Below are 144179 nucleotides of genomic sequence, written 5' to 3'. Positions count from 1 at the left end.
CAGTAGCTGATGGTGGAAAAATACTGTAGTTGCCTATAGAAGAATGAGCCCAGTAAACCAGCAAATCTACGTATCCAGCAGAAATGCCTAAAAGCACTAGCCTTGTCCCGTAGCTATTGTCCAGTAGCTTCCCTGACATTGTCCAGTAGCAACTGTCCAGAGTGAGTAGAGCAGTCTGCCTAGTCCAGTAGCCACCAACTGACCTGCCTGGCTGCACCTAGCACCAGATTAGCCTATCCAACTGAGACACTAGGCCTTCAGAAGAGCAAGTCCTTGTGAGCACTGCTCTGGCAGAGATGACATGGTCTGTAAAGTACCAAATTATCTGAATAGTAAAGTCACACATCATGAACTTTGTGAGGATCTTCTGGAGAGAGGAAACATAACTACTGAAGTTCTGGAATGGTAAATTGCCTTGGTCACTACTACCACTACATTTTGGGTCCTTGCTCACTTTCCTTCTCCTAGATTCTGGAGGGTTTTGTGGGAAATGGTGACCCTGATGTTGAAGAAAATTATTTGTACTTACTGCTCTTGCTATGACATTTGAGTAAAGATTTTTGCTAAAGATCTAATAGAGTCTACTGGCTGATTATTAAAGGGCAGGGTATAGTAGGGGCTTACAAGTTAGTGGTGTTAGAAGATAGTCATATGCATAGTTACTTCTAGAAACCCATGGGTAAGAATATCCACCCTTCTAGAAAACCAACTGGCCAATATCAGTGTTAGCAGGGTGTGTAATCCCCAAAAGGGCATTACAAGTACTAAATATTAGATGCTAAACACAATGTTAGTTAGGTTCATGTGAATTAGAGCTGGAAGGAAACATAAAGATAATACAGCATCTAGCCCAACATTCTTATTTCATAGATGAGAATCATAGAATTCTTAGTTTCCTTTAAAGCAAAGCTTAGATACTCCTACCTCAGGCTTTTTTTGATGTCTCAAATTAGTCATTTTCTTTTTCATCTTGAAATTACTTATTTCTTTAAATGTGCTTTGGATAAATTTATTTGCATACATATAGTATTCCATTAGAACGTAAGCCCCTTGAGATCATGGACTATTTTTTTTTGTCTTTATATCTTCACTTAGCCTCATGTTTCACAAATGATAGATATAATCCAAACCCCAAAGTCCAAAGGAATGTGATTTTTTTCTTCATTGGTTGAGTTCAATTGCCCCATATCTATGAGAGGAGTGGGATAGAGTTGGTTAGAGGGGGGGAGAGCTCCATTCTCCTCAAGTCTCTACAATCTCTTCAGGAGTTTCTTTAGGCTCTTAGGACTCTGCAGTAACTGTGGATACTTCTGGTTTCCAACCTCAAGAGAAATGATGGAAGAAACCAATCACACTAAAGGCTGCTGAAGGAAAAGATTCTGGGAAGACATGAGAGGAGCTGGCAGATTGCTACACTAGAGATTTTGGGGAACTTCCCCTTGGGTGAAGTTGAGCTGTTACATCTCTCTTATTTGAGCTGTTACCTTACTCTCAAGGGGAGAGCTCTTTTACTCTCTACTGTTTGATATATATTATAATCTATAGAGTAACATAGAAGGAGAGGAAGAAAGGAAGGAAGGGAGGAATATAGCCTTTATGGAGGAATAGTCTTCATAGAGTAAAGAAGGAAGGAAGAGAAGAGAGGGAGGGAGGAAGAGAGGGCAGGAGGGAGCCTGAATTATAGGGGAAAGTACGGAGATGAGACCAAAGGATTTCAGAGTTGGAAAGAATCCTGAGTCATTAAGTACAAATTCCTCCCTTTATTAATTAGAACACTGAAAGCCAAAGAGATGAAATAATTTATTTATGGTCTTACAATAATACATGAAAGGACCAGGATATGAAGTCAGGTTTCATGGCTCCAGAATGAGCCCTCTTTCCACTATAGCGCACAGCCTCCCAGTGAGATCATGTCACATCTTCTGTCATCATCTTATGTTGCATCCTGAGACACATAGCTATGGTCTAGAAATGGGAAATTCTGTATAAAATCACATTTTCACATCTGCAATAGGGTGTTCTTTATGAAATAATCAGCATTTAAATCTGCATATCAATGGCCTATGAAATGAATCCAGAATAGTAATTGAAATGGTAAGACACAGGGGGATGAGATATGCTCTGCTTCTTGATATTTCCTGTACTTCTTTTCAAGTAATATATTTTCTTCATGCTGAAATGCATACTTGAGGGTTTCATCAGTAAGACAATAAGATAGAAGAAAGACAAAGAGCACCTAGAAATACTTTTTTTTTTCTGTTTTTGGATGGCTTAAACTGATAGCTCATTTCTGATTTCATTGATTTTTATTCTTTAAAGGAGACTTTTATTTTCAAATGTAGCATATGCATTGTTCAACAACACTAAATAACACAGTCCACCTCCCCCCTACCCTACACACATACACTAAACCATCAATTCTGTTTTAATCTTCCTGGAGTGCTGAAGTCAGACAATACGCTTAGCTGCAGATTTCATGAGCAGTGTTGGGAGGAAATTTACTAAGCAGCCTTAGTCTGTTTCCTTTAGGCTTTCAAGATCAGTCTTTCAATATCCAGCATGTACCCCTCACATACTGCAGGGACTGGTCTATGAGCATAGGTACCACCACATGTCACATAGTGTGCTCCATTGATTAACCATGAAAACGGTAATGAAACTGTCATTGATCCCTGAAATGGCTCTTCTGAAATCCTTTAGGATTTCCACAGGGTCACTACTCATGTTCTCTTGTGAGGATAAGCTTCAAGCCACCTGGCAGCTTGCTAACTGCTTTCCACAATAAACTACTCACCTTTCCACTGTAAGCCTAACTACTTGAGTCCAGCATAAAAATAAAAATAAAAATTCACAATTGCAATATGGTATCTGGCACCACAATGCAGAGTTTGAGGATTTGAAATTCAGAAACCATTATCTCCATGCACCAGAAGAGAGTAGAAATAGTTCAGATTCCAACTCTAAACTCCCCAAATTTCCCTTCAGAGATTTTGGCTACATTCATATAAAACTTTTTAATGTTTTCATGGACTTTCACAGTGTGATCTCATTTTATCCTCAGACTTACAATGAAGGGAACTGGCTTGAGGTAAAGATGTAATTAGAAATTCTTGTACCTGGGGCAAATTTATTTCTGGGGCTGGAGGAAAGCACCAAAGACAACCTTCCATCCATTTGGATAAAGTTGTGCCAGGAGAGGGCATGGCTGATTCCTCACAGAATCTAATTTATGTCCCTGTGCCACAATCTAGTGCACCCCTAAACTCCTGGGAGGAAGGAGCGTGGGTGGGGGGTGTGGAGAGAGTCAGCAGGCAGGAAAATGAGATATAGATAAGACAATGAAGGTAGGGGAAAATGGGGTTTTGAGGGGAAAAGGGTTGGGTGAGGAAGGACCTTAAAACAGAAGAACAGAAATTGTAGGACATATGATTTTATCAGTAGGAGTACTCTTTTCATGGTATAGAATTCAGCCCATCTGTAGCTTCTTCTTCCATGTGATTTTTCTCCATGCCCTTCAATAATGCTACCAAAAAGGTTCTACCCAGAACCCTGGAGGCCTTCTAGGGATCTTTAATATTTCCTAAATACCAGTGCTGCATTCAGCTCGTTGTACTGTTCTTCCTTGCTCTCACTGCATGCCTGACCCATATACTCTCCAGTCATACTTGTCTTTGTGCAACTAGATAGTACAGTAGATAGAGTATTAGGCCTGGAGTCAGGAAGACCTGAGTTCAAATGTGACCTCAGATACTTACTAGCTGTGTAACTGTTGGCAAGCCACTTAACCCTATTTACCTCAGTTTCCTCAATAGAGAAGGAAATGGCAAGCCACTCCAGTATCTTTACCAAGAAAACCCCAAAAGGGGTCATGAAGAATCAGACATGACTGAAAAGACTAAACAACATATATGTCCTCTATGATATACTTCATTGCCACTTTTCTTTCACAAGTCAGATCATTGGAAATCTGTTGTAGCCTACCTATACCCCCCTGCAGCTTTCCATTGACATTTGGGCCACTTATAAATAACTTCTATTCTTCTTATATCATAATTTCCTATACTTTATAACCACGTTTTACTACTGGGACAATATTGAGGTTAAAAATGTGGACTTTATAGGGAAGAATACAAAGGGAAAACTGAGCAACAGAAAAATTTTATTATATATAGATGTATATATATACATCTATATATATACATCTATATATATATATAGATGTATATATATATATATATATATATATACATCTATATATATATATATCAATAAAATCTATTAAGAAAAGATAGGCTTTGGGGAGAAATATTAAAAGCATCATACAATTTTCCATTTGAGAGCCAGATCAATTCCTTCCTCCTATTCAATCCTGGTCCCAGCTCATTACCTTACTACCTACAGACATGGTCCATGCTATATGTATGCACTGATGAACCTGATAGGATTATTCTAGCCAAGACTCTATGGCAACCTAGGCAACATGCATTTTTCATCAATTTTGTTTTACAATGTGCGCCACCAGCCCAGCATGAAACTTGTTGGGGTAAAGAAATAGAACCTAGATTTAGGACTCAAGGAAAGAATTGAGAAGGAGAAGTCATTAGGTGAGATCTTAGTTGTTCAGGCCAACACCTACAGGTCACAAGGGAATGATGGTAAGAATGCCATAAGATCAGCATCATGTCAGTGTAGGTCTAGACATTAACCTGCTAATGGACTGGTGGAAAGTGATTCTTATATCTTGTCTTGGGACATAATGTAGTTTAAACTTTCATGGTTAGTTTAGGGTTGTTCTGAACATAATTTCTAATAGGATCCAGCTTATAGCTTTAATGAAAGAGATGATTCTACAGTGATTCACCTTTGAAAAAATAAAAACAATGGTATATACTCTGTGAGTTGCCATAAGACAGAACACCCAGAAGACCCTTAGGCTGTAGCCCAGGCCATCTGCTCCTTCACTGAACTAATAGAAACTGAAAATTTTCCTCTCAGCGTGTTACTGACCCCATTGTATGCCAAGAAAAGGGGACGGTGGGGTGGAGTGAGAAAGGAAAGGAAGAAAAGAGATCTGCACTTAATGCACTTTTCCAGATTGTTTCTTGATGTTACAAAAAAATCAATTAAGCATTTCCCTTTCTCAGAGATACAATGTGTGTGTGTGTGTGTGTGTGTGTGAGAGAGAGAGAGAGAGAGAGAGAGAGAGAGAGAGAGAGAGGGAGGGAGGGAGGGAGAGAGGAGAGATGTTAGGTTATTGACTGTTCTTGAAGCTTATTAGGCTATTAGAACATTTAGAACAAAGGAAAAAGTTTTTTTTTCTTTAAGATAGTAGAGTTTCCATGGTGCATCTGATTGCCTGTAAATTTATGTGACATGGTTCTTACCACATAACTACGAGGAGAACAAACAAACAAACAAAATGAAACAAAATAAAACAAGGTTTGCTAATTCAGACCCCTAATGCAGCCAGTGATGTGAATGGTTAAGGTCGGAACACATGACATCTTTCCCTCTTGGTTTCTTTGTCTCTGAAATAAGATTAAAGATCCAGTGTGTAACATCACTGCTGTTCTAGCCCACACTAAGGAGATTACTCCATCTGTATGAGCTGTGGGGCAGGACTATTATATCACAAAACTCTAAGTGTGAAGACAATTACTTCCTGGTTTCTTTTCAAGGTTCCTGGTCTCAACTCATCCTCATGACATTATAGCATAGTCAAAATTTATATATGTCTATTCTAAGCCTTTACAGACTTAAAGATGAGAGAGAGCTGAGAAACCGTCTAGTCCACCCCACCCCATAGCATCTGACAGCTGGAAAGAATCTCTATTCCAACCTCCTCGTTTTATAGATGAGGAAAGTAAGGTCTGGGGAAGTTAAGTGACTTATTGAAAGCACATAAGTAATAAGTGTCAGAGACAAGATTTAAACCCAAATCATCAGACTACAGATGCAGTACTTTCCATTAGACCACAATTTTTTGTGTCATTTTAAGATATCTAAAATGTACTTGAATAAACAATTTAAATTGATAATTATTTTTTAAAATTAATTTGATGGTAACAGATATATTCATAAGCAATAACACATTTTATATGTTTGAAATGAATACAGTACATTTTAGTTTTTGTCAGTACCTGCCAAGGGATAAATGCCTCACCATTCAAATCAATATTTTTTCCTCAAGCTTAGAGTCAGAAATACATATATACTAGTCTGGGAATAGTATAAAACAGATCAAGCTTTTGCCCAGATCATAAACCAAACAAGATTTGTGCTGCTGGAGACTCTAAGAAGTTTGGGAAACTGAGTTTTTTTTTTCTGTTTTGTTTTTATGTTCACCAACTTCTATGCTTCTGGAAGAGGAAAGTTTGAAAAGATTGCCCTTGCAGTTTTTCTGGTCCAGCTGAAACATAAAAGCTTGAAGGCTCTTGGGAGAGCCTGTACCCTATTTAGATTTCTAGCTTGACTCAGATACCAACTATGTTTCAGGAAGCTTGAGATTAGCATCTGCACTCCTTAAATGCTGATCAAGACAATGAAGTTTTGAAAGTACATTTTGTGCTGAATTACAGTGACTTAACTAGACAGAAGTGCAAAGGAAAAAGACCTGGGTGTTTCGCTGAATCACCAACCTATTAAGGGTCAAGAGTATGGCATGGTTCTTAAAAGAGCTAAAATCATCTGACGCTATTTCCCAGCCATTTTCAAATCAGGCCATCTCAACTCTGTTCCTCTTTTTCCTCCTTCCACCAAAATTCAGATTTAAGTCCTAGGGATGTTGGGCTCTGATCCACAAGCTTTCACCCTGTTTTGCCCTTTTTGTATTTTCTTCATTATTACAAATAGCTAGGTGATGTGGTGGATAGAGTGCTATGCCTGAACACAGGAAGCCCAAGTTCAAAATCAGCTTCAGAAACTTATTAGCTGTGTGACCCTGGGAAAATCACTTAACCTCTGTTTATCTCTGTTTCTTCATCCATGGAATGGAGATGATAATAGTAGCACCAGGTTTGCTGAAGGTATAAATGAGATATTTGGCCAGCTATCATAGGAATGTAAGCTCCTTGAGGGGAGGAGCAGTCTTGCTTCCTTATTAAATTTTATCCACAGTTTTTAGCATAGTTCTTGGCACATAGAAAGTATCATTCTTTTATACGAGGGTGTGAGTTATCATCCTGCCATCCATCCATTACCCCTTTGAAATTTGTACTCAATTATGATGATCACATTTTAGAACTGGTGTTAGCAATCTGGAAGATACCAGCTAGGATCATAATCATGTGAAGTGAGGAACTGGAAATACTAAGCCCATTGAAAAGGAAACTGGGGGGGGGGAAGTAAAAGAACAAATATGACAGTTGTCCTCAAATATTAGATGGGTTCAAGAAAATTTGGTAAAACTTTCCTTCAATGCCTCCTATGTGCAACTCACTAGGAAAACAATGCCAAAAAAAAAAAAAGAAAGCCCCTGACCTCAAAGACCTTATACTCAATTCATAGACTCAGATAAGGAAATATAAAGTAATTTGAGAGAGATAATGCTTAGTATCTGTGGGGAGGAAGAGGAGATCATGTGAGGGGCTGCCTGAGAGAAACCTGGAAGAAAGACTAGGAATAAGAAAGTCAGAAATGAAGGGAGATTAAATTTCCATATAAGGGATCACCTCAGAAATGATTAGAATCAGGAGATAGAATGACAAATTTGAGTAATAGCCAACAGTTCAGCCTGGCTAAAACAAGGGTTCAAGAAAGGGAGTAATAGGGGCAGCTAAGTGGAGCAGTGGATAGAGCACAGGCCCTGAAATCAGGAGGACCTGAGTTCAAATCTGACCTCAGACAAAATACTTGACACTTACTAGCTGTAATCTTGGGCAGGTCATTTAACCCCAATTGCCTAAAAAATTTAAAAAAGAAAAGGAGTAATGTATAATGAAGCAATAAGGTAGACTGGAGTCAGATCACTGAAGGCCTTTACATTTCAGGCTAAGGAGTTTCTATCTTATCTGGGATATAATAAGAAACTACTAAAGCTTCTTGAGCACAAGAGTGACATTTAGACATTTCCTTTGCTGACAGCCATAGAGGGAATTGATTTTAGATGGGAGAAATCAAAAGCAAGGAGACCAGTTAGGAGGCTATACAGTAGTCAAGGCAAGAGATGATGGGGGCTTCAACTAGAGTAGTGGTTATGTCAGTGGATAGAAGAGGATTGATGTGACAGATGTGGATATAGAAACAAGACATAGCAACTGATCAAATATAGGGAAGGAAGAGGAGAGGAAAGAGTCAAGGGCAACTCCAAAGCACAAACATGGAAAATGCTACCATTGACCATAACCATAAAGAAGTGTGAAGTCACAACAAGCTGCCACACAAATGAGATACTTGACATTCAACTTGGCTGCAGAAGGCATAACTAGAACTAATGGGAACATGTTAAAGGGTGACAGATTTCTGCTCATTATAAGGGATACTGAGTCAATGTGAGAAGGAATCTTTAACAATTTGAGCTGTCCAAAAATGGAATTAGATGTTTCTTTTAGTAAGTTTCCCAAAACTGGTAATATAAAAATATATTAAGGAATTGGACTTCTTAGGGCTTTCATCAAGGCAATTCACAGAATGGTATATCACAGAATCATAAATTTAGAGATGATTGTTGCCCTTCATTCTCAAAGAGGACCAAAATGAAATCACTTATATTGGGGTCAAGGTACAATATGTCTGACTATGGCTGATCAGACCAATACAAGCTCTACCACAGGTTGGGTACAATTAGTCCATGTGAATATTTAAAGTAGAAATTTAAAGATGGAAAGGACCTTAGAAATCATCTAATCCAAACTTCTCATTTTATGAAGAATGTGAGGCCTAGAGGATAAAGTAACTTGCCAAAGGTCATATGAATTGTAAGAAGCAGACCCAGGATTCAAATTCAGGTCATCTGATATAAAAACTACCACTCAAGTACAGGTTAGATTTGATGATCTCTGAGGTCACTTCAAACTACCAGATTTTATTATTTAATACAGGTAAATCTTGACATGCTAACTGATTACAATGAAACCTGATGCTTGAATTAAGCCAAACAAATGGCCAAGTTTTCAAAATGCTTATGGAAAGGTATAGGCAGTCCTACTATCATGGCTCAATATGGCACGGAAGTGACACTAAGTTCTTAAAGTTGGCATATTCTCCTATGCTGAGAATGTTTTAAGCATGGCAAAATTCTGTATCTGCTTTTTGAGACCCAAACTTGTGAAATGTAGACAGCTCATCACTTAGCAAAGAATTATTTCACCATAGCAACCCACAAAATAAAGAAAAATACAAAATGGCCCTCAGTCCTGTATGGCCCTCTTCTATTTCTGTAGTAGGAGAATGGTTTTTAAAAATGAATAAAAGATCCAAAGAACCACATTTTTTAAATATTCTATAAACATTAACTTAGCTTTTGGTATCCTAAATATATGGTTTTTGTCCAGTGACCCATGAATGAACACACTACTGTGGAAAATGAATTATATCACTTTTGACATTCTTTCTATGATTAAAATCAGAAGACAAAAGCAAGGTGTAGCAAAGTGGCAAGATGGTTCATAGGTTCATCTTGAAGAAGAAAACAAAGGAGTGGACAGAGATGGTTTGGTTGTACAAACCATCTCTATTTTTTAATGTATGCATGCTTATTAAATCGACATCTTTAAAACTCAAGATTCATATTGAAGAAAATTAAAACAATTGACAAAGACGTTTGCATGTGGCTAAAGGCACCAGCAAGTGCAAATGTAAAGATCTTGGCATGTATTCCCCTAAGTTTGACATCTATGGTGAATATTTGGAAGTCATTTATATAGAAGCAAGTAATAGGAATCCTATAGTCATCACAAAGTTGCTCCCCAAAATACAATCATGTACAGACAGTATTACAGACATAATATATGATACAAACAGACTTTTTCTGTTGCCAAGAGAGATGATTAGCATAACGTGGGCAAGAAGTACAGTCATTAGTCCTGTAGATATAACATAGGTAGAGGGTTTGTGATTAGTCCAGTAATTATCTTCTTGTTCTCTCTGAGGCAAGGTGAGCCCTGTATCTCTAAAGTCTTCTGTCTAGAGTAAGCATCAAAAACATAATTTTATAGGTCAGATTGGGGTGTTTATGATAACTCTTTGCAATAAGAGCATCACGAAAATCGTCACAGTTTATGGATCAATATTCATTAATGAGGAGGAAGAAAAATGGTACAAAGAACTTGGTAAGACCTTCCAAATTCAAATGACATACAATGTCTCCCATTTTAGTAGATTAAAACTGCACAAAGACTTTTGGGATGCACTGTACATGCTGACTTTTTTTTTTACTTTAATATGAATAAAAGTATAGGAAAGGAAAGCAAAAAAAAATATGTAGGAAAACATGATTTAGGAGTCAGAAATAAAATAAGCAATAGCTTATGGATTGTATAAAAGCCTCCTGGCTATATATCAAAATAATTTCTTTGATTGAAGTATCAGGAGTCAAAAAACCCCAGATTACACCTTTTTAAAATGAAGTAGGTCATTCCTTAGTGGACACTAAATTCTAGTTACTGACATATGACTTATTCCTAACTATGGTGCCTGTGTCCAGTTAAATTACCAACTTCTTAAAACAAAAATTAGAATACAAAAACTTAAAGAGTAAAATTGATTGAAAAATAAGGCATGCAGTTAATGTCATAAGCATGTATTTAAATTACTTTTGGATGCCAGAATTCACGAGAAGTGGATGGAAGAACAGAAACACACACAAATTAAAAAAACATTTTTTAAAGAGTTTTAACCAGTATAAATCTATCACCATAACAAGTAGACCAAAATAGCCTAGAATTCACTAATGCTAGAAAATACTTGACTTAGGTGTCAAGAAAAAAATGACAGCCAAAATATTAATTTAAAACATAGCTTGTTTGTAATATCCCAATGAGAACGGTGGTGGAAGATCTTGAGCAGTTTTCCTCCTGAAATATTGAGATAAAGTAAAAGGAAAATAAGTTTAAAGGACTGAGAGACCCAATTAAATAGTCATCTGAAAGGCATTTAAAGATATATCTGGAAGGAGGGCAACAACGTGCTTTTTCTTTTAAAGGGAAAAGATCTGTACTTACGTTTATAAAATTATTTTCAATAAAAATGACACCACCTAAATTAATTTACTTATTCAGTGACATATCAATCAAACTACCAAAAGTACTTACAAAGCTAAAAAAAATAGTAACAAATTCATCTGGAGGAACAAAAGGTCAAGCATATCAAGAGAATTAAGGGAAAAAATGTGAATGGAGACTAATAGTAATAAACTTCAAACTCTACTACAAAGCAGTGATCATCAAAACAATCTAGTACTAGATCAAATAGAGTGAATAGATTAGGTATATAACATACAGAAGCAAGTAAGCACAGTAACATAGTGTTTGATAAACCCAAAGGTCTTAACTATTAGTGTAAAAATTCATTAAGTGACAAAAAACTGCTGGGAAAACAGAAAGTAGTTTGACAGAAATGAGACATAGACTGTATATCAAGATAGCACTCAAAATATGTTACTGATTTAGACATAAAAGATGACATAAGCAAATTAGATGGGCATGGAAGAAATTATTGGAATGATCTATGGGTAAGGGAAGAGCTCATGACCAAACAAGAGATGGAAAGGTTCATGGGAGATGAAATGGATAATTCTGATTAAATAAAATTTAAAAGATTTTGCACAAACAAAACCAATACAACTAAAATTAAAAGGAAAGCAGGAAAATTGAGGGAGGGATTATAGCAAGTTTCTCTGATAAAGTTCTGATTTCTCAGATATATAGGGAATGGAGCAACGTTTATAAAAACAAGAGCCATTTTCCAAATGATAAGTGGTCAAAGGATATGAAAAAGCAGTTTTAAAGGGAAGAAATCAAAGCTATCAATAATAATATGGAAAACTGCTCTAAATCACTAATAATTAGAAAAATGCAAAATAAAACAACCCTCATGTATCACTTCATACCCACTTGTTTGACTAAGATGACAAAAAAGGAAAAGAACAAATGCTGAAGGGGACACGGAAACTGCTCTCTAACCATGCTGGAGAACAATTTAGAACCTTGCTCAAGGAGCTATAAAACTATGCAGTCTCCTTGACCCTGCAGTCCTACTACTAGGTTTGTACCCCCCCCCAAATTAAAGGAGAATGATCCGTATATACAAAAATATATTTGCAGTAGCTCTCTTTTTAGAAACTGAAGGGATGTCTATCAGTTGGGGAATGACTGAACAAATTATTGTTCATGAATGTGATGGAATACTGTTATGTTCTAAGAAGTGATGAATGGGATGGTTTCAGACAAACCTGGGAAGATGTACATGAACTGATGCAAAGAGATGTGAGCAGAATCAGGAAGATAATCTACACAGTAACAATAATATTAAAGTTAACAAAGATAATCAACAGTAAGACTTAGTGACCCTGATCAATACAATGATCCACCACAACTTCAAAGGACTCACAATGAAAATGTTATGCAACTCCAGATAGAGAACTGATAGACTCAGAGTATACTAGAGCACATTTTTTTTCTTTATTTTTCTTTGTTTTTTTTAACCCAAACATGCCTAATACAGAAATATTTTACATGAGTTCAAATGTATAATGAGAATCATGCTTCTTGTCTTCTCAATGGGTGGGGGAGGGGATGGAAGGAAGGAGAGAATTTGGAACTGAAAAATAAAATCTATTTTTAAAAATAAAATAAATTTCAAAAACAACACTTTTATGGGCAATGGAATCACTGCACTGGAATTCCAATAATCCAGTCTCAGATGTGCTTCATTAGGAAATGGACATGACATTGAAGGGAAAAAAAAAGATGGGAAAAGTACATAGACTAAATCCAGCATATACAGAAGAACAATGTGTTGGAGATGAAACAGTCCTGAAGTAGTTGAAGTATTAATTTTCAAGGTATTGGAAAAAAAAAAGGAAGATTCTAATGGGTATGTGTGTGGCAGAGGAAAAGTAACTTTCAAACCCTATTATTATCTCCAAAAAAAACTAGCAACTGGCTTAGAATTCAAACAATTCGCTAATGTGGGAAAATATCAATAACAACCAAATTTTTTGACAAAATCATGAAAAAGTATGTTCTTACAAATAATATTCACATAGACCACATCTTTACATTCAAAATATTCATTGAAATATGTAGTAAATATAAGAACACACTATTTATTTTTTGATTAAGAAAACATTTGAGTTGGTAAAGCAAAATACCACTTCAAAGTCTCTCTGCCAACAAAATGATGCCCAGGCCTATGTCTTAAAGCATATATAATATCTTGAAAGATATAACTTTGTTAAAGTTACTATGTTCCTTAATGCACCATCTTGCCATCTAGCCAACCCAAAATATATTAGATTGAGCTACGTGAGAGCAGGAACTGAGTTTTGGTTTTTTTTGGTTGTTTGTTTTTTGTTTGTTTTTTGCATTTCTTTCTATGTCCAGAGCACTGACTGGGACATTGTAGATGATTAATTAATGCTTGTTGACTGACTGTATACTGGCATTAAATTTAAACCAGAATCATAGGCCTAGAAAGAATGTGGAGAAATGACGCAATTTTTGTTTTTGAGCCAGACAACAAACTGAATGATTTTTTATTAACTCTCCAATGTCTTTTATGAATCACCTTGATGAACATTAAGAATATATCTTGTAGCCACAGGGCACATCATCAGTTATTAATATTCTAACCTAGTGTGAAGCTCAATTTTTTAAAAAGACCTATCTTAATTTATATCAGGCACTTACCTTGTAGGGCCATTTTAAACAGCATGACTGCTGATTCATTGCAATTCAGATATATGCATTTAGTAAACTGAGGAGAAAGAAGGAGATTGGTTGAGTTAGCCTGTCAATAAAATTTATTGGGCTCTGTTGCAGAGTATTTTCCTTAGAACCATGGTGAGAGGAAAGATGGACAAAACCACTCAGGGAAACAATGTTTATTAGAACCTAGCTTTTCTGCCTGGCCAAGATTAACTAACTAGACAATGTGTTTGTATCTTAGTTGTTTTGTGAATAGGGGAAAGGGTAAGAGAAATTAATCAGCAAATTCAGAACAAAACAGGGCCATAGCATTTAATCTAAACCTTCTTTTTACAACTATAGTTAGGTGGTATCATATAACAAAGTGCTTTCTTCCAAGTGATGCAAGTAATACACCAAACCAGGAAATCTGTAGTGCTTGGCACGTGTTGCTTAATAAATATTTTAATTAACCCATTCTTCCTTTTAAAAATAAATTTTATTGATGTATTTTGTTCTTACATCTCACCAATTTTACATCTCATCAACATTTTTTGAAGTAAAATTATTTTTTTTGTTTTTAATGAATTTATTTATTTTAGTTTTCAACATTCACTTTTATAGGATTTTGAGTTCTAAATTTTTGCCTTCTCCCTCTACTCCTTCCTCCCCAAAACAGTATGCAATCTGTTATAGGTCATACATGTATGATCATATTAAACATATTTCCACTTCAGTCATGTTGTAAAAGAAGAATCAGAATAAAAGGGAAAAACAATGAGAAAGAAAAAACAAAAACAAAAAAAGAAAGAGAAAATACAATGCTTCATTCTGCATTCAGACTCCATGGTTCTTCTTTCTCTGGATGTGGATAGTATTTTCCACCATGAGTCTTTTAGAATTGTCTTAGATCATTGCATTGTTCAGAAGAGCTAAGTCTAACAAAGTCAGTCATTGCACAATGTTGCTGTTACTGTGTACAATATTCTTTTGGTTCTGCTCACTTCACTCAGCATCAGTCCATACAAGTCTTTCCAGGTTTTTCTGAAGTCAGCCTGTTCATCATTTCTTATAGCACAATAGTATTCCATTACATTCATATACCACAACTTGTTCAGCCATTCTCCAATTGATGAACATCGCCTCAATTTCCAATACTTTGCCACCACAAAAAGAACTGCTATAAATATTTTTTGTACATGTGGGTCCCTTTCCCTTGAAAAAAAAATATATATATGTGTGTATATGTGTGTGTGTGTGTATAATATATATATATATATATATATATATATATATGTAATATGTATATATATATATATATGTATTTGGCTAGGCAATGGGATTAAGTGACTTGCCCAGGGTCACACAGCTAGTAAATGTTATGTGTCTGAGGTCAGATTTGAACTCAGGTCCTTCTGAATCCAGGGCCGGTGTTCTATCCACTGTGGCACCTAGCTGCCCCCGAAAAAATATTTAAAAAAAATAAGACGTTGTATACAGCACTGCATGTGGACTCTTCCCACTACCCCTACTTCTGCAATCTTTTCATATCTCATCTTTGGGGCTAAGGTTGTTCTTTGTAATTTTGCAACATTTTTTGTATTCTTTTCTGCTTGTTCTCCATTCTGATTATTTTTTGTAGTCTTGTATATATCATTTTCTTGGCTCTGCTTACTTCACTTTGCATTAATTCATGTATTTTTCATATTCATCAGTTCTTACAGTTCAATAATATCCTGTTACATTGATGTACAACAATTTGTTTAGCCCCAATAATTAGGCATCTATTTGGTTTCTAATTCTTTACTACCACAAAAAAAAGTGCCACTATAAATGTTTTTGTGTTCATGGAGACTTTCTTTTTGTCAGTGACCTCCTTGGGGTATATGCCTAGGAGTGGTATCTCTGGATCAAGGAATATGAACATCTTAATTAATGTATTTGTGTAATTCCAAATTGCTTTCCAGAATGGTTGCAATAATCCATAGCTAATTTTCAGTTATTAATTTAAACTCACTTTATCTTCTCCTCCCCTCCATTTTCTTGTGCCTATCTTTGTCTTTTTTTTCTTTTTCTGTGATTTCTTTTCTAAGAAGGATTTATTTACCTGGATCCATTCAGTAATTCTGTTATTTTTCTGTCCCCTAGCCCTTAACTATCTTTCCCACAGTCAATCCACACTATAATGCTGTTTCCCAACCCTTGAGGTTTTCATGTAGTGACTTGATAACTGTTCATTTATGATGAACTTGGATTACCTGTCCAAACATGGATTAGACTAAATGGCCTTCCATATCCTTTCCAACCCAGGGATTTTGTAATTCAGGAATCTATTTTCTCTTCCATAGCATCTACTTTTCAGCAGCATCTATACAGTAGATGCTTACAAGATATTATTCAAATAGAATGGAACTAAAATGAACTGAATTTTGCCGTTTTGTGGGGAAGTATGTTTTTTTTGTCCTCTTTGTATCCTCAGGTCTAACACAGTAGCTTATATACTGCAAGCACTTAATAATGAACTGAATTCAAGAGTGAATAATCTTTGTCAGATTATAAAGTAAAAAGAATTAAAATGAGAGAGCAGGCATAGGCTTCCTCTGTCTTCCTCAAATACACTCCTTTAGGGGTTGAAGGTATAATGCCTTTCTTATCTTCTCTCTGGGTAAGGTCCATGTGGTGGATGGGTTGAGCAGGACCTTTCAGCATCACTATCCTTTGGAGCTTCTTGAACTTGTCTATCTGAACTTAGGAGCTGACTGAGATGCATATCCATCTTCATTGTCTGAATGCTTGCCATCAACTGAATTAATATATCTGAAAAGTAGCCAAGATGTATTTTGCACTTACTATATTTGCATTTACTGAATAAATATTCCCTAATTTCAAAGAGGTCTCTAGGTATATGGTTTAACAGGTAAAAGTTATCAAAATTGATTATAGCCAACAGTTCACCTCACAAAATTAAAATCAGTCATGTCAATATTTTTGCCTTTGAAAAGTCTTTTGTTGTTGAGTACAAAGGCATGAACATGATTAAAGAATACCTACAAAGCAATATAGCAAAATGACATAAATTCATACTGCAAAAAATCTGTAAATAAATTCCTTGGGGGTAGAGTCAAGAAACATGCAGGACTGTGCTGGCTTCATTGGCACGGTAGAAAGCTTGTTGAAGATGCTCCAATGCTTTCTTCCCAAAAATATAATTATTCCCTTTGGCTAGGTTTTTGTCTTAAGGAAAATACCAGATACTTGAGGATTCTTAAAAATAAATTCAAAAAAAATCTTTACTTAAACAAATTTATTTCTGATCATCTTTAAACTATACATTTGGGGAAAGGAAATAAATATAGGGGGCTTGTGGTGGGAATGAGCGTTTTCTTAATTTCATCCTATCCACTGGATAGGGTTCAAACACCTTATGACTTTGACTTAAACATCTTCATCAAAAAGTACAATTAAGAATAAGGCAGGTCTTTTGGGAACACAAACACGGAAATTTTTTAAAGAATAATATGTGCTCATAAGATAATTTTCCCCATAAAGTAATGGGTCAAAATAGCTCCTAAGTACAGAATCATAGGCAGTTAGGTGGCACAGTGGATAAAGTGACAAGCCTGGAGTCAGGAAGATTCATCTTCGCAAATTCAAATCTGGCCTCAGACACTTACTAGGTGAGTGATCCTAGGCAAGTCACTTAACTCTGTTCGCCTCAGTCCCTCCTCTATAAAATGAGCTAGATAAGAAAATGGCAAAGGATACCAGTATTTCTGCCAAGAAAATCCCAAACGGGGTCATGAAGAGTCTGACAAGACTGAAAATAACTGAACAATAAACAGAATCATACTTATACTTCCATCTATTACATATCACAACAATTCTTCAACAGTATTGTTGTGTATAGACTTTTACATACCATATACATTTTTAAAATAAATAATGCTGATGGCCAGATGCTATTTTAATACAGTGAAATAGATATGGAATTTAGTAACTTCCAAATCACTACAAATTTTTTAAACAAATAGCAAACATCAGTATCCTAAGAAGGTATTTTTTACAGTGCCAAAAAGCGTAAATTAAAAGAAATCTAAATGACTTGTTTTACCTTCATGAAAAAGTGACATATTTTAAAGAGTAAAAATTTTCTGGGGAAAAAAAGAGCAAGTAAATGGTAGACTAAGTATAAAAGCTTAAAGGACAAGTTGGTTATTTTCAGAGAAATTATAACAATTAAAATACAATTTGCCTTTTTCATCTAACTTTTAAGGCATTTAATACGTGCATATTAAGTCTTTTTCCTAATGACTTATCAGTTTTAAATACTTTGTGGTAATGATTTATATAATTTGAAGTGGTTATTTTCCATACTTCATTACTTTCCCTCAAATGATCATTGATTTGATAATTAGCTGATATTTTAAAGCCTGAAGACATGATGTCCTTGAAAATGTTTTAAATATATTTTTTTTCTGGGTAAAATATATACATATGTATATACAAATAATAAGTAATTTTAGAGAACACTTATTCTTATAGAGATAAAGACCATTTCATTTTATCTTAATTATAACTGTTCAACAAAATATCCTGTTGAAGAGATTAATATGTTGCTACAAAACTCCACTGGGATAATGGAAAAAAAAAAACCAAAAACAATGAACTAAGAGTCAGGAGACATGACTTCCTGTCTTGGCTTTGTCATTATTAACTAGCTGTTAAGTACTGGCTCTTAGGACTCTGGGCAAGTCAATTTTCCTGTCTGGCTTTAGTTTCTTCATCTGTGGAAAGATGGAGGTGGAAAAAATCCTTAAAGGCACCTTCAATTCCACACGTTATGTAATAGTTCATTTCTTTTGCAATAGACATTACAGTGTTTGAATATTACAGCACTGAATGAAACTATAACAGCAGACTTTAAAAAGATACAATTTTTTTTTCCATTTCTCTTGCTATACCTTTGTCTATAAAGCTGAATTGCATCTGACTTCAGTGGAGTTTCATTTATTTCAATGGTTTAATACAGCAGAATATTAAGAGAATCACTTCATTATAATACAGATAGCCTCATCAACCCTCTACAGCCATTCCTTCAACCAGCACGTGGTTGCTTGGACCTTTGGGGGTTGAGGAGAAGGGTCAATGCATTCCTTCAAGGGGAAAAGTTTGCAGATATGTGTTCTTCAACCTAAAAAAAACCCCCCAAAACTTGTAATCCTGCTTAAAATTGTAGCTCCCTCAATAAAGTAAGCAGTATGTAAATCTCTTGAGGCCAGAGACTTTCATTTTTTTTACCTTTGAATCCCTAAAGCCTAACAATACTTTGCATATAGGAGGTGAGTTTAAAACAATTATTGAGTTGACTACAATTTAATTGAGGAGAGTGGTAAAAGAACAGATTTGTGCCCAGAGGAACTAGGTACTTTCCTTGATTAAAATTCAGATTGCCATTCTTCCTATATATTTTAGAATATTTATAGACCTTTAGGTTTACTTTGGTTGGGCTTCTCCTGTGGATATATTTACGTCCATGGTTGTTCCTTGTTATGTATTACTTGAGTATGTGTTTACATGAATTCATTTTGATGATTGACATCAATGGGTTAATTTTGATAATTAACATCAAAAGGCCATGGGTTCATTCTTGGAAAATGGATCTAATTGGGCAAATTCTATTGTCATCCTCTAAGAAAAACAGTAGACTTCTACAGCTACACTGCACCTCATGTGTACTACAGAAAGTCTGTTTCTTCAACTTTCTCTATCACAATTGAAAATGAAGACCTTTGGTTCCAAGAAAATAGTCTACAGAAACTTTCTTCTTGCTCTTTTAAAAAGAATTAAGAATTTTGATTCAATGCTCATGTAGAAGTAACCATTTGCAATAACAACACATTCCAGATTTATTCACCCAGAGAACAGTTTTCATGCCAGAAGAGGTAGAAAAATAATGCCTAACCCTAACTTTTACTTCATTTTTCTTCCCAGGAACATTTCACTATTTTCCTTTTTATCTTAAAATGGCCAAAACAGAAGTAAAAATATCTAAGTATACACAGACTGATACCTATTATTAATTTAAGATTAATAATTATAAGTAGTTAACAATTATTTCCTTCATTAGCATATAAACTTCTTGGGAGAAAAAATTGTTTCATTCTTTTTATTTGTAGCCCCAGAGACTAGCACAGTGCCTGACTGATAAAGAGCTTTTAAAATGGAAGATGCTTTAATAAAACCTTCAACTCCTCCCTGGCAAAGCCTCTACCCGATGCCATAAATATCTCTTGTTTCAGGACTCCCAGTAGATATCTTGAGGCCTAAAATTTTCTGCATTGCCATAATTCCTATATATGTATAGCATATATTGCATAAATTCCTGCATGTGTATAGAATTTATATAGAGATAGCAAAATACATATACTGTGTATAGTTATACATATAATACATATGTACATATATGTACACATATATGTGAATATATATATATATATATATATATTATATCTGTGGATAGATAGATAGATACACACACAGAGGGAGAGAGAAAGTTTAAAGGAAAAGGAAAGAGAAGTATCAAAGCCCCTAATATCACTGAGCCCTAAACTCTTATCATACTATTTTATCGTGCCATCATTTTTCAGTTGTGTCAAACACTTTGTGACCCTATTTGGGTTTTTCTTGGCAAAGATGCTAGAGTAGTTTGCCATTTCCTTCTCCAGGTCATTTTACAGAGGAGGAACTGAGGCAAACAGCGTTAACTGACTTGCCCATGGTCACTGATCTAGTAAGTGTTTGAAGCTGGATTTGAACTCAGGTCTTCCCAACTCTAGGCCCAGCACTCTATCCACTACATCACCTACTTGACCCCTATCACACTATAAGTCTACTCTATTGCTAGTTTGCATGGGCATACCTACAAGCTAGAATAGAAATGAATCAAAATGATGCCTGTACTCATTCTTTTCTAGATAAAGAAATTGGAAACTCTTTATATTAATCTTCTCATCTTTTCCTCCCAGCCTCTAATACACATTTACCCTGGGGATATGTCTTCCTAGAACGAAGCGATAAATATTCTACTTACTTATGAATGACATAGTTTAAAATTAATTTATGGAATAATTCAAAAGCACAAAAATCTTATTATTTAACTTCTCCAAGCTCTGATAACAAGATGTTTCCTAGCTATGTGAGGGGCGGGTAAAAGTCTGTATCAAATTGGCAGCATTTTATATTAATGGAATGCAGGATAATTTAATGTATGATTGCAATGGGTTTTCTACCCAATTTAAATAAAACACATAAATCCACCATTTTTCAAAGAATAGTAAATAATTTCACAGTGGTGCAACACACGCAGGGTTATTGGAAACTGTATTGAATATTAGAGAGTCCAGGAATCATCAAATTACCTCATTTAAAATGATAAATGACCAGCTAGTCTCAATAATTATTTTGACTCCAATTATCCTGGATCAAAGGTGGCCTAAATTTGAATGCTTTCATTTCTCAGTGTGATATTTTCTGTTCTCATTCTGCAGTAGCTATAGTGTTAAGAAGTCACATTCCCACAATCTTTATAAAGTATAAAAGGATATGCATATATAGCTTCTCCCCTCCCCTGAACTCCTATGACAATTACTGTCTATGACGTGCATGGAGCATTGAAACTACCTACTAAGGTTAAGTGATGTTTTATTTTCTTACCTAGGATTGCAACTAGGTTTGCAAACTCCTTAAGCTCAGAGACCATTTTATCCTTTCTAATGTTTCTCTATCATGTATTTTTTTTTAATTTGAGTTTTACTGATACCTTTGTGCATTACTGTCATTTCTAGATATATGTTCACCCAACCACTACTTAACTAGTATTAAGTTTCCACTGTAATAAAGAAAAAAAAACACAAGAAAAACCAACTAACAAATTGAATAACAGCACATGAAATAATAAGCACCCATAGCCCCCCATCTAAGGAAAAGAAGGAGAGGGACATTCCCTCAGTTATTCCCTAGGATCTAGGTGGGTCATGACAAGTACAAAGTGTTCAGCTCCATCTTAAGATTAGTTCATTTTTGTCACTACACTCATTGTGTGTACTGTTTTCTTGACTCTGCTTGCTTTATTCCTCATTAATTCTTACATTTTCCTTTTTTTTTAACCTGAATTCTCTTCATTTTTTTTTCAGGTAGACTCATGGTCTATTACATCCATATACCACAATTAGTTTAGACATCCTTCGAGTGACAGGTATTCAATTTGTTTCTAATCTTTTGTGCCAATAAAAATACTGTTATGAATATTTTATTATGCATGTGACCTTTTTTCCTGTCTTTGACCTCCATACTACATATACAGTATGATCTCTGGGACAAAGTTTACGAATAGTATAGTGACTTTTCTCAAATTATTCCAACTAGTTTTCCAGTATGGAAACACAGTTCCATCAACAATGTATTAGTGTGACTATCTTCCAAAAGCTCCCCAAACATTAACTATTTTCATCTTTTAGCAGATTTTCTAGTTTTGTGTGTGTGCGACCAGCTATTTCAGTGAGAGTTAAAATTATTTTTTTCTTATATAAAGTGATTTGAAACAGTTTCATAAGCACATGTTGATGGTTAATCAATGGCCTTTTGAAATCTGTTCATATTTTTCAGTGACTTTGGAAACTTTGACTGGAGAATGGCTCTTACATATAAGTATTTGTTTTATATATATCTTGAATACTGGTCTTTAACCAAAGATATTTGATGCAAAGCTTTTTTCCCCCTTCAACTGATAGATGGAAATGCTTTTGTGTGTAGGTAGGTGGAAAGTAGCTGGTGATGAGGAAGAAACCAAATACAGGGTTAGAGGAAGGATAATAAAATAATCAAGGTTTGATATGAGATAGGAAAATGTGGGTTTGAGGGACAGACATGCTAGAGAGATTAGATTTGAGAAAGAGGAGTATGAACTCATTTGCTGACTCTGGAGGGAAGGAAGATAGAATGGGAGAAAAGACAAAGTCTGTGTGGTTTGGAGTAAAGAAGATGCGAGACAACAATGATAGTCTTCCCAACAAGATCCCATGATCATCTTTTGAAAGAGGATGGAAAGTGGAGTTGGAGACTTGAGAGAGAGGAAGTTTGGAATAAACTCAATGAAGTAAGGGATGTCAATAGAATTTAATAAGAAATGAGCTAAGAAATTGCTTGAAACATTAAGACCCTGTTAAAATAAGGTTGCATAAATTTGTAGTGAACATAGTTGACGGAATTCATTACTTCCTTCTTTAGTGCTGCAAAGGCTCAAGAAAAAAAGAGATCTAGGAGGTGTATGAGAGTGGGGAATTAGCACGTGGAGAACAATGGACATTCTGCTGATCTCCAGCCTCAGGTGAGAAGAAAAGCCAGAATATCTTCTGATCATGCCTTCCATTTTCCATTGTGCATGTCCCCTGAGAGAAAGACGCAAGGGGCAGGGGTGACCAACTTCCATCTGTGCCAGCCCAAGACAACTTCTACCTCCTACTGCCAGCCTGATCTCCCAACAGTGATGTGGAGAATCCACAGTGCAAAGAGGAGCAACCCTCCCTTTGACCTCAGGCTACTTCCTGCTGTTAAGGTCCCTTGAAGGAAGAAAAAGATGATTGTCAGTGGGGAGTGGAACTTCCTTTTCCTGCTGCTTCATTTCTTGCATTATCTCCAGCACCTTGCACTCAGTTATAAAACAGCTTCACACCCAGCTGTACTCTACACATCCCGATGATTCTGAACCCTTGTAAGTCATCATTCAAATCCCATTCCCCATCCTTCATCACTCAATTCCTTATTCCCATTCCCTTTACCCCTCTCACCCCAAAGTTACAACCAAATACCACCATCTCTTTCCACTGTGCCCACAGGAATGCTGTTCCATAGGCAACAAATTTCCATTCATCCTAAATTTTTTTTTCTCCTTTCAATCCTTCTGTCTTCCAGATACTATAGAAATTGGGCTCCCCAGTGAACACACAGTCCCTGGCTGTATTAACACTAATTCCCCTGGGCTCCCTGGTCAAGGTAGGGGAGTTGGACTATTCCTCTCACCTCTTTGCTACCTCCAAATTCTCTCCCCACCTCCATCACCTTGTAAAGTCCTCTTTTTGATGTTCATACTATTCATCTCTATCATCCAATCAAAATCCTGGTAGCTGTTCTCTAGTTGTTTTCCAGGTCATTCCCCTTCCTTCTTCAATTAGTTCAACACATGGCTCATATGTTTTTCTCTCTCACATTCCTGCCCTTATACTAGGGAACTTCAATACGTATTGATTTTCCCTCAAATACCCTAACCACTTGCCTTAATCTCATTTATAAATCACCAACAACAATATAAAAGAATGTCTCAAATTGTTTAAAATAAGGAAAAAAAAAGTCAAATTTAGCCAGCCCTAAGGTGTCATCTCACACCTACAAGTTGGCAAAGATTTTAGAACCTCAAACTGCTCACTTCCTTACTCCTCCACCCTACCTCAGCCACACACAGAGATGATCATGCTTTTGGCCTTGCCATCATCCACAAATGTACCTCTTCCATGTTCAAGAATTTTTGAATTCTTGAACCATAATCATTGGCTTCTACGTCTCCATCTGCTCTCCCTTAAAAAACCCTATTATTTGTACACATCATGGCTTCCAAGGCTTTGACCCCTCAATTATTTCCCAAACTAACTTCCCTGCACTAAGCGTTCTCTCCTCTTTCCCCATCATGACCTCTTGATTAACCAGTTAAACTCTACACTGTCCTATTCTCTCATGTCCCTAGCCTCCTTATCTTTTCACTGATTCGTGTATGTACTAGCCTCTGCCTTGGATCGCTCCCATCATCTGCTGCCTTTGCTCCTACATACATGGTAATGAGCAAAAGAGAAGAAAATCCCTCTACCTTTCTGTTTTAGCCTACTCCGAATTTATGCTATACAACATCAATCAGGCCCTCACTGCTCCTAGGAAAACCTACTATACTTTCCTCATCAATTTACTATCCTACTTCCTCAACGGATCTTCAAACCTCTCCTTAAACTTCCTATGGCTTCTCCTCCCAGCTTTAAGGCTTATTAAGCCTTAATCATTGAATGGCCATTGCCTCAGTCAACCTGAAACCTATTACAGACCTTAGCTTGAAAAGGCCAAGGTCCTCCATTGTATCCTGGGCCTTCTCCAGTTTTCCTGATCCATATTTGGCCACTGCAGCAGGATGGCTCCAGAGAAGAAAGTGAAGCTAGTGACTTTGCACAGCCCTCCCTCACTTAAATCCAATTCACTTGTATGTCACGGCATCACCTCCCTCATGTCATGGTCCTCTTCAAGAATGAAGGACAAGCAACAAGCAACCTTTCCCACCCTCTCAGCTGAAAAACCACCTCATATTTATAGAAAAGTTGAGGCTGTTTTCTGTAAGCTCCTTCTTCTTCCCTCTTCCTCATCTCTTATCACTGCCACTAAACATAACACTTAACCTTTGTCTCACATGATGAGATGGCCTTACTCTTTACAAAGGCTAATCCTTCCACCATGTTCAAGCAATCTCCTTCCATTCCATCTCCTCCAACAGATTGTTCCATCTTTCATGCCCACTCTCTCAGTTATTTTCAGTTTCTCTCTGTCTACAACCTGCTTCCATACAGCTTACAAACATGGTCATCTCTCTCCTATTTTCCAAAACCCCTCATTTTATCTTTCCATTCCCACTATTAACTTCTTTTTGTGGCTTAACTCCTTGAAAAGGTAATATATGATAGGTGCCTCTGCTTTCTCTTATTTCTTCTTAATTTCTTACAATTTGGCTTCTAACCTTATCATTCTATGGAAAATGCCCTGTCCGACAGTATCTATGATCTCTTAATCACCAAATCCAATGTTCTTTTCTCAATCTTCATTCTCCTTGACTCTCTGCATCCTCTCACACTGTTGATGAGCCTCTCTTATTTAATAATCTCTTCCCTCCCACTTACTCATACCTTCCAACTATAATTATTTTGTATGTATTTAGAACCCATTTTGCTTATGTTTAGATAGGCATATGCTACCTCCTCCATTAAAATGTAAACACCTTAGAGATCAGGATTGTTTAATTTTTGCCTCTGTGTACACAAGCACATAGTAGGCTCTGAAAAAATGCTTACTGACTTCCTTGCCACAAGGCATGAAGAGCTACAGAACAGACAGAAGCTCATAAAGTAAATCAGCACCAAGGCTTTAGAGACCCCAGAGGCTTGATAGGCTCCAAATATAGCATCTACAATAACTCATCCCAGATCAAGAATGGCATCTCCAAAGCACGGGTGATCTGATCAATAGCTTTGGCAAATGAAGCTGTTCCAGGCATTAGGACTAACTAGTAGTCACTGTCATGTTGTAGGGAAGTTGTAGATATGTATATAACAATCCCCTTGAAATTACACTTATAAAACTTAATCACTTCTTTTTGAGAACTACATCCTTTTTAAAAAATATGAACATGGGGGCACCTACGTGGCACAGTGGATAGAGTACCAGCCCTGGAGTCAGGAGGACCTGAGTTCAAATCCAGCCTCAGACCAAACACTTGACACTTACTAGCTGTGTGACCCTGGGCAAGTCACAACCCCAATTGCCTAAAAATTAAAAAAAAAATTAAAAATATGAACATGCTTGAGCACTATCAGTCATATCCTAGTATGAATTAATAAGAATTTAAATGTAATTTTTGTTTGCTTTGTATTTATTTTCTTTATATGTTTGTTTTTTAGCTAGCTAGCATTTATATAGTGCCTTAAGATTTGCAAAACACTTTGTACATGTTAACTAATTTTATCTTAACAATACTCTTGTGAGGTAGGTATTTTTATTATCCCCATTTCACTAAGGAGGAAATTGTGACAGGAGAAATTAAGTGACTGTCCAGAGACACACAGCCACTAAGTGTCTGAGGCAGGATTGAATTCAGATCTTCCTAGCTCTTAGTTTCATGCTCTATCTACACCACTTCAGAGGATGAGAAGATGTCCTTGCTGTTCTTAGAGACAGCATAGAGATTGTGCAATGAATGGGGAGATCCAAAGACAATTTTATAATTTTATTCAATTCCAGCTGAAGGAATGAAGAAATGGAAGAATGTGCAGGGCCTGTGTAGAAAATGACAGAATATGAAAGCATAAAAATGAAAGATATCTTTTTAAACATCCCATTTTTGTGCAGATTTCTATTATGTGAAAAGCTAGAGAATAATAGTGTGTTTCCAAGCTGTTTCTAAGCTGGAAGACCAAACAGTGTATTGCTTTCCAACTGTGAATCTCGTCCAAGACCCAACCTTGTATCTTACATATAACAGGCAACTTGATCCATTTTTCTAATGAAATTACATCTTAGAAAAATCCACATCTATCACGAAGGAATTTTTTTAAAAAGTCACTAATTAACTGGTGTCCCAGGTGACTCAACGAGCTACTTTACTACCTAAAACATGGTGCTTAAGTAACAAGCAAAGGCAGCATGAAGCAGGAGTCAGAGAACCGAGGATGTTAAGACAAGAGATTTAAAGGGTTCTTGCATTTGCTCTGACATTAATTAATATGACCGGGCAATTCACCCAGCTTTCAATGTCTTCATACAGCAATAACAGCGAGGGTTTACAAAATGGCAAAACCCTTTACTAGCATTGCTTCATTTAAGCCTTACAATGACCATGTGAGTTACTCCTGCAGTGATTATTATCCTCAAATGAGGAAACTGAGCTTCAGAGAATTTGTCAATCAGCAAATATTTATTAAGTTCTTAAAGTAGGTAATGTCACTGTCCTAAATGCTGAGGATACAAACAAAAAACAGAATTATCTCTGCCCTCAAGGAGTTTAAAGTATTTAAAAACAGAGAAACAATACAGAGTTCCTAAGGATTTAGTTGGAGGGTAAATGGCATGGCCCAGGGGTCTAGAGGGCACAGAGGCAGTGCAGATGGTAATGCCAGGAAGTGGCAAGAATGGAGTTGTAGAGCAAATTGTAATGCCAAGGCATTGGAAGGATTGTAGCTGGTGACTGCCTACTCAACAAAGCAGGGGAAAAGGTCATGGCCACCCCACAACCAGGGTAAGCGGCAAAATTAAGACATAAACTGCTGTCATCTGATTCAATCTAACTTCCTTTTTCCAACATACCATATTGCCTCTAGTTCTGGCTATATTGAAGGCACAGGGAGCAGGCTCTGACACACAAGATGAATTAGAGATCCTGACACCAGGAGCTAAATTGAATCCCATAGATATCACTGAGATTTGATGATACTCTGGATCATAACTCTGAAAAAGCATGCTTTATTCAAAAGAAACAGGATAAGTAAAGAGAGAGTATTTTGTAGTAATAGGGTATATATTAACATGAGGAAACACGGGAGCTACAGTCATGAATCAGGATGGAGAACATTTGGGTGAAGATTAACAAAGATAAAAACAAAAAAAAATTAGACCATTCTACAGACTACTTGGACAAAAAGAAATAGGAAAGGGTTCACAAAAAGGAACATAAACCTGGCATGATGTTGTAAATATGACATTTCATAGTCTTTTGATTTGTCTTAATGATAATTTCATCTTCAAAGGGTGGAAGAATTACCAAAGAGAAATTCCCTTCTGCACTGGATTCTCCAAAGAGAAAAAACTAGGTATGAGGGGAAGAGATTATGGGCACCTTAATAGGAAGTAACCAGTACACCTTAGAATGTTATCTAAAGCTGGGACTAGGGGTGCATGCCTATAATCTGTTGCTAGAGAAGCTAAGGCTGGTGGATCATTTGGCTTCAGGAGCTCTGGGCTGCAGTATGACTAAAGTTAGTTGAGTGTCCCCACTAAATCTCACACTGATAGGCTGAACCCCTGGAAGGCCAGTAAGCTGCCATAAGGAGCAGGGAACCAGCCCAGGTCAAAAAAGGAGATGTTCTATAGCAACCAGCAGTGAGATTGGGAACGTGAGTGGCTACTGCATTTCCAAGCTGGCAAGGTAGGGAAAGCCAGGCTTTCAGATATTCTAAGGGCTGCCATATGTGAGGGGGTGAGATTTGTTCCGTATGACCCTAAAGAGAAGAACTACAAGCACCACAGTGGAAGTTGCAACAAGTCACATTTGGGCAAGGCCAAACTTCCTAACAATTTTGCTGTCGTTGCTGCTGCTCAGTAGTTTTTCAGTCCTGCCTGACTCCTCTTGAGCCCATTTTGGGGTTTTCTTGGCAAAGATAATGGAGTGTTTTGCCATTTCCTTCTCCAGCTCATTTTACAGATGAGGAAACTGAGGTAAACACAGAGTTAAGTGACTTGCTCAGAGTCGCACAGCTAATCGGTGTTTGAGGCCAGATTTGAACTCAGGAAAATGAGTCTTCCTGACTCCAGACCCAGCACTCTGCCCACTGCTACACCTTCCTGCCCTTCCTAACAGTTAGAGCTAGGCAAATGAAAATGGGGCTGCCTTTGTACTTTACTGGATTATATTATATATTACTTGTCTGGGGGGTAGGGGGAAGGAGGCGAAGGGGGTTATGGAAGTACAGGTTAAAATAGATGGTCTCAGGTCTCCTCCAGTGCTGACATTCGGGGAGCCCGTGACTAGAGGATTGCTCCAGATGGAGGCAGCATTTTCTAGCAGACAGAGTATTAGGCCAGGAAAACCTGGATTCAAATACCACTATATACATTTACTATCTGTGAGACCCCGGGCATGTTGGTGAACCCTGTTTGCCTCAGTTTACTTCTCTGCAAATGGGGACGGTAAGAGTGCCTACCTCCTCAAGTTTTTGTGGGGATCAAATGAAATAATACAGACCCAGTGTTTTTTCATACCTTAAAGTGTTATTTAAATAAAGATTGGCTGTTATTGTTATTACTTTGAGTATCATTGTCATCTTAGTGGCCCCTGCCAGTTCTCCATTTCTATCATACTAGGGGGTTGTTCACTCAGCCCGAGGGTCTGACTCAGTCACCATTCAATAATAATCGCAGCAGTCTGTATTGTAAATGGTCTAGGCAGGCGCCTCACTGCAGATTGATGGGGACGGTTTCACTTCTAACAGAACACCTCTCAATGTCAAGTTCTCTGCACATCACCTTTTCATCTAAGTTGGAAGGACTATGAAGATCAAGGAAAACATTTGAATGAAATTTATTCTTTTTAATCCCAAATGGTATGTTCTTGACTGTGTTTTAAATGATCAGCTGCTTCATTTAAATGACTGGCTAGAAACTTGTCCTCTAATGAAAACCTTATTATGCTTTTTTATAACTTTGGACTTGAGTGAGTTTAGCACTGGGCTTCAGAAAGATATTAATTTAAAAAAAAAAGAAGATAGGATGTAATGAGCTGTGAAAATGCTCTAAGTCTAGAAAGAATAACACTGAAAGGCACTTAATGTAGGACCAATTATTTGACTGTCATTTGGATCTCTCATTTTCTAACAAGTTGAACAGAAGAAAAATTCAAACATAGAGATAGATCCACTGAAGTACCTGTACTGAACATAAAGGACAAAGGTTCACAATCAGCAGAATCTGATTCTTTCAGGGGATATTGAAGAGATTGTCAAGAAAAAAATCATTCATTTCAGAGAGACTTGTAGAGATTTCTATGAACTGATAACAGAGTAAAATGAACAGCACCAAAAGAACACAATGATAATAATACAAGTGAAAAAATTCCTGAAATGAAGCCAAATTCTGCGTTATCAATGGCCCCAGGAAACAGATAGTGAAACATACCTGCATACTCATGGCAGAGGTAGGGGGCTATAAAGTAGACATTATCAGACACTATCTCTACATCAGACTATATCAAGTGATTTTCCTTCACCATATTTCTTTTATTACCAAGGAAGTGTTCAAAGTAAAGTAAATAATAAGTTTTGTTCTCTTTTGCTTTTTTCAGAAATGATCGTGAGGGGCAGCTAGGTGGCGCAGTGGATAGAGCACCATCCCTGAAGTCAGGAGGACCTGAGTTCAAATCGGGCCTCAGACCAAGTACTTGACACTTACTAGCTGTGTGACCCTGGGCAAGTCACTTAACTCCAATTGCCTAAAAAAAACCAAAACACAAAAACAGAAATGATTGTGATTAAAAGAAAAAGGCAACAATAAAACATTTTTAGAAGAAAATCTTCTTGGATCTGCTTCTTTATCTATAAAATTTGGAAAATAATACTTATATCACCCTGTGAGGTGTAAGGTTGTTGGGTAAACAATGTTTTGGAAACTTTGGAAAATAAGTATAAATTTGAATACTTATTTTTAAGACTATATACACATAAATATATTACATTTAATTTACTTCAAATGAATAGTATCTGTTGTGACATATTTTGAACTCCTATATGACATATATACATATGTGTATGAATATGCACATGTATTTGTTCAGTCATTTTAGCCAGGTCTGATTCTTTGTGACCTCATTTGGGGTTTTGTTGGCAAAGATACTGGTTTCTCATTTTTTTCCAGCTCATTTTACAGATGAGGAAACTGAGGCAAACGGGTTAAGTGACTTGCCCAAGGTCACACAGCTAGTAAGTATCTGAGCATGGACTTGAACTCAGGCTTTGCTGACTCGAGACCAGGTGCTCTATCCACTGTGGTACCTAACTGTAGCACCTGGCCTGGGTCAGGAAGACCTGAGTTCACACACACACACACACACACACACACACACACACTTGTGTGTGTATGTATTATGTATTTATATGTGCATATATACATATATATTCTGCAAGCAAAACACCACACAAAAAATGGAAACAATTTTATCAAGGTTTTTATTAGAAACATTTTTTTCTATCAATAGTGGTAGAGCCACCACATTTAGACTCCATCATTGCATTCCAGGCATGTTGCATAATGAGGTAGAACTACCTCAGAACACAAAGACTGGCAGAACAGAAAGACTCCATTAAACATAGTGTCAGTCAGTTAGTCCATTGACAAGTATTTATTACGCACAGAGAAGTTCCACATTCGGGGGAACACAGTTTGAAGGGTGGTTAAGGATCAGTTCTTAAGACGCCTGAAAATAAAAAGAATATGTTAAATTCTTGGGGAAAAGCACAGAATTTAAGATTACTGAAAAATGTCACCAAGGGATTATCAATAACCACCAACTCATACTCTTGCTTTCCCATATCTGTAATGTTTTTTATATTATGAATAGTATTAGATTAAAATACTATTTATTGGATATTAGTAAGGAGTACTGGATATGGATGCATTCTAATAAATTCTATGGTTTAAAGGGAAAAAATATTATAAAAATGTAAACTACCTAAACTGAGTCATTCTCAAGTCTACTTCTAATTCTCTAGACTTCTCCATCATCTCAGCTACTTTATCACCCTGTGAAAGTTCTACAACCTGAAGCAACCCTGTGGTCTTCTTATTATGTACTCTTCTTCCACCCCTGTGGCCCATTTCTCCCATTGTTGAGTTCCTACCAGAAGATGAATTCTGAAGAAAGACCCAGGTCAATCATCTTTAATTCCCCTCCTGGCTCTGATTCTGACTCTCCAAACTTTACCACTAGGCTCCCATATCCCTCATCTGTAGAAACATATCCTGGTGTTTCAGGTTACTGAGAAACTCATAATCCAATATCTCATTTGGGGATCAGAGTAACTGAGTTTGAAACTTACCTCCTCTATTTATATTTTATATGAGTATGGAAAAGTTGTTTAATCTCTCTGGACCAATTTCTTTATGCATAAGGTGATGGACTTGGATTAGGAAACTTCTGAAGTTCTTTGTAGGTCCAAATCTATGATCCTGTCAGAATCATCACGCCTATTGAGACCTGCAAACCTAAACTCTTGTTGACGGGTTAAGGACATTTTACTTGCACAATTCTGCTTTTTGTCTCTCTGTTCTATAACTGTTCTTTAATAAACAAATGCCTTTTATGTCTTCAGCCTTCAATCCAGTCAAAATGATGTTGAACAAATTTCAAAACTAAGCCAAAAAACCTAAAGAAGAGAAAATCGAAAGTCTATGCCCACATGATGCTATTAATTGGTCATTGTAAAAAATAAGGCCCAAACAGCAATCAATTTATTCAACTAATCATCTTGACTGTTTTTTTTTGTTTGTTTGTTTTTCTGTTGAATGGATAGTTGTTGAACAAAAATGCCAAATGAACCAGTTTGCTTGCTCAAATCCAATGATCAATTGATTGATCTGGTTTTTATACTTGCCTGATTCCAAAAGAGACTTGCTAAATCAAGCACAATATAAACCAAGACAATTCAAAATAAATAGTGGGAAAATACTGGTTAAAAGGACATGAGAAAACTGTGATTATGGATTTCTCTAAATTTCTTCTTGAGTTTCTTTATTCCTAGAGTAAGAAAACCATCCATTTGGATTTTAAGGTTCTACATTCCTGAACAAAGGAAGAGCGCGCCTCAGCAAACGTGTACACACATACACACACACACACACACACACACCATTTTCTGGAAAGACAAATTTTTCTCTAGTACTGAACTGAAAGAAGCACAGATATAAAGGATATGTATTGGGTAAGAACATCATGGATAACAGTTTAACTGTCAATATACAAAAAAACCCAACCATTTTATTTAATGGAACACTTTAATAAATTGTGATCATGATATTAGGAGTTGGCAAAGTCCTAAATCCCAGAGAGAGTAGGTTAGGGACCTCAGTAGGGAAGACTCTTTTCTCATTGAGAGTTAGTGGGGCAAGAAAAGCTTCCCTAAGGGTTGACCAATAGATTGAGAGTGAAGTGATCCTAGATTCCTGATTTTAGAGGACAGGGAAAAATCAACCCCAAGGTTTCAAAAATCCATAAACTGGCTGGCTGGAAAAGCAGCTTCTGGAGCACCTGCAAGGTCTATCTTTGGTCTGCCAATTCCATGGCATGGATTTCAAATGGAACAGCAAGGTTTGGCAGAAAGATCACTGGTCTTGCAATCAGCATGCATAAGTTCATGCCCCAGATCTGACAGCTGAGTAGTGATCATGGGCAAAAGAATTAACCTCTGAGGGGTTTATTTGAAGTAGCTGAGTTTACTTTCAAACAAGTTTATGTCAATCAAAGAATACTGCTAAAAGTAAGAATCTCCTAAAGGAAAGAATAGGGCACTGTTTTCATTTGCTTTAAAACTACCATATATTTACAAAGCATTGATATACAAATTATTCTTATCTATTCATTAAAGCAAGACTGCCCCTTAGCATTAAACCCAGATTCCCTACACTTCTATTTATCATCATCTAATGTAGTTCAAAGTTGATCTTCAGGAGAAACTTTTGAATACAGGACTTTGGATATCACTGTTTTAAAATCATCACATTTGGGTTTTTTTACTTATGTCTTGAAGATTACTATTCCTTGATAAAATGCCCTCTATTCAAATTCAAAAAATATTTTAAATATTTTATTATTTATAAATAGATGCAAGTATATATAAATAGATGATACATACAACATATGCATGTACATATGTATGTTGTTTTTTATATGTTAACATTTTATAGTGTAAAGAGCATTATGCTAGATGTGAGGGACTTAAAGTTGCATATGGTATAGTCTTCTTGAATGGTTTTTTTATTGATTCCCTTGATATTCTTGATATTTTTCTCCTTTCAGATGAATTTTATGATTTTTTCCTAGCTCTATAAAATATTTTGGTAGTTTGGTTGGTGTGGTATTGAATAAGTAAATTAATTTCAGTCATTTTATTATATTGCTTCAGCCTATTCATGAGCAATTAATATTTCTCCAGTTGTTTAGAATCTGTCTTTATTTGAGTGAAGAGTGTTTTGTAACTGTTTTCGTAGAAGAATGGATGTATTTAGAGTCAAAGGGCTTAAGGTCAAATTCTAACTCTCCTGCTTCTGTCACCTTGTCAAGTCCCTTTACTTATTTGTACCTCAGTTTCCTGATCTGTATAATTGGATTGGCTGCTAAGATTCCAGTTCTAAATTCTATTAAATATTTAATCAAATTCTTAGATGGGTGAAATATGAAAAGCAATATTTATTCTAAGAAACACATGATGTAGTGAATAAGACTTGATGTAAAGAAGACTTGAGTTTATGTCCTGCCCCACATTAGTTATGTGACCAACGGCAAGTCATTTAATGCCTTAGTAGTGCTAAACAGCTCTAAATACTTGTTACAGACCAATTGCTGACCTTCATCAGTGGAGGAAATTTCTGCATGTGTGTGTGTGTGTGTGTGTGTGTGTGTGTGTATACACACCTACATACACCACCTACTTCACAGGGGTTCTGTGAAGAAAGCACTTTGTTATTCTTAAACCACTACATAAAATGACATTTCTGTTATAATTATCAAGTGTTAGAGAGAAAAAATTTGGGCAGGAGAGATAATAGCTAAAGATTTTGTAGTTAATAAAAAATATTTAATTAAATGAAAAACCCTGCATAAAATGTTACTTAGCCCTTCCCTCTTATGTATTTTCCTTTTATGGTGTCCTATTTCCTCTAATACCTTAGAGTTCAGTGCACAATAGAACAGAAAAGATGCTCTGTGGTCTCCCCTTAGGAAATCTTGGATTTGCACTTTGTTGGAAATCATGGCAGTTTGAAACGTGATGGAAACACCAGTGAGCAGAGATATCAGCTGCGGTCACAGAGTTAAAGCTGAAAGGGACCTCTGGGCCATCTAAGCTAATCTCCATGAGAAAACTGAGGTCCAGAAAAATCCAGGGACTTCCCCAAGGTCACAGAGGTAATTTCAGAGGTAGGATTTGAACCCAAGTTCTCTGACTCCAGGGTCATTATGCTTCCTACTCTATCATGCTGTGTTGGTGGGGGAGGAGGGGAGTGAAAGGTGAAGATATAATAAAGGTTATGGTTCCACTTGCTATCAACAAACAAGCCAAGTTAAAGAACAATTCCCCATCTTTTATACTCAAAATAAGTTTATTCTGAACATGGCATCACATTTCTTTAATCCCTACTATTGAGAACAGTGAGGTTGGTGGATCTCTTGAGATTGAGAGTTCTGAGCTACAGTGGACTAAGCTGGTCAGTTTTGCACAAGAGATTTGGCATTAAAATGGTGAGCGTTCAGGGGTAGCAGACATGCTGGGCTTCCTAAGCCCAGGGGCCCAGGTCAGAATTGGAGCTGGTCAAAGCTCCCAAGCTAATCAGAGGGGACTGGGCTGTGAGTAACTTCTGCATTTACAGCCTAGGTGAGACAAAGAGATAGAGAGGTGAGAGATGAGAGGGAGAGGGGGACAGAGAGAGAGAGGGAGAGAGAGAGAGAGAGAGAGAGAGAGAGAGAGAGAGAGAGAGAGAGAGAGAGAGAGAGACAGATTGGAAACAAGTGCTGATAAAATGAGACATCTATCTGATGATTAAAACTCCTCTTAATGCCCTCCAGAAGAAAAGTTAGACAATGTGAACTGAAGCCAGAATGAGAGGGCAAGTGGAATCCAGAGTTAAATGCTCAATACTTAGAGACCACCCTGACACATTCAACAGAAGCACTTCTGCTGACCTCAATTACTACAATGGTGCCAAGGGATAGAGCCATCTAACATGAAAGGCAAGTTCAGAACAATTTAGGAAATACTTTAAATATGCTATAGAACAAAACCTGGCACAGTCGTCTCTGAGATTTTTTTCCCCAATGTCAGCAAGGATCACTGTTCAGAAGACCAATTTTCATTTATCTTTCAGGGACAGGGAATAGAGAACAGTGTTGGGGAGATGTATCTGAAATCGAACCAAGGACAAAAGAAGTGAAAAAAAAACCAGAAATTCTCTTTGCATCAGCATGAGCTGAAAAATCTCACCCTTATATCCCCTGTCAAAAAGGAGAGTTGGAGGCATGTTTCTGTGAACTGCTGCCAGAAAAAAAAAAAAGGTTGTGAGATCCTCTCAAAAATTTTCCATAAAAAAATAAAAAAAGATAAAAGGCACTGTAAATGGTCATAGAAAGGCATGGAAGATTTATCAACTCCACTACCCTTGATATCAAAAAACCCAGAGAGTGAGGGTGGGGCCCACAGATTGGCTGGATGCCACAGCAGCTAGTCTAAGATCAAAGATGAACAGTTTGTTCACCAACACTCTTATCTCAAAATGAAGAGATATCTCCTTGGTGCTATGGTTAGTTCTTTTAGTGATTAATCTTCATCAAAATGGAGGCTATCCTGGCAAAAAAAAAAAAAGGAAAGAAAAAACACCCAGCAGGTCATCATTTACAGTGTCCAATATCAGGAAGTCACATAAATATTAATGTCTTAACCAGATTCTGAGCCTAGACTTGAGGGCAAGTGTCGCTCCTACCCTGATCATCATGCTCTTCCCTGGACAAGATATGCCAATCTGCAGTGGTTTCTCAGCCTGGCCAAACCAATGAGATACTATGACTGGTCACAGCAAATTATAGGAATTATAGGATCATTGATTTAGAGCTGAAAGAGACCTTAGAATCTTGATTCCAACCTCTTCCCCATTTTTCAAATGGAAAAACCAAGGCACAGATGTTAAGTCTTACCTAGGATAGTCAGAATTTGAACCTGAGTCTTCTTGCCTCTAAATCTACCCACTATACCAATGGGCAAATTGTCAGGAAATGTTAGCACCCAAAGGGTCATTGGAAGTCATTTAGTCCAATGCCCTAATGTCAGAGATGAAGTAACTGAGACTCCATGGCAGGGAAATGTCTTTTCCAAGGTTGTGCTGAAACTAGAACCAGCTGTTCAGATTCCCAGGACCACATTGTTTCCAAGGTACCATTATACCTTGAGGCAACTACCACGGCCCTGGTTTATGAATTAACCCTAAACACGGTGAGTTTAATTACTAATTCTCTAATCACGTGAAAACCTACCCTTTGAAATCCATTCCTTTGTCTTGAGAATTTTTTCCCCCTCTTATTACAATATAGATATCCCTGAGAGGAGTTAAGCCTCTCTTGTATATCTGAGATTATTTGAGAATAAGTTTTTATGAGGAAGGAGGAAAGACCATGGGAAAAGACTGAGTACCTAATGAGTAACACTGTCAACCCTCAGTTGTCCACTAATTTCTATGAAGGAAAGTGGGATTAGATTGCATGGAGAGATACTAACCTGGCGTGTTGTCAACAAGGCAATAAGCCAACTAGTGGGAACTAAACTCAATTGTCCCTATGCAGCTAAAAGACTGCAAATGCTTTCAGAACCCTCGAAAGGAGGAAGAAAGGAAAAGGGGAGCAGAAATAGGAGGCAGAGGTTAATATTTTTAACCTCAATTAAATTAATAACTTTGTATATATTTGCTTTACAGGGGAGGTTGCTGGAACAGCTTTACAAATAAAATATTTCAATAATCCAATGGATTTTTGATCCAAAACCATAACTACGGTTATATAGCTGGGATTTTGAACTAAGGTTCCAAAATTTAGAAGTTGAAAGTATTTTCAGTGCTTTAGATAAGTACATATAGATGAGTTTATTCCCCATTAGTTGGCTTTTTGCCCAATTGACTGTTTAATAGGTTAACTTCTCCCCACCCAAACTGATTCCATTTCTCTTTAAACAAAGTAAATGGTCACTTAAGGTTTTATTTCCTGTGACTTCCCCAGGGCATTTTTTCCCATTTTCCCTGAATGCAAAAATTGCCAGTTTTACCTCTGATGTGATTTCATCAATGTCAGTGCTTCCTTGAGATCATAACCTTCCTTGTACGATGCTCTTTCATGCTCTCTTGCAAATCCATCTTAAAAGGAACATCCAAAATGTTGGTGCCTTCCTCTTATTCTCTTAATACTATATGAATAATAATGCAGCACATGGGCTGACTATCTTATTTCTCTCCCTTCATCATATATTTCCTGATGTCCTCTTTGTCTTTATTTCATAACTAAAAGAAAAATTGTTGGAATAAAATGAATACTTTAAATTTACATATAATTGAGGAAATTTTATTTTGATTATATTTAAGGGTGATATAATAGAAAGAACCATGAGCAAAGACTCAAAAGACTTCAGTTCTAATCTTGGGTTTACCACTAACCTGCTATGTGATTCTGAGAAAGACATTGAATTTCTCACTTCATTTTCCCTGTCTGTGAAAGGAGTCAAGGTTCCTTTTAGTCCGAACATTCTATGAGTTGTACTTTCTGGTTCATTTAACCTTTTATCAGAGTGGCCAATAAATACTCTATTTTTCACACACACACACACACACACACACACACACACACACACACACACACTTACTTTTCTGTGTCACCATAACTCAACTTTTATGAATATAATATATATATATATAATATATATGTATGTGCATGTATCTATATCTACATTTATTCCCTCTTCAAATTATTCCATATCTCTAGTAAGTAGTTCAGACTGGCTCAGAGCATTTGAAAAAGTGCATATTATTCTATTCCTTGAAAATAACAAGGAAGAGCATTCCAAAGCATTGTTAAACCATGGTTAAGTTCTTTATATCAAGGGGGAAAATGAGATGATTGGCTATAGTGCTTCAGGTAGTTCACTCAAGCAATTTACCTCCAACATTATTCCCCCTACTCTATTTTCAGGTAGATGGGTACCTAGATAATAGATAAATACATAGGTATATGGGTACCTAGCTAGATACATATATGGCTATTAAAATGGATTTATTATGGGTGAATGTAATTCTCAAATTATCTTATTATATTTCAATTCATTTCCTTTTCCCCTGCGCTCTCTCTGAAGTAGGGATTAATGAAAAGAGGGGGAAAAAAAGGCTTAAAGTTAAGGAAGAGTTAAGAGGAGGGGAAAAAAAAGGAAAACAATAAGAAACTTGAACAATCTATAACCTGAATAATCAGGATGTGAATAGTAAAGAATTGATGGCATCAGGATGAAACCTGCACAATCAGCAGAGTTATAAGCTAAAAGAATTCTTACTGGTAAATGAATAGATTTGGCCCCATTAGAGATCTGTCTGCATCCAATAAGAAGGGGGCAAAAATCTTTCCTCTCTTTGAAAACCGCAGGAAAAAAAAAAAGCTTTTAAATTATAAGCAAAATGCAAAGAGCCAGCTCTAAACATGATCACAGTTTTCAACCATAGACAAAGATTCCATTGCATATATAATGTGGTGTAATTAATCCTTTCATGCTTCCCCTGTCTACACTGTACAATATAACTATGGGTTGTCTATCACCTAGTGATTTCTGCAGGTGAGCAATTATTATGATAATTAACAGTTAGAGAAATTACTAGAACAGCTCTATAGCTTTTTTTTACAAAAAGAAAACTTGCCATTTATTCTATGAACTTAGTGTATATATATATATGTATGTGTATATATATGTATATATATGTGTATATATATGTGTGTGTATATATATATGTGTATATATATATGTGTGTATATATATGTATGTGTATATATATATATGTGTATATATGTGTGTGTGTGTGTATATATATATATATATATATATATATATATATATATATGTTCATTCGTGTGCATTTGTAGGCACATTCATACACAGGTATTATCACCAGAAACCACATTTGAGTTTTCTTTCAAAACTGAGCTTCTGACATCCTTGCTAATATTAAAGAAAAGAACTACATCCATCTGAATCTCTGTCAAATAAACAAATATTTAAATGTAAGCGATATTGGAAAGATTGCTTTATGCAAAGAAGCATAGCATGGCACTCTGAATGAAAATACAATTGGGGAGCCATTAGTGTAACTGACTCCAGGCTAATGGAGCAGTGAGGCATTACTGGGGAGCAGGGCCCAGGAACCTCCCTGGGGCTTTTGAAGAAGTGGGCTTTTTAATTTGCCTCCTGATTGACGGTGCAAAATGCAGATGTGTAGTGGTTTCCCCCAAAGAATGGATCACTGTGTTAGCAAAGCTGTTTTGAGTCTCTGAGATTCTAGTTTCCCTTTAGCGTTGTTACTCAGATATATGATCTACCCTTCAAACTACCCACACTATTTCGTTTGCTGGGCAGTGACATCAACGAAGCAGCCAAATCTCAAACAGGTTAGGGATGTTCAAGTGCTTTCAAAATCTGGGGTAAATCAAAATTCTCTATTACCAGGACTGGAAACAACCTCTTGGGGTAATAGAAGCATAGAATCTCAGAGCTGAAAGGGGATATGAAAGGCCTTTTGGTCCACCTTGTACAGAGCAGGAATCCTCTCCACATTGTCCTGAACTACAGGTCAGCCAGCCTTATACAGGCTGATGACATCTAGAAAAAGAGAATTGACTGCAGAAGTAACATGGCACACTGACTAGAGTTCTAGACTTGGAGTTAGAATCCTGATTCAGATACTTACTATCTATATGGCCCAAAGGAAAGTTACATAACCCCTCTCAGCCTCAGTTTCCTCATCTATAAAATGAGAATAATAGTAGCACTTACTCCATAGATTTTGTGAGGATCAAATGAGATAAGACATGTAAAGTTCTTTGTGAACCTTAATTGTTTTACACATGCTACCTATTATTACTAATATGTGACTCTGGGCAAGTCACTGAACCTCTTTAAGTATCAATTTCCTCCAGTTAAAAGGAGGGTAATAAAAAAAATGTGCTTTGCAGGTTTGTTGTAGAGAGGCAAAATGAGGCTAGGCGAGGTGAGGTGAGGCGAGGCAAGGTGGAGAGTGAAGGAGATCCCTAGAATAGTCTGCTGGAGTCCTTATTCTAAAATTTGTGAAATTAATAACTAGTCTTTGAATCCATCTGATCACACAACTAGTTTCAAATCAACCTGATTGTGCAATTGTTTAGCTTACATCTCTTCATCTTATTTCCAAGGAGAAAATAATAGACTTTGTCCAATGTTTTAGTGAAATTTAGAAGTACCATGTCTATGGATAGCTAGGTGGCAGAGTGAGTAGAGCACTGGACCTGGAGTCAGAAAGACCTGAGTTCAAATCTGGACTCAGACACTTACTAGCTATGTGACCCTAGGCAAGTCACTTAACTCTGTTGACCTCAATTTCCTCATCTATAAAATGAGTCAGAGAAGGAAATGGCAAACCATGCTAGTGGCTTTGCCAAGGAAATTGCAAATGGGGTCATGAAAAAATAGTGCAACAGCAACAACAAAACGGCATTTCTATGATCCACTAGTCCGGTAAATGTATTTTTAAAAAGGTGTCAATTTAGTCTGGCTGATTTATTGTTGATGAAACTTTATTAGTGATCATGTCTTCCCTTTCTAAAGGTTCGCAAACCATGCCTTTAATGATACAGTCTAGACTGTCCCTCAAGCCCCCAGGAAAGGAAATTCATCTATTTATGTGATATAGACTCTACCCTATTCTGGTTTGTTGGGTTTCTGTTTATTTATTTTTGTAAAATGAAGACATTTGTGACAAAGAGTTGATGAATTCAGGGTATACAATGAAACATACTTTTAAAATATGGCCAATGAAGGAAAATAGTTGTTTTGATTATACATATTTGTTACAAGGACTTTGCTTTTCTTTTTTCCCCAGTAGGACAGATGGAGGGAGGAAAATTAAATTGATTTATGTTAATCAAAAAAGAAACTTTTAAAATGCTTTAAACGACAACAACAACAATCCCCAAGACCTAATCACAGGACTGATAACACAGTATTAAATTAACTGTTAAAAAAAGAAGGAGAAGAAGAAGAAAGAAGAAGAAAAAGAAGAAGAAGCCATGCCAGGTGGTCCTTTTATGAGATGCAAACAAGTCTCTTGAGTGAATTAGAAAGGGAGCAACAAAACAGGCTATTGATAGGGCTGGCTCTGGGGAGATCTTTAAGTCAGCCCAAGTAGAAGATGAAAAAGGTTCTGTACTCTTGACTATACTTCAACCAAACCTGGTAATTTAAGTTCATGGAAAGAAATGCAATGTTCTCTAACCATTTTATTTATTTGGAGATTCAAATATTTACTAGAATTTTTTTGTCTCTCATCTAGTCTATTGTCATTATCCTACCCATCCTTAAAAGTTGTCAAACTCTTTATACAATCTTCCCCTTAACCTAACATAGTGAAAAATGCCCATTTGTTAGCTTGGCCAAATTCATTAACCCATCATTTTGAGACTTAGCAATCCTACAATATACAAAAAGACCTTATCACTCATTTGCATTTATCTGAGAGCATTTTTCAAAAACTTTTAGTTGTTTGATCAACGCTTTGTATATCCCTCAGTGTCTTAAGACAGCTTCCACTCTTTTAACTAATCACTGTTATATCTATTAGTCTTCAAAATTATATTCGTGAGATCTTCCTATTTCTTTTGGGCTGATTTCCCCCACATAATTTTAGACCACAGCTTCATAACTGTCTTTTTTAAAAAAGAACATTAAAAAAAAAGAAAAAAATTTAAAAGGGCATTTTATTAATGCGTTTTGTACTTACCTCATAGACATTTCCCACCTAACCCCTCCAGAATGAATCGCCACTTCTAACAAACAAACAAACAAAAAAAACCAAGAGATTGGATTTGATAATGCATACAATGGTCTCTCCTAATCATCTCCGATCATCTTGAAGGAATGGAGAAGAAATTTTTTTTTATCTCATTGATGGAATCTTCCTTAATTTTTCCATTGACTAAAGTTCAACTTCTTTTTAGTGATCTTTTAATTTAAATTGTTGTAGTCTTTGTGTATATTATTCTCCTGGTTCTTTCTCTTTTCTTTTGGAAAAATTCATGCTAATTTTATACCCTACATATAACTGAGTCTTTGTTAACTCACCATCACAGTCACTTCCTATGATCCCATTAACTCTCTCTTAAAGATACAACAATATAAAAAAAAAAAGATACCACAATATCCAAAATATGAAAAGAATGAAATAAGCTAGGGTTTCCAAACCAGTTGTACATTCCTCTGATTTCCTCATATTTATCATGTCTTAAATTTAAAATATAATTACACACCAAAGGTGTTTGTTTATTTTTAGATATTGACTAATCAATGAGCACACTGAGCTACTGTAAAGAGCATTAGTATGAATACTGTGTGGTAAATAGTAGACCACTGTTTCTCTCTTTAACATGCATATATGTACAGTGAGATTGCTGAGGTGACAAGGTAGAGATAATTTAGGGCAGGCCTGCACAACCTGTGTCCCGCCAAAGGATTTCGCATGGCTGGATAAAAATGTAGAGGAAAACATCCTTTACATTATTTTGCAGGCTGCCCAGAATCCTTTGGCATGTCCACAGGGCTGTAAGAAGCCTGCAGGTCGTAAGTTGGGCCAGCCTGATTTAGGTAACTTTCTACATAATTCAAACATAACATGAGTTTCAATAGCCTGTCAATACTATATCTTTGTCTGCCCAGCATTTAGCACAATGTCTGGCATGTAGTAGATTGTAAGTTTTAACTGTCATTTCTATGAGAAGTCTGTGAGGAGATGGTTTAATTATCTTTCTAGAAACACTGTTAATGGTGATTGATGAACAAAGGATTAAAAAAAAAGGACTAATAGAACCTATTTTCTGAGAGAACTGAGATTAACTTTTTTTTTGCAAAGAAACTTGAAAAAGAATTCTAGAGAAGAAACTGCAATTGATAACCTGAAAGACCTTAACTCTGGAACTGATTGAGAAATCAGCTGTTTCAGTTATAGTTATGGTTACGGTTGAAGGTGACTTTGGTAGTGATCTCACATAGTTGCTACATTGCAAATAATTAGTGTTTGTTATGCTGTTAATTTATAGCATAGCCAATCACCTTGATGTTTCTTTAAACTTAGTAGAATTTGATAGTAAGAAAGAAAGAGAGCGATGATCAGCAGTTTATAGGAAAAGAAGTTACTCTAGTTAATAAGTATTCCATAAACTTGGGACTTAGAGCTAATTGATTAATTTGAGAGAGATGTTGCAATTTAGTGATTAATGCAGAAATATTAGAATGTACCCCATTGATCGACTTAGAACCCAAGATGAGAAAATAATGAAAATGTGCTCCTAGCAGAGAAGGAAAGGGATGATAACCCACCTGGGCTAAATGTTGACCCTCAGCTGACCCTATACCTGTACTCTACCAAATTAAAATCCAAAACTGTTGGTTAAATTCACACCACCACTATCGATGGACCTATATGCCAGTAGTTCCACTAGCACTAATACTCCCTATCTTTGGACATCTTTGAAAATTTCTATAATGTTCAAGTGGTTATCTATCATTTTAATGTACCCCAGATCAAATCTAATCTTGCTAAGTCTAGGATACATGTCAAATAATATTCATCAGTTGTTGCCTTTTTTATTATAATTGGGCTCTCTCTCTCTCTTTCTCTCTCTCTCTCTCTCTCTCTCGCTCTGAGCCATCCTGAAGTCAAGATCTCCAATTTAGTAGTTGTATAGCTTGCTTGGAGGTAGTTCTTTGTATGTTATCTCCCTCATAAGACTGTGAACTCCTTGAGAGAAGGGACTGTCTTCTACCTCTCTTTGTATCCCCACCACTTAGCATAATGCCTGGCACATAACACTTTACAAATGCTTCTTGACTTGAACTAGTCATTTGTCTACAATTCTAGTGCTTTTCCCACTATTCCACACTGCTATATTTACACTTACATGCACGTAAATGTATAACATATATAATGTATTTGTACTCATTTAACTATTCATTTTAGTAAAATGAAGATCACAAGTGACTGCTTGATTAAGGTGTAAAGGTTGTGCCGCTGGATAAAGTTGACCTCAGAATTACCACTCCTAGGACCAATTCTTATCACTACCCTCTTGCCTCAGTCATCTCACCAGCTCTGATTAGTGTCCCTGATTCCCTGGCTCTAGATACAGACAGATAACGATGATCAGGTTCCCTAATAGTAAGTTCTCACTGCCCTTGGAACTTCAGGAGAAAGTCAGGCCTAAGGCAAAGAGGACAAAGAGAAAAGCAGACCAGGCTATGTTGGGATTGACCAACTGACTTTATGGTAGAGTTTCTTGAAGGTATCAAGTGTCCCGAAAGCTTCCTGTCTATATCCACAGAAAGTTCCCACTCTGCTAAAGCTTGGAAGCAGCCAAGACTAGCAAGAGAAGATCATTGGGACTGATTATACAGTTTCAGCCATGTTGCTTCCAGATAGCATGTAGCTACGGTTAGCCCCCATGAAGTTGACTGTATATTATTATATAACTTTACTTGAATTGGAAATTATCTCTTTAAAAACAAAACTCGCATGTATCAGAAAAGACTTTATTTGGAAATATATTACTCAGACTCCAATTTATCATTTATTGTTCTTCAGTGATTGTGAATGTAGGCAGGAAATGGACCCATTTGATATATTTTGTGTGATCTGGGGCTTGACTCTAAGTTTCTAATGGATAGACAAGTGAAGTGAAGAACAGAAAAATCCCCAGGATCTAGAGAAAAAAGGACATGTAGCCAACCTCTTCATTTTACAGATATGATAATTGAGGTCAGAAATTTAATTGATTTGTCTAAGGTCACATAGGTAGAATCAGAAGCAGCATTTCAACCCAGGCCTTCTAACTCTAAAAACAATGCTCCTTCCATTGTACCATGCTGCCTTGATTTTGTGGTTGTCTTTTCCCCCATATACTTAATGGGAGAAAACTTTTTAATGCAAGTTTCTATTCTCCACAATTTTAATGTGCTGATGATAACACTTTAGAATGACTTTTAGCCTTCTTACAAAAAAAATTCACCAATCTTCCAAATATCTCCTAGCTTAAAAATTCAATAATTCCATGTGGATAATGAGTGGCTGAAGTCCACACAATGGCTCTCCCCCAAGCCAGCACTGCTCCACAAATGACAAATTCATCAGGGCCCTTTTCATGATCCATGTGCAGCAGAATGACTGACAAAGTTGGAATAAGAAGGTTTGAGGGTTAAGGCCTGGCATTTCCACTTAATGGTTCTGTGACCTTGTTTAATAAAACGCCTTCCTAAGCTTTCATTTCCTTACTTAGAAAATGAAAGTTTGAATTAGATCACCTCTAACATCTCTTCCAACTTGAAAAATCCTTTCATCCTTTAATGTTCGAGCTTCATTTCCTTTACCTTATGAAATGAGAATAATACTCATACTAATTGTGACATGGGATCATTCAATATAGTATTTATTAAGCATCTACTAAAAAGGCGATGTTCCAGCTCAAGAAATAGTCTCTGATGTAATGAATTATATAGTCTAATAGAAGTTATATTGCAAACATAAATCACTATAATTCAAAATAAATCAACATACATAGGGGATAGGCATCATAGCTAAATGGAGAAAGGGTGGCCTTGGAGTAAGGAATAACTATACTTGAGTCTTGTTTCTGACATGTGCTTGCTGTGTGATGATAGGCAGGGTAATTAACATCTCAATGCCCTGAGTCAACTCCTTTAGATTATAAGATGGAGACTAGTTTCTGATCTGCAGCAATAGAGTGATTTTTCATACTAGGAGAGCTCTACACCAATAAAATCACAATTACATACTATCACACTCCCCCCTCCAAAACAAAGTATGTAAAAGCAGTATAAGCAAAGCACATGAGAGATCATTTCTGACTGAGTAGGGTGATGAGGTGAGGCTTTAAGTAGTGACTTACTTAAGTAGTCTTCAAGGATGTGTAGGATTTCAACAGGTAGAAATAAACAAAGGGATAATTATGAGAGTCTAATGAGAAAGTGTATCCCAAAATTTTGTAACTATATGTACAGTATAAATGTAAGGCATCTGTACCATTTTGGTTTTAGTCACTGTAAGTAGTATGACACAGAATTTTAGAATTGGCAGAACCCTCAATGGCCAAACTCATGCCCAAACAAGGCTCTCCACTATATTTAACCCCTGCTTCTAATCCCCTTCCACTTCTGAATACCTCTGATTGTTAGGGGATTCGTGGCAGACAGCAGGCCTACATTTTCCCCTTTGTAGCTTCCACCCATTTCACCTGATTCTTCCACTGGGACCAGACTGAACCAGTCTAATCTCTCTTCTTCCCTGAAGCCCTTTAAAATTCTAAGATAGATAACAGGTATCCTCTAAGCCTTCCCTTATCCCAGATAAACTCCCTTGATTCCTTCAACTAATCCCCATATGATATGAAATCAAGGTTCTTCACCACCTGGTTGCTGCCCTGTGCATACTTTGGGTACCATAGGAACTGAAGCAATCATTGCCATTAAGTATAGGAAGGGAAAGGAGAGATAGTATCTATTGGCCACAGAGGAAGAAAATCAACCCCAGTGTCTAAATCAAGCATTGTTAACCTTTTCAAAAGAGAAGGAGACTGGTATCTGTGGAAGAGAAAGTGCAAGTTTTACACAAGTGGAGGAAGGTAGGGAGGGGGATTGAGGACTAAATTGTTAGGCAGGAGAGGCTAAGCTTAGTCATGAGACCATGAAAAAAATGCCTTCTGTTTGCCATTAGGGTCCAGCAACTCTTCCTGGAGGCAAGGAAGGTAGAGACAACCAGACTGTAAGACAAAGAATCAGTCTTTGAGTTTCCACCAGGGTTTATAGGTCCTGAATACAAAGCACAGATTGCAATGAGTGCTTATCTCCTGTTTGGATTATAAACCCAGCTGGCAGACTTCTTAATAACGTTCTGTATTTCAGTGGTTCCTAGTATCATCATAGCACTGAATAATTGTTTTTTCCTTGAAAACACTAGTTAAAACAAGCCAACATAGAAAAAAACAGCTCCTGGGATATCACTGCCACTTCAAAAAGCCCTCAACTGAGTGATGTTTCTGAATTGACAAAAGAAAAAAAATCTAATTAAAACTCTAATCTGACCTTCAAATGTCAGGAGTAAATAAAAGAATAACATCCACATATTTGACAGCTGTCACCAAGTAATGGGAGTGCCATAAAAGCTCATAATCAGAGAGTGATGGCATATGCAATGTGTATAAGACTCATCACCATAAATTTAGTTATATAAGTTCTCAACCTGATAATAATCTTACATCAGTGGCCTAAATTAGCTTCAGTTCGGTTGATGGAAAGAAGTAGAGTCAGGCATAATCACCTTTCCAATGACAACATCACCAATCCAATAAATAACAGAAATGTTTTACATGCAAAAAAAAAAAAAGGATTCCAAACCAGAACGGGAGAAGAGGACCCCATATCACACTGCTAAGCCAGTCCTTCTTTCAATTTGGTTGGTTGGCTGGACCCTAAGTAAGCCAAGGCAGGTTTACCCTGTCTGAGTGCAACCAAATGAATACATCCCTTCTGTTCAATGTCTGAACAGAAAAAAAAGAAATGGAGCCCATCCATTTGACCTGAAATAGGCTGGATTTGTGGGTAGCTCTTGAAATGAGCCTGGCACCTGGAGATGTAGAATCTCCAGCCTTCAAGCTGTTTTTGCTTGTGAGTGCCTGCTGATTTGCTAGAGGCACCACAGAGAACCTCAGCAGGATTCAGGGCCGCTAATTGATTTTGCAGCTTTGTTGAGTACAGGAAATCCTCCTGATTCAGTTTTTATTTTGTTTTGTTTTGTTTTTCCCCAGAGTTCAGTTCCAGAAACCAGTGTCTCAAGCAGCCAAAAAAGGGGAAAATACTGCAGATTCCCTTTCCTTCAGTGGGTCTATCTTACTCATACACATAACTGGGCCCTTGTAGAGGTCTTGTGAGGTAAGGAAGTATTTGGATTGGGATTACCAAGAGCAGCAGAGAAGTATAGCTGGAAGGATTCTAGATTTGGAGTCAGAAGACCAGCATCAAATTTCTTGTATATACTATCTATGTGACCTTGAGCAAGCCATTTAACTTCTTTAAGTTTCAGTTTCCCCATCTAGAAAATGAGTGATTTGACTCTATGGCTTCTATGACCATATCAGTTCTAAATCTATGGTACTACATAATCCCTATGTATAAGGATTAATTTCTGTACCTTAAACTATAGTTTGTATTTATAAGGCATTATTTAACATCATCATAATCATTGCCTTAATGGTTTATGTGAATTAATCTCCAATTTATTAATAAAAATAATTTATGCTATGGGTTTATTTGTTTTGTTAACAGGCATACTATTCAGTCTCTTGAGCAAACTCATAACTCAGTCACACCAGAAACATAAAAACCAACTTATTTGCAGCTATCTTGCAAAGGGTCATGCCCAAATGTAGAAGAAATAAGAAGGGTCATCATGAGCTGAATAAAATAATTTAGCTCACATTTATATAAAATATTTCATTTATTACAAAGTGCTTTCTTCCCAACAACCCTGTGAGGTAAAAGGTTATATCTATTTTACAGATGAGGACACTGAGTCATAGAATGTTTAAGCAATTTGCCCAAGGTCACACTGATGATCCCATATCTTCTGAAATGAAGGAGCTAATGCATATAAAGCTTTTTCAAACCTTAAAGCAAAAGTTCTTAATCTGGGTCTCTTAAACATTTTTTAAAAAATATTTTGATAAATATAGTTCAATATAATTGGCTTACTTGATAATCCTATGTATTTTATGCATTTAAAAATATTATTCTTATTCTTATTCTTATTATTTTATTTTTAGTGAGGCAATGGGAGTTAAGTGACTTGCCCAGGGTCACACAGCTAGTAAGTGTCACATAGCTGAAGTCAGATCTGAACTCAGGTCCTTCTGACTCCAAGGCTCTATCTACTGAGCCACCTAGCCACCCTCAAAAAGATTATTCTAAGGAGATCATAGGCATCATCTGACTATCAAAGGAGTCTGTGACACACACATACACACACACACACACACACACACACACAAGAAAAACAAAAACAAAGGCTAAGTATCTCTGCTGCTGTTATTTCCATCACAGATTGCGTATTAGGTCCACAGGGTTGTAAATTTATATCTGCAAGTGACATTAGAGTCCATCATGTTTAATCCCCATATTTTACAGAAACTGAGGCCCAGAGGGATTAAGTGACTTGTTCAAGGTGAAACAGTTTGAAAAATATCTATTAGATATGTCAACATGAAGTTAAAACAATGAGATTTTAAAAATCCAGATATACTGGACAGACATCTAGACTTAAGAGAACTTAGCTCTGAGAACTCTAAAGAACAGAGAAAGAGAGCAATTTCCACCTAGGCTAGCATTTGCTTAATGTGATTGTATGAGCCAAACATCCATTCAGGTTTCTGAATGACTATAAATGACCCTCCAGGTTTCTCTGCATTAAAGCCATATTGGTTATACTTACTAGGTTTGTTTTATATTTAAGCCATTAAAGAGATGTATATGCTTTTGGCCTCACTGTAACTCAATCTGAAAATCACATTAATATCAAATCTGAGAGTTGGAAGTGACCTCCAGGGCTATCTAATCTACCCACACAACCCTTCTAAAACACAGAATTTCTTATAACTAAGCGCAGGACCTGGCCCATAATAGACATTTAATATATGTTTAAGGAATGAATCAATGAATACATTTTGGTCCATAAGGTGGTTTAGTGCTCTTCAGTGCTCTTCTTTATCACTTCTAGGAGAAGATACAAAATCCTTCACAACTTGACCCCTTCCTATCTTTCCAGCTTCCTTACACTTTATTCTTCTCTTCATACTCAAAGATCAACGGTCACTGGCTTTCTTACTGTTTCTCGCCCAGGCCCTTCCATCTCCCAACACTGTGCCCAACAGCTGTTCCCCAAGCCTAGAATACCCTCCATTTGGTCTCTACTTCCTTGCTTCTCTGGATTCTTTCAAGCCTTAACTAAAATCCCACCTTCCACAGAAGCCTCCTTCCCAGTGCCTTCTACTTACTCTGTATATATCTTATATGTACACAGTTGTTTACATGTTTCCTCCATTAGAAAGCGAGTTCTTTGAGGCCGGGGATCATGTTTTTGCCTATCTTTGTACCCCAATGTTTAACACAGTGCTTGGCACATAGTACATACTTTAAAATGTATGTTGACTGACAATATTTGTTATAGTGCAGCAGTATCTATGACCTAAGTTATAGATACCATGAACCAAGTGGTTCTTAACCTGGGATCTATGAACTTTTAAAAAAATATATTTTGCTACATGTATTCCAATATAATTGGCTTCCTTTCTAGCCTTTTGTATTTCATATAATGCATTTTTTAAAAGCATTATTTTGAGAAGGGGTTAATAGGTTTCACCAGACTGCCAAAAATGTTCATGACACCAGAAAGATTAGGAACCCTTGCTATAACATGCAAATGTGAATTTTTACCATCAGTTCAAAAGCTGCTTTCATATTAAACCTCCATTACATATTAGTTTCCTTTAAAGATGCAGATGAGAAGTAAGGACTGGCTTCTTTCTTGCTTTTTTTTTTTTTTTAACCAGGAGAATCTACTGCAACAAGTATATTTTGATTAAAGCTGACATTACTTGGAGGAGATCACCAAGTTGTGACTTGAGAATAGAATTCATGTCAGGCCCATTGGTTCTCTAAATAACATCCTTTCAGGCAAATTTAGACTTGGTGCTTTAAAAAAAAATCTTCCAATAAATTAAAATGATCCAGAAGGAGAATAGGTTGTGTTAAAAGATAATGAGCTCCCCATCACTGGAGGTCTTCCAAGAAAGTCTGGACAACCACTTGTCAGTTATAACATAGAGGGAATTTTTGTTCAGGTTTTGATTCCTCTAATAGGTTCCCAAAGTGTGTGATACCACCCTCCCAGAGGGCACTGGAACGGCCCAGGGGGGCAGTAGTATTTTGAAATGATGCAAATTTCAAAAAAAAAAAAACATTAAAGGGTTAAAGAAAATAGATTGGGGGGGGGGATGCTGAGTAATTTTTTTAAAGGGGACAGTAGGCCAAATAAGTTTAGGAACCTTCTAGATAGCCTCTGAAGTTCCTTCTGACTCTAAAATTCTGCCAGTCTATGCATTACCCTGCGGAAAGAAAATATACAATACATCTTGGCTAAAAATATTCTGTGTTATATTTGTTTTCAAGGACTCAGAAGGCAAAAGGGCAATAACAAATGTTTGTTCAATCTTTAATCATTATAAAAAATGAAAACAAACAAAAGACAAGCCAGGAGTCTCCTACTGATTCTAGATGAGAGAAATTTACTGGATTTATTTAGAAATTTTATTTTAACCTTCAGTTTTGGAGGTTGGAGGTGAGATGAAAACTATTATAGTCCAAATGAGCTCATAGTAAACATTAATTTATGCCAGAAACAGAAAGAACAACAATGATTTTAAACAGTTCTCAGATGTTCGCCTAATTCTCTTCAAGATTTTTTTTCTGCATACAGGAAGGACAAAAATAACTGAATTGCTGAAAGCCAGTACAAGTAGCCAAGTACACTTGCAAGACTGACCCAGCAGATAAGAATATTCAGATGTTCCGCTTTGTAGAATGACTCAGGGAAATCAAGAAATACCATTTTTTGTGTTACATACTGTGAGGGAAAGGGACCTTACAGGAAGGAAATAGATTTGAAAGCAAAGCAAACATACAGAGAAGACAGTCATGAGTATATCTTCCCCTAAAATAATCCAAAACTGGTCATAGAGGCCCATACAATCCCCCAGCAAAATAGCCCCCTTCCTTACCTAAGTAATATCTGACATGGTGACTGGTGGTGAGGAGCTGTTCTTTTGCCTTGGAGAAGGCCACTTATTAAATCTTAGCCATGTCTAAACTCTTGGCTTTCTTTGTCCCATTAAAAGCCAGAGCCTTCTTATCACTTTCCACCAATCTCTGGCTACCTTGATTCTACCCCTTTAACCAAACTGTACCCAAATTGATTGTGTTATGGATCATACCTTTCCCACCAGAGAAATAATTTCCCAGACTCCTCACAGGTTAATACTACTAGCCATAGAGAAATAGACAGATTTCCCATCAATTACAAAAGCCTATTTTTTTTCACATGAAATCTATTTTTATTGGACCAATTTTTTTTAATATAAATTTATTTATTTTTAGCTTTCAACATTCACTCCCACAAGTTTTTGAATTCTAAATTTTCACCCCATCTCACCCCTCCTCCCACCCCAAGATGGCATGCATTCTGAATATCCCTTCCCCTAGTCTGTCCTCTCTTCTATCTCTCCCCCCCTTCTCTTATCCCCTTCCCCTTCTATTTTCCTGTAGGGCAGGATAGACTTCTGTACCCCATTTCCTGTATTTCTTATTTCCCAGTAGCATGTGAAAACTTTTTTTAAATATATGTTTTTAAAACTTTAGGTTTCAAATTTTCTCTCTTCCTCCCTCCCCACCCACCCTCATTGAAAAGGCAAGCAACTCAATATAGGTTGTACGTGTGCAGTTATGCAAAACACGTCCATAGTAGACATGTTGTGAAAAACTAACTCTATTTCCCTTAATCCTATCCTGCCCTCCCATTTATTTTATTCTTTCCAAAAGCCTATTTTTAACATATATTCATGTTCCATTCAGTCAACAAGCAGTTATTAAGTGCTTACTATATGAGGGGTAGAACACTATTTTAAGCACTAAGGATACAAAGATAAACAAAAAATCTGGGCCTTCCCTCAAGAAGCGCATATTTTATCTTAAATCAGATAATCAGCCAATTTCTACTTTAAAAAACCACACTCCTTAGAAAGCTACAGAAGATAACCATGCAGATGGCTTCCAGGCCCATGAACCTACAAAATGTGCATACAAAGAAAGGCAAAGTAGAATTGACATCTCTATATTTTTCCTGTAAAGGAAAATGAATGTCCGTAGTAACTCTCTTCAACTTTTTGCCTTCTTTACTCATGATTACTCAAAAATCATTGGCCAAGAAGTACACACAGAAAAAAATAATTAATAAAGAATATGTTTTGCCTAGGTTATGACATATTGCTAGAAGGTCAACCCATTGAGTTGGTCAATCAAAATATTAATCTTGGACAGACCCTAAAAATGGACTATGGATTAGACCCAGAACTGAACAAGAACAGGAGATTGACCCAGATCATATCTACAAAATTTAGTCTTTATAAAATCAGCATTCACTTGGTGTTGCCATATGGTTATGAATCATCCCATGATTTAGAAGAGGATTATTAAAAACATATTATGTCGGAATTTCCTCAATTACACATCATATCTCATCTCGTTTTTTATTATTTATTTAAATTTAATGTTGATTTTATATTTGTTCCAATAAGTCAATGTTCTGACTTTATCAAATGTATTTCCAAACCACGCCTCTTGTTCATAAATTGCCATCACATCAGGAAGCAATTGCCAGTCTTCTGTTAAAAAACAATTGACTAATTTTTCTTGTATTGTTATTGAGTGGTTGCCATGTCTAGTTCTCTCCTTAAAGAAAGTATATGCATGGCATGTAGGCATGAGGCTTTGGTGTGGTCTCTGAGTCTCTGGCATCTCCTATTACTTACTCCTGAATCAGAATTCCAACCTATTTTTCACTGTCATCTCCTATGCCTACCCAGCTTGATATGTTCCAGTACCAATTTCTAATCCCACTCTGCATCTTGCCCTACCTCTTCTCACTCTAAGACTTGAGTGTCCTAATAATCATCATCCCAATTTCCTTATGGAACCTCTATTCCCTTCCCTCAGAATAGCAGAGTTTCATTGAACACAGTTTGGGAAACATTGGATCAGAGGCTGGCTGTGCCTGATCTAAGGGAAGAGGGAAGAGAGGTGTCTTCCAAAAGCCAGTTCTTCAACTGTGGGGGATCACTTCCACATGCTACTGAATTTCTATCAGTGGACTCATGTTGCCATTTAATATAGAACTGAGCCAAAGTTCTGTATCAAGTGAAACTGAGCCTTAAACATGATAGGCAATTGATAAATACATAAGGAATGAAGAGAAATCTCTTTGGGATTAATATTATCAGAGCTGAAAAGGACCTTAGAGATCAGCTGGTTTGTAATCCAACACCCTCATTTGCCTTATGAAGAAGCTGAAGCCTGGACAAGACAAAAGATTTGCTCGAAGCCCTTTCAGTTCTCTTTCCATCACACTGTGATGACTTGTACAGAATGCAATGCTCTTTTTGCCAAGGCATGTATTGTCTGCCTGGACAGCGGACCTAAGGAGCCAAAGACCAAAGGAATTGTATTTCTTCTCTGCATGTGGAGAGGGAGCTACTTGGAGATCCAGCCTGGAGGGAATGATATTCCCTTCATGAAATCTGAGTTTTTGAGACCCTCTTGAGGAAGAAAGAAGAGGTCAGACATGGAAGAGGAAGGAGGTGGCTGGATTTTTCCCCTGACACATGGTGGCCAGTGATGGCAGAATTCTGTACTTCCTTTCTTCGAATCTAAGCCTCTATGGGAGACTTCTAGGGGTGAAAGCTAAAGGGACAAGTGTTGAAACCTAAGACTGTTTTTGTTTGCTTAGGTTTGTGTTTTTGTTCATTTGTTTGGCCTTATTCCCCTGTTTGCTCACTTGGGTAGCTGGAATGAGGAGGAAAAAATAAAACAGACAAGTAAAAATTGGAAGTTCTGACTGGCATCAGTTCCTAATCATGTCCTTTTTATTTTGTTAAAGGGTACATCTTCATGATCTCACCTGCTTTCTCATAAATACCTGTGATTGACATCATCTTTTGTGTTTCCTTCTGTCTCTTTATTAGGGGGATGATAGCATGGGACACCTGTGGGAGCCACACAGGCTGCAGGGCCCAATCCATTGTCAGAGAGTTTTCACTCCCTAGCTAGGGGCATAACTGCAAGCTATTCCTATGATTTACAACTCCATTTCCAAGGGCAGAATTTCTACAAACTTGGGGCCTTTTAAATCTGCCCCATCAGACAACAAGTGTAATGTAGTGAGCTTTACAGTGACAATTCTAACCCTGGTCCAGAGATCAAAAATTCACAGGTCAAGACCTAGATGGCACCTGAAAGCCCACTTAGTCTAATCTCCTCGTTTTGGAGAGGAGGGAACTGAAGTCCAAGAAAGTGCAAAGTACCTGAAAAGAGTCATCATCTCATATCCTGAGATATTTACAACCCTAAAGTGACAAAGCACCTCACTTTCTCTCTGTCTTCAAACTGAATCTGAGCTCTTACTTAAGTTATGCCCAGCCCTAAAATATGCATCAGTACAGAGTGCTTGTTTCCTATACAACCCTTTGCAATCAAGCCAGTCACTTAGTTGACATATTCCTGTTTCCACTCGACTGGGCTAAAAAAAGGAATCCTACAGGATCTAGCAAAAGTTAGCCAATCAAGCTTCTTATAGAGAGCTAACTTCTGAAGAAGGAACAGAGCATCCCTTTAAAAAGTAGCAAATGAAGTAGTTTATGAAAAATATAAAGTACTTACAGAAATCCAGAAAGGGTGACAAGCCTAATTTTAAGAGGATGAGCCTTATTTTCCATTACATATTGGTTAGGTTTTCAAGTGACTGTAAATAAACAGCCTTGCCTGGTGGAAGGAATCCTTCTAGTTTTAGTCCCATTTACTAGCAGTGTGATCTTAGTCAAGGTCCTTAATCTCTCCCATTCTCAGTACATGTATCTATAAATAGAGCTAATGATACCTGCCCTGAATATCTTACAGGAATGTTGGGGAAAAATGAGAAAATCCCTACAGAAATCTAAGCTGTTTATATGCTAGAGAAACTCTAAATTTCTATAATGGTCCTCCAGTAGGGGAAAGAAGACCTCTGGCCTTACTGGCTCTTCAGCAGACACACTGTCATGGCAGGTGGCACCCCAAGTGTTCATGTTCTGTTGGTTCAGTCATGCCTGACTCTTCATAACCTCATATGGGGTTTTCTTGGCAAAGATAAGGGAATAATTTGCCATTTCCTTCTCCAACTCATTTTACGGGTGAGGAAACTGAGGTAAACAGGGCTAAGTGACTTGCCCAGAGTCACTCAGCCAGTATTTGTCTGAGGCCAGATTTGAACTCGGGTCTTCCCAACTCCAGGCCCCGACAGTTCACTGCACTGCCTAGCTGCCCCTGAGCAAGCCAAATGTAGGGTATAGCTCTATAAGAAGAAACTTTCTTTATCGTCTCACCTTGGATTCCTCCAGGTAAAAAAAAAAAACAGGGAATGGGATTAGGGAAGTCCCTAGTTTATCAAAACAACTTTGAAGAAGCCATAACACAACTGATGAAGTTTTTTCTAGCAGTACTTTAATGAGATTCTTGAAGATGAATGAGTGTAATAGAGTCATAGAACCTGAGTTTAAAGCCTGTCTCTGATTCTTAACTGCTTATATCATTTGGGCAAGTCACAACCTCTCAGAACTCAGTTTTTTATGGATAAAATGAAAGAGATGAACGAGATGGCCTTCGTGGTCCCTTCCACTCTACCTCTATGCCAGGTGGCAGGGTGGAGTAAGGGTTGACTCAGCATAACCAGAGTTCAAATGCTGCCTCAAACACTTCCTAGCTGGATGGCCCTAGGCAAGTCACTTACCCTCTCTGTTTCCCTGAATGGAGATAACAACATCACCCAGCTAATAGGATTGTTATGAGAGCCAAATTTTAGTTATATATGCATACAGATATATAAATATACACATGTACAGATACAGATAGATAGATAGATAGATAGATAGATAGATAGATAGATAGATAGATACACATGATCCAATGAATTTCTGCCACTTTGGAAGAGGTCTACATTACAGGTTCTTTCCCCTCGCCTTAGGATAACACAGAAATCATTTTCTTTTTTTTTTTAAACTCTATTAGCCCAGGGTGAGCCAATAACAGGCAGACCTAGAATTTCTGGAAGTCATTTAGAGATTCAGGGACACGCATTAAACATTCAAAAAATATTAATCAAGCAAGGTATTGTGGAAGCATTGTAGCTCCAACCCAGGGAATTTCAAAAAATCAAGAAGGTTAGAGCTAACGTTCCCCCAAATGTCCTCTCTTCCAAATAAAAGGGTCCATGATATTTCTGGGATTCCTTTAACTACTAAATGAACTCCAGCTACATAGCAGCTGTTGGCTAGAACCAAAGATACTTGACCATAAGGGAAAAAAAAAAAACTAAAAAAGTCACGAATCCAAAAATCTGCCAAACTTATCTCCTGATTTAAATTTAAACACTAGAAATCTGCTAGGCCATTTAATCCAGAGTGAAATTTGGTAGAAAGCAGGTCTAATATGAATCCCATACAAAGAAATAAAATTTAGTTCCTAACATACCAAAAAGATCTCATTATAAGACCATTTGACAATATTATGTGAAAAAAAAAACTTGGAATTATTGGTCATCCCAAACTATTTGATTTCAATTTAATAAGCATTTAAAAATAGATGTATATTAATATCTTTCGCTTTTACATCACCTACATTTCCCTCACATTCTTTCCCCTACACCCATTTTTTTTTACAAAGAGAAAGAGAAAAAAATTGGCGAAATCAATGAGCACATTGAAAAAAATCTGATATAAGAGAAGGCAGAGTCAAGACAGCTGAGTAAAGGCAGGGACTTGCCTGAGTTCTCCCCTCAAACTCTACAAATACCTTTTAAAAATGACTCTAAACAAATTCTTGAGCAGACCAGGAGCAGACCTTGGGAGTGACTGAATCAGCAGTGGCAGCCACTGCTTCTGGAGCTCTCCACACACAGATGGTGAAGGGGTTGGAACAACTGGTCAGAAGAAGATTACAGCGGTCTTTTTGCTAGCACTGAGGCAGGACTCTGTTGCTTTGCCCATTCTCAGATCCAGGTCACAGTCCTGGATGGCAGTACCGGGACAAGATACGTGCTTATGGTGGACTACTATTGTACTATAAGAAATGATGAGCAGGATGCTCTCAGAAAAGCCTGGAAAGACTTGCATGGGCTGATGCAAAGTGACACGTACTGTGAACAAAGTAACAGCAATATTGTAAGATGATCAGCTGTCAATGACTTCAGCTATTCTCAGCAATGCAACGATCCAAGACAACTCTAAAAGACTTAGGATGAAAAATGCTATCCAGACCCAGAGAAAGAACTGATGGTGTCTAAATACGGATTGAAGCATACTTTTTTATAAACTTTCTTTGTTGTTCAGTCATTTTCAGTTGTGTCTGACTTTTCATGACTACATTTAGGGTTTCCTCGGCAAGGAAACTGGAGTGGTTTCCCATCTGCTTCTCCAGCTCCTTTTACAGATGAAGAAACTGAGGCAAACAAGGCTAAGTGACTTGCCCAGGGTCACGTAGCTAGTAAATGTCTGAGGACAGATTTGAACTCAGGAAGATGAGTATTCCTGAATCCAGGCCCAGGGCTCTATCATCTGTGCCACCTATCTACCTAAATCCATTTGTGCAAACCGTATCTTAAAAAGGACATTGAAAACTTAGAACATTGAAAACCTAGAACATGTATGGGAAGGATTACTACTTTTGTAAGTAGGTTACACAAATAAGAAAAAAAATATTATATGAAAAAATGTAAGATTATAAGAAAAAAAATTCGAAGGAACTAGGATGTTTATCCTCCACTGAGGTGGAGGAAACTTGATAGCTACATTCAAACATTTGGAGGGCTATCATCTGGAACAGGGGATATTATGGTTTACTCTATTCCAGATGATAGAACAGGCAGACATAAGAGGGAGGAGAAAATTTTTTGATACTTTTGAATAAGCACTGGTTCTGGTGACAGAAGACCTAAGTTCAAATTCTGCATGGCTTTGGGCTAATCACTTACCTTTTCTAGGTCTGTTTCTTCAACTATAAAATGAAGCCACTGAACCAGATGTTTGCCTGATCCTTTGTTCTGTGATGTATGAACTATATGCCTCAGTAAGTCATTAGCTTCCCAAGACTGTATCCATTTGAGGGGAAGCTAGGTGACCACTTATCTGGGACGCTGCAATAGGAATTCCACCATGGGAGGGGGACCCTGACTAGAACCCCCCTCAGGGTCCTTTCAACAACAAGAATCTATGAGTCACTTATATGGCAGCATCATTATGAGGCCCCAAGGTAGCTCACTCTTTCCCCTCAGCACAGCGGCCTGTATGTGGCCTGGTAGTGAGAGAGCTTTTAGCACCAGCCTCTCTGGCCTAAGGGAGCCCTGCTCTTCACTGTTGCTGCACCAAAGTGACAAATGTTACGTTCGATTACAGCAGGATTTCTTTTTTTCCTCAAGTTTTAATCATATGACAAATTAGATTGAATTTGCATTTACACTGCATTTTATGATGTAAGATTTCTAATATACTGCAGCTTGGCACTGCAGTGAATTGCATTATCCCTAATGGTTCATCAGTTCTGAGATTTAGTATTTGATCTTGTTTTATTATCTTCTGCAGCTATATTCTATACCTAATTTTTCCTTGAAATGAACATTATTGATTTACTTATTAAATATTGTCTGCCTACTGTGAATTTTTCACACAAGCGGTATGATGAATCCTTTTTAAAAATAATGATTATCTGCAGTACAATGCCTGAAATGCTGGTTTTATAGTGAGAGTTCCAATGGATTTGAACTAAATACAGGGTATAAAACCTGTCTTGGACTTTCTTCAAAAAAAAAAAACTATCCACTGATTCCATCTCTCAGAAAAATAGAGTAATCAATAAATGATTACATTCTTAAAATAAAGCACATTGCAGGTTTTGCTCTCTCCTCAGAACAGTTAAGAATTCAGCCTTATTCCAGGTTTGAGCTCAGGAAAAAAAAAATAACTTAGTAGCAGTTATTAGTAATGACTGGCTGTGCTAAATAAGAATCACATTTAAATTTAACAGCTGAGTTAGCCAACTTGGAATGAACGTAGTGACCTTTCATTCTGGAAATGTGTTTCTAGTTCATTTTCAGACTTAGGGTCTATTTTCCATATGCTGTTGTTTGCTCGATTTAATGTTCTTTCTTCCTGACTCATGTCATATCCTTTCCCCACTAGGCTGCGTGTCCTACTAAGTAGTAATAGTTAGCTTTTACAGCATTTCAAGGTTTGCAAAGCCTTGTATGGATCTGAGCATTCAAGAAGACTATGAAATATATGAAAGCAAGTTTGGCATTTGTTTTTCTCTCCTCTATTCATCACATCCCTCCCCTGCTGCAGGTGATTGGTGCCCTTGTGCTGCCCTGGGCCACTTGGAGCCTTCCACCATAGCCCTCTACCCCTATCTGCCCTTCTCAGCAATACCCCATGAGCCTGACCTTTCCTCTTCCCTACCATGAATGTATACTGGTCCTTCATCCTTCCGGGATCCTGCTTGTGGTTTTTCCATGTTTTCTATGCTAGAGCCAGCTAATTTCAGCTAACATTGATGGGCTTCTAACCTAAGCTGCCCATCAGGTCTGATACTTTAAGGGAACATACTAGTTATGGCTCACACTGTAAGGTTGTATCAGGTAAACTGTCACTTCCTCTAATGGATTTGAATTCTTATTCCTGAATTATTTCTTCAGTATTTCTTACCGTATCTAGCTTTTGACTCTACAGGCTTCTGGGCCTGGCTTTTTCCTCTTCCTTCTACCAATCAGAGCTGAGTCGTATGTTTTGGAAATTTATTTGTTCTTATCAAAGTTTCACAGCCTTCAGCTCTCCTGAGGATGGAGATGGCTCAGCACTTCCCGACATCTATTGTATCTCTGATACTGGCTCAGTAATGGGCAGTAGAAGCTCTGAATGGTCTGATTTTTAACCTGGACTATGTGGAAGTGATGCTTTAATCAAAATGATTATTCCTAGTGCTGATATTACAAAGCACTAGCCTGGGGGCCTGCGGCTTTGGGAGCAGTGAGTTATTCAGTGCTCCTTGAATTATGCCAGACAGGTGGTTACCACTTCCTTATGGATAGGGTCATCCAAGGAAGTGAGGCAGTATCATATCAGATCCCATTTTATGCTGGGACTGTTAGAACATTAGTTCTTTATTTTGAGGGGTGGTAGAATGCTTGGTCATTCTTCCCTATAAATCCCAAAGGACAACCTATTACACAAACATTTATTACACAAACATTTAGTGCAACCATGAAAATAAGCACTGCACCCACCTGCCCAGAACTTACATTTAAGGATGATGGAAAGAGAGACCAGGCTACAGCAGACCTCTTAATGAAATGTGGGCAGTGACACTGAAATGATTTATTACGCTCAGTCTCTCCTTCCTATTCAAGTTCAAATTTTTTTAATGGACTCATAATTGTGGAGGAAAGTCACAGTCTGTATGTGGTGAGTTAGTAATGCATTGGCAAGAGCATGGAATTTGAAACATACTTACCTGCATGTGACCTTGGGTAGTAGATCGCTTAACCGTTCTGGGCCTCAGTTTACTCTCTGGAAAATAAAGAAGTTGGAGTAGATGATCAGTAAGGTTCCTTCTACCTCTAAATCTTACAATCTTACCTGAGTGATATAGAAAAAATAAGATGGAAGGAATCTTGGCAAGTTAGGGTAGAAGAGAAACACATTCTGTCTGCTAAATAAAAATGGTGCCAACTCAGTGGCTTTTGAAAACTTTCCACCATGTTCATTTAATAGAGTAAATGTATCCAATTAGGCTAAAATAGTTAAGGTATTTCTCAAAAGCCACATACCTGATCTCCTTCCATTGGCCAGAAGCTTCCAAAGAACAACAACAACAAAAAAAAAATGTTTTCCTCCATCAAGCATCAGGCACATTTAAAACTAATTGCAGTTAAGATTAAAGACAGATTGCCAATTAAATAGTTGCTTCACTCATCCAATACTCATTCTCCAAGTAGCTCAATGCTTCCCATCTAATATGACAACTTCCTTTTTTAATTCCCGTCAGTCCTCCCTGCCACCCACAACTAACAAGAGGGAAGTATTTGCATCTGGTTTTATCTGCCTACTTGGAAGACCTCAGAAAAAGTTTTCTGGGAAAAAACAAAGCTCTACAAAGAAGGTGGTAGTAATATACTCATTACACAGTAATGGCTTTTTAGTCTATTAGGAATTCTGACACACTGTTGTTTCAATTCATGATTCATATGTATTGTTTTTTCATTTTAAAACAGTTGCTGGACCATACAAATATACACATTTTCTTTAAAAAAGAATTCTAATTGATTGGGTTTGGAGACTGCAAAATACTTGAGACATCCTCAGGAAATCACTAATTTAGAGATGTAGTTCTTTGAAGTGAGCCACTGAGCCACTGAGAATAGCCACTGCTAGCTATTAGAAAAGTACCTTACAATGTTTAGTTTCCCTTTAATTGCACTTGGTTCCTCAGAAATTAATAATAATAGTAATATGCTAGGTGGCACAGTGGATGGAATGCGAATTTAACATCAAGAAGACTTATCTTCTTGAGTTCAAATCTGGCCTTAGATACTGACTAGCTGTGTGATCCTGGACAAGTCACTTAACCCTCTTTGCCTCAGTTTCCTCATCTATAAAATGAGCTAGAGAAAGAAATGTCAAACTACTCCAGTTATCTTTGCAAAGAAAGCCCCAAAGAGGATCACAAAGAGTTGGACATAACTGAAACAATTAAACAACAACAACAAAAATGGTAATAAAATTTATGTAGTATTTTAAGGTCTACAAAGTACTTTACATCCGTATTATCTCATTTGTATTTCACAAGAAAACAGGCCCTTTATAATTTGGTACTGTTTTCCCCAAGGGCAGCTGGGTGGCACAGTGGATAAAGCACTGGACCTAAAGTCAGGAAGACTCATCTTCCTGAGTACAAATCTGGCTTCAGACACTTATTAGCTGTGCAACCCTGGACAAGTCACTTAACCCTGTTTGCCTCAGCTTCCTCAATCTCTAAAATGAGCTGGAGAAGGAAATGGCAAACCACTCCAGTATCTTTGCCAAGGAAACCCCAAATAGGGTCATGAAGTTGGACAAAAATTTTCCAAAGACTTCTATACTTTTACAAATATTCCAAGGCTGGAGCTCTATCCACTGTGCCACCTAGCTGCCCCATAATCTTTTAAATTTTAAAAATAGAAGTATGGATACATTTGGTTTTTACACCATAGGTTCTTCCCCCTCAAAAGTCTACAAAACAACCCCCTACAAAATTACATTCCCCAATAACAGTTAACAGCCTAATAATCAAGCATGATAGCTTGATGATGACTGATGGCAGCACATAGCGCTTTCCATTTTTATCGTTTCATAATTTGCCAATTGCCTAGAATCCATAGCTCCTTTCAAAGCTCACCTGAAGTACTGCCTCCTACATGATGTCCTTCCTGACTCCTTCAGTTGCTACAGCCTCCCCCTGCCACTACTTCACATGAATTCTGTATATATGTAGGAGATAATACATATTTTTGTGTGTGTGTGTATGTATGTTTGGCTTGTACATCTATATATACATATGTGTATGTATATAGCTTTTCAAACCTTAAAGCACTTTATGAATCTTAATGATTATTAGCTATTCTCCAATAAGAGAACTAATAGGGTCCAAGCAGGCTTTCACAAGTGAATGTTGGTTACAAAGAAAAAAAAATTGACTCAATGGAACTAAATGTCATCTAACAAATTTTTAAATTCATTTTAAACTTAAATACTAGAACTTAAATGTAAAATAAGAAAAAAAAGAAATATATTTCAAACAAATACAAAATAAGAAAAGAAATAAAAGCATTGCCATATGCAGAACAGAATGTAAGAGGGCATTCAAAATATTACAGCAATAAATTTCCATTTCAAGAAAGCCTATATAATAAATGTTACATGTTGTATTCAGAACCATCCACATTTTCTTTGCTTCTTTGTAAGTTTTCTTTTGTTCTCTGCCATGCACTTTTTACTTTGCTTCTTACTTCCCCCTTCCCCCTACAATTAAGCACGGAGAAAAAGACACATATACATATATACATATGAATACATATATATATATATATATATATATATATATATATATGTACATATATATATATATATAAAACTTTTTTATAATGAGGTGTTTCCCATTACATAGCATGTCTCCATGCATCAAGACATAAAAAGGAAATAACTCTGTTCAGTGACTCTCTGATACTAAAGATCACATGTGGCCTAAGACAGAGAGATGTAAGGATGAGGAAGACCCTGCACAGAGCACAGATCAAAAAGAGGATTCCTTATGGATAGCAAGGTCCTACAGATAGATTCATGGGGGTGGAGGGGTGGCATTGCTGAGGAACCAGAAAGACAGGTTTAATCATTCAAAAAGGATTGGTGTAACACAAAGACCTCCTCCTCCTTAAAGAGTCCTGCTTCAAGGCATGCTGACTCCATCGTGTTCTGTTTCAGCCATTTTACTGTAAATGGCCCCTAGTGAACCCCAAGACCAGCTACTGTAGCTACTATTCTTCAGGGTTTCCTTTTCTCCTCTTAGCAACAAAAAAAGACTAGGCTGCTGAAGGTGGAGGAGTCCAGAGTCCTGGGAAAGGTCTCTTCTCTGTCTCTCCTGATGGGCAGATTTCTTTGATTCAATGAAACTACCTGTACCAAGATAGCGACTCTCTTGTCTATTTCCTATAATGAATATACATTTTTCTTCAACAAGTATACTATTCCTTTTTGTATAACCACCTGTATTTTATTGAAATAGTCATCTTTCTTTTCTTTGTTGCACACAATGATACAGTGAATAATAATCTGGCTTATGAATGCTTTCCTAAAAATGTGTATATAAGGAACCTCTTGGGCCAGGCTCATTGTACATGTCTTCCGCCTTAGTATTCTATGTGGCCAACTGGAATATATGGGCTTCTTGCTTCACATTCATTGACTCCTCACTGTTATTACCTGACCCCAACCTCAAGAAATGAGATCAGGTGAGTACTGACTCTGTTGGGTCCTCAGAAAAATTCTACTATGTTACATGTCAATTAAACTATAGCTTCTAAACTCTTATCTAACTAGGCCTAAGTGTAACTTTTATTATTATTATTATTGTTATTATTATTATTATTATTATTATTATCATCATCATCATCATTATTATTGCTATTATTGAGAAGCTTAGCTTATTTTTCAATAAGAAATAAAGTGGAGAAGAAAATTAATGTAATTTATACTTTATCTGTATACCCATTATTTTTTGGAGGAGGGAGGGGAAAATATCTTTTTCTTTTGGTGAGGCAATAGGGTTTAAGTGACTTGCCCAGGGTCACACAGTTAGTGAGTATCATGTGTCTGAGACCAGATTTGAACACAGGTCCTCCTGACTCCAGGGCTGGTGCTCTATCCACCGTGCCACCCAGATGCCCCTAATTTTTTTTTTTACTTATTTATTTGTTTGTTTATTTGGCTAGGCAATGGGGTTAAGTGACTTGTCCAGGGTCACACAGCTAGTAAGTGTTAAGTATCTAGGGCCAGATTTGAACTCAGGTCCTTCTGACTCCAGGGCTGGTGCTCTATGCACTGTGCAACCTAGCTGCCTGGAGAGGAAAATTTTTAAAGGTTATAATCCCACATTTTTCAAGTCACCACAATCACAGAGGAATTTCTGACATCTTGGGAACATCTACATGAATATATTTTAATTTTCATTGAGCATTCAATCCATACTTTGCAAAAAGATGTTTCATCAAATAAAAATTAAATCCAAGAGCTAAATGTATTTGGCACCTTCTACTTAAAGTATTACTAGGGATTTTGCTGTATGTCTTTAGCAAACACAGATGTTAAAAGCAGCATGGCCCATGGTAGGAAACCCTGCAATCTTGCCTCTTTCTTATGCATGCCATGCTAACTGTGCAAACAGCGAGCCCTTCAGGAAACTGAAATTTCTAGCTAATTTTTAAAAAATTTTAAGACATGCTTTTTGAAGGATTTGCATTATTGCTTGGGTTGCTTCTTGCCTCTATCATTTTGATCGTATTGCTCCACCATGTTCAGGATGACTTTCCTACCCATCTCATCCTTTGGAAATACTACTCATCTATCAAATTCCAGCTCAAATGCCATCTCCTTTAGTCAATCAACAAATTCCATCTCCTGTAGTCAATCAACAAACATTTCTGAAGTGCCTACCATGTACTAGGCACTATGCTAAGTATCTGGAATACAAAAAAAAAAAAGACGAAGAATAATCCCTGATCCCCATGAACATTCATTTTAATCAATGAGATGACATGTACATAAATAGGATATATTTATAGTATACATAGTAGATATATACACAGTAGATTATATATAGCAGAGGCAAGATATATATATAGATATATGTATATATATACATATAGGTATATATATAGATACATATATATACACACACACATATATACACACATATATACATAGTAGAGGCAAGATAATTCTAGAGAACAAGGCTGTAGCAGCTGAACCTGGAAAGACCTCTTGCAAAGGGCAGGACTTAAAATGAATCTTGAAAGAAGACAGAGAAACTAAGAGGATGAAGTGATAGGGCAGAGCATCTTAGCCATATTGGAGAGCCATTGTAAATGCGAAGAAATGGGAGGTATAAGAACCTCAAACAGGCCAGTGTAGCTGGATTATCAACTGCATGAAAGGGATTAACATGTAAGATGATTGGAAAGAGCCAGGTTATGCAGGGCTAAGAGACCACTTAGAAGACTACTGTAAAAGTCCACACAGGAGATGAGTGGACCTGTACTTGTGGGATGGCTATGTGAGTAAGAAGAAAGAGATGACAAACAAATGTATATGGGAACTAGGGATACTGGGAATCAGAGAGAATTAGGGGAGAAAGATAATGTGTTCTGTTTTGGAGGGTGCTAAGTTTGAGGTGCCTATGAGACATCTAGCTCAAGACATCCAAAAGGTAGTAGGTGATACATAACAGGAGCTCAGGAGAAAAACTAGGGCCTGGATGATAATTGGACCCATGGATACTGACTAGCTCACCACGGGATATAATTTAAACTTACATAAAGGAAGGGCAGGCAGCTAGGTGGCACAGTGGAGAGGGTGCCAGGCCTGGAGTCAGAAAGACTCATTGTCCATTTCCTATCATGCAAGACAATGATGGAAATCATGAATATGAACATGGACAAGATTTCGAGAAATAGTGGAAGATGGAAGGGCCTGGTGTGCTGTGGTCCATGGGGTCACGAAGAATTGGACATGACTGAACAATGAAACAACAATAAAAAGCACAGGATGTACACTCTGAGGAACATCCATGGATAAGTGGACATGGCATAGATGAAGAGTGAACAAAGGAGACATAAAAGGGGAAGATGGGCAAATAAAAGGAGAACCAAGAAAGAGGAGTGTCACAAAATGCAGAGAGGAAAGACTATTCACAAGGAAAAAGTGATTAATAATGTCAAATAATATAGAGAGGATGAGAAGCCATTCTTTAGGAGCTTTTTTTTTTCATTCCTTTGGATATCCCATAGCACTTGGTAGCTCTCTTGAGCTTTAATGTTGTTTTAATGCACATAACCATTATTTTATAATATTGCATATATATACATATACATACATACACACACATACACACACACACACACACACACATATATACATACATACATAATATATATATATATATATATATATATATATATATATATATATATATATGTATATATTCCATGTGACCGCTGATATTCAAAAGCTCCATGAAGGCAAGGATATCTTTTTTTAATTATCTTTACATCTTGCCCAATGCCTAGCGTAATGTTTTGCATACAGCAAAAAAATAACTAGGTAACTGCTGAATAAATGAATGTCATCTTTGGAATCATGCACCTTATGCTGAATTTTCTACTCATTCTGAATGGGTAATGATTTTTGTCAGTGATTTCTCAAATACTGATCTAAATCCATCCCATTCCTTTTCATTCTGAACAACTCTTACACATGTTTTATCATCAAATCTAAAGAAAATGAGGCATAATATTGGTTTGTTTTGAGAAGGGAGGATACCCTATATCTCTGACCCCCAGTCTGTTCATCTGCAAAATGTTGGGGTTTGACTAAGACACCCAATCTACTAATCAAACAATGTAGTCACCAGTGTTTGGGTCTCACCATCCAACTAGATTTCTGCCTTCCAAAGAGACATTGTCTTATCAAAATGTTGCATCTTGTCAACAAAAAGTAAAATTCAGAAGATAGGGAGGTGCTTGGGAAGCAAATGCCAAGCTGAAAAATGCAATGGAGAACCCTGGTTAGTCAGACAGCAACATGAGAATGCTTGGTCTGGGGATGCTTCTGAATCAGTGTGGAACCTAGGGTAGAACAGGGAAGAAAATGCTAAGCAGCTTGGTAGGAAAGAATGCTGCCATTTTGTGCTTCCTTCATAACCTGTCTAGGGCCAGCACCAGCCCTGCCTGGAAGTGTATGCTGCACTTCATATATATTCAAAAAGTGTCAAGAAATAATGAATGAAAGACATCTCCAGAATTATGCATTTTTACTCTAATTCTTACTCAATTTGAATGATCCGTGATTTGTCCACAACACAAATCTAAACCACCCTGATATATAGATATATATATAGATATAGATATAGATATATATAGATAGATATAGATATATGTAGATATACACACACACATACTAAATATATATGTAGATGTATATTGTGTGTATGTGTATACATATACATGTGTGTATATGCACATATATGTATGTATATGCATGTATAAACACACATATATACATACATACACACGTGTGCACACACACACACACACAAAACACAAAACATCTGACCCTTTTCATTCTATAAAGCTCAATAACATAGTGCTCAGAGAGCTGAACCAGAAGTCAGGAAAACCTGAATTCAAATCTTGCCTTAGACACTAGCTGAGTAAATCACTGAACCCCTCACAGCCTCAGTTTCCTTATCTAGAAAATGAAGATAATAGCACCTACTACATAGAGTTAGCGTGAGAATTAAATTGATGACGTATTCAAATGTATTTATAAATTTTAAAATGCTATATATGTATATATGTTATTATTATTATTATTATTCTGGGATCTAAAGGTATCAATTAAAGACCATCTCTCCCCCTTTACAAAACCTAACATTAAGATAGTAATAATAGCTGACATTTATATAGCGCTTTAAGATGACACTTTCATGAACAAGACCCATTTAGAGAGTAGTAACAGTAGCAAATCTCTTTAAAGACTTTGATAACTAGGGAACATTTATTCCGGCTTCACTTGAAAGGGTTAGGAATTGCATTCCTCTTCCATTGTGGTCCCTAATTTCACACTGCCTGGTTTTTTGTTGAGTGCCTTCATTCTCCTGCACACTAATTGCTTAAGCTCTTAATGATTGATATCCTATGTAGGAACTGGGTGAATTAATTGGATAATGTTCAGGAAGGACCTGGATATAAGGTGTTGTAAAATGTGATTACTGTTTAGTATTTACAACCCTTCTTGATTTATGCTCCCGAGTCTCCTTTATACTTTACTGTATACTGTCTTGTTCTCTAATTCTTTCATGTGTGTATACTAACCCAACATTATAAACAGGCAGAGAATAATATTAGCTAGCATTCATAGAAGGCTTTAAGGCTTGCAAAGCATACTATAAATATTATCTCATTTGATCCTCTCAACAATCCTATGAGATAGGCACTATTCTTATCATCTCCATTTTACAAGTGAGGAAACAGAGGTAGGCAGCTGCTAAGTGACTTGCTAGGAAGTATCTGAGAATGGATTTGCACTCAGGTCTCCCCCACTCCCGGTCCAGTGCTCTACTCAATGCATCACCTACCTGCCTAGAAGGCATACAACTACTAATCTTAAGAGTGTTCTTCCTCAGGGGCAGCTAGGTGGCATAGTGGGTAGAGCACCGGCCCTGAAGTCAGGAGGACCTGAGTTCAAATTCAGCCTCAGACCAAACACTTGACACTTCCTAGCTGTGTGACCCTGGGCAAGTCACTTAACCCTAATTGCCTGTTTAAAAAAAGTGTCCCTCCTCAAAATATCAACCCTATAAACTATCATTCGCCCCATGACCTAAGCTTAGGCAAGTCATTAAATTTATCTGCTCCTCAGTTTCTCTATCTAAGGAAACTCAGGCAGGGACAGTAATCCTCCTGCCTACATCAAAAAGTTGTCAGCAAGAATTCTGTAATACCTTAAAACATGTTTATAATGTTCTATATTATATGGGAATTATTACAAAGGAAGTCTTCTGTTCTTTCTCCTCTTCCTCCTTCTGTACTTCTACTTCTTGCAAGCATTTTCATTTTTTTTGGGGGGGGGTGAGGAGAAGTAGGGAGGGAGTCTTTTAACATGCCAGGAAGGTGTTACATTTTATTTTTTAATGCCTTAGTGTGAAACAGTGTGGTACAGCAGCTCTAAAGGAGCCTCAGAGCCAGGAAAATCTGAGGCCAAGTCCTATCTCTGACACATACTGACTGTGTGACAAGTCAATTAATATCTCCAGTGCCCTAGTCAGCTCTCAAGGACTGTAAGACATAGAGAAAGTGCCGATCCACATCGGTAGCCTGGGTTTCTTTATCCGGGAGTTCCCTATATCAATGAAATCATAGGTCTGGCCTCTAATCCTATCCCTAATACCAGACATTCCTAATCATGAATCCTTCCCAAGGAATTCAGTCAAATATTGTGGGTCTTTCAATGCAGATCAACCTCTTATTTGCCTGTACTCTAGGGAACTGCCTGAGTCATAGCTAGCAAGTGTTCCAGACAAGACTGGAACTCATAGCTTCCTAATTCTGACCTAAACATTCTATCCATAACATGTCACTGCTTTAAAGTTTCTTTGGGACCAGACCTGTAATTTTATAAATGGAAGAGATCCTGGTATGAAAATTCCCTCCATTGAAGTAGATCAGCAACTTACCTATAGCTTTTAGCCTTAGAATACTACCTAGGTTTTAAGGTTTGCAAAGTACATTATAAGTATTATCTCATTTGATCCTCCCAACAATCCTGAGGACACAACTGAGAGGCTGTGTCCAGTCCACAGTCCAATAGTTAGTATATGCCCTAGATAGGACATGCTTCTTGACACCAAGGCCAGTACTATAAGTTAAAACTCTAGTGAAGATCAATTCAAATACATTTGAGAAAAGGAATGGAAGCCAAGATAGGTATGTAGAGTTTAATGAGTCCCATCCATGATTGGTAACAGTGAAACCACCACATTTTAAATTCTAACACCTCAGTAGCCTACTTGAGATATGAAGACGTTATGATAATGACAAAGAGACAATAACACAGGATGAAATGCAGTCAGGAAGAATGACTGGAAATACAGCTGGAAGCAACAAAATTTTAAAGATGCTTAGCATTTGATTTTTAGGATGTTGCAAAGAGTTGTCAATTCCAAAAGAATGAGGATATCACTAAAGTCATTCTGCATTAAGATTGTGTTCGTGTATACTTTTGTCCTGGGAATCCTAAAGATTCATATGTTAAATAAAGATATTGTGATTTATATTAATATTCCTCTCCTGTAATGGGACTAGTCAGGCCAGTCAGGAATTGTGCAGAAGAAACAACATAAACTATGTCATCAGAAAAGGTGGGGTAGTTACCTGGAAAGAGCATAGAATAAATAATGGTCAGGACATGTGCTCCATTGGTCTCCGTGCAAAATGTCAAGAGCACTGCCCCACCACCAGCACATGGGGTAGGTCCCTTTGGAGGACTTATGAGAAATCAAAGACAAGGGTCACCCTAATTGAGAAGACATGGATAATTGCCCTCTAAGACACAATACTACACAAATTGCTGACAACACAGACCATTAGAGTACAAACATGAAGAACACTATTTCCCACTTAGTATAGAATATTATAGAAGCACTCCGGGCATCCTATTTATTTTAAAACAATGGGCAAATGTAAGTACACAGTTGCTGAAGAGTATTAATGTAAATAGTTGCCAGAAACTTACCTCCTCTCATCCAATTTTACAAATCCTACATACCAATATTATACATAGCTACACAATGTGTTTTAAAGATTAATTTTTCAACCCATCTTGCACATTTTTGTACCATCTTTTTACGTAAGGTACAAATTTCTAATAAAGTTGTTGTATTTTGACAAAGTAAGTCAGATCTCTCCAGCAAAAATCAAAAGAAGAACAGAATCGATCATCTAGATAATTTAGGTAAAATGTCTTTTTTTTTCCATTGTAGGGTTTTTGTTTTGCTTTGGTCTGAACTAATAAATTTACTGTTTTTCTGCTGACCTAAAAGCATGGCCCATGTTCTATAAGGACCAAAAATCTGAAAATAAAATGGAAATTATTGTTTCATTAGGCCTAGCTCTTAGCTCCTGCTTCCAAGAAACTGTGTATGAATGCACATGCATACACACACACACACACACACACACACACACACACACACACACACACAGAGCTCCCATCGCCCCTTCCCTTCCCGTCACTCACTCAGATCCCACTAGGTGTCACAAGGACTCTTGAGTTGTATTTTCAGCTGTACTTAATGACAGCTCTGCAGCTGACCCAAACGAGCGATCAGTAATTTTGCAGAGGCTTATCATTATCCTGACAAAGCGCCATGAAGGTGTGCGTGACTCATTTTTTAATACTGCAGTCAGGAAATAAAGAGAGGGAACCAACGCAGAAGCCATTGCCTGCATCGGAGTCCCTGTGATATTAATTACTGGAGACATGTGCATGACATGGTGTTCATTTGCTGCTCAGTGCGAGCTATCTTATCTCCTCTCACCCACTGGCTGATTAGTACAGACTGCCTCCAGACCTTCTTCGATCCCTCATTGTTTGTAGCATCGACAAAGAACAGAAGAGAAGTCTCTTCCTTTCTGTAGCCTGCGATTTAAGAATGCATTTGTACTTTTTTGTCCTTGTTTCTTTTCTCCCCGGGGTTTCACAAATCTTCATGAGTGGAGCCCCTGGATATGTCTGTTTTTAACAGCCTATGAAGTTAGTTGTTTCTGTAGGGTCTTCTTTAAAAAGTAGAACTTTGATTTAGACTTTGGTGCATTACGGGGTCTTACAACGAGAGATGGAAGGGACCTTAGAGATCAGTTAGTCTAACAAGCTCACTCTGTAGATGAGGACATTCACGCCTAATCATGTTAAGTCACTCGCCTAAAGTACTAAGTGACAGAATCAGGATTTGAACCCATCCCCTCTGATTTTAAATCTAGCACTTTTTCTACTTCACTACTCTATCTTCCACAAGAAATACTCAGAAGAGCTCACATGTTATATTATTGCCACCATCAAGGAATTGCTGGTAACACTGAAAACCAGGATCTAATAAAATAGCAAGCGATTCCCCTGAGTCTTAAGAGGAGAGTGTTTCTTTGAAATATACCCCATAATCTCATCGAAATCTACCCCATCCAGATGTAGTCTGTGTATCCTGTCGCGCCTATTAAAATAGGTAGTGTTCCTAATAATATGATTAACTAAGCTCTTTTTAGGCAACCAGCGCCACAGTTTGAGACAGAGCCACTGGTTGTGGAAATGTGTGAAGAGTGAAATGAAATACCTGCCTGAAACTCAAGACATTTTCAATGAACTCCGAACAAATGTACCACACAGAAGAAGCCCTGAACCATGGAAGCCCTCAAGGTTGGTAAGATTAACAAGCTGGTTGAAATGTTAACACTTTATGTACTGCTGATCCTAGTCATAATTGTTTGGGGAAAGATTGAGAATACGGGAGAGATATAAGTCCCCTAATTGTGTACTGAAAATTATACATCTTTAATAACAGAGGCATCAGAAACCAGGACTAAAGTCCAATCTCAAGACTAAATATCATATCAGACTTTTATTGACATTTAGTTTCAAGGAAAATGATTGAAACTGTATTATATATCCCAAAGTATGTGATAATGAACTATTTAAAGAGGTTTTCACAGATTCTAGAAATAATATGGGAGTGAAACAAAGATGATCAAAACTGAAATTTTTCTGTTTCAGAACCAGTAAGTAATATTCATCCATTTGTTACAGAAGCTAATAAAATTTAACATTAAAACAGAATTGTGACAAAGAATTCCAATTTTGTTCTTTAAAAATCATCATCTTATAAAGATTGAGAGCTCTATAGAATAATATTAGTAATATACTAGTCAAACGTATATGATACTGTAATATTTAATTGCAAAAGGGAGCATGAATAATTAACTAAGTGAATAAAATAATGAAATTAATTCATTTCCTGTTTCATATTATTTAGAGCCAGAAGAGACATTATATGTAACCTAATTCAATTCCTTTAGTTTTTACATTTAAGGAAACTGAGGACCCAGAGGTTTTTCAAAGATCATCCAGATAAATGGAAAGTCTGGATTTGGAATTCAGGTTCTCATTCCACTAGACCAAATTACCTTCCAAAAGGAGCAAAAGATAAAATTACAAAAGATTAATAAGTAATTGGCTGAGGTCCTATTTTCATCAATGTTTAATGCAATGCCTAATACATAGGCACTTAAATGTTTGTAGAATTGACTTCCTCAAACTTCATTAGGGAAATTAATGTGTAATGCTCAGGATGCTTTGTAGGAACAGCTTAGGGTACAAAGCCTCTTACATGCCCACCAAGATTTTCCCTATGTGCCTGCCACCAGCTAGAAATCACAGGATCTTTTTTTTTTTAATTTCTATTACCTTCTCCAAGAATTCTCTTCTATCCGGAAAGACTTGTATGGACTGATGCTGCGAAGTGAGCAGAACCAAGAGAATGTTACACACAGTAACAGCCACACTGTGCAATGACTTTGATAGACTTAGCTCTTTTCAGCAATGCAAGGATCTAAGACATCTCCAAAAAGTCTCATGATGGAAAATGCTATCTACATCCAAAGAAAGAACTATGGAGGTTGAATGCAGATCGAAGCATACTATTTGCTCTTTTTTTTTCCTTCTGTTTTGTTTTGTTTCCTCTTTCTTATGGTTCCTCCTATTGGATCTAATTCTTCCTTACAACATGACTAATATGAAAATATGTTTAATAGGAATGTATATGTATAGCCTATATCAGATTGTACGCCATCTTGGGGAGGGAGGGGGGATAGAGGGGGAGAAAAAATTAAAATTCAAAAGCTTATGGAAGTGATTGTTGATAAATAAAAATAAATCAATAAAAAAAAAGAATTCTCTTTTAAACAGAAATGCCCCTAGAAGGGTAACATCGAGCCCCAACTCCTCCATGAAATGTTCAGTGATAATGTAGCCCCACAATCCATATTAATAAGCCCAGGAATGTATATCTATCGCAGCCTCTATCACTTTTTTTTCTGGTACTTCATTATATATTGCCTCTTGGGACTATGTATGGTCCTATTTACCCACCCAGAATATGAGCTCTCAGAGGGCAGGGACCAGTGCCTTACCTTCAAACTCATCACCTGGTGGAATGCTTTACACATTGTGAACTCCTTGAAGTCACTCACTGTTTTTTGCTTCTTTTTATATCCCTAGCCCTTACCGCAGTATCCATCCATCACACAGTACATACTAAATAAATGCTTATTCACCAATTGGCAAGAAATAGGCAGTCCTCTAGAAAGGATGAATAAACACAAAAGTGTCCAATTTTAAAACAGTTTACACTTTAAAAAATACTAATCTCTGCACTGGGCCTTTTAACAAGAATTTATTTTAACTTGATTGAAAGACTTGGAGACAGGATGGGGGCCAGGGGATGGCTATTTCAGCCACACTAGCTCTCCAAGACCATCTGCTAAGGCTAGAGGGGTTATTGTCTTCATGAGTGAAAGGAGCACTTTCACCCATGTAGACTACACTGATGAAATGCCATCACTGAAGCATTAAAATATCATTGCAAATTCAAACTATTCCTGGAATTCAGAAAATTAATATGCACGTTTCTGGTAGAGATTCTAACTTCAGCGTGAAATCTAGAAAATGCTCCTGGAATTGATCTTCTTGGCTGCAAAAATGTAGTTGTCATGCTTACTTGGTTCTGCCAGTTCTTAAAAATAGCTACACAGAATGATTAAATATATTATCTTAACATTTTTGTTAGTGAATATGAATAATGAACCTCAACATTCATTATTATCCTTATACATTTAAGTAGATACTTAACAAATCAGGGCAGGCCCTTCCAAGATCTTGACACTCCTGCCCTCCTGTGACTGACTGCCAGTAATATTTCCCAAGTATTCTAATGATGTAATATGCTGCAGGGGACACTATATTGCCTGGCACTACAGCATCGTTGATCACTTAAGACTTCAGGCAAAATAAGAACACGGCCTATGAGATATATGCAAATTCTCTATGAAGCTCCTCTTTCAAATTTTCAGCATGAAAATATATTTCTAAAATAGAATTCATTTGTGGTAATAAGCCTATATATTTTGTCTTAATTCAGTTCTCCTATATGTGCCTATGCTTTTGCTAGAAAATAAGAAATGAAAAATAGTTTGCGATATATTTCTCTCTAGCAATAAAACCCCACAATCATGTGGAGGAAGAGAGAATGGGAAAGAGAGAGAGAGAGAGAGAGAGAGAGAGAGAGAGAGAGAGAGAGAGAGAGAGAGAGAGAGAAATGGAAGGAAAAGGAAAGAAAGGAGATAGGAGAATAGATTCTAGGAGCAGGATTGGTTTAAGGAGATAGAGAGGGGTGGGGAAGAGAAAGAGAGGATGTGGAGACAGAGTAAAAAGGAAAGAGAAGGCATGGGAGAAAGAAGAAGGAAGAAGGAGAAAGGGAGAAAAAAAAAACAGGAGATAAGCCAAGAGGAAAGAAGGAGTAAGCAAAGTGGTCAGAGAAAAACAATTTGTTCATTTCACTTCCTTAATGAAAGTAACATCTTCAAATAACATAAGTGACGATTCCCATTCTCTATCATGAGCAGATGACAAGTTAAAAGGTCAGGAGAACAATTTCACATTTTCCTCAGGAACAATTTGTAAAACTAATACGTGGAAATAATTTGTAGTGGGTTAATCATGATTTAAGTAATCCACCACGATAAAGACTTCATTACTGCAGAATGAATGGAAGAGAGTTTGGTACCTTGCCCTAGGCGAACAAATTCATTAGAGAAAAAGCAAAAAAAAAGAATTTTTTTAAAAAGAGCCCCCCGAAAACTACAATATGTCTGTTACACTATAACATATAAAATGAAAGCAATATTCTATTAATGAGAAGCATCTGCCTCAATTTTAAAGACATTATCTGTCCTTGTAGTTTTTATTCTAGACAGTATGACTAAAGTGCTATCCCTTTAAATCACGGTTCAAGATTAATGTGAGATAATGTGCACAAGCAGGAAATTAGGGTTATTATTTAGGCTTACAATTATACCAGCAACTATTGCATACTTGAAAAAAAAATCAAAGAGAATATGCTTGACTTTCATGTGAATCGTATATATTTTACATTTCCTAGAAACAATTTAGCCCCAGTCAACTTCTCTGGAATTATAATGCACAATTAAACACAAGATCTTGTTTATTACCAAAATAACTTAGAAGTACAAAGAGGAAAATCCTTGTAGCGTCTTTAGCAGTATCACATTTATTATATCCCAATAACACATAATTTGACTGTAAAATATCCTCAGTGCAAATAATTGTGTGTGTAGGAGTGTGTGGGGAGGGCTGGGGGGTAGATGTGTGGCTGTGTGTTTTGGGGGGAGAAGCTACGATTGATATATTAAATATAGGTATATGTGACAGGACATGGGGCCCAGTCTTAGTCAACAAGATTTAGCTAGACTCAAGTAAGTCTTACCATTGACACAGACTAGTTGTGTAACCATGGGCCAGTTTCAGAACACACACACACAAAAGTTGTAAGACTATAAATAAATTACAAATGAATTGCTGATCTTTCTCATGGGGAAATTTTACTTAAGGGGATTCCCATATCACATCTAGAAAATGACAGGTCCGGACCAAAATGAAAGAGAGGGGAAAGGGGAGAGGGGAGAGGGGAGAGGAGAGAGGGAGAGAGAGAGACAGACACAGAGAGAATGTGTGTGTGTGTGTGTGAAGTAACGACCTGGTTCAAGTATAACCTCCCATCCCATACTGGCTTTGGAACACTGAGTAAGAGGCTAAGCCTCTCAGGGCCCCCCAGGGAACTCTCTAGCACTAGGAAAACAAATCTTGATCTGCATTGGGTTTTTGTTTGTTTGCTTTGGTTTTTTGGTTAGGCAATGGGGTTAAGTAACTTGCCCAGGCCCAGATAGCAAGTGTTCCATGTCTGAGGTCACATTTGAACTCAGGTCTTCCTGACTCCAAGGTTGGAGCTCTCTCCACTGCCCCACCTAGCTGCCCCCTGATCTACATTGGTCAAAGTGGGTCCATTACCCAAAGTTCCTTGCACCAATGAAATCCTAGGTTACCAACCCAATTGTGTCTATAATTTAATTTTTCCTTGGAAAGAGAAGAAAAGGTGAACTAAACCAAACTGCCTAATACCGCCATTCATTCGAAAACATTTGCCTACTATTTGTTTTGGATTTTCCATGCTGACTGTGTTAACAAATCACATGGACATTAATTGTGAATTGTTACAGCAAATGAGTGAAGTTTGGAGGAACCATCATTGGGGGAGTGCGTCAGGCCCACGGGAAATGAGGGCTCAATGAGGTAAAGAAAGAAATTCTGCATTTTTGATCATTTTGGTTCTATTTGGGACCATATCATTAGACTTTATTAAAACAGAATCCCACTAGCCACTGGCAACCTCTGGAGAGACCACAAAGTGAGGAAGTGGGGAGTCAGCTACTCACAGGTAGCTAAAGTGCCGTCTGGTGGCCAAACTTATACAACACCAACCACCAGCCTTTCACCCCCTAGTTGAATAAGGATAGTTGGCGGGTCTCTGGAATAGAAGAGAGCAGGGGAAGGAACCTGGTGAGTGAATTCATTTCAACATGCACCTTTTAGCATTCCTCACCCAAAGCACCTGTCACATATAATAGATTATCAATAGTCACCTTGTTTACCCTTATACTGTATTTGGTTTTGAATTACTTATCGATTAGAGCGAATAAGAATACACAGCTGGTCTTTGTCACATTGCAATCATTCAGAGCTATATTCTCTCCCAATGCACAAAATATGGAGTATGCCACATAATGGCATGGGACATATTATACACCCTTACAATAATAGGGAAAATGATCCCCATGAGAACAGCATAATAACGCCGCCAGGTTCTCAGATCTTTTCCTAGTACCTGTAAAAAGGGAGCTTGCCCTGAGTAAACAGGCTTCTTCTTTACCCCAGTAATTTCCTATCCAACTAGACTGATTCTAGCTGGAGGGGAGTCTAGGATAGGGCAGCTGCTCTCAGTATCTTGAACATCACATATTCCTGCCTGGAATCAGATAAAAGATTTTAATTCATTTGTGAATCTACATACAAAGTTAATTCAGAAAGTCTGTATTGAGTCCCTTCTATGTGACCAAGACAATGCTAGGTTGCTTCAGACACTGCAAAAGTGATAAAAGTAAAGTCACTGCTCTCAACTAATTTGCAGTTGTTAGTGTGATAAGTCTAAAAAACATAAGGCAGAGGGCAATGTAAGACTGTATTCAATACAGTATTTGAATACACCAGCTCCAGAACTATACACCTATATATCTTAAACCTACCTTCCATCATGTCTATTTTTTCCCAACTTTAATTCTAGACTTTTCCCCATCAACTCCCAATTTACTACCCTGATTCTAAACTTTATATCATCATTTGCTCTGTAGTCATCATTTGCTATTACTCTTCTTGTTTCTTTTAAAGGTGATAATGCCATCCTGAATGCTACATTCAAGGTGAGAATGCAGCATTGATTTATACACTGCCATTACTATGCTTTCTTGAGGCTGGCTATATTAAGAAAAGAGAAACTTACACCTTATTTGCTTGTTTCTGATAGCTACCATGCACTGAACAAACATTTTCTCTGATACCCCCACAATTCCCCTTAGATTGTTTTTTTTTTTTAAAGATTACAATCTGTTCCTAATGTGTGAGTATCTGTGTTTTTTTTCTAAGTCAGGCCGTCAACCAAAAAGTAACTTGATAAGCTGCTACTTGGTGATTTTCCGTAAGATGTTTATTTGAAATTGTTTAAGATACCACCAGTTCATTTAGAATTTTAATAAACTTCCCAACGCAGAGGTTTAAGCTCTCTAGGCCTCTTTATTCCCGGCATGAAAAAATGATGCCTTCAATCAACAGTAGGCCAATCTTTATTCATTGTTTTATTCATGTCATACCTATTCCTCTTCAGCTAGTTGTTGACTTACATAAGCATTGTGGATATTTTAAAGCTAAACTCAGGTTAACATCCATACCAAGGAAAAATATTTTTTTAAAAAAATCACTAATTTTATATGTCTGATATTCTACAGAGATGGTGAAATATTTGTATCTGTAGATACAACAAAGATATTTGTCTTTATTATGACCACTAGCAAACACAGCAAACTGGGTTTACATTTCACAAAGGAGAATTTCGAAAATCACATATAGCACACCAGAGAACAGGCTCCCAAACAGATGTAAGGATACCCTGTACTCACTGTTCTAATCAAGTTAGAATGCCTTAAACCAACAATTACCTTTTTCTGTAGAAATGGCAACTTGGTGGTTGAGCTGTTTGCTAAGCTGGCAGCACATGGGGACAGCCCACCAACTGACCTCTGCCCTGACTGATTTGTATTTATCAGCTTTCCATTTCCAGGTATTAAATGCAAGAGTCTGCCTAAGGCTTGAGGTCTTGGCCTAAGCTGAAATGAAAGAGACAAAGACTTAGTTTTCCATGTTTTTGCTTCTTGAGTTCTCCTTCTGGGATATTCAGGCTGCTACCCCTAATGAAATTTCAGTCCAGAAGGAAATTCTACTTCATCTCCTTAGGGAAATAGAGATTGTTTCATGTAATGTATTTGTATCCCCACTGCCTAGTATAGTGGTTGGCACATAGAAGGCACTAAAGATATGACTGTTCATTGATGGTCACTTTTTGTTGTCCAGTTGTTTCAGAATCTCCACGGCCCCATTTGGGGTTTTTTGTGGCAGAGATAACAGAGTGGTTTGCCATTTCCTTATCTAGCTCATTTTATAAACAAGGAAAGTGAGGCAAAGAGGATTAAGTGACTTGCCCAGGGTAGAGTGTCTGAAGCCACATTTGAACTCATGTAGATGAGTCTTCCTGATTTCAGGCCTGGCACTTCATCCACTATCAGAAAGATCAAACTTCAAGTCCCAACTCAAATATACATTAGCTAGGTGACTGCGGCTAAGTGTTTTTGAAACTTTCAGTGTCACAGGAAACTCTATGAGACTCTACGTGCAGAAGTGCCATCTGCATTAGCTGAGAGAGTTTTTTTTTCCTCACAGAGATTCTCTATACGTATAAAATGATGCCTAATTCATATCCCCCACAAAAAGTAGCCTACTTTGTGTTTTTTTCCTTTTATTTTCCTTTTTTCTTCTTGGGAAATAGGAAGAGTCAACTTAGAAAGATGTCCTTTGGATATCCCACGTTTGCCCCCAAGGAAAGCCCAGGTGCCTTTTTTCTCCTATCACCTCCTCAGATATCTCTTAGTAGCAGCAAATAGATCTCCCATCCAGACCCAGATTTTTCCTTTAACCTAAATACTAACTTTTGAAGAAAATCAATTGATCATTTGCCTTCCTCTCAGGGGTTTTTGTTATTGTTGTTTTTGGATAGAGACACAATAAAGGATCTAGAACCCTTCTTACACTGGCCTGACACCAGGAGAAGTCTAATTAAATCGACCAATTTCCCACAGGCAAGGTTTTCAAAGGATCCATTTAGTATTCAGTGTTTCCCAAATTCTTTCCCTCGAATAAAGTGGTCAGGATTGAGAACATTTCAAACAAATCTTTGAGATAGTTGAGATAAATTATTCCACTTTTCAAAAATCAGAACCCCTAATTTCTTTTCACAATTAAGATATGCTTGGAACCTCATAGGTCCTTAGTAATACACTACTTGAAACATTCTCTGATCATTATAGACTGTAGCCTCCCATGAAGATATTCCTTTGGAGGAGAATCTCATGAAGTCTTTTGCATATTTCTCTAATGATGTACTGGCCTCGGGAGACTTTTGGAAATATATTAACCAATATTCAAAAGAGTATAGTATGGGGTACAAAGTAATACATTGGGGTTGGAGGGGAGGGACATGAGACAAAATCTCATTGTAGTACTTAAGTAGATTTGTATCCATGTACAAGTTATAGTGCCCTTACCTGGGATATGTCATTGAATGTCATCTTTGGTTCATTGAGATTAGAGTCCAGAATTAGGGCAGTGTTAGTCTCATTATATTCTGACTTAATCATATCATGTCTAGAGTATTTTGATTAGTCAGTCAATCCACAAGACTTCATTAAGCATTTATTGTATGCAAGGCATGACTCTAAGTACCAAGGATGCTTTAAAATAATAAAAAGGTAAAAAATATTACCCTGCTTTCAAAAAGTTCCAGTTCTAATGTGAGGACAACATGGAAATGAATATGTATATGCAAGTGTTATTTGAAGTAGATGGATGATAACCTCAGGAGGGGAGAGACAGAAAAAGTCTGCTTCACAATGTGATGTCTGAGCTGAGTCTCGAAGGAAGCCAGAAGGTGAAGTTGAGGAGGGAGAACACTGCAGAGAAGGCAGCTAGGTGGCACACTAGTTATAGTGCTGGGCCTGGGGTCAGGAAGACTTGAGTTCAAATCTGACCTCAGACACTTACCAGCTGCGTGACCCTGGGGGAGTCACTTAACTCTGTTTGCCTCAGTTTCCTCATCTGTAAAATGAACTGGAGAAGAAAATAGCAAACCACTCCAGTATCTTTGCCAAGAAAACCCCAAATGGGATCACAAAGAGCTGAACACGACTGAAATGACTGAACAAGATTGTGTTGCAAATGTGGGAAACCAACAGTGAAAAAGTATAGAGTTAGAAGATGGAGATTATGATCAAGTGACAGCAAGAATGGAGATGTCACTGGATCATAAAGTATGAAGAAGGGAGTCATAGGGTCAGACCTCCTCTTGAAGGAAATTACTTTGTCAACTGAGTAGACGGTGGATTGATATGGAGAGAGATGAGGTGATGAGCATCTATCCCAAGGGTGGTACCTATGTAAGTAGAGAGAAGAGAATACAGAGAAGGATGTTGTGAAGGTAGACAAAATATTTCACAATATGTTGAATATAGGGGGTAAAGGAGAGTAAGGAACTGAATATGACACAGAGATATGAAGCCTGGGTGATTGTCAGGATCTCAACAATAGTAAAGAGGTTAGGAATATGGGATGGTTGGAGGGGAAAGAGAATGAGTTTTCTTCAGGCCAAGTTGAATTTGAGATGTCCAAGAGGCAGGTAATGATGTGTCACGGTCACTTTGGAAAGAGACTTGGGCAAGATATATAGATCAGGAAATCAAGTATATCAGGGCTATTCCAAAATTCTGAGGGAACAGGAGACACTGCCTGAGACCCTGGGATTCAATCTGCCAGTACAGGAGCAGGGCATGGAGAGAGAACCCAGAGCGTGAACTGAGCATCGAAGGATATCGTGTAATTTAAGCATTTTGTAATCATACTACTACTATAAATACTATCACCAGCAACAACACTAGCCAGAGCAGCAGAAGTTATCTTACCTGAAGAGGACTGAGCTGAGCATTGGGTCCTGCAGGGTGTTTGGTCCTTAAAGATAATGAATCTTTGGGGCAGTGGATAGACCACTGGCCCTGAAGTCAGGAGGACCTGAGTTCAAATCTGACCTCAGATCAAGCACTTGACATCTACTAGCTTGTGTGACCCTGGGCAAGTCACTTAACCCCAATGCTAAGCTTGCAAAGGTATCACAGTGAGCCTTATCAGGTCAAAGGACTGGTAATGAATTCTGTCATTTGTTTGATAAAACTACAGCTACTAATTACAGAGTATTTAGAAATTATTATTGTTGCCTATGAATTTATATATTTTTGAAAGCTATTATCATTTACATTTGTAGATTGGCTTTCATTTTTTAATAATTCTCTGGCATTTAAAGGAACAAGTTATCGCAAAATAGTCTTTTTTTTTTCAGTCTAAGAAATGACAGTCAATTATCACGAGTTAAAGTGTTTCTATGCGTCTTCCTCCTCTCTGTAGTTATGATAGCTCACATAATAACTCACATCGCACAACACTGTACTTAACACGGCATTTTTATTACAAAAAACCCTAGAACTAAAGTAGGAAAAGTATTATTATTTTCCATATATAGATGAGGAGCCTGAGGCTCAGAGTGATTAAGAAACTTGCCAATGATCCCTTGGCTAATAAGTGGTGGAATTAAGACTTGAAACCAGGTGTGATTCCAAGGTTAGTGCTCTTTTGGATATACCTTGGTATAGGCAGCTAGGTAGCGCAGTGGATGGAGAGTGGCTTCAGACATTTACTAGTTGCAAGACCCTGAGCAAATCACTTAAACTCTTTCCTCAGTTTCTTCACAGGGTTGTTATAAGGTCTTTGCAAACTTTGACACATTATATAAATGCTAGCTATCACCATTACTATTGTGTCTCTCTAATAATATATAAAGTAAGAATACCAAAGCCTGGAAATGAGGTGCCTGAAATTCCCTGATGCTTTGGGATAAATTATGATCATTCCATTAGACCTTAGTCTGGGTCATGTGTGTCGGGAGTGGCTTTTGCCATGGTGGCCAACTGTAAGACTCTGGAAGACCTAGGTTCCAGGCCTACTTCTGACCATGCCAAGTCACTTATCTTCTCAGTACCCCCAAACAATTCTATAAGACTTTCAGTTCTAAATGAGTAGCCTATTCATCTTAGAGAGAGTTTGCAACACCCACCAAATCACTAATCCAGTCAGACCAAACCAAAACTCTACAAATAAGCCATTCTGCTGTGTCAATATCATTAGTGAATCTTTGAATGCTAACTCTATTTGAGGTACTACATTAGGCAGCAAGGTATCTAGCAAGAATTCACTTTCACTTGCCCCTCTCGAGGAAATTGTAATTTAATAGACCAGCAGGTTGGTAACCAGTTAATAAAGAGGAGCCCTGGGGAGAAGACTCTGGTTTTAGAAGCAAAGACTTACTTGAAAATGATTATGGGTGAAAGGAGAAAGAGAAAGAACTGACATGTATAGTTTTGTGGAACAATAAAAGCATTTAGCCTTCCAGTTATTTCCCTGTTTGCTTCCCTCATAATCAAACTTCAATGAAAACTGAGAAGGGAAAACAAAGGTGCCAAAATCGCCAATTTTCTAAAGGAATCCCTATCTATAAGAGTACTTAGCAGACTAGGGCACAACATTATCTTCTCATTTCCTAGTCCTGTTACTGCCAGGAATCTGTTTTCATCTTGTTTCCCTGCCAGAAATTAACAAGGCAATAAGGAGGGGAGATTTTAAGTCTTTAAAGAAACCTCTGCAATTACCTGCTACTAATGGGAAAATACAAGGTAAATTTTCACAGCTGTTTGTGAGAGGAAGGTAAAAAGTAAAAAGGTTAAAAAAAAGAGAGAAAGAGCAGATTTTGTCTTAATCACAGATTTTCAAAGATTGTTATGCCTGAAGCCCAACCCTCACATTTTATGGAAGCTAAGGCCCAAAGATTTTATATGACTTGACTAGGACCACAAAGCTAACTAGTGGGAGAGCTGGGGAACAGAACCCAGGTCTCCTGTTTTCCAGGCCTGTATTCTTTCTAGTACCCCACCCTAGAGAGGAATATTAATGAAATGAAATCTTACAGAGTAACAGATAGCCTTTAATTCAGCCTGCTGGTATTTCTGGAAAGTTGTTCGTCTTTACTTAACCTATTTATAAAATGAGTGAAGCATAAATTCAATCCAAATCAATTAATATTTATTGAGACCCCACAGGGTGCTGAGCACTGGCAGGATCACTGAAAGGTGAGGCAATGAATCAAGTGGCAATCTGTGATGAGTTTTCCTTTTTTCACCTCTGAGGAAATTTTCTTCTGAGAGGCAACAATAATGCAGTCCTACCAGTAAGAATACCAATGCTTGGAATGAGGTGGGATGGCCTGAAATCATTCTGTCACTTTGGGATGAAATATAATTATTCCATTAGACCTCAGCCTTTATCCCGAGAGTTGAGGATGGCCTTTACCACAGACAGAATAGACAGATAATTCAGGAAAGGTTGGGCAAAACTTTTGTCCAAATACATCCTCTCTCTGCCATTTCAAAATCCTGTTAGTGCCTGGAATTGTCTCTTGGAGTGCAGGGAAGAGAAATATTCCAGATTAATTATAACTGGGGGCCCTTAACAAAGCATTTATTTAGAAACTAGAATACAACATATAAGACAATAATGTTATTATTTTTCCCTAAAACTTTCCCAAAGTACATCATTCTGGTACCTGAAGATATTTTACTCAAGCAAGTCAAAAGCCATTACTGCATAGAAACAGAAACATTTTTGCTCGTTCTTTAATGAGACAGATTCTTTTGTTGTAGAAGAAAGAGTGAATGTGGTCTGTTACATTTGGCCCTAAGGAGAAAATTAGTCAACAGAGGTGTAGCATCAATCTATCTTTCTAATACTTAGCTTTACATAATCACACCTGAAGTAGCCTAATTTCTCTGTCTACCAGACTTGAAAAACCCTGATAGAATCATAGCATAATATACTGAGTGGAAATGGACCCCAGAGACCTTATAGTCCAACTCCTTCATTTTACAAATAAGGAGGCTGAAGCCCTAGAAAGTTGGTGACTTGCCCAAAGTCACATACACAGTAATCATCGGAGATAGGTTAGAAACTCAAGTCCCGTGACTCCAAAATCAATGCTGCTTTTCCTCCTGCTATATTGCTTTGGGGTTATCATAAAATATGACACTTTGAAGAAAGTAATAATAGCTCACATTTATATAGCACTTTGCATACATTACCTCATTTCGCCCTCACAATACCTTTGTAAATTAGGTACTACTATTATCTCCATTTTCCAGGCTCAGAACACTTAAATGACTTGCCTGATATCACAGACCTAAGAAGTTTTGGAGATAAGATTCAAATCCAAGTCTTCCTCACTCCAGGTTCCATACTCACCACTGTAACATGCTATCTTTCAATATTTATAAAGACATATGAAGAACAGTATATTGCATTAAGAATTCTTCAGGATGGATCAAGGATCAGAATTTATATATTAGCCTCATTAATTTCCGGCAGGGAAACAAGATGAAAACAGATTCCTACCAGTAACAGGACTTGGAATTAGAAGATAATTTTGTGTCCTAATGTGCAAGGGTCTGCTCTTTCTCTATAGATCTCTGTCTCTCTCTCCATCTCTCTCTCCATCTCTGTCTCTCTCTCCTTGTCTCTCTCTCCCTCTCTCTCTCGTCTTTCTCTGTCTCTCTCTCTCTCCCCCACCTTCTTCTCCTCTCCCCTCACCACCCCCCACACACATCACACATCACACATCACACATATTTAGATGCTCCTTATGGATATCTATAAGGAATCTCAATCTATTGTTCAGTCCAAGCAATACCATTACCGCATCTGATAAAATATTCAAAACAAGACAAACTTCCAAATTTTTCAAAGTTTGTCCATCACTAACTCATGCAGGACCGAATTTTGAGAATTTAGATTCCAAAAGTAAACAGGCAGGTTTGAGTGAATACCCAACCTAGCTTCCGCTTCAAGAGTCATTGAGACAAAAGGATACCTTAGTTCTGCAGAAGATTCATAATTTCTACTTCCAAATAATCTGGCTTTTACCAAGCCCTCCAGCCTTTTCCTTACCACTATATTTTAAGCATGCTAGGAACTTTCCATCCTTCCTGCAGCTGTGGCCTCCTAGCCACACTGTCTCCCTTCATTAAAACATAATTTCCTTGAGAGCAGGGACTATTTTGCTTTTTTTTTTTCAATTTGCATTCCCTTAACTTAGCACAATACTTGGCACATTATAAGCTCTTAATTAGTTCTTCTTGTTTCTTTCCTTTATTACTATCTTACTTTTTATATTCTTAGTATGACATCATAGAGACTACAGTTGCATCCCTTGATGAAATTATAGTGGTTATCTGGTAGGGAATAGCATTTCTTTCAAGCCATATGCTTATTCCTATTCTAGAAAGGAGATGCTGCTTCAGAAACTCTACAATTTGAACTAGAGGTGATGCTCCCAAAGATACTTAACTAGACTTCTTTTTTCCTATGGTAGGAGGTATACCTATTCTTATTACTGAAAAGTAATAAGTGAACCATTCTGAGATAGTCCTATGAGCTTGTACAAATGATTAATGGTAAGTAACTAATTATTATGTCATTCTGTCATGTCCTACTCTTCATGACCTTATTTGAGATTTTCTTGGCAGAGATACTAGAGTGGTTTGTCATTTCCTTCTCTAACTCATTTTATAGATGAGGAAACTGAGGCAAGTAGGGCTAAGTGACTTGCCCAAGGTCACACAGCTTTTAAGTGTCTGATCTCAGGTCTTTCTGATTCCAGGTCTGGCACTCTAACCACTGCACCACCTAGCTGCCTCCAGCTAATTAATAATATTATATTTACTTTGTTTTATGGAATGGGTCTGGACCTGTTTAAATCAGTGCAAACATGCATAAAGAGTCCCTCATTTGCCAAGAAAGATTGTCAATCACAGTGACTTGCTTCTCTACTCTCTTGATCTCAAAGCCATTTCTTGATGATAAAGCAATTGTTTTGTTGTTCACAAAGCATTTGGGACATTGTTGCTGTGGGCCTCTGGCAGGGCATAAATCTCTCTGACCATTTTCCATTTTCTGCTACCTCACAAATATGTAGAGAGACTTATAGATTGGTAACATTAAGTGAGACCTTAGAGATCATCCTGACCAATACCCTAATCTTACAGATGAGAAAACAAGGCACAGAGTGGTTCACTTAACTTTTCTAAAGCTACTCAGAGAACAAGTAAGCATTAGAGCAAAGATTCAGACTTAAAATCCTCAAATTCCAAACCTTTCTCCTAAGTGAGTGAGTTATAACGAAAACAAAAAAGCATTTGGTTGGATTCTCAACTGATTAAAATCCAACACTGATTAGGTTCCAGATTTGTTCCCAAGACACTGTTCTTGATTCATTGTGATAGCTTTGGCCATAACTTCTTATAGAGAAGGATGAAAGAAAAACTTGGTTCTAGCAGATTAAACAGAGGTTATATTTATTAACCCTTATTTAATCACTGCAGCCAAGCAAACAACTTTAATCAACAGAATAGGGCTGTAGTTCAATATTTACATCGTGCATGAAAACATGGTATTTAATCTAATCAAATCGGCCAACGCTGAACACACCACATTAAATGTTTGCTCTTCAAATCTGGAATTCATTGCTTCTGTCACTCTAATTCCCGAACCCAATTTGAAAAGAGTTTGCATTATATGCTATCTTGCAGCTTTATGTGTTTGCTGACCAAATATTATGTGTTTGAAGACCTTGCCTTCCTGAAAGTGACATTGTTAAAAATCAGGAGTGTGCAACAGTTACTGTTGCTCATAGAAAATTGAATGTTTTAAAAGGTAAAATATAAAACAACAGTCTGTTTTTTCCCTCTGCTTTTTAAGATGATTTTTCTTGCTTCTAGAAAATATTGACATTTTATATATCCTCACACTGCCTAGTAGAATAATGGTTCTCTCTCTCCTTCCAGTTTTCCTCAGAACTAAGTATTTTTATACAGTAGAAATGAGTGCAAAACAATAGTGAATGCACAAGAAAGCAGCATGATCTTCCTGAAGTTTACCTGGTAAACAGAGCAGTGAGACACAGGACAGGGCTCAGAAAAGACAGCCATACCTCTGTCCTTCCTAGTCACTTCTTTTCCTACTAAGTCCCAAATTAGTCCCATGAAATATGGTGTAATAAGAAAATTTCTACTAGTTTATGTCAACTGTTTTATAATGGAAAGACCACAGGACTTAGAATCAGGAAAGACCTTAGTTCAATTACTGTCCCTAACATTTGTTAGTTGTACAGGATTTAGCCACATCGTACCTCAGTTTCTTTATCTGTCAAATAGGGATAATGAAATTTTTCATGCCTAAATCTAAGGGTTGACTTGAAGATATAATGAGGTTTTATATGTATATACACATATATACGCACATATATATATGTATATACACATATATATATGTACGTATGTAGCACTTGCAAACATTAAAGCTCTCTATAATTATCATCTAGTGCTGCTATTAGGTGGGTCATTTATGCATTAATATGGACAGGAATGAGGTTATAAGAATCTCTGTCACCAGAGTGGAGGGAACTGAATTTAACAAAGTGCAAAAGGGCCCCAAAACAACATAAGCAAAACTTATTTTCCTGTGTCCCTCATAAGTATGGCTCTAGAAACACAAAATAATCTTGTAATTATTCATTTAGTAAGCAAATATTTATTGACAAGGACTACCTTCAAGACAGTGCTAGGCATTTAAGGAAAATACAAGAATGAATATGGAGTGTTCCATGAACTTAAGGAACTTATCATGTAAGTGGATGGGATGGGGTAGGAGGAGAGCACCAAAATAACCATAATAAAAAACAAAGTGTTGTGGAAATTAATAAACTCTTGACACTTACTAGCTGTGTGACCCTGGGCAAGTCACTTCACCCCAATTGCTTAAAGAAAACAAAAAAAAAACAATTAAAAACAAAAAAAATAAAAAACAGTAATGATCCATGGTGATTCTCAGAATGATAGTATCATTAACAGATAGAAAAATTTGGGAGAGGGACAGTTTTGGTGAGAAGATGAAGAATTCAGATAACTTTGCAGTATCTTTGGGACATTGAGGTGAGGGTATCTAGCACATTTAAAAATACCGAACTAGAGCTCCAAGGAGAAGGTGAGGGTCTTCTACATAAAGGTGATTATTGAAGTCACAGAAATAAAAGGTATCAGAAAAGAAGATACTCTAGAGAGATTCAAAAAAGGTCAAAGATGAAATATTGGATGACACCTGTGTTTAAAGGGTAAAAAAGCAAGAAGAAAACCAAGAAAAAGTGATAGAAGAGGAAGCCATATAATAATTAGAGTGTAATAATGGAGCCAAGGGAGGAATGGTATCAAGAAGGAAGAGATTGTCCACAATATCAAATGCTGCAAAGAAGTTCCTGATTATGAGGACAGAAAAATGTGATTTTGGATTTAGAAAAAAAAAGGTTATTATTGACGATAGAATGGGGAAAGCAGTTTCAATAGAGTGGAAAGTAGTGAAAAGAAGTTACAAGACCTTGAAATTAATGTGATAAGTAGTGGGGGGGTACATTTAATTTTTTTAAGAGCAATTTGGAACTGTGCCCTAAGGGTAACCAAACCTTTGATCCAGCAAGACCACTACTAGGTCTATATCCCAAAGACATCATAAAAAAGAGAAAAGGACCTACATGGGCAAAAATATTAATAGCAGCCCTTTTCGTAGTGGCAAAATATTGGAAGTTGAGATGCCCATTAATTGGGGAATTGTTGAACAAGCTATGGTATATGAATGTAATGAAATACTACTGTGCAGTAAGAAATGATGAACAGGCAGATTTCAGGAAAACTTAAAAAGACCTGTACAAACTGATATAAAGTGGAATGAGCAGAACCAGGAAAGCATTGTACATAATATCAGCAGCATTGTGCGATGATCAACTATAACTCAGCTCTTCTTAGCAACACAATGATCCGAGATAAGTACAAAGGACTCATGAAAGAAATCGCTATCCATATCCAAATAAAGAACTGATAGACTCTGAATGCAAATTGAAGCATATTTTTTCATTTACTTTATTCTTTCTCTTATTTTTTCCCCTTTTAACCTGTTTCTTCTTTCACAACTGTGATGAATATGAAAATATGTTTGACATGGTAGCATATGTATAAACTATATCAAACTGCCTAACATTTTAAGAAGAGAGTAGAGGAGGGAGGAAGTAAGAGAAATTTGTAACTCAAAATCTTGTAAAAATGAATGCTAAAATTTTCTTGATATGTAATTGGGGGGGAATAAAATACTACTTAAAGCAAAAGAAAATAAAAAATAAAAAATAAGGTGTTTTTTTTCTATAAGTCAGATGACGAGAATTAATTTGTGGGAGGATAATTTGGTGATGGTGTATAGGACAGATTGGAGGCAGGAGTTGGAGGTGGAAAAGAAGCAGGGAGACTAAATAGCATTAGTATGCTACAAATTAGTATGCCATAATTAAGACAATGAGGATCTGATCTAGGATTCTGCCTCTGGAAGTGGATAGGAAAAGACAGATGAGAGAATTAATAAAGGCAGAATCAATGCAACTTGGCAACTGATTGGACTAGAGGTAGTGCTGGTATGGGCAGTGAGTGTCAAAGATTAAGGAACCAAAATTGATTCCAAGGTATGAGTTCTGAGTGAGAAAAGAGTGATGTCATTAACAGAAATATGAAAGAAGGGTTTGGGAGCTGGTTTGGAGGGTAAGGCAATGAGTACAACAATAATGTCAGTCATTTGGAATCTCGGATACTCTAAGATCTAATCTGACCTACTTTATGCAAATAGAAACTTTTTTTCTGGAATGATAGATATTAACTGCCTGTTACATTGTTGAGACTATAAATTTCAAATCAAATATTCAAAGACCTACTTAAGAAATTTCCATACAATGAAAGAAGAAACTGAATCCATCTCCTCCCTAAGCTTAGAGTTAAGTAATGGAAAAGCCTTGACTTCCACTAGAATGTTTGTCTCTGACACAACAGACTCTGACAGATTGGATGACAGGAACTAGAGCTGTTTATTTCAAAGATTGTGACTACAGTTTTCGGTATATTAAAATATATACTCCCTGAAACCTCTGTTTCTACTCACTGAGTAGTCCTTCCTTGAATGTGATTGCTATTACTCTCCAGAGATACCCTTTCTATCCATAACCCACCTTAATCAGGTAACAAACTCCAAGGTTTGGAAACTCTTCTTTCTTTCTATCCATTTCCCGTATGGCTCACCTTGTCCTTGGCCCTGAAAATCTGGCTGTCATCCAGTTAGCCTCCTCCCTCTAAAAAGACTGTAAGACTTTTTCCCCTCCTTATGTGTCCTCATGATAATCCTATTTTTTTCCTCTCTCTGCTCATTTTTCCCCTTAAACTTATCTGCATTTTTTCCTAAATAATCCTTTTTTTTTCTTATTTCTTATTTTCCACAAAGTTCCTTCCCTCTTGTTACTTTCATGTTCTGGATGAACAAACTGACACAATGAGAAATTAAATGATTTCCCTGAATGCTCCCAAAGAAGATCGTGGCACAGTGACAGCTCAGGAGGAGCCCATTCTGTGCCCAGCACTTTGTACAGTAAATCACACTGAAGCTTATTATCTTTTCCCCTGACAGGAACACCCTCGCTGGCTGCTTCAGTGGTGGGGGAAGGGCTGTGGCAAGTCTGATAATTAGGTGGCAAATTCTGGAAGCAGTATCTTCCTGAAAATTACATGGTAAATAATTGCATTTGTAGGGAACAAATAATTCAAATATTCGTTACCATGTCAAATGCAATTTTAAGATCTGATGAGGCAAATCTTGTTTAGTAGATGAAAACAGAAGATATAAACCAGATAACTGTCAAGTGATTAAACAGGAAGTGCCATGCATGTATGATTAATGCAAACTTTTACAGATAGGCAAGTAGGAGAGATGACCAGGAAATTGACTAGAATCATCCTTTTTATTCATTCGGTAATCTTTCTCAGAATACCAGGTCCAGAAACCAACTAAAAGGAAGTGAATCAAATTCATATAGGATGAAGGAATTCTGGGATATTTTGCTTAGTAAATGTGATTAAGATATTTTTGCCTCATCTCAAAGAATCCCCATCTATGAGTTCCTTTGGCTCTCCTTGAGTCATCTCTCTTCTTCCACTATTCTCTGTTCTTAATTGACCTCTTTTCTCTCTCCTCTAGAGTAGATTGGATTCTCTTCCCTATAACCACACAAATAGAATTTTTTTTCCCCTATTACTCTTGCCAACAGGTCAAGGAGAATGAAGGGCCTGATCCACGCTCTCCTTCTTAGAAGAATGACCACATTAAATCAATCAATAGGTCAGCATTTACTGATCACCTGTAAAGTTCCTTGTGTTTTGCTAGGATAATAAAAAAGGTAGGGTCCTTGGTTATAATGGAGGCAAAATAAATAAGCACATATCTATTGTATATTCATAGATTAAAAATAGCAGAATAATTGCCATACTTGTCCAAACATGAGCTGCACTTATCCTCCAAATATGGCTTGTACAAAACCTGACTTTCTATAATTTCATTCTGGATGCAAGTGGCTTTTATCTGCTCTGCCTCTAGCTTCTTCTGTGTATATTGAGAGGTTTGGGAAGGGGTAGGCATGAGGCAGTGGGGTTTTTCTACATTGTTTTGATGGGGTGCTTGAGTGCTTATGTTTGGGTGCTTGTACTTGGACCCCAATTTCTCCCTAGCCTCAGAAACACTGGCTCTGACAATTTCTCTCCAGCCCAAGGACACTGTACCTAGCAATTACTCATGAGTGGGCCCCAGCAAGCCCCTTATCTCTCTCCTTGGTGCAGTTCCAAGCAGCACCTGAAGGAAGTATTTGAACTGGCTTTGCACTGGGTCATAAAGACATTCTTACCCACTGAACCATCTATACTACCACCCTACCTCATTATCTACATCCTGGACTCCTCGTTATCTGTATTCTAGACTTAAGACATATGTATACTCCCTACAACTATCTTGTCAAACAAGATGTTGATTGGTGGCAGACTGGACAACTCTCAGTTACCCTGAACTCTAGTTAACTTAGTGAAATAGCAGGCCTAAAACCACCCCTCCGTGTGGCTGCCTCTTGGGGATTTTTCCCAGTGAACTGTGGGTAAAACGCCTGAGCAGTAGATACAAGAAGTGCATGTTTCTTTAAGAACTGACCACTCCTTAACCACTCCCTAATCCTGCCCTGAATCACCTAGTTAGCATATTTGATACCTGTCTTATAATTTATACTATATAAATTTTAACTCTACTGTTTTAAGATTGCAGGTTCCTTAAGAATCCTTGCCCTCTGAAAAGCGTAACAATAAACTTTCTGCAACCTTGACTTAAAGAATACTTGAGTCTGTGAATCCATTCCAGATGACCCCATCTTATACAGTGGTTTTTGAGGGGTCCCAACCTCTCAGCCCTCATCGGTTTCAGGGGTGTTGATTTCCCAATTACCTACTTTTGCTCAAAGGTTCTGTGGGTATTGTCATGTAGGCTGCAGGGTCCTTCCTCTTGGTCCCAGCTAACAAACTCCCCAGTATTCCTCCTGCTCCACTCCCCTTCTGTCCTTGGGGTCTCCATGAGCAGCCAGTCCATTGCACACTAGCCACTCTCCTAGGCTACCTACAACTCCATAGCAGTTGCCTTACCAGACCAAGTCTGAGAAGTCTTCCTGACTTCCCCAAACATCCATTTATTGTGCTCCAGGTATTCTTTCTGTCTCCTACAACTTCACAGCAGTTGTTTTGCCCATGCCCAGGTATCCACACCCCTACACACTACTATCTCTTGGCCACCTTTGACACCATTAACTACTCTTCTTTCTAAGTTTTTGCAAGAATGATCTCTCCTGACTTACCTCCTACCTGTCCAACCTCTCTTTCTTAGGCTCCTTTGCTGGACTGTCATCCAGACCATGACCTCTTAACTGTAGGTGTTCTTCAAGAACATATCCTGGTCCTTCTTCTCTTGTCTTTATATCCTATTTCACATGATTATCTCTTCAGCTCACATGGATACAGATTATTCTTCAGATCTATTTGTCCACAAATTCTCTTATTATCTCCAGTCTCAGATCTCTGTCTGTAGGAAATCTAGAACTAGATGTCTCATAAACACCTGAAACTCAATATATCCAAAAGGGAACTCATCTCCACCCCCACCACAACCTTCTCCTCTTTCTAACTTCCCTATTACCCTTAAGAATGATGCAATCCTTACCACTACTAGGTCTGTATCCCAAAAAGATAAAAAAGGAAAAGGAAAAAAGACCTACATGTACATAAGTATTTATAGTAACTCCTTCAGTGGTTGCAAAGAATTGGAAATTGGGAGATGTCCATCAATTGGGGAATGACCGAACAAGTTATTGTTTATGATTGTGATGGAATACCATTGTACTATAAGAAATGATAAGCAGGATGTTCTCAGAAAAACGTGGAAAGACTTACATGAACTGATGCAAAGTGAAATGAGCAGAACCAGAACATTATATACAGTAATAGCAACATTACACGATGATCAATTGTAAATGACTTAGCTATTCTCAGCAGTACAGTGATCCAAGACAACTCTGAAGAACTTATAATGACAAATGCTATGTATTTCCAGAGAAAAAAACTAATGGAGTCTGAGTGCATATTGAAATATGCTTTTTCTTTACTTTATTTTTCTTCATTTTTTTCTGTCTGTGTTTTCTTTCACAATATGACCAACATGGAAATATATTTTGTATGACTGTACATGTATAACCTATATCAAATTGCTTATATTCTCAATGGGAGGGGGAGGAAGGGAGGGAGGAAAAGAAATTCAAAAACATATTATGTGTGTGTGCGTATGTGTGTGTGTGTGTGTGTGTGTGTGTGTGTTTTAAAGCAATTGGGGTTAAGTGACTTGCCCAGGGTCACACAGTTAATAAGTTTGTGTTCTTTGCTTGTTCCCATCATTCAGATATTTCATTGCTCATTACCAAAATCCAAGAAAGGTCAAAGGCAAAGAATGAATGAGAATAATGAACTTGTTGATTTTACTACATACCTGCAGTGTTGGTCATAGCCTTAATGGACAAAAAATGATGAAACTCTTACCCATATGAAAGTTTTAGATGTATTTAGAGTTTTAAAACCATTTTCCTAAAAAACAATTTAGGAATGAAGCTATTCATTTTAACTTTTAAAAACTTTTAAAAAAATTAAGATGGTTATTGGAAATCGTAAAGGGCAACTACTATCTAGTCTTTAAATGGGTGGTCAATATCTAAAAGTACTTGTAATAGTACCATAATGGGATAATCCATTCCCCAAATTGTACCATTCTAGCAATTTTGCTTGTACATTATTACACTTTGTCAAGTTTCTGTACATCATTTAGTTATAAAACGAGCTGGCTTTATGGGTTGGTAGAAGAGTAGTTGCCTACAGAATTTGATTTTAGAAGCAACAAGAATCCCTCTTCCAAATCAATCCTTTCCCACCTCCTCACTTGAGATCCCTTGAACAAGGGAACAAAAGTGTTTGTTCTACATTTAAAGAGAAACTTGAAAATGCAAGCACCTTTCTCCAATAAAGAATGCATGGATTCTAATTCACACTACAGAGTAAACGACTGAGAAGGAGTTTTGATGAGTATGGGGAGGGACACTGAGCAGCTGGGTGGGTAAATATTAAAGAAATGAGAACTTGGGGTCATAAAAATTAAACTATACCTAGGCCCTAATTGCCAGCATAAATCAATTGGAGGCGGTAAAAGCACCTGCGTTATGGAGACCATTTTTTTCTGATTCATTTCATTTTATGCAGCCCTATCACTTCTCCAAGTACCCTCCCACCCAACCTCTATTCCCACATACACTGAGGGATTCAGTTTCAGGCCATGGAAGGAGAAGAGTCACTAAAATGGGGTCCCCTTTGCTTTTTTTTTTTGCCATGCTTTTGTCACTAAAGTCACTGTGTGTCACTGTATCTACTCTACCTGTCATTAAAATGCTCTGAAATATTTTACTCTTCAGCATTTTAAGATGAGATAAATGATGGGCTGCAAGTTGGTATGTGAAGGGAGATCAGAATCTTCGAGCTGTTAAGTGGTTTCTGAGGCACTAGAGCATGGCCCCACTGCTATAAAGAAGGACTCCCTGATGGATTGTTAGCAATACCCTCACTCCTTCCAGGACAATAATATTGACTTCACATTAGATAAACATGAATCTTCTAAACAAGAGGTAAGTACACAGGAATCGCCTTCGTCTTCACATTGCAGTTAAGAGTCTTCAGGACACAGTCCATAGAGTTTCATTTGAACCGTAATTACCTTTTGCGGGGAGGTGAACAAGAGTAACAAATGAATCCTAATGATGCAACATGGGGCTCCCTGGCAGACAGAATGGAAGGGGTCAGACCCATTACCATACTTGTTTTTGTTTGGAACCAAATTCATTATTAACAAAACCATAGTCATTACAGAGGTCTCTACAGGTTTCTTCTATGTCTTTTAAGGAAGTTGTAGAAAAAAATAAAGTGAAATTTGGTAATTGGGTTATAATAATGATTGTCACTGCTTAAATACAGGTTATGTCATGATAATAAAGGCAATTCCTTCGAGCGATAAGGTTAGTAATCACTGTATGCTGATATCCTAAGTTAGGATAAGGAAGTAAAAGGACATTTGTCAGTTTCACCAATTCTTTCAAGATTTTTGTCCCTCTTTTTCCCCAGTTGAGATTTATATTTTTGAAAGGTGACTGGAAAGGTTCCAAGCAGTTGGCATCTTTGACATATAGGAATAAAGAAGGAAACTAAGTCAACTAACTACACAGAGCAGATTAGGAAGAATACCCAAAGAAAGAGGCAAGGAAGAAAGGAAATGAAGTGAAAAAAAAATTCTTGAATGACTCATTCAGGACCATGATTTCCCATGCTAGCTAACTCTTAAGCACATCTGCTCAGACTCATGTACACATAATAATTCTACTGTAGTTAAGTTGTAGATACTAACTTTCCATGAAAGTCCCCAAGGGAATGGCTCTGTCATGTATACATGAGGTTCTCTTTTTAGAAATCCGAGATTACAAAAAAAAAAGAATTGAAGGTGATTATTTGAATTACAAAAAAATTCTTTGCTTCTTAGGATTCCCTTTTAAAAGTCTCCTTTTATTTAATTAAAATATTATTTACAATATATTATATATTATGTTTGTAATACATTTATATTTTATTTATAGTTATCATTTATTTGTTTACAAATAATATATTTTATATTATATTTATAGTATATATTATATTATTAGAATATATTTCTAAATATTTCACATATACTCTTAAAAATATTTAATTTATGCTTTTGTCTTTTCTTTCATCACTATCAGTTCTCATTGGTCCATTGGCGAATATCAACAGAACTTTTCCCTGTACCAAACAAGTAGAGTCAAATAAAATGATCTGGCCTCAAAATGAGGAAAATCTGCATTCAAGGCCTTCCTCTGTCACCCATTGGCTGTAGATCCTGGAAAGTCCCTTAACATCTCAGTGCTATAGACAACTCTCTAAGATTATAAATTGCAGGGAAGGCAGAATGTAGAAATTTCTCACAAGAAGGTCCCTACACCAATGAAATCTCAGGTTCAATTCCTATCTAAGCAAAACATGGACATATTGGCATTGTCTACAAATGTATGCTTCATTCCACACCTGTAACCTACCACCTTTCTACTGAGATGTGGGAGGCAGGCTTCACCATAATTCCCCTGAATTCCCCATTAGATGTAGTACTGATCAGCCATCCACACTTTTTTAAAGATGTAACCATTATGTAAAATAAGGTATACCCAGAAAGACAATTTCTGAGTAGGAGGGGCCCAAGGATAACAATGAAGTCTGAATTCCACAGATAACCTTTAACTTTTAATTTTGTTCTTTAATTACAATGCCCTCCCCTTACAGCCATCTTTGAAAGCTTCTAACAAATAACAGAAAGAATTGTTTTTCACCTTCCTCTTCTGCTTTATCTTTTATCTACTCCTGGATGATAAAGTCAGAAAGCATACTAGTATTAAGATGAAAAGAATACCATATAATTAGAGTTCTACCCATTTGTGTCATTTAAAATGTGTACATATCTGGCTGTTTGTGCAGCCAGGATTTATTTATTTGTAAGATCAGAGCATAATGGAAAGAGTCCTAGAAACAGAATCTAGTTTTGAATTCTAGCTCAACATTTACTAGCTATGTAACCTTGGGCAGGCCACTTAAATCCTCTGCTTCTCTGTTGCCTCACATGTATAATGTCAGGGCTAGGCTAGAGATAATCTCTAAGATGTCTTCTGGTTCTAAATCAATGATTCTCATATCCTTCTTGATCCCAAAGCATTGCTTCCAGCAGCCTAACCCCTAGTGTCTAAATTCTTTTTTTTTTTTGGGTGGGGGGGGGTGTTCCAAGCCTTCCACAACTTAACTCAGCTTATCTTTCCAGATTCCCCCTTCACTTACTTTATGCTCTAACAAGTCAGAATACTCACCACTTTACAAACTATCCAGTCAACATATATGATCCCTTGGTCTCTGGAATGTCATCTCCCACACCAGTCTCCATAGATCTAAAAGATGAACTCAAATGTGAATGATTCCTTCATTCTTTTCATTCATCCCAGGCATTGGGCATGGGACCATGCCTATGTTTGTCTGTCTCTGTCTCTGTCTCTGTCTCTGTCTCTGTGTCTCTCTCTGTGTCTTTCTCCTTCTGTCTGTCTCTATGTCTCTCTCTCTCTCTCTCTCTCTCTCTCTCTCTCTCTCTCTCTCTCTCTCTCTCTCTCTCTCTCTCCATCTCTCTCTCTGTCTTTCTCTTTTCCACCTCTATCTTATCTCCCTTGAACTTTTATGGCATTTGCTCATATCTCTTTTATAAACTTGTCTCTTCTCACTTTGTTTTTTGTTTGTATAAATACTTACTTCCCCTACTAAATTCTAAGCTCCTTGAGGTTAGGAACCATGTTTGATTCATAAACACCATGGTTGTTTTCAGTTATGTCTGACTTTTAATAATCCCTTTTGGGATTTGCTTGGCAAAGATACTGGAATGGTTTGCCATTTGCTTCTCCAGCTCATTTTACAGATGAGGAAACTATGGCAAACAGGGTTAAGTGACTTGCCCAGAGTCACACAGGTAGTAAGTCTGAGATCAGATTTGAACTCATAAAGAAGAGTCTTCCTGATTTCAAGCCCAGCGCTCTATCCACTGTGCCACCTGAACACCATGATAAGATGTGCTTTCTAATAACAGTAACAACAACAAGTATTTATACAGCACTTTTAGGTTTGTAAAGTACTTTATATATCTAATATGATTTGAGTCTTAACAGCAATCATGTGAGTTAGGTGCTATATTATCCACATTTTACAGGTGAGGAAAGCAAAGCTGAGCAAAGTTAAGAGATTTACCCAGGGTCATGCCGCCAGTGTCTGAGACAGGATTTAAACTCAGGTCGTCCTAATTTGAAATCCAGAACTCTGTCTATCTTGACATTTAGCTGTCTTTCTGGGTAAAGGAATTTAAATCAATTAATTCTAGGACTCAGAGAAGTTAGAGAAATCATGAAGTTGAGGCCTCAAACTAAAGAAGAAGAGGAGTGAACTGCAGAGTTGCTTTAAGAGTTTAGAGTGGATTCCATTTTGGAGCACCCAATGTATCTTTGCCCATAGAAGTGTCTTCACCTTGCCCTGGAATCAGATGTGGGAGGAGATACAAAGGTAAAGAGGATTTTACTGTATTGGAATTTAAAATCTATTTTTTCAAGGTTTCAAATGGATAGCACTATCAAGCCCTAACTTTTGGAAGGAATTGTATTTGTAAGAGAGTGACTACTTATCTTACTTATTAGTATTGCTTAGAACCTGCTTTAATGAGTTGGTTGAGACTGGAGCAAAAAGTTGCTATCATGCTTAAAAAGCAAGATGTTACTGTTCAGTGGTCTGAATGGTGAGAGAAAGCATAGTTTAGCAAAGCTGCCTCTTGCTACTTTTATATCACTAGTCTGATGTCTCAGAACATAAGGAATGAGTCTCTCCAGCTGGTGTCCTGACTCCCCTAACCTCAAATAGCCCTGGGTCATCATCTGGCAGCAGCAGAATGAAATGTACATGAATGCTCCAACAACCCAGAGTGGGCTTTGTTCTCATTCTCTCTTTCTCATTATTTAAATGAAGATTTTCTCAGGATCCAAATTTAAGCAGTTCTCAGATTGTAAAACTGCAGTGAAGAAAAAGAAAAAGCTGCAAATTCCCACCAAACAATTTTCCTCAGCATTTGTGTCTGTCCTTAGTTTGCACTATAATTTCCATTTATTGGCATATGAATTTATTTTTCTGTCTTTTTATCTCTCCCTTTGTCTCTGTCTTTCTGTCTCTTTCTCTCTTTCCCTTTCTCTCTTCTCTCTTTTTGTAGTTCTGTCTCTTTCTCCTGTCTCCATCTTTCTCTCATGTATCTGTTTCTCTCTGCGCCTTTGTGTCTTTTTTCTCTCTCTCTGTCTTTCTCTTTCTAATGTTTCTATCTCTCTCTGTCTTCCTGTCTCTTTCTCAGTCTCCTCTGTCTCTGCCTCTGTCTCCATCTTTCTGGTTTTCTGTATGTATCTCTCTCACTCTCTTTCTGTCTCACTATCACTTTCTACCTTTTTTCTTTCTTTGTCTTTCCTTTGTCATTATCTCTTTCCTTCCCTCCTTTCTCTGTTTTTTTTTATTCTGTCTTTCTCACTGTCCTGTCTCTGTCTCTCACTCTGTTTCTGTCTTTCTCTCTCTCTCCTTTTCCTTTCTCTTTCTTACTGTCCTTTGTTTACTTGTCTGAATCTCTTCCTCCTCTTTGCCCAGACTGAGAGTTTTAGAATGGCATCACAGATACGATGGCAATCCTCATTTCACTCATACAATATTCTCCTTCTTAGTCATTCAGCATCTGAGCAGTAAGAATCTGAGAGGAAAAATACAAACTTTCTACCTCACCTGTATTTTGAGGCACTTAAAAATATTGTCCCAAGATCAAACCCTTTTACTTCTATCTCAAATTCAAGAGAGTCAAAATTCCCTGATTAGCAGAAAGTGAAAACAAGAGCAAACTTCTGCAGTCCCATAACTGGGAGCTTCTTTCACATATTCTATGTACTAAGGAATACAAGAAGGCAGGTGTGGGGGGAATTATTCTGAGATGAGGGACAGAGTGACATCTTCTCAAAGTGTTCCCTACTTTCTTTTTTTTTTTTTGAGCCAAGACATCTTGTATCCAAGAAATATACTACTGAACACCTTCTTCGGTGAGGCACTATACTTGCAGATGTGGAAAAGCAAAGGAATATAAGACAAAATCGCTGCCTATAAATCCTTCTCCTAGTTGTGGAGGCAAGCCATAAACACTTATGAGGCAGCTAGATGGCACAGTGGACAGAGAGCACTGCATCTGGAGTCAGGAAGTACTGAGTTCAAACCTGGTTTCATATATTTTTTAGCTATATGACCCTGGCCAAATCATTTGAAGGATCTGCCTCAGTTTCCTCACCTGTAAAATGGGGATGATAACAGCACCCACCTCCAAGAGTTATTGTGAGGATACAATAAGAAAATGTTTGTTAAATACTTTGCAAACCTTAAAGCACTATATATGTGCTAACTATTATTACAATTTAAAACTGAAATAGCAATACATTTATTTTGTAGATCTCTTACACTTCCTTATCTGTATACATCTTGCATTCCTCCCCAGAAGAATGTGAGATCCTGGAGGACTGGGATCTCTAACTCCACTCCCAACTCAGAGCCAGGCACATATGAGGTGTTTGATAAATGTTTGCTGAATTAAGTTAACTTGAAGTGAATCTATGATTTCACTGGTGTACAAACCACAACCCCTTTTCTCCAGATCTTCTAGAATTGATGCGGCCAAAAATCCCATGACCTATTCACCAACCAGGCGATAAACCTAACTGACCTTAGCTAGGTTGGCATTCAGATGACAGATATACAGTTAACTATTAGTAAAAGATTCAAGTAACAGTCCCAGACAACAACAAGAGACATAAAACAAAATTAATTTCCAAGTTAATTATATAAGCAGTAATTGTTAAAAAGATTCTGAAAAAGGAACTTCATTGAATGAGCGGGTTTTAATCTGGGACTTGAAAGTAGGTTAAGATTTTAATGACGAAGGGTAGCATATTCTAGAACTTTCATTGTTCAGTTGTTTCGGTCATGTCTGACTCTTCGTGACCCCATTTGGGGTTTTCTTGGCAAAGATACTGGAGTGGTTTGCCAGCCTTCTCCAGCTCATTTTATAGATAAGGAAACTGAGGCAAACAGGGTTAAGTGACTTGTTCAGGATCATTCATCTAGTAAGTGTTGAGGTCACATTTAAACTCAGGAAGATGAGTCTTCCTAACTCCAGGTGTAGCACTCTGTCTACTGAGCCACCTGGCTGCCCAGATAATGAAATCACAACTAAAAATTATTTAGCAAAATTGAGTGATAGATTCATACCAACATATTAAAGGAAATTAGCATATGGGAGCATTTATCCCCAAAGCTTTGCAATAGATATCAAAGAGGACAGTTGTACTGTTTGACAGCACACTTATCAGTGGCAAGTATTAGAATACTAGACTGTTGGGTTCTTAGTTTCATGCTTAATGGGGCTATTCCTGTCTTTTTTTTGTAAACTGAGAATATTAGACTAGAACATGGGTGGGAAGCCTGCAGCCTCAAGGCCACATGTGGCCCTCTAGGTCCTCAAGTGTTCTGTGAAGTTTGGATTCAGTCAAAGGGCCACACTTGAGGACCTAGAGGGCCACATGTGGCCTCAAGGCCGCAGGCTCCCCACCCCTGGACTAGAAGATCTCTAAGATCCCTTCCAGCTCTAAATCTACAATGTTATGATTTGGGACAGACCATCCCCCAATTCTATAATGGGCAGCTAGGTGGCACAGTGGATAGAATGCCAGGCCTGGAATTAGGAAGACCTGAGTTCAAATCCAACCTCAGACATTTACTAGCTATGTGACCCTGGGCAAGTCATTTAACCCCATTTGCCTCACTTTGCTCATCTGTAAAATGAGCTGGAGAAGGAAACAGCAAACTACTCCAGTATCTTTGCCAAGAAAACCCCAAATGGGGTTATGAAGAGTCAGACACGACTAAAAATGACTGAGCAACAAATTTCATTATTCACTACCTTTTACAGTTATGCATTCTAAAAGTTTACTACTGGACATTCAAAGAAGAGCTTCTATCAGGGTCAGCAAGGTGGTTCAGTGAATAAAGTGCTGGTCCTGGAATCAGGAAGATCTGAGTTCAGATCTCAGAAACTTACTTAGCTTTGTGATCCTACACATAGTGTAGTCATTTAATCTCCATCTTCCTCAGTTTCCTCATCTATGAAATGGGGATAACAATTGCACCTATTGTTGAGAGGATAAAATGAGATAATATCCATAAAGCACTCTGCATATCTTAGAATACTCTAAAGGTTAGCTATTGTTATTGTACCTCTTTTGAGCTTCAAAAGCTATCCTTCAATTCTAATTCCCTTGGCTTTTGTGAACTAGGCTGTATTCATTCTATTCCTGTCACTGGTGATTTTCATAGAATGTTAAACCTTGAAGGGGCTTTAAAGATGATCTCCTCCAATCCCATGGTATAATGGGATGAAGACTGTATTTGTGGTCAGAGAACCTACATATAAATCGCAGGTCTGTTATTTAGAAGATAAGTAATTGTTGGCAAGTCAACTTTTCCCTCTGAATTTCAGTTTCATCTCTCAAATAAGAAAGCCATGTTCAATTTTCTCCAAGGTACCTTCAAGTTCTAAATCATGTGGTCTTCCCATTTTATAGATATGGCTACTGAGATCTAAAAAGATTGAGCTCGAATTTATTCCCAGCAGTTCCAAGATTAGAACCCAGATCTCCTGATTACCATTTGAGATATCTGTCTACTATATCATAGATTCCACAGACATCAAACCTGTTCCCCCTAAGATTCTACCTCTCCAAAATGAACCATCCTCATCTTTTCAGTATAGTCTTAGATGGATATCTATTCAGAGGAAGAGCAACATTATCCATACATGGTAATCATCTCAAGAAAATGATGCCCACTTATGATATCTAGTAAGATGAATTTCAAAGTTTGTTTGGATTGCAGCATGGCAGGACAGAATGCATGGTGTACCTGGAGCCAGAAGAGTCATGGACTTAAAAGGTAGATACCATAGAATCTAGACCTAGAAATGGGGGTTAGGACCTGAGATATCACCTAATCCAACTCCACTACTTTATTTAGAAGGAGATTGAGCCCTACAGAGCTTAAATAATTTTCCTTAACCCAAGTCTTATGACTGCAAATCCAGTGATTTTTTCAATGCAACCACTCTATGACCCCAAGATCTGGTTTGAATCCTGACTCAAACTGTATGACCATGTGCTAATATTCCTCAAACTGCCCAAAACTCAGTTTCCTCATCTTCAAAATGGAGATAACAATCCTGTATATATTCTTCAGAGTTGTAAACAAAGCACTATGTAAGTGGGAATTAATAGATTTATTAATAAAATAGCATTCATCATCCCCTAAAGACCAGAGTCGGTGTGGGTAAAAAGCATCTAAGTTAGATAAGGCACTTGTGATCAAAATATTACAGTTATTAAGCTTATTATTAACTATTGATTTTTGAATTGCCTCCAATTTTTTAGCGAATCCCCAGATGGCCACTAATAGACTTTGCTGGCAGCTATCTCCAGATTTGCCTTGTTAAAAGAGCTTTACAGATAGCATCTGCACACTGCAGAGAGCAGATATTGAAATGTGATGAGAGAGTCAATTTCCACGGTTGTCACAGCAAGAAAAATAACTACCCCGGGTTGTAATAGTATTATAGACTTATAGGGAAAATGAGAAACTCATGGAATGCTGTCCCAAAATGTGTGACATCATTGAGAGCCAGGGAAGCAGTATGAGAGAAGTATGAGACAATGTACTCTGATAGAATCATGAAACAAGGAAAATCACGAGCATTAGCATGCATTCTTAAAACACAGAAGTATACAGGCTAACCCCGTTATTACCCATGTAGCTGGCTTTTTTTTTTACTGTCCAGTTGCTACTATTGTTTACGATTGCCATTATGATATTTTAAAAAATGAATGTGTATTGAACGCTTGTCATTTTGATGCAAATAATCTTAGGAATTATCAGGCAGGGGTACGCAGAGACAAAGGAATATATTGCTGTCTTGAGGATGCACTCACATTCTAGGGCTGGGCTTTGGGAGACAGGGTGAAATTTCTGTTTTGTTGCATGACAGTGTTACAGCCTGAGAAATGCTTCTGTTTGAAACCTTAGAAGTCTTTATGCAAATCATTTCAAACATCATTTTCATTTGAACAATTTTTGAAAACCATATAATATATTTAGTCACTAGTGATTCTTAATGGCATGGGGCTCAATTACTGGGAAGAATGACGAGTAGAAACGAGTAGGGTGAGAAGATGATAGAGAATGCTCTTTGGAATCAGTGATCTGAGGAATGGAAAAGTTAATTTGAAAGTACTACAATACAGAAGGATCACTACATCATCTGGTGGGAGAAAAGAGAGGAAATATATGATTCATATGAGGCATAATGGCATAAGAAGCTAAAGAGATTCCTTTGGAATCAGAAAGACCTGGTTTCAAGTCTAGATTCTGACACCCTCTTTCTGTGTGATCCTGGAAAAGTAACAACCTTCCAGTGCATCTGAAGGCATCTCTCTATTACTCTAAATTACAGAGTAGGTACTGATGCACATGGATAGAGAGAGATCTTCTCCATGTCCTTTCTATGTTACTTTATAATGGGTCTTGGGAAAAGAAAAAAGGTAATATTTAATCTGTTCATTCGTTGGTGTTAGAAGACCAGTGGGACAGTTCTAACTCTAGTAGTGGGAGTAAAAGAGGGGGAAGTACAAAGATTGTTGTTGTCTTTCAGAACAATGTCAACTTTTACCTATCTATCAAAGAGTTAGGGGCTGTTTACTAAACAAAGGAAGCAAACTAAAGTCAGTCTGACTGTCAAAATGGCTAATTTTTAGATTTGAACTTAGTTCAAAGTAATTTTCCACTGCTCTATTACTGTGTGTCAAAATATAAGAACTGGATCATCACCCAAAAAAAGCAATTTTATATTACTCAACAGAAAACTTCATCATGGGATTTTAGAGCTAAAAAGGACTTAGATAAGAATATCTCCTCCAGCATTCAATCTATGATACTATAACCCTAGACCTTGAAAAGCAGCTATTTTAACTTCCATAGTTCATGAATGAAGAAACTGAGGTCCATGAAAGTGATTTGAGCTAGCTAGAGTTACATAACAAGGTAATGACAGAACAAGACCTAGAATATGCTTCTTAATCCAGTGCTCTTCCATGAACAAACAATGGAAGGTATACCCTATGGCCTTAGGAGCTCTCTAAATGGAGAACAAATGAGACTGAAAACATAGACCATGGAGATTTAGAACTGGAAGAGATGCATGCTCCTCCAACCACTTCAGCTACTGAGATGATATGGGCTTCCAAGGGGATGAAAGCTAGATCTTAATAAATAGTATAATTCAGAGCAAGACTTAAATTCTATTGTGCTCTGAAGACTATCTCAGAAGGGAGAGAAATTCCCTGGGAAGACTGGAGCCCTAGAAACTTAGTAGTGGAGATATTTTGATTAGTTAGTTCATTCACCAATTCGTTCACACAGATTTATTAAAGGCCCACCATGTTCAAAGAGCAACGTGTTAAGGGAAATTATTTCATTTAGATGAGACATGTCCATGCCCTCACAGACCTTCAGATCTAACAGGGTGGCATAGCCCTATTATATGGGAAAATAAAACAAAACAAAAACTTCCACTTTTCTAGGCTAGTCTTTTTCTATTCAACAGGCTATCTATTCCCTAGCTATGCTTCCTCCTACCTGGTGCTTCCAGTCCTATGCTTTCTCTTGTTCTTCTAATCGAGGCTAGAAAGTTCCAGGTTTCAAACTGATTGGTACCTCCTTGCCAGGAAGCCTGGACATAGAAGTCCTAGCCACCATGAACTCCCTTTTGCTGGTGTGGCCTGAAAAACATTGTCACTGAGGTTCCCTGCTAATATTCCTGATCGTATCTCCTCCCTAATCCTTTGCATTCCCATTTTGGAAGTGTTAGTCCAATGGTGGGAGGATCAGAGGGCTACTCTGAATTAGTGCAGTATGTCAAGATTCCAATGTGAGGGGCCATTGGGTTTCCCTGGTACTCATCCCTTGCTATCCCCGCCTGCTTCTCCCTTGGGTAGTTCTAGTTAAGTCATTTGGTCTTCTCTTTCAGTGTTTCCCCAAAAACATAAAATAAAAGAATCAAATACTTTCAATCTTCAAAAAGTTCTAGTAGAAACTCCAGTCACACAGAGGTGACCCTGGAGGTCTCAAAAGCTCTCCCAGCAGAGCACAATATGGGAATGATTTTGAGTATGGTAACAGACTAATTCTACTTTCCAAAGACCAGCCTAGATAAGTACAGAGTGACATCTCCAGCAAGCACCTGCCCACTCAGTGAGACATTCTTTGGTCATGGCAACCCAGAAAACAAAGACAAACACGGAATGATCAGGCCTGTGCTGTCCCCTTCCAATTTTGCCATGACAATAAAAAAGTAGCAAAAAGATTATGTGCCTTTTAAAATATCTATAAATTATACTTTGGCTGTTGGTAATCTAAGTGTGAGGTCTCTATTCAAGTGGCCAATAAGTGAACATGTAAAAGGAACTGAATCATAGCAATGTTGACATTCTTGCTATAAACAAAACCAGAAGACATTTGAACTGGGTCAGGACAGGAAGGATTTCAAAGAGGAAGAGGAGCACGGGATGGCATTCATAGGATCATAGATTCAGAGCTAGAAGACAGCTCAGAAGCCACCTAGCTCAATCCCTACATTTTTACCAAAGAGGAAACTGAGGCCTGAAGAGGTTAAGTGACTTGCCCCACTGTTGTAAGTGACAGAAATGGGATCTTAACCTGTGTCCTCTGAATCTATAAGCCAGAGCTCCTCTCTGCTATACCATCTAGGCATTTCAGGGGGAAAAAAAGAATTTCATGGAGATAGGGCAGCAAAATATGTTGTTCAGAGGAATCCAAATTCTATGGGCATCAGGTTTGTTGGAAATAATAAAAGATAATTCTAACAAGTAGTCAGGGGATTGATTCTTTTCATTGCCCTATTAAGAAATTTAGCCTGGCATGGCATGGCATGGCATGGCACACATCTGTGATCCCTGCTACTGGGCAAGCTAAGGCTTACGGATCCATTAAGTCTGGGAGTTCTGAGCTGCAATAGTCTGAAGCTTATCATGTGTCTGAATTAAATACAGCATGAGTATTGCAAACCTAATGAAGCAGGGGTCCACCAAGTTGCTTAAGGAGAGGTGAAACAGGCCAGGTCATAAATGCAGTAGATTGAAGTTCTGTGCTGATCAGCACAAGGGTCCCTCATGTGAGTGGCCACTATGCTTCTAGTTCTGGTGAGACAGGGAGAGTCAGTCTCAAAAAAATGAAAGGGGGATCGATCCCTACATAGGTAGGTACAGACAGGTCAGATTAGATAGTCTCTGAAGTTTCTATTCAAGTTTGAGATCTTGTAATTTATGTAATTCTTAAAGAATCATATTGAAGGATTTGAACTTTATTTAAAGCGTATTGGAGAGCTATTAAAGAGGGGGTTTTTTTTTTGAGCTGGGGAGGAACATAGTTAGAGGTGGATTTTTGGAACATTAATCAGACAGCTACATGTAGGGTGAATTGGTAGGAGAAAGGGAATAAACATTTATCTAGCATCTATTATGTGCCAGGCTCTGTGCTAACTTTTTTACAAATATTGTCTTATTACTTCCTCTCAACTACTATCAACCCTATTTTATTGGATGGGGAAATTGAGGCAGATAGAAATTAAATGACTTTTTTAGAGTCACACAGCTCATAAATGTCTGAAGCAGGACTTGAACTCAGGGTTTCCTGACTCCAAGTCCAGCGTTTGTGCCACCTAACCACTGATAGATTAGTCTAGAGGTTTATTGTAAAAGTGTGGCCATAAAGTGAGGGATGCAGGCCTGGCATATGATAGGCACTTAACAAATGCTTGTGGCCTGACATTTTTTAAATGACCATGGAAACGGACAGGAGGATTTGGGTATATCCATTCTTTTTTTTTTTATACTGTGTGACTTCCGGTCTTATAAGTGAACTTTTAACTCAAACAATATTCACCTGTATAGGTTGTGAATACTAGTGACTGCTAGGCCCTGCCATTGTTAATATTCTCTGAACATGCCTAAATCACACATTGTTAGCCTCGGGAGGAAAACCAAACTCTACTCTCATGTCCAGCAGAGACATGGAGATCATGGAGGTTTAGATCTCAAGCCCTGTGTAATGTATCCAATGTAAATATCAAATGCTCTACACATGACAAAGGGAATGGTGATGTTCCATTCTCCCTAAAACAGCACATTTAGGAATCTACCTGATCTTTCACCATAAATACCCTGTTCATAGCAAGTATCTTATTTTCCTTTAGAGTAAAAAAGGCCCTAGATTTTTCTTCCTGAAAGAACTCTTTCACATTAGAATAAAATGAAACTTTCCTTCTTCTATCAAAGAAATCTTCCACTTCCCACATAAAATGCAGGAGGAGAGCATTTTTAAATTTGAAAATCTTAAACCTGATCTTTCACTTTCACAGATAAAAATCCATTATTTCCCGATAACTTATTGGCTAGAGCGAGGTAAAACAAGACGTGATTGGAACTGAAAGCCATCCAGTTTTATTTTTCCCCGCTTCTCTGATTTAAAATGAAGCCTGGCTGTGTGCAGATGATAACTGTGAGCAAAGGGTGACATCAATTGGAGCTGTAGGAAGAGCTGTCTGTGTGTGGGGGGGAAATATCATCTTTTTAAAAGATACTGAGCAACACGGACAAAAATAGACAAGACAGACTAGATCAATGACATAAAAATAGTTGTCACATAATGATTAGGGAACTAGCACTCCTAATAATCGCCTTCAATAGACTCCTCAGAGGATGGTTTGATTATTTGAACACATCACAGTGTTAATTATGGCTAGGCTGCATTTCCCATCTAATTTGTATTTTTACAGTATTTGACACTTGAAAGCTTAAGGTAATTTTCAGTATCTTATTAGACATTTGAAATTCAGTTTGCAGCTTTAGCCTCAAGCAGCAGCCTTTTCATTTAACACCTATTTAGCCAAGTGGGTCTGATAGGGAATAATCATTAGGGAAGTGATCAGATCTCCAGGAAATCTCATGGAAAAGTATCCATCAATTCCCATTAAAAGTAAGCGGTGTTAACAAGGTTGCTCATGCAGTAAACAGCAATACCTCAGGAAATGGGCTCATGTATCAACAGCACAGACTTGCTACCGGGTGGTTTTGTGTCTCCAGATTTGTTTTGTACAAGATGCAGAATTGGCATAGCTGTGTACATAGCCTCTGTTCTCCCTGCCCCCCACCATCACCATGAATGGAATGTGCCTTGACCCGTGGCAGGTCCAAGCTGTGCGTTTATTTCCCTTGGAGATCTCTATGGAGGCTTCAAAGATTTCCCTCAAGCACTGGTCTCCCTGTGGGGCAGGGAGGAAGTTGGCTCTTTTTATACTTGCTGAGGAGGAAAGACATGTTTCATACTGATGTCAAAATCTTTCTTGCCCATCTTTCAATGGCAAGCCACATAAAGGACCAATGCCTTGACCTGTTCATTCAAAGACCTCCACAACTCGGACGTTTTTCGCCCTCATCACACACACACACACACACACACACACACACACCTCAAGCAAAACTAAACAACTCAAACATGTCTTGAGTTCTTGTGCCTTTAGGACCTTGACTATCCCCTCCCCCATGCCTGGAATTCCTTTCCTCTCTCTCTTGGCTTGATTGAATTCTTTATCCATCTATTAAAGGCCAACTCAAAAGCTTCCTCCTCAAGGAAGTCTTTTCTAATTCCTTGAGTTGGTAACGAACTTTACCACACCAGGGCCCATAACATTCCTTAGGTGACCCTCTAATGCACTTATCATTAAAAATTCTATATTGTAGTTATCTGTAAATGTCCCTTCTCACTTCAAGGCTGTAAACTCTTTGAGGGACTATGTCTTATCTCAACTTTTTCCTTTCCCCCAGTGCCTAAAATAATCAACAACCCATAGTAGGTACATAATAAATGTTAATTGTATTGCATTGTATCATGTCATATTGTATTACATTATTTTCCAGGTGGGACCCATAATAAGATTAGTTAAACTCAGATTTGCTCAGAGGTGGAATACCTAAGCTATTGGGGAAAGTTTGCCTGCTTTCCACAGAGGCAAAAATGAAGAAATAACAGTTCTAGTGAGCATGAGGTAGTCATAACTATATGCTTTGGAAGACAGCCTTGGTAGATGGAACAACACTAATATATTTTGGAAGAAAATGAAATTTTTCTTGGTGAAACTTTCTCTATCCCTCTTTTAGTAAGCTTTTCTATTTCCCTTGGAGAGTCCTTCCTGCCCTGGCTCTTAAGCAACTTCATGCTGATGGCTGGTTTCCCAGGGCCTCCCACTGGAGGACTCCATTCAAGATCTATTTTCTTTTAAAAGCACTTCATCTTTGAGACTTTTCCTGACCATTTTTTCCCTCTGAATACTAGGTCCCAGTACCTCAGATAACATATGTGTAAATATATGCATAAGTACATATATGTAAATACATGGCAAATGCTTCAAATGTTTGATGAATGAATGAATTTAAAAGGATTTATTAAGCACTGACTACACAAAGTACTGTACTGAGATTTTTGTTGTTCATTCATTTCAGTTGTAACTGACTCTTCATGACCCCATTTGGGGTTTTCTTGGCAAAGACACTGGAACGGTTTGCCATTTCCTTCTCTAGCTCATTTTACAGACGAGGATAGTGAGGCAAATGGGGTTCAGTGACTTTGCCCAGAGTCACATAGCTAGTAAGTGTGTGAAGCCAGATTTGAACTCAGAAGACTCATCTTCTTGACTCCAGGCCCAGCACTTTATCCACTTCACCACCTAGCTAGGGATACAAATACTAAAAATGGAAATACGAAGAGCCTTATATTCATAATGAGCTGGGCTCAGAACTGTGAAGAGAAGGAAACAGGACTGGATTAAATTTGGAAAATTGTGCAGCATGGTCAATGATCTCAAACTGTTCACTACTACAAAAGCCCATCTCATTCACACTAATAGTCTCCTGAAGAGGCTATATTGCTGCAAATCATTCCAGCAAAAAATTTCAAAACTGAATTCACAAATAATCCAAAGGACAATGGAAAGCGATATCATGGTTGTAAGTAAATTTTATCATGTTATCAAAAACAATCTGCATGCAAGTAATTGCATAAGAGACATTATCAAGGACACACATGATTGCAAAAGGAAGGGAGACAATAATAGATGAGAATGAAATCCATTTGATAGAAAACATGAGATATGTTACACTGGTGGGTCTCTGTGCTACCTTTCCACTCTCAAATTCTGTGATTCTGTGAGATAGTACCACTAAGGTACTAAGAGAACAATGTAGGTCCCCAGCATGGGTAATAGATACTATATGTATGGTTTATTGGAAAAGATGAATTAGAAACTTGCAGGATGAGATGACAAGGAAGGGCAATGATCTGCAATATTTGGATAGTTAACTCACACTGAAATATTGAGCACTATTTATTAAGTGCTTTTAAAAAGTTGTCCTTTGTCATTTCAGAGATTCATGTGTGCCAATGCATGCAAATGTAGCTTAATAATAAAAATCATTTACAATATGATGAGTTTTTTGGGGGATATGGTTGTATATCCTGTAGTTCCTAGGAAGCAGCATCTAATCTATTAATAAGCATCTACTAGGTGCTCACTGGGGCAGCGAGGTGGCACAGTGGATAGAATCCTGGGCCTGGAGTCAGGAAGACTCATCTTCATGAGTACAAATCTAGCCTCAGACATTTACCAGCTGTGTGATCCTGGGCAAGTTACTTTAACTGTTTGCCTCAGTTTCTCATCTGTAAAATGAGATGGAGAAGAAAAAGGGCAGAACACTGCAGTATCTTTGTCAAGAAAATCCCAAATGGGGTCATGAAGAGTCAGAAATGATGGAAAAATGACTGCACAACAACAAAAAGGGCTGACTATGTGCTAGACACTTAGCTGAAGTATGAAGCCTGGAGAACAAATTACCAAGCAGGAAGTAGCTCTCTCTAAGTACCCTCACACAGCCCTCTCCCCTCACACAAAGGGCTACAGTCAGATGGAAACTGTGCATTGCCCTGCAGTTTAACATCATTGACAGTTTTCCTTATGAAGCTATTATCAGACTCATCAAGATAATTTGTAAAGATATTAATTTCAAAAGACAAGACCTAACATTAGTCCTATAAATCACTCTACTTGACAATCTCTGCAATTAGGTATAGTTCTGGTATCATTCCTGATTTACAATCTTCTATTTTCAGACTATGCATTTAGGGTATTGTCTATTTGAATCAATTTTGTGATAACAACCAAAAAACAAAACACAGAAGCCTAAATATAGCACTCTCCATATGGAATAGAATTGAGTAAAAGGCCAAGGGTCCAACACAGACTAGCATACTAACAATTGCTAATGAGATGCATTATCCTTAAAAAAAAATGCTGGCTTAAAGAGAAATGCATTTATTTTCTCATTTGAGAGGATATTTCAGACTCAGATTAAAATTGTTTTTCATGGACTGAAATTTTTTTAAAAATATTGTTACTAGAAATATCAGAGGATTTCTTAATGATGTTGATTCACTAATAACAACAATAACAACAACAAAAAAGTAATCAATAATAATAATAATAGCATTTATATAACACTTTAAGGTCCACAAAGCACTTTTAAAAATATTATCTCATTTTACCCTTACAACAACCCCAGGGTGTAGGTGCTAGTATTACCACCACTTTACAAATGAGGAAACTGAGAAAAACAGACATTTAAATGACTTGCCCATTGTCATTTAATTTAGTAAATGTCTGAGGTAGGATGATTTCCTGATTCCAAGCCTGGCACTCTATACACTGTCCCACTTTATAATATCACATCAACCTTCTTTTTCTTTGGCTACCCTACTCACTAAAAGCTATTCAACCTTATAATCCATGACGCTTAATTACAGGTAGAAGCATTAATAACCAGATCTCCAATATTAAGTATCCCCATTAAATAATGATTTAAAATCCTAATTTAGGATATATCACCTCAAACGAAAAAATGTTGACTGGAAAGGTACACTTCAGTCAATATTTTAGGGCATTTACCTGCTAGTCTGAACAACCGATTACTTGATCCAACCAGCTGTGCAGAATTCAATTGTCAATGTAGTTGAGAAACACCAAATTTCTCCCAATGTACTATCCCTTTCCACTCTCTCTCCCCTCAAAAAATACATACTGACACATCAGTAACAACTCTTTGATTAGGACCTTCCAAACCAGTATACATCTAACTCAAGACAACACTATATGATGGAAAGAGTCTTGAATTTTAAGACCTGGATTTAAACCAATTCTCTACACTTGGTAGTTATATGACTAAGCGTTTCACTTATCCACTCAGTCTCAACTTTCTCATCCATAAAATGGTGATAATATGCTTGGTAATACTTTTGGCACTTACCCCACAGGATCACTGTTGAGGATCAAATGGGATAATATCTACAAAATGCTTTGCAAACTTTAAATACTATATAAATATCAGCTCATGTTATTAGACCCTAGGAGGTTCAAGTCAATAGCAAAAATCCAAAGCCTTTAATCTGTAGATATCTTACATGTATCTAGCTATTTACATGTTCTCTTCCTTATTAAGATGAGGGCTCCTTGAGATCACATACTTTTTGTTTTCCATATCAGCTATGTGGCAAAAGAAAACACACACAAAAACAGAAAAATAAAATAAAACAAAAGCATGGTTAGATTTGCACTCAGAGTTTATCAGTCCTCTCTCTCTCTCTCTCTCTCTCTCTCTCTCTCTCTCTCTCTCTCTCTCTCTCTCTCTCTCTCTCTGGACTTGGAAAGCATTTTTCAACATGGGTTCTTTGAAAATCTTAGATCACTCTTCTGATCAGAGTAGTCTTTCACAGCTGATCAGCATTGCAGTGTTGCTGTTACTGTATACAATGTTCTGGTTCTTTGCATCAGTTCATATAAGGCTTCTCAGGTCTTTCTGAAACTATCTTAGTGGTCATTTCTTATAGTACAATAGTATTTCATCACAATCATGTATCACAACATGTTCAGCCATTCCCCAATTAATGGATATATCCTCAATTTCCAATTCTTTGACACCATGAAGAGAGTTGAGGGCATAGACTTTTAACCTTTCTTTGTATTCCCAGAGCTTAGCATAGTATGGCCTGGTATTAAGTGTTTAATAAATGCTTTTTGATTGATTGATTGAAGATTGGTTAGAGCTTTAATTCCCTTTGATTAAAAGAAGACCTCCACAAGCTTCAATAAATAACATTTTAATCAGAGATAACTCTGTTTTTATAACATCAGAAAGAATTCTTTATAGGATTTACTCATCATCTAGAGGTTAGATAATCATTTTCCTTCCTTCCTCCCCCTTCACCCCTTTATATAAAAGTTTAAAAATTAAACTTAAGTAATGTTCTCTTTTCTCTTGTTTTCAAATACCAAGCATCCAAGACCTCAGTTCAGTGTGTTTCAAATTGCCCTAAAGTTTCAAAAGACATTGAAGAGGTAAGGACTGAGGCTAAATCTATGAATATTTTAAGAGAAAATTAAGCCACGAATATTTCACCCCAGAAAGATCTTGCAGTATCTCACTGTTAATACCACCACAGAACATAAAACCTGGGAGCCAGAGGAAGCAGGCTTCGAGTTCTGGCTCTATTCCTTACTGCAGATGTGACCTTGGGAAAGTCACTGTTTCCTTATCTGCAAAAGAGAGTACTGAACTAAATGATGTCAAGGGATCCTTCCATTTTCTATGATATGGAAAACAGACAAATATTCACTAGAACAAAGTGATCGAGTCCTTTATATGTCTTGGAAACCAGTACTGATTACTACACCAAATCAATCTTCTAGTGATTAGCATTGATTGTAAAGAGGCTTTGAGGAATGTTAGCCTTCTCCTCAAAGGTGGTTAACTGCATCCATGTAATTCTGGCTTTTGTCTTTTTGTCTTTAATTTCCTTTATAAAAATATACATGCGTTAGATTTGCAGCACGTTTTATGTACTATATTAAAAATTGAATGTGAGTCTTAGGGAAAAAGTAAAGAAGTTGACATTTAAGAAGTTCGTTCAAGGTTCAAAACCACCATTTTAGGTCAAAACTTTGTAAAGAAATATATTTTCTTTGCCACGCAGGGTGTACCTCTTCAGCATGCTGAGAGGACTCTGAAGTCAATGGGAGCTTTAAAGATAGGGGAGATTAAGAAAGCCTAGACTGGTGGAAGGTCCCCTCCCCCATAACTAACTGTATAATGTAAAATATGAGCCATTTCAAAACCTGAAGCCACAGCATTTTAACATCTTGATAAAGCAGCCAGGAAACAGACAGCACAGGTGAACAGGCCAATTTCTCTAATGAAGAAATCAGATGATAGAACTAGAGAAAAGGCCTTGTTTTGCATTCTGCCCATTTCCCTCCTTTGCTCTGTAGAAATGCAGGTTGAAGTGGTGAACAGCTTGGCTGGCAGAAACCGGCAGAGGGATAGCATATTACTGATCAAAACTGATCATACCAGCAGGTGTTTCTATGGTGATGGGAATAAGCTGAGGATACGAGGATTATGAGGATAGAATCTGGACAGCCAGGGGAAAAAAAGGCAAGGAGGGATGTGCCGAATACTAGAATCCTTCTAGCTGAAATATATTGATTTTTATATCATATTCATCTTAACATTTCTTGAAAAGTGATCTTAAAATGAAGTGGTTTGCCCAACTAAGCTGTTCAAATCATCCTTTTAATTTATTATTCAAATCAGCACAATGAGATGGTTCCATGCAAGGCAAAACAGAAGGGGCTAGTTACCAGTTACACAAACTTTCCTCTTTATCATTTCCTTGTGATTAGTTCCCGGTGGGTGTTTCTCCTTGACAAACTTCGACCCAAGTGTTCTTGGCTCTGGCTGTTTCGACTTTCTCCCAGAGGCAGCCTCAGCATCAGGACTCTTACCTAGGGAGAGATTATGTACTCCTTTTCAGCATTACCTCTTAGGCTGGTAGTTCAGAGCAGGGTGTAACTGAGCTTCCAAGGAACAGATTCATCTTTTCCTTTTAGCAACAATGGATAAGGACAAATATTCTGAAATTGTAATGGTCCCTATTACAATTACATTGCAACTTAACCTGAAATTGAACAAAACTTTTGGAGAGAAACTCATAGCAGGTGTTCTGGGGAAAGATAAATTATCTATATGGAACGTCAGTTCCAGAGAAGAGTAGATCGACACATTTTAAATTATCGGAGAGCAATGTCCTGACAGCCACAGAAGGTTCCAGAAAACCAACAGGTGTGGGACTGATTAGTGAAGACAGAGTCCAAAATAAGGCCTTATGCTTAGCACTGCCTTCCTGTTACCTCTAAATAAGGGGTTCTTAACTTGTCATGAACCCTTGTGACAGTATGAAGCCAAGAGACTCTTTTTTCCAAATCATTTTTAAATTAATAAAAAATACAAAAGAAAATTGTTTTTAAATACAGTTATTGAAATATTTTTAAATCAAGTTCATGTATGCTAGATTAAGAACCCTTGCTCTAGGGACAGCTAGATGGTGCAGTGGATAGAGCTCTGGCCTTGGAGTCAGGAAGACCTGAGTTCAAATTTGACCTTAGACACTTGATACTTATTAGCTGTGTGACCCTGAGCAAGTCATTTAACCCCAATTACCTCAAAAAAAGAGAAGAACTCTTACTCTAGAATAAAATATAAACTCTTTTATGGAGTTTTTAAAGCCCCTCACTAGCTTGTCCCAACCCATCTTTCCAGCCTCACTGGACATTCCTCTGCCTCCTACATTTTCTGATCCAGGCAAACTGGCCTTCTCTCTGTTCCTCACACACGACTCTCCATTTCCCTTCTCTGCACTTTTTCACTGACTGTCCCCCACTCCTTCCTCACCTTTGCCTCGCACAATCCTCCTCTTTCTTCAAGATACAGCTGAATCACTACTTTCTGCATAAGACTTTTCCCTTCAAAGGCTAATGCCCTTCCTCTCATTTAAAAGTGAGCTGCTGGAAGGCAGGAACTCTTCTACCTTTACTTTTCATTAGTGCTTAGCATGGTACCTAAATCAAAGCAAGCCCTAATCAACATTTATTGACTGACTGACTTTCAAACTCCTCGTATTTTGACTACTTTGTATTTATTTTTGTAGGATTAAGTATGCCCTTGTTGTTTACTCAGAAGCCCCTTGTGAATAGGCACAGTTCAATGTATTGTATTTGTATCCCTAGCATCTGTTAGGGTCTAGCACATGACAGGTACTTAATAAATGCCTTTTGATTGATTGATGGTTGATCAAATCACATTGCTTGGGTCTCCTGGAATTTTATATGGAACTGCAGTGGGTTAGCTTCTTCTGAATCTACAGATAGGTGTAAAAAAAATATGTATTAGCAAAGAATATCATAAAACTAGTGTCAAAATTATGCAGAGTCCAAGAGTACTTTTAACATCTTTCCCTGGAAGTCAGACAGTACTCAGTTTGTCCTTTTCTGCAGTTAATCATATTCTATTAGGCTTATTTATGTCTATCACCTTTCTTCCCTAGTAGATTTTAAGCTCCGTAAATAAAAGAGTACTTATTTTTACCTTTTGTCTCTACCAGTGCCTGGCACCATTCTCTTCCTGTGTTGTAAACTTAAGAAGTATTTTTTAGTTGAATTGAATTATTTCATTGAGTATCTTCACCTCCTGCCCAGACCTGCTCATATACACAGATATATAGGAAGATTTTTCACACCCATTTCCACACAAGTTTTCTCATGCACAACAGCCTTTCTACTCTCCCTATGAATTTCCCAAACCTCTCAATCTAAGGAATCAGTAGCTACACCTACAAATCTAATGGTCAAATAACAACAATAACTAGCTTTTATAGCTAGTGTTTCTAAAATGCTTTGAGTGCAAAGCAGTTTACAAACACCATTTCATTTTATCCTCACGAGAACCTTGGGAGGTAGGTGGCGTTAATTATCCTCATTTTACAGGTGAGGAAGCTGAGGGAGGTGGAGGTTAAGTGACTTACCCAGGATTTCGCAACTAGTAAGAGTCTGAGGCTAGATTTGAACTCAGATCTTTCTAACTCCAGGTCCAGCATTCTATCCATTATACCACCTAGCAGTGTAACATTTGCGTCAACCCAGTAGAGGCAGCTAAGTGATGTAGTGGATAGTGAACCACATTTGGAATGAGGAAGACTCATCTTCCTGAGTTCAAATCTGACCTCAGACACTTGATGGTTGTGTGATCCTAGACAAGTCTCTTAACCCTGCTTGCCTCAGTTTCCTCATCTATAAAATGAGCAAGAGAAGGAAATGGCAAACATTTCTTTGCCAAGAAAACTCAAATAGGGTCATAAAGAGTCAGACATGACTGAAAATCAACTAGACCACATTAACACAGTATGACAAATGCTCTTAGAGAGACATCTCAACTTATTTCCCTCAGACTTGCAATGTCCCCTCAAAACTCTAGGAGTAGCCCTGAGGGGTTGAGTTGCCTTTTCTAGTGCTGTAGTCCATGAGCTGCCACTGGTGTGCTTTCTCCAATCCTTATTATCTGATTATCAAAAAATCAACCAGACACAATTAGTTTTTAGAAAAGAGTATTTAAGGTACTCTAGTATAGCACAAGCAGTCAGCACAAACCATCACTCCAAAAGCTGGTGATCCACATTCCAATCAGCCCCTACAGAGTCCAGAGGAAAGTATACTCAAGTCCAGAGAACACATGTGGCAAACAGCTCCTGGATCTCCAAGTCTTTTGCTCCTTTCATGACACACTTATGAAGTCTCCCTTATGGATAATGTCATTTTTCTTCTGAGTTCATTGCGGAATTATAAATTTGTCTTAGAGCATCATACCCAAATTGTTCTCAGTTCCCAATGTAAACAATCCCAGCAAATGCTGCTGCACCTTGAGATGGTGCTAGGCCACTAATGGAAGATGGGAAGTTCAAATTCACCCAAACATTTTGAAGCCCACTTCTGGCTAAGGTGTGGACATGGAGGGGCAGAAAAGATCTAGGTTGGGGGTGAAGAAGAGGCATTCTCCCCTTTCTTCCCTCCACCAAGCAGTTCCTCCTGGAAGGTTTTGCTGGAATTCTTTTTCTTGGCTTGCACTTAATTTAATGCCTCAGGTCCAGAATGGCTTGATATTTCATAAGCACCCTTAAGTCACATCCAAGTTTCTTCAGATGGGCTGAACAAGCTTCACAGGTAAATGTCGCTGGAGCTGTTCAAAGAATTTTAGTATAATGTCTTTAATTGATGTATTGAGACAAGTTCTCGCCTAGTTAAGATATCACTTTCTTTAAATAGGTCGCATGTGATTTGATTAAAAAATCAAGCCCCACCTTTATAACAGCTGAAATTGTCTTCAACATAGAAGGATAAGTTATGTTTATAATGAGCAAAGACAGACAAGATGACAAAATGTTCCATGAAATGATATTTCTTATTTTCTTTGGGCATGCTATGAAACTCATCTTGCCAATTCTCTATTTTTGCCTCAATTAGGACAGCTTATGTGTCATCCTACTGTTTAGTCATATCATTTATGTCACGTGGTTTCACTTAAAGTAAGGATGTAAATGTGCATGTTGTCCAGTTTCTCCAGCAGTTAGACTCTGATGACTCATTATTACTGGAGGTGGAGGGGGTAATGACTCACTTAAAGAATATGAACAGCTAAATTTGCATTTGTGGATGCACTAAAGACTGTATGATCCTTAGCACCCTCTTCTCCTCCTTCCCTCCCTTCCATTATCATCACTGAGGTACCAGAATTCCATCTCCCAGGACTGAGAACTGGATCTGAATTCATCACCTAGAAGCCAACCTTCAGGTGAGGAGTTTCTGTTCTTAGCTAGGCCATCCTCACATGTATCAGTTGGCAGAGTCTGTCTCCAGGAGCATTCATGAAGTCTTTCTACCTCAGAAGAAGCTGCAAGAGATTGTGATTCAATAGCATATCCTTTGGGAAGCTGGCATAGTGCCCATGCTATAACGAAGCATTGAGGTAATGTTTTTGAAGTATATGTTATCATCCAATTTCAGGTATGAGAAAATAGTCTCAGAAGGTTAAGGGACTTCCCAAAAAACACATAGTGAATTCATGGTGGAGCTAAAATTAGGAACTGCCTTGTCTAACATGGCTTGGCCAAGCCTGATTATGACTGCTAGTCACTAGTGTGTCTTGTGTGGAAAATCAAGAAAAAGAATCACTGGTGAATAGGTACTGAGGAATGAGTAGATTAGTACCCTTAGCAAGTCTAAATCATGGTATTTTGGTGAAAAAGAATGTAAACATTGATAATAACTCAAGGGAAGGGAAAAAGGGAAGAAAGTCTATTGAGGAGTGAGTCAGAAGCACAACCAAATAGCCAATCTAATGAAATCCAGGAAATAAAAGGACGCAGTAGTGTCAGAAAGGTTCTGTGATGGCAGTAAGCAGGAAGAAGCTGTGGACACTGACTGAATAATATGAGAAGTCTGTTTTTTCAAATGTCCCTGTTGGTCTACCAATGAATAGCAGCTAGTGTTAACAAATTCTAGGTCTTCAAACACCTATGGTGCTTTTTAATGCTTTTTAAATTTATTTCAAAAAGAAGGAACTCCGTTTTGTGTCATGTCACACACACACACACACACACACACACACACACACACACACACTTTGAAACACAAGGCCAAAAAAAATAAGCTGATTTTTTTTCCAGAGAAATTTCACATATTCTCAAGATATCCCCCAAGGTCCAACCCTTCCACTCTATTTGCATGCAATGAGTTGCAGTGTACTTTTATCTTTTCCTAATCCTTGAGCAAGAACTTTATGAATATTAGCAGGAATAAAGTGACAGAAAGATAGGAGACGCTTTCAGTCACAGCCTGTCTGGTTCGTCTACATTTTGCCAATTTGGACATCACATCTGCAAAGTCTCCAACTGCACAGGAAAAAGAAAGGTACTTAATTTCTGTTCCAGTACATGCACCACATCTAAACCACCTTGTTATACCTTAATTCATAGGAACTGCCTTTCACTCACAGAGGAGTGATTATGAACCTTTAAATATACTGTAGGCTGTTTTATATAAAGGGAAGGAATTGGATTTTTTCCAAAAGTAAATTGTTTTTGGCAAAAGTCACAGGAGTTGTGAAAATTGCAGGGATTTAGTCAAGATTTGTAGGCATTAAAAAGTGCCATTACTCACAAGTAACCCTCCTTTCCCTATTGCCTAAATAGCCATTGTCTGCTTTCCTTTTTTTAAGAGGAAAAAGATCTGTCCTGGATAAGGAACATTATCTTCTGATTTATCATTTTCTAACTTCTTTTCAAAGTTTAACCTATCTAAACAAAAGTTGACTTGCGCTATTCAAAAACTGGCAAAAGTAGCCAGATGGTGGAATTCTACATGAGCTTTGAACAAAGACATTTTTTTCAGAGAGCTCACAGAGCAATTATGTGAATGATCTGTGGTTCTCTTTTTTCTGGTGTTTAGAAAATGGTCAAAAATCATGAACATCCCTGCCAATCCTACTTTGACCTGAAACAACTTGCTTAAAAACTTATCACCACTTTCCTTCCATTCCAAGTTCTCCAAAAAGGCTGGCTTTCCCCATTTCATCATAACAATCGTTGGTACCACCTTTCTCCAGATAACCCAGGCCTGATCATTTGTCAAGTAGGCTACGGTCTGCCATTTTTCATTTTTTGATCATTTTTGAATTTTTTCTTCTCACCCATTCACCTTTTCCAATAAGACATGAAGTTCTGCTAATTCTTCCACACAATAGTTTTCAATTTTGTTTCTTTAATTTCAGCAACCACCACCCCCTATTCAGACCCACATACCCATCACATTTAGGTTATGGTACACTATTATAACATCCTTCAGGTATTTCAGAGGCTCTGGTCTCTTCTTGCCTCATTTTAGTAGGTAAAATATTTTTTTTCAAATGCTGTTTTCATCCATCCCCTACTCAAGATCTTACAGTCTATCTTATCTTGTCAAGTTTAAATTTCTCACTTCAGCAGAAAAGTCCCTCAGCCAAATGAACATTTTACCCTTCTAACCTTATCTCTCATTACTAAACATAACCCTTCCACTCCAGCCAAATCAATATTTTTACTCTCCTTAATAAGTATTCTTGGAAAAACAGATCAGTTCCAAAGCTGGTTTACAGATTTTTCATACTGATGCTAGGACAGTCTGATGATAGTGTCAGAAACTGAAAGGAGCCTTATACAGTCACCACCCTCACCACCCGTCCAGCAGAAGTCTCTAAGCCAGACCCTAAACCAATCAGCACCTGCATTCTATTATTACCTACCAAGATTACTCCTTTCTTCCTCTTTCTGCCAATCTAGGTTCATTAAATTCCTTTCATCTCTCAGCAGAAATGCTACCTCTCAAGATGTGTTTCTCACATCCCAAAGCTGTTGTGCCTTCCCTTCTTAGATGACCTTCAATCTAGTCTACTGATATGAGTCGTCTCCCCTGCAAAAAAGTAAGTTTCCTGAGTGCAGGTACAGCTCTTGCCTTTCTTTTTAAAAAGAGGTGCAGCTTTTATCAGTACCTAGCACATTATAAGCATCTAATAAAGAGCCACATAAATACTAGCTCTTATTACTGTCATTATTTTTATTATTATATGAAGTTCTTTCACACCAAAGGACTGTTATAATTCCAATCTAGTCCTGAGACTACAATTCCACACTGGGATTGACATTCTGCTAATTTTTCTGTTCATTGATTAAGACCAGGACCCCAAATCTCCCCACTAAGAAGTTTTCATTAGCCCTAGCCCTAAACTACATTTTCCTGTATTTGTTCACACAAGGATTTGAAAGTGTTTCATGTTTGCATGTGCTATCTCTCAACTATATCTCTCAACTTCCTAATGTCATTAGGAAGGTGAGTGGTTTCTTCTATTTATTTTGAATTTTGTGAGTCTCTAATAGGACAACACAAGACACACAACAAGGACTCCAGAAGTGCTAATTGAATTAATGGATATTGTATAGTGTGAAATTTAGACTCAAAAGACTCAAGTTCGTGTAAATATCAATTGCTATTTTCTTCCCATATGACCTGGAGTAGGTTACATCATTCACCTCTATGAGCCTCAGTTTTCTCATTTCTGCAATAAGGAGGTTGAACTAGATGACCATTAAGCCCCTTACCAGATCTAATTCCATGATTTTGTGATTTCTTTTTATTTCCCACATTCCCCATCTGCAAATCCCAGTGGATTTCTACTTTCAGAACTAGAATGGAATCCTAACAGTCCTTTGGTATAAAAGAACTTCATTTAGTAATATAAATAGCACTAATACTAGTAAGAGCTCGTATTCATATAACTCTTTAAAGTTCACAAAGCATTTTACAAGTATTAACTCATTTTATCTTCATAATCACCTTAGAAGGTAGGTATTCTTGTTATACCCATTTTGCAAATAAAGATACTGACACAAAAAGAGGTTAAGTGACTTTCCCAGGGTCATGTGGCTAATACGTGTCCGAAACTACATTTGAACTTGGGTTTTCCTGACTCTAAATTCAGCATGCTTTGTACTTGGCTGTTTCCCTACTCTTTTCAAAGAAATATTTATTATTGACATTAAAGCCCAATGAATACAAGTATAAGGTGTTGGAAGAATACTCTGTTTCATTATCAGTGGAGTACATCCCACAGCTGGATATGGTATGATAGTTCTCCATGTGTGTATTGCTAGTCCTAGGGGTTGGGAGTTATTGCAAGGAGTAGTCAAATCCATATGTGCAATAAGATTTGTCTTTTGGTCATATATTTTCTCAATAAGATAGGAATAATACTAATAATATAATGAGAGGGGGTCCTAGAAATTTTTGGATACTCTCATACTATAGTGTTTGCCTCCAGTCCAGTGACCACTCCTTAGAAAAACCACAGGCCCCCAAACATCCTCCTTTGGATAATATTAGTTGAAGGAGAAATACCAGTATAGGCCAATTACCAGGGCTGCATGGGGAAAAAGAAGATAGAAAGCCTGACCTGGAGAAAGGAAGACCTGCGTTCAAGATCCACCCTGACAAATGCTGGCTGTGTGACCCTAGGCAAGTCACCACCCTCTCAGTGCAGTGGACAACTCTTTATGACCATAAGCTTCAGAGTAGTTAACCTTTCTACCTTTCTAGTCTTCTTAAACTTTACTCCCCTTCCCACATTCTATGATCCAGCTGCACTGTCCTGCTTGCTGTGTGACACTCTATCTTCTGTTTCCAAGCTCCTATACTTACTCTCTCTCCTACATGGAATTATCTCCCTCCTAACGTCCATGTTTTAGTCTTTCCTTGGCTTCCTTTAAGACTCAGCTGAAGTCCCACCTTCTGCAAGGGAGGCATGAATGGATGTGTCTATTATCTTGCCTACATCTCTCCAAGGAAGACTTTGATTCCTGCTTAGATAGGAGCAGAAGCAGGGAGCCACGAAGTTGACCACATGGTCCTTTTCTGAGAGAGGTGTTACAGACTAAAATTGTATCTATCTGCCTCCCTAACTATTGCTAATCAAGGGGAATGATTGTTTTTCCCCCTTAGGTTCAAGTTGTTTTGCTCGCTGCTGACCCTTGAAAATAAAGTGATAATCCAAAGGTCTGACTCCTTCCCACCAAATGTTGGTTACAATAAAGACCATACAAATAGTACATATAGAGTAAATCTATTTATTCAGGCAGAAAACAGAAATCAGGGTAGCAGCTGATTGGCAGAGAAAGTAAAAGTTGGAGGGACTTGTTGGGAAAAGTTGGGAAAACAAGTACATTGCTGGTGGAGCTGAGAACTGGTCCAAACATTCTGGACAACAATCTGGAATTATTCTAGACTATTTGACCCAGAAATCCCAGTGTTAGGCATAGAGAATACAGAGCTTCTTAACTATAATTAACAGAAATAAATGTAGCATATATACCAAATATTTAGAGCAGCACTTTGGTGGTAGCAAAAACTAGAAGCAAAGTTATTACCTATCAATTGGGAAATGATTGAAAAAAGCTGCAGTATCTGAACATTAATGTTAAGGTTATTACACTATAAGAAATGATGAATATGAGGAATTCAGAGAAACATGTGAAATACTGAGTAAATTATATGAATGAAGAGTGAAGCAAACAGACCTAGAAAAAATAACACATATATAACGTAAACAAAAAGAACAATAAAATGAAACTATTGCCCTTTGTAATTATACTGACCAGTCTTAGCCAGAAAAAGCAAAATGCACTATCTTCCTTTCATTGGCCGGGAGGGACTAAGAGGACAGAATGTTGTATGTGCTATCAGAAGTAATTAGTGGGTTGTTTGATTTCATTTAACTGTTTTTCTTTGTTCTCAGGGAAGGCTCACTGCAGGTGGGAGATGGGGATAGGTGGAGTAGAGTGAAATCTAACCTTAAAAGGGAAGTAAACTCCCTCAGCAGCATTCCCATGATCTACCCATTTACTGATTCTGTCAAAAATAGAAATAATATCAGTCTTGTATGGCTTATTGTTGTTGCTGCTGTTGTTTTTAATAAATTCATGGAGGCTCATCCTTTTCTAGGTGTTTAGGCACCACTTCTAACAGCACATCTACAATTTCTCCAAGAATCAAAATCAACCTTACCAGATTGGGGAGGAGGGGGGAAGGAAGGGAGAGAAAGAGAAAGAGAAAGAGAGAGAGAGAGAGAGAGAGAGAGAGAGAGAGAGAGAGAGAGAGAGAGAGAGAGAGAGAGAGAGAGAGAGAGAGAGAGAGAGAAAGGAGAAGGGGAAAGGGAAAATTAACAGCATTTGTTAAGCACCTATTTCATGCCAGGAACTGTGCAAACTGAGGAGGACAGTAGATTTATCTGAAGTCATACATCTAGAAAGTGTCTGAGGCCAGATTGGAACTCAAATCTTCCTGACTCCAGGCCTAGAATCCTACCCACTGCAAGACCCAGCTGCCCATAGTTTGAAGACTGCATTTACTTCCCCCAACAAATATGCTTAAAGAATATCAGAACATTTGTCCTTTCATGCCTATGTAGTATCTCTATCTTGTTCTCATTTTTTTCAAATTTCATTTACAAATGGTTCAGTAATAATCATCTGCCAATTCTTTCAGTTCCCAAAGATGTAGTTCTCCTGGGCCAGGTGACTTGAATTTGAACAGGGCAGCTGAGTGTTCCCTTCCTAATTCCTGGCTTATTTTGGTCAACTCTCTCTTAGCCCTCTGTGTTAGGTTCTTTCCAAGCAAAAGGTTGTTCTCCTTGGCAGAAAAAATGGAAGCAAAGTAACAGATGAGCAGTTAGTTCTTTCCTCTCTCTGTTGTCAATTATCTATCTACCATCCACACTGGGCAGTGGGCCTGGATATCCTCACATGCTTACATTTTCTTTAAATTTCTTAAAGTATTTCATTACTTTTCTTCCCAAACTCTCTTCCCTTCCAAACTTACCTATTCCTTTTAAAGGCACCATCAGCCTTCCAACATTTCTCAGGCTTTTTGTTTTTTCAGCCAAAGACAAGGCTTATTAGAACATCGATCAGGGGTGAGTAAGGTTTAAAGAACTCACCATATTGGCCAGACTCTTATGGAATCTAACTAAGCATTTGTATCACTAATGCAAGCAGGCCAGATCTTAAGAATCTGAGCCCAACATCTCAGGCTTTTGAATCTTCACTTTTCCTAAATCTAAACAGCCAATCATTTGCCAGATCTTGCCATTTCTACCTGAAGATCTGATCCCTTATTTCCACTGACTTAACTACCACTTCAGGCCCTCGGCATGTCTCATCTTGATTATTGCAGCAACAGCGAAACTTGAAAAAAGATGAGTTGATCTAACGAAGGCCCCACCACCACTGAAGACAGTGCAAAAATAACTAAAATATATGGTCCTACTCTTTAGAGGAAGAGGTGGAGTCCATAATGCTCTTTTCTGGTGTGAGGCACCACTTGTTCTTTTCTGCCCCTATACATTTTAGTAACATAAGCAATGTATTTCTATTGGATCTTTCTCAGAGTTCCAGCCTGGTAATGGACACACCGTAAGTATTCTACCTGTTGAACTGAATTGACACATTTCTTGAAGAGAATCTCACATGCTGCCAATCTCTTTTCTGTGCTATATCATTAAGGTATTACAGCTTTTATAAAGCTTAGGTGAGCTGATAGAAGAAATCCGTCTTTGTGCTTTCCACTGGTTTGTTGGTCTTATGTCCCATGTGCATTACATTTAACAACTCTCTATTTGCAGCCACATTTCATTCTTAATTTATCTTGTTAGGCCACAGTTATGTAAGATCCCTTCCAAATTAGCGACCCCAAGAATACGCCTAGCACAAGAGGAAGAATTCTGAAACAAGAGCTCTAAAGTCCTAAGGTATGAGGGGTACACTCCCTGGTAACTTACCATTGCACTCTGAATTGCATATGTAAAACACTCCTCAGGTTAGGCTGCCCACAGACGAGCAATCAGAGCAAGCAGAAGACTGTTCAATCTAGCCTATTCCATTCTTCATACTTAAAGATGGCACTTGTAATCAGACCCTTTCCCCTTCAGAGACCAAGGGAATCTGCACTGACTGTAAAATAAAATGGGGAAAAATTTCCATGTACTCCACTCCTAAATGATACATCTAAGTAAAAAAATCATCTTCTTACTTGATAGCATCAGTCTTTTGTTTAGGAATTTTCATCTATACTATTATTAGAGAGGGGGGTAAATTCATTTTTGAACATGAAGGACTGGCTTATACTGACCAGAAAACCTGAGCACAGCAAACTTTATTTTTACTACTAAAAGGTCTACTCACAGTCAGATTTTGTTTTCCTCAACTTTCCTAACACCTTGGACACCTTCTCCCAAGAACCATAAATAAAAGATTCTTCATTCAAAAAAAAAAAAAAGACTTGATGCAATCAGCATTATGTCATCCCCAATTAAGAGCATCTGGAGCATTTACTACCCTTGCCACCTAAAGGGAATTCCTCTTTGACTTGGACTTCATTTTGAACATCTTCTGTAAAGGTGGCAAACCGTATCACATTTCATATTAGTCGCCAGAGGGCTACTGAATAAAAATATCTCTGTTGTTATACCTCTCAAGGAATCTCATACAACATTTTCATGTTCATGGGTAAGACTTGTTAGAGAATGTATATAAGACAGAATTTTGCTCTATCAAACCAATTTTTAAAAAATCAATAAACACGAAACACAGTGTGTCTATTATTCTCTCCATCTTTAATCAACTGTGTCATTATATGTGTGTATGTCAAATATCACTTCAAAATTCTGACTGTTTCCTTCTAAAAGCCTCACCAGGGATGTTCTCATTGCATGTCTGGATTATTCTCATAAAATGTTATACACCTGAGAAAGTAGGACTATGAATTATTGTTAATGTTTTCTGAATGTTTAAGAATAAAGCCTGAAATTTCTTTCACATCTTAGGTTCTTCCCTTCCTTCAAATGCCCCGAGAATAGATCTCTTAATATCATGAAAAAATTGTGTCACCTTCAGCATGAATGTCGTTAGTGTAAATTTGGCTTGATCCAGCTATTCTTCCCATATTTGTTTTCTTTAGGAAACATATCTGAAATTATGATGTTACAACCTGAATTGGTGGTGAAAAAAAAAAGATCATGTTTAGCACCTCCCACTTCTTATCTCAGAGAAGATCCCCATGACTTAGCAGTATGAGACTTCAGTATAAGATTAAAACTGGTCTTTCCAGTTCCTTACTCCACAGTACTGCAGATATTCTTATTCATCCTCTCCTAGACCAATCTTTGCACTGAAATCACTCAAATATCAAAATATATATTGATTTTATGTGGATGACCATATGGCATTATTCATATAATGACTAACCTCTTTTTCCTCTGCAACAGATGTTGGCACATAAAGTACAATATTAAATAATAATGATGATAACGGACACCCTTGTTTCACCCCTGATCTTTTTGCGAATGCTTCTAGCTTATCCCCATTACATATAATGCTTACTGGTGGTTTTAGATAGATACTACTTGTCATTTTAAGGAAAGCCATTTATTCACATGCTTTCTAGTGTGTTTTTAATATGAATGGGTGCTGTATTTTGTTAAAATCTTTTTCTGAGTCTATTGAAATAACATATGATTTTTGTTGGGTTTGTTATTGAAATGATCAATTATGCTAGTAGTTTTCCTAATATTAAACCAGCCCTGCATTTCTGGTATAAATTCCACCTGGCATTATCCTCATGATAAATTTGCTGTAATCTCTTTTTTGTATCAATCTTCATTTTTTGCATCAATATTCATTAGGGAAATTGGTCTAGAATTTTCTTTCTCTGTTTTGGCTCTCCCTGGTTTAGGTATCAGCACCATATTTGTGTCATAAAAAGAATTTGGTAGGAGTCCTTCTTCAACTGTTTTTCCAAATAGTTTATATAGAATTGGAATTAATTGTTCTTTAAATATTTAGTAGAATTTACTTTTAAATCCATTTGACCCTGGAGATTTTTTTCCTAGGGAGTTCACTGATGCCTTGTTCAATTTTTTTTTCTAAAATGGGGGTTATTTAAGTGTTTTCCTTCCTCTCCTGTTAATCTGGGCAATTAATGTTTTTGTAAATATTCACCCATTTCACTAATAGCAGATTTATTGACATACAGTTGGGCAAAATAGCTACCAATTTAATTTAATCAAATTAACCAAAGGTTTATCCATGTTATTGTTTTTTTTTGTAAAGCTAGATCTTAGTTTTATTTATTAGTTCAATAGTTTTCTTACTTTCAATTTTATTAATCTCCTCTTTGATTTTCAGAATTCTTAATTTGGCATTTATAATTTGTTCTTCTTCTAGCTTTTTTAGTTGTATGCCAAATTCATTGATCTGTGCTCTTTCTCTATTTTATTCATGTAAGCATTTAGAGATATAAAATTCCCCTTAAGGACTGCTTTGGCTTTATCCCATAAACTTTGGCGTGTTGTCTAATTATTGTCATTCTCTTTGATGAAACTGTTGATTGTTTCTATGGTTTGTTTTTGATCCAGTCATTCTTATTGATTAGATTATTTTGTTTCCAATTAATTTTCATCCATCTTTTCATGGCCCTTTATTACATGTAATTGTTAATGCATCATGGCCTAAAAATGACACATTTAATATTTCTGCCTTTCTGCATTTGATTGTGAGGTTTTTATGCCCTGGTCAATTTATGCCATGGTAAATTTTTGTTTAAGTTCCATGTACTGCTGAAAAAAAAAAAGATATACTCCTACCTATCCCTATTCAGTTTTTCCCAGAGGTCTATCATATCTAATTTTCTTAAAATTTTATTCACCTCCTTAATTTCTTTTTTGTTTATTTTGTGGTTAGATTTCTCTAGTTCTGAGAGGGAGAAGTTGAGGTCCCCCACTAGTATAATTTTGCTATCTATTTCTTCCTGTGACTCACTTACCTTCTCTAAGAATCTGGATGCTATATCACTTGGTGCATAGATGTTTAGTAATGATATTACTTCATTGTCTATGGTACCTTTTAGCAAGATGTAGTTTCCTTCCTTATCACTTCTGATTGGACCTATTTTTGCTTTTGCTTTTGCTTTGTCTGAGATCAGGATTGCTAACCCTGATTTTTTTTTTACTTCAGCTAAAGCATAATATATTCTGCCCCAGCCTTTTACCTTTACTCCATGTGTATCTCTCTGCTTCAAATGTGTTTCTTGTAAACAACATATTGTAGAATTCTGGTTTTTAATCCACTCTGCTATCCATTTCTGTTTTATGAGAGAGTTCATCCCATTCACATTCACAGTTATAATTACTAACTGTGTATTTCCCTCCATCCTATTTCCCCACTGTTTATACTTTTCTCTCTCCTTTCACTCTTCACCAGCCTTTTGCTTCTGACCACCACCTCACTCAATCTACCCCCCCCATAAGTCCCGGTCCCTTATTTTTTCCCTTTCTCTTCCTACTTCTGTCCAGGGTAAGGTGAATTTCTCTACCCAACTGAGTATGTATGTTATTCCCTCTTTGAGCCAAATCAGATGAAAGTGAGATTCAAACAATGGTCACCCTTTCCTTTCTTTTCCTCTACTATAACAGGTCTTTTATGCCTCTTTATGTTGTGTAATTTACCCTATCCTGCCTCTCCCTTTTCTTTTCTCCCAGAACATTCCTTTTTTTAATCTCTTAATTTTTTTTATATCATCACATCAAAGTCAACTTATAGTCACACACTCTGTCTATGTATAGTCCTTCTAATTGCCCTAATAAAGATAGTTTTCAAGGGTTAGAAGTATCATCTTCCCATGTAGGGATGTAAACAGTTTAACCTTATTGAATAATATGTTTGTTTCGTTTTTTCCCTTTCTTGTTTATCTTTTTATGCTTCTCTTGAGTCTTGCATTTGAAGATCAAATTTTCTTTTCAGCTCTGTTCTTTTCATCAGGAAAATCTTAAAGTCCTCTATTTCACTGAATGTCCATTTTTTCCCTTGAAAGACTATGCTCAATTTTGCTGGGTAGTTGATTCTTGCTTGTAATCCAAGCTCCTTTGCCTTATGGAATATTATATTCCAAGTCCTCTGATTCTTTAATGTAGAAGTTGCTAAATCCTGTGTAATCCAGATTGTGACTCCATAACATTTGAACTGTTTCTTTCTGGCTGCTTGCAGTATTTTCTCCTCAATCTGATAATTCTGGAATTTGAATACAATACATCTTGGAGTTCTCATTTGGGGATCTCTTTCAGGAGGTGATTGGCGGATTCTTTCAATTACCATTTTACCCTCTGGTTCTAAAATATCAGGTCAGTTTTCCTTGATAATTTCTTGAAAGATGCTGTCCAGGCTTTCTTTTTTATCATGGCTTTCAGGTAGTCCAGTAATTCTTAAATTATCTCTCATGGATCTATTTTCCAGGTCAGTTATTTTTCCAATATTTTGTATTTTCTTCTATTTTTTTCATTTTTTTGATTTTGTTTGCCTCATTCTTCATGTCTCATAGAGTCATTAGCTTCCACTTGCCCAATTCTACTTTTTAAGGAATTATTTTCTTCAGTTAGCTTTTGTAGCTCCTTTTCTATTTGGCCAATTCTACTTATTAAGGAGTTGTTTTCTTCAGTCAGTTTTTGTCCTTCCTTTTCCAAGCTATTGACTCTTTTTTCATAATTATTTTGCATAACTTTCATTTCTTTTCCCAATTTTTCTTCCACCTCTGTTACTTGATTTTTAAAATCCTTTTTGAGCTCTTCTAAGAGGACTCTTTGAACTTGAGACCAATTTATATTCCCCTTGGGCTTTGCATGTAGGCATTTTGACATTGTTGTCCTCTTCTGAGTTTGTATTTTGATCTTCCCTGTAGCCATAGCTCTCTATTGTCAGGGCTCTCTTCTGTTCCCCCCCCCCTTTTTATCCTATTTTGTGTCTTTTAAAGTTGAGCTCTGCTCTTAGGGCATGGTGGGGGGGGCAGCACTGTCCCAAGCTTCTTGTGCTAGGGGGCAGGGCCCTGGTCACTGGCTTTCTGTGCAGGGGCCTCAGGTGCTAGTGGCTTTCCAGCACTGGGGTGGCTGAGCCTAGCCATAACTATTGTGCCAGGGGTTCTGGGGCTGGCAGTTTGCTTTCTGTGCTGGGGCTGGAAGCCTCGGAGCTGGCCTGTTGTACTGCTGGCCTGATGAACAAAAACCACAGGGCCTCAGTTGCTGATCTGTGCTGTGGCTAAGAGCCTCCTACTAGCCTGTCCAGACATCATCTGCATTGGGCTGTCTTCCCCTTTTAACCCAAATAAGACAGACCATTCCTGAAGTCCTTCTAAGTTATCGTGTGTGTGTGTGTGTGTGTGTGTGTGTGTGTGTGTGTGTGTGTGTTTTGTTTTTTGGTTAGGCAATGGAGTTAAGTGACTTGCCCAGGGTCACACAGCTAGTGTTATGTGTCTGAGGCCAGATTTGAACTCAGGTCCTCCTGAATCCAGGGCCGGTGCTCTATCCACTGTGCCACCTAGCTGCCCCCCACTTCTAACTTATCTTAAGCTAGAAAATCGTTTCAGTCCATCTTTTTGTAGGTTCTGGGGCTCCAGAATCCATTTAGAGGCTTTATATAACATTGTTTCCAAGGGAAGCTAGGGAATGCTCAGGCAAATTCCTGGCTTTTCTCTGCCATCTTGGCTCCATCTTCTCCAAAGTGTAAGGCTATTTTTGTCCCTTTTTTTTTAGCACAATTCTGCATGTTGCAATTAACTGCATAGATGTCTTTTGCAAATACTGATTATGAGAACTGAAACCGAATTCCTATGAGGTGATGTTTTTCTTGCTTTTTGATACACTATAAAACTAACTCTTGCAGTACTTTTATTAGTCCCCCTAAGAAGAAGCCAGGGTACATGTGTCCTTCTAGCAATAATAGTGAGAATGTCAAATTCATATAATTAAATTCCTCCAGTGCTCACTCCCTGGTCAATGGAAAACAACCTTACATTTAGTTTATCAATGACTAACCTAGTATATATAGACAATCTAAAAACTGTGTGATACTTCACAGCTTCTTTCCCTTTTTCCGCCACGGTACATGCAGAAGTGGAAAGGGACCACAAAGCACAAAAGGATTCTTTGTTTAATTGGTGTCCATAGCCAAAGAAGCTATCACCAAGTATTCAACCTACTGCCACTGAACTTCTACTAGATTTAACTAGACTGGAGTCCTTTTAAAATGGATATTCAAAGCCTTTATAGCATGAAAAAATGTAGCACCACTTTGGACAACCTTTGGCCATCTCCAACTCTCAACGCATTAGAGTAGAACTTTAGGGAGGCAATCCACGATGATTTCTGTATATTTATGCAGGGTGATATTTGAAGAACAAAAATGTGAAAATGTTCATATTTAGACATTAAATTCAAAGCTTATTATTAAAGCCATGAGAACCTATATTAGTCCAAAAATCACTTGTTAAAGTAGAAAAAGAAAATACTGAATTTAAAATTAAAAAGCACAGATGTTTAGGAAAGGTTGCCACTGAATTACTTCTGGTTAAATTTTAGACTCTGACTAAATCTCTAATTCAAGTCTTATTTTGCAAATAGGCCACACATTGATAACACTTTGACTTAATGAAAAACAAGAATTGTGGCTAGTAGATTATGTGAGGAAGAACAAAATCTAAAGAAGTTCCCCTGAGCACATAGAAAACCAACATTAATTTGAGATTATTATTTTTCCATATATTTCACATCTTTGTTTCTTTTTAGTGGGAAGGTAAATTTGACAGTGGTGGTCTGGTAATGAAAAGTCAGAAAGTCAGAAAGGCAATAGCGGAGAGGTCTGGATGGATGAAACACACAGTTGTGAACACTTTATAATAAGGAACAAGATACATGGAATTCAGCCTTCACCATCACAGATCACAAAGGAATACAAAATATATGCTATCTTCATGTTTGTTTTCTTGCCAATGTGCATATATGAGCAATTCTACAAGTTGCGGGGACACTTAACTAGGTCACTGTCAAAACATATTAATTGAAGCCTCCAGGACTGCATCCTGCAGCCTCACATCAAGGCTACCTATGTCCACTCTTGCAATCTGGTTTGATAGACTATCTATGCCTTCTGGAGAAAGAAGCTGTAGTTGATAATTCTCTGGAGATAATATTGCTTTCTTAAGGTAGAAGAAAACATATAGTGGACTGCCTCTCCCTGATTGCCAAATCCACACTTCTTCAGTATCCATGGATGTATGGACATTACTATTCCCACAAAGCTTGATAATAAAGATTGTGTTCTTAACTAAATAGAATAATACATAGCGTCATATACTTCTAGAGATTAAAAGGACCTTAAAAATCCAGGTCCCCTCATCTTACTAATGGCGAGTCTTGTTCATAAACCACATTAAGGATTACAAAGCACTTCCCTTAAAATAATCTTGTGATGTAAAGCTTGTTGGTGGTAACACAGACAACTCACATGAGCTCTGAGTCCATCTCCCCTCATTCTTAAAAAAGGAAAAATAATATTTGCACTGCCTCCTTCCCAGACCTGTTATGATGAAAGCATTCTATAATTTTAAAGCCCTATAAAAATGTAACTTATTATAACTCCCTTGCCTGATGAGTTAGCAGGCTGTTTTATTAAATGACTTGCTGGGCAGCGAGGTGGCACAGTGGATAGAGCCCCGGCCGTGGAGTCAGGAGGATCTGAGTTCAAGTCCAGCCTCAGACACATAACACTCACGAGCTGTGTGACATTGGGCAAGTCACTTCACACCAATTGCCTCACTTAAAAAAAGAAAAAAAAACAATTAAATGACTTGCCCATAGTTATACAACTAAGTAAGACAAAAAGTATTCAAAATTTCTAACTCAAAGTCCTGTACTCTTTCCACTATGCTATACTTCCTCTTGAGCACAGCAATTACTTTCTCATTGTTGAGTGTATGGATGCATTTTAAGTATATAGTGGATAGAATGCTGGGCCAGGAATTAGTAAGACCTGAGCTCAGATCCAGCCTCAGACACTTACTAGCTGTGTGACCCTGGGCAAGTCATTCAAATTCTGCCTGAGTTTGCTCAACTGTAAAACAGAAAGAAAAAAAAATACCAGTGCATACCTCACAGGGCTGCTAGGAGGAGCAAGTAACATTTATGAAGCACTTAGTATAGTACTTGGTACATACTAGGTGCTTAATAAATGCATATTTTCTTTTCCTTTCCTAATAAGCTCTTTAAGGCCAAGAACCACATCTTCTACATCTTTTGTCTGCATCCTCTGTGTCCAGGGCAATGCACTCAATAAATCCTTATTGAGTGAATAAGCTAATGACCTATACGGGGCTTCTAAGGATTAGACTTTCAAGAACTGATGATCCATTTTTTTCCTGCACTGTCATTGGTCTAATCCTACTTTTAAAAAAGTACAGTGATTATCAATTATTCCCATATGTGCCAGTTTATTCCTTACTCAAGTTTTACTGTTGGTTTTAAAAGCTATATTGGAAAGTATGATTTATTTTTTCTTTTGGAACATTTTGAAGGGGATAGAGTATAAATATATATTTAAGATGAATAAGGATGAGGGTAAATTGCTATTCCATGAGTGAGTAATAAATGAGGTGTGACAGTACAGTTAGTGGATTGCAAGTTTTAGATGAGTCAGCATTATGATACAAAAGGAAAAAATGCTAGGAAAATCTTGAGATTCTTTAGAAGAACCCTAGCTTCCAGGCATAAGGAGGTCATGGTCTCCTGTTAAGCCATATCCTGGTCAGGCCACATTTGGAAGATTATGCTCAGTTCTACATACCCTAGTTTAGGAAGGACATCTGTAAACTGAACAGTATTCAGGGGAGGGCAGCCAAAATGATAAGGGCCACGATTTCATGCTATATGCAGATCACCTGAAGGAATTGGGGATGTTTAGGTCAAAGAAGAGAACATTAAAAGAGACATAGCAGCTATCTTCAAGCTCTTGAAAAGCTACTGGGAGGAACAGAGACAATGTTGGTTCTGTTTCGTTTTGTTTTTTCTGGGGGTCAGGGAAAGAGAGGGAATTTGAAGGAGGTTGTGTAACAGGAGCCGTACAAAGCTAGGCTTAATATCAGAAAACACCTTAACAATTAGATTTGCCCAAATGTAGATTAGATGGGTTGCCACTAAATATGGTGAGTTCATTTTCACTGGAGGTCTTCAAGCAAAGCCTGGATAATCACTTGTTAGGTGATGCCTGTACAGTTGTGGATTGGAATAGACAATGTTTACACCTCATCCAACTGAAAAATTCTGTTACTCTGTGTGACCATAGGCAGGTATTCAGACAGCTGTGACTGTGGTAAAGCCATTAATGGCAACTTCCAAGCTTACTTTTTTTTTCCTGTATACTGAATAGGCTGTGCAAAAGTAGTTTTGCAGTCTATGGAAAATATTGCTAATGTTGAAACTACGTATAAACCATTAACATTATTTAGAATGCATTCCAGATTTTCAAAGTCATCCACAAGTACTTCATTCAATTTGACCTCAAAAAGGTCAGATTTCATAAAAATTTCTTAATACTTATTTTGAATCATATTTCTATATACATATAGCTATGAAGAGACATCAGAAATACTTGGATTCTAATCTCACCTCTCAAATTTACTAGAACCCCACACAATCACTTACCTTCTATGTACCCCGGACAACTCTGTAAGATTTATCCACTAGGGGAAATTGTGGAGGTGAGAAGGGTCGTGATTCTTTTGTGGTCATAGAGAGAGTTTACACATTGGGAGTATTCACACTGACACAAATCAGAGAGCTTTCAGGTAGTCTTTTTTTAATTGTATACAGTTCTCAAAAGAATTGTCAATTATTTGTACCCATATGAAAGAATTTCCCAGGTCACTTAGTAGAAAAAAAATCGAAAGACTCTCAGGTTTTACCTTGTATCTAACAAATTAACAAAGATGACAGAAGATACCAATAGCCAATGTTGGAAGTTTATGGACAGAAAAGGCATCCTAATGTATTGTTGGTAAAGCTGTGAATTAGCATCACCAATTTAGAAAGCAATGTAAATATATGCAAATAAAGTAGCTAAAGTGTCCATACCCTTTAACCAAGATGTTGTACTACTACTAGACATATACCCCAGAAAGGTCCTTAACATGAAGAAACAATCTGCTTGCCTTGAAGTATTTACAGCAGTACTTTTCATTGTGACAAAGTACTGGAAACAAAGCACATGGCCATTTTGATTTGGGAATGGCTAAATAAATCGTGGCCCATGAATGTAAAGAAACATTGCTGTGCTAGTAAGAAACAACAATGAATACTAAGAAGCTCTTAGATGAACTCATTCAAAATTAAGTGGAACTAAGGAACTAAGTAATGACTACAACATAAAAGAAATGAAAGGGGCAGCTAGGTGGTGCAGGAGATAGAGCTCCAGCCTTGCAGTCAGGAGGACCTGAGTTCAAATCTAGCCTCAGACACTTGACACTTACTAGCTGTGTGACCTTGGGCAAGTCACTTAACCCCAATTGCCTCACAAAAAAAAATAAATACATACATCATACATACATATATACATACATAAAGCAATTGAAAATAAGCAAAATTACAAAGAGCAAGCTTAGACACAGAGCAGAGCAACGAGAAGACCCTTCTACCCACTCCTTTACAGAGATGTAGGGGGTAGGGTGTCTACACATGTGGTACATTGTATATAATGTCAGATTTTTTTCAAGATTTTTCCCTCTTCTTTTTCTTTTTTAATTATGATAATTGGGGGGGGCAGGAGGAGGAGTGGAAGGGGAAATCTAAGCAATGTAAAAACAAAACATACCAATCAAGTAGAGTTGGGCATGTTTTTTTTAAATGAAAACTTATTTTTTATTTCCCTTTAAAAGATTCAAGGAAGAAATTGCATCATAACAGTAGCTCAAGTGCAGATAAACTACCTTTTGAAAGCAAAGCAGGTTTTCTTTGGTGTTGGTGGGTATATGCACTGATATGCAAAGACTGAAGAGGAGATGGGAATTGAATCAACGGTGGAGATGAGAGACACCTATTAGGAAGCTTCATTTAGCCACAAGAATTTCCCGCCTTCCTACTGGCCCCATGAAGGCTGCCACGTAGAACTTGAAGCCTCTAGTACATCCTTAACCAGGCTTCCATTTTTCTTCTGGGCCCCACATCCTTCCTGTTTTCTCTTATAAATGAGTAGCCAACAACCACCCCTTCAATCTGCAGAGCTCTAATGCACCTCAGCAGCCAGAGCTCCTGTGCTTCCAGCCTCAGCCAAGCTCTTCTCTCACTGACCTGGAGCCCACAGAGATTAGAGAAGCACATTATTTCCCTGTGTAGATCTTTCACCTCTCATTGCAGTCATTTCCTCCACAGACACAGAATTTATATAAAAGGCTCTCCTCAGCTTTCATCAAATCTGGGTTGCAGGCCTATTTCGTAACATTAATTCTCTCCCTCACCAACCACCACATCAATTCAGTACTTTATAAACTATTTCAGGGATCCGATTTATCAGGCCTGACAGTGTTTCACACTGAAATAAACAGCACTCCTCAGCCTAGCGCACTCAGTAGCTCCTATTTATCATTATTTAATTCAAGGGCCTAAAATTCTCTGACATTATTAATAGTAAGATGAATCACTGGAAAACTACAGAATCTGTGACCAACGAGGCTGAAATAATCCATTTTGGGGAAACTGTCTACACAGAATTGCATTCCCTGATGGCTAGCCCCTCTGTCATTAGCAACTCCATATGCATGGGTAGTAAAGCATTAAGTCCCTAAAGAGTAAAATACTTCAGCTCCAATTCTCTTCCCAACACATACACAAGCCCAAAGAGTGTGTGGGGCAGGGGGCGAGGGGCTCAGAGGAACAGAAGAAAAAGAGAGAAGGAACTACCAAATTTTTCTAATGCTTCAGTCACTGGAATCCAAATGTACCAATTTAAAACTTTTTGTAC

The sequence above is a fragment of the Phascolarctos cinereus genome, unplaced genomic scaffold, assembly GCF_003287225.1.
Source record: "Phascolarctos cinereus isolate Bilbo 61053 unplaced genomic scaffold, phaCin_HiC Scaffold_1;HRSCAF=81, whole genome shotgun sequence".
NCBI lineage: Eukaryota > Metazoa > Chordata > Mammalia > Diprotodontia > Phascolarctidae > Phascolarctos > Phascolarctos cinereus.
The sequence above is the reverse complement of the archived record's forward strand: the minus strand, read 5'-3'. Positions refer to the sequence as shown.